This window comes from Tachysurus fulvidraco, chromosome 6 (assembly GCF_022655615.1).
Source record: "Tachysurus fulvidraco isolate hzauxx_2018 chromosome 6, HZAU_PFXX_2.0, whole genome shotgun sequence".
Lineage (NCBI taxonomy): Eukaryota > Metazoa > Chordata > Actinopteri > Siluriformes > Bagridae > Tachysurus > Tachysurus fulvidraco.
Window position 1 is genome coordinate 19,932,802 of NC_062523.1, and position 144,179 is coordinate 20,076,980.

A 144,179-nucleotide genomic window follows, 5' to 3' on the forward strand; every position below is an offset into this window, starting at 1 on the left:
GAATTATGCTTGCTGAGAATAGATTGTGTAAAATACATTACACATTATCTATCTATCTATCTATCTATCTATCTATCTATCTATCTATCTATCTATCTATCTATCTATCTATCTATCTATCTATCTATCTATCTATCTATCTATCTATCTATCTATCTATCTATCTATCTGCCTGTCTGTCTGTCTCTATTTACGCTCTTTTTCCCCTTTACAATGTTCATCTCCACTGTAAGCTACTTTCATCACAGCCTTTATTCAAGTCCTTTTTAGAAGAAACTATTCTCTATAGGTTTCTGCATAAATATGACCCAAAACATAGACTACTATAGATACTAGATTTTCACACAAGTCCCAAATGCAGACAAAGTGAACCCAGTCAAACAGATCAGACAAGTATATTATACTAATAAAATATTATCTAATATGTTATATCTGTGAACCTCTATGTTTAGTACTTAATTTCAAGGTCAAATTAGAGTCCATCTGATTTCAGTCAATGGGATGACAATCAGGTCTCCATGAGTCTTATTGTATTTAAAGAACATAGATGTATCAAAGTCTGATGTTCATGATGTATCATTGAAAAAATGGAGATTTCTGAGGACTTCAGAAAAAGAGTTATCAGGCTAGAAAGGTTACAAAATCCTCTCTTAGTCCTAGACTCATAGTCATACAGATTCTATACAAATGGAGGAAGTTTAAGACTATTGGTACATTCCCACAAAGATCACTCTAAAAGCAAGACATGTAATAGTCTGTCGGGTCAGAAAGGAATACAGGGTAACTTCTCAGCAACATATTAATGTTCATGAGTCTGCAATCAGGTGAACACTGAATAACCTTGTGCAAGGCAGAGTTGCAAGGAGAAAGCCACAACTCTCCAAAAAAAAACATCTAAATGAACTCTAAATGAAAATGGAAGGACATCTGTCAATGAACTGAATCTCAAGAACAACGGGGACAGACACCAAGACTACGAGCACAAGCAGCAAAGTCTGTTTAAAGAGGATTAAAGAGGAACAAAGATAATGTTTTTTAATGTGCTTTAATCATAAAGAAAAATTGTGGAAGGACCTGAAGCAAGCAGTTTATGTGAGGACACCCACAAAAATCCCAGAATTTCAAAAGGGTTCCCAAACTTTCAACCAACACAGTGTGTGTGTGTGTGTGTGTGTGTGTGTGTGTGTGTATATATATATATATATATATATTGGTCATAATATTATTACAATGTGCTATAATGGCCATTGGTCAGTGGTCTTGGTTTTTTCTGCGTCCTGTGCTCATCAAAATGACATGTTGGCATTTAGGGATAAAAATAATTTGGTTTTAAAACCCATACATTCTTTTAGTACAAACTTCAACTTCAAAAGTAAAAACTTTTATAATGTCAGTTAGCAGGAGCTGGAACACCACAAGCTGCCAGAATATACAGATATTATCAAATATACTTGATACAGCTCTCTGGAACTGCCATGGAGAAATAAATATCATTTTTCCTATAGATATTCCCTTAGTTAGTGTTTTGATACCTTTAACATAAAATAACATTACTATTAAAACATATTATTCAATGGGATATGAATGCTAAGAATAACAAAATCAACAATATCACAGTCAATCACCTCTACAATACCGAGACACCTAACAAGACCGTTTTTGCTCACTGACTCTCGAATCTTGGATATTCACATGACATCTAGTTTAATTTTCCATCTCTCTCAAAAAGTAGCTAAGCTGAAGAAGGCAGCAACTTGCTAGACTTTTATTTAATTTTTAAAAAATGAATACACGTTTTTACTCCCAGTGGAGCCTCTGCATCATGGCAGAACTCAAAATGACACATTAATAACCTGTTGTCTAGTGAGAATTAATCATTTGTCCACTTAATTCAGCGATTAAACAGACACCCTGCATACAATAATTGACGCAAATGCTTCAACAAGTGTGTATTAGCTCTGTGTCCAGAGCTACAAAGGAGAATTTTCACCCAGGCTCTTCTGTTTGGCAGGAAGAGTTTGTGTTAAATGAACAAACATCGTGATGATGCAGTGAAGTATTTGATTTGTTTAAATGAAATATTGAATTCCACCAATACTGATGAATAATATACGCTTTAGTAAGCATTTCATTTCTTCATTTTAATGACATTTTATGGTTCCTCCCTCTAAGACAACATGCAAGCCCAAATCAAATCATCAAAACACCCCCAAAGGATAACAGACACTTTTTTCGTTTATTTATCCCCATCCATATTGTTATAATCTCACTGCTGAACAGAAAGCTTTCACTTGATTCAAATCTAGCAAGCTTGGCGTATGATAACAGCCATGTTAGTTGTGACATGCCTGACATGAATAAGTTATAGAATAATAATGGCCATCTTTGTAAGCCTCTAGATCATGTATCTGTATTGGTACAGATTTATTGATTATATGAAGGAAGAGAAAAAGACATTACAGAAGTAGAGACAAATTAAGGATAACTTATGCCATAATTCAAGATGTTTATTGCATCGTGTCTCTTTCTGTGCTTCTAATGGTAGATTTTGGGGCTTTTTATGTCAGTGGTGTGAAAACGATACAACACTGTAAGCCAAATTACAGAAACCCTTGTATGGATTTTTGGAGTAACGGATTAAAATTGTATAGACTTGAAGGAAAATATTTCATCATATCACCAACGTCAGTGCTAATGTTAAAGTAATTGAATAAAATTACAGTCAAGTGGTAAAAGAAAAACAACCTTTCACAAAAAAAACAACAAGGTGATAATTGGTAAGCACAGAGGGAATCACACGCCAGTCAGCGGTAATGTGGCGAAAGCTGAAGCTGCTAAGGCCGAATTGCATAGACTCAGTGGTTCTCTGATGCAACTCTGTGAAACAGGTCATGAAAAACCCTCCTACACCTTTGTATTTCAGCCAGTTTAGTAATACTGTTACCAAGCATGCAAAAAATACACAAAGTTAAGGATGTGGAACCATTGAACCCGTGATTATAAACATAAATACCCTTACAACTTAAAGAAAAAACTAAAGTAATTATTTGTCATTTAACTGTGAAGTGGAACCAAAACCAAACAATGGGGCTTTTTAATCTGAGCCAATTTCAAAACTGAAAAACTGGAAATCACAGAAATAAACATGGTATAAATAAATGTGGTATTGATAATGTAATCCTTGCCACACCTGTTTGTTTCTGAAAACCAAAAAGAATCCCCTTTTGAATGCATTTTGCAAAAAGGGGAAAAAAAATAATCCCTTTTGTGTAGAGTAAAGCAGCAATGTAGGACATTCAAATGTACAGTAAACACAGCCAAGTGGCTGCCAGGAAAATCTTATCAAAGTGATGATTATCCATTAAAAGCTTTTCTGTACTGCATGTAAACAGTGGAGAGGTTCACTGCTGAAAAGCAAGAAATGCTTGAGCTGATGGCTGAATAAGACCAAGTGGAGAAATAGACTGAAAGTACAACACTTTCTGCCTGCTTTCACAGGTGCACAGAGACACGGACACACACATGGATTATCTTCAGACTACACATCAAGTACCTTATTATGTACTCATAATATCTTACTAAGAATCACATACAACGACTTTCTGGACTTTTGTGAGTTGAAGACTTCCAAAGTGGGCTTGAAGATGGTGATGTGTTTCGTTTTCAAAAGCAGCTTTCAGTTATATCTGATGTTTTTATTTTATTTTTGTTTAATTTTTATATCACACACACACAACCATATACAGTATGACATATGGCGAAATGCTGTCTGTGTCCGGAATAGAATCGAAATAAAATAAAATAAAAATAAAAAAGACTAAGAACAGAATTATAATAAAATTCAATGATAATAAAATAGAATAAACTGTGAAACAGTTCTATAGTATAGTCTATTTTCTAAATAGGTATTTAAATGTAATTCTTAGTTGTGGGTTCAAAAGTCCTGACACCTTTAAAGACTTTGTGTACTTTCAGCACAAATGATAACAATATCGCTAAATTGGCTGAAGTGCAGAAATGCAGGAGGGTTCATATGAAGGGTTCTGTTTCATAGACTAGCAACTAAATTACAACAAAATACAATTTATACTGTACAGGAGGGAATATACATATAGTAAATATGCACATACATATACAAAATATGTGAATACGATATATGAATAGGATATAAAAATACAGATTGGTGACAGGACATTATGACAATTATGATTTTTTACCCCCTATTTTTTTCCATGATTATATTTTACCTTGTACAGCCTCCCACTTTATTGTACAGTAGACTGCATTTTTTTAGTTCTGTTTTTGTATCTTATTTTATTTTATTCTAAATTCTATTTTAAATCCTTTTTTTGAATCTTACTTCAATTTCTTTTATACACAGACAGAAAGCATTTCACTACGTATCGCATGATTGTGTGTGTGACCAATCGAATTTGAATGTGAAATTTGAATAAAAATTTGCTGTAGTGTTATTTTTAAAAAAAAAAAAAAATTGATAGTAATAATCAATAATAATTTAACAACACCGATTCAGGGTAAAAGACACATTTTTTTAGGGAAACATCTCTTTGCTGTTCCTCAGACTAGGATTGCTGTGTCCCTATGGTTACTGTCATGCTCACATGGAGCTTTAACTGCCCTAATTATTATCCTTGAGCAACAACAAACCAGAATAAATCAGAGCACTGCACAGATGGCAGGGGACTGTTTTCACTGCTCTGAATTTCCTGTAGCCTTCTTCTCTCTCTGACTCGGAAAGACACAAAAAATAGAAACAGGATGCATCTAAAACAACACAGCATAAATGTAATTATAATGTGGATAATTATGGTGATGTTTGTAGTGCTCACTGTGAGTGTTTCATCTACTGACTGGATGTTTTCTTTTGCATTCATCGACATGCCGATTATTTGCATTTTGATTTGGGTCAATACAACGTGAACAAGAGACTCACAGGCCTCTAATGGTTTGAAAATAAATAAGAGCCAAAGACAATGAAAAAATATATAGGAACAGGATGGATAGCAAACCAGATGCTCTGGATAAGTATATCTGTCAAACGCAGTAAATGCAAAAGTAATATGTGAGCAAAAGATTGGGTAAGATGAGGCTTTTAGAAACTGAGAGTTAACTTTTTCAAAATGGTATCATAACCCACAATGTAAAGCCTGAGCTACTCTGTTCTATTATGTTTGTGACCATAATGTGCTGGATAAAAGTGCAGATATGAGAAGTCCCTCTATGAGGAAATGGTTCAGGATCTAAAGACTCAGGAGATACCAGATGCAGCGTCTCAGTAGATTTAGGAGGTAATGGGGTAGAAAATACAGAAAGGGCAGTTGTATCTAAAGTGGAAATTGCATATGTCAGTCCTGAACTTTTAGAGGGAAGAGGGAAAGTATAAAAAAAACACTGATACAGCATGGGGTTCAGGGTGGTATTGAATTGGAAGGATGAAAACTCACATTCCTTCTACTCAAAAATTGCACGATCAAAGACACTGGTTAGAAAATTCAGATTCCTCATAGGATTAGTCAGAAATAATGTTTGTGACAGAATGAGATTTTCATGTCATTTAAAGTGAAAGTGGAAGTGAAAGTGACGTGACATACTGTACAGTTAAGTACGGTGAACCATACTCAGAATTTGTTCTCTGTATTTAACCAATCCAAAGTGCACACACACACAGCAGTGAACACACACACACACCATGAACACACACCCGGAGCAGTGGGGGGTTTGGTGCCTTGCTCAAGGGCACCTCAGTTGTGGTATTGCTGGCCCGAGACTTGAACCCACAACCTTAGGGTTAGGAGTCAAACTCTCTAACCTTTAGGCCATGAGTTTCCCCCAGTGCTTCACCCCAATCTGAATTCTGCCTTCACGTTGGCTTAAATATAATCATATAATCAAGAACTATTTACAGTTTAAATAACATTACTCCAATGCAAACCTTTTTACATGATACTTGATAAAATGTGATTTATTTGATTCTAAGTCTTAAGTCAGAATTGCAGAACTGCTAGACCACCAAGAGTCTGTTTCATCACTCTTAATATTAACAATAATTATTAATAGACCTTTTTTTAATTACTTAGATTAATTCACAGTAAGCATGCATAACATTTATGTGACAATCCTTGTTGTGTTGCTCTCAAGACTTGTCTATGGAATTGGTGTTGTTTTCTATATGTATAGTTTATCTTTTTTCTGTACTGTATGTATAGGTTTAGTGGTTAGCATGCTTGCCTCACACCTCTAAGGTTGAGGGTTCGGTGTTCAGGTTAACATTTCAAGTTCATGTAACAGTGAATGTTTCATCATGACAGAAATGTTAATTCACCATATTTAAAACAGTGTGTTGAGTCAAAGTAATTCTACCAGCAGTTACTACAAATCAAAAAGCCTAATGCAATATGCTGCCTTAGATTTGGTGGTTGTTGTTGTTGTTGTTGTTGTTGTTGTTGTTGTTGTTGACCCAATGCTCTACATTGCATCCGACGCTTTGCATTGCACTTGGTGATGTAAGGCTTGGATGCAGTTGCTCTGCAAGGGAAACCCATTCCATGAAGCTCTTTATGCACTGTTCTTGTGCTAATCTGAAGTCCACACAAAATTTAGCTATTGACTTTGTAGAAAGTTGGCAACTTCTTCGCTCTGTGTGCCTCAGCATGCACTGACCCCTCTCTGTGGTATTACATGATCTACCACTTAGTGGCTGAGTTGCTGTTGTTTCCAGTTGATTCCACTTTGTTTTATTACCACTAACAGTTGGCCGTAGAATATTTAGTATATATATATATATATATATATAAAACTGAAGAGAATATGATAAGTACTGTAGTGATTTTCATCATCAGAAGATATTTTATTCACCACTTTATGAAAACTCTGAATAAGCATAGCTAGGCTAACTTACTTGCCCAGCATTATTTCTGTGTTTTTAATTAGCACCAATGTCCTGGAGGAATGTTGTTTCATTTCACTATGTACAGTACTTTGTCAGCTCTATATGGCTCAAATGACAATAAATGCTTCTTGACTCGTGACTTGACTTGACTAGCTACAGATCTGCAGCACAGATATACACATCAGAAACCTGAGATAAGCAACAGAGTGCACTAATTAAGCCATCACTCCAGCAGTGTAGATTGCCTGGAAGAATGTGTAAGTCATTTTAAATTGCTTTTTTAAAAGAGTTATGAAAAAGGAAAGGTTTTTTTTTTTTTTTTTTTTGCTTTTTTGCAGATAATAGGTTTTTCTCAATATAATATTTTTTTTTTATGGAAAAGTAAAACTAATAATCCTAAAGCCTTATCATCTGAATCTTTAATATAATATTATGACTCTACTTATGCAAGGTCTTTTAATTAGATCTATTAAGGTCAGAAACCATGTTTCTTTTGTATGATTTATTTCCCTAATAAGTATTACATAAGTAATATGTGGTAAAGAAATGTGTGTATGCAACTTCATTTCTATACTTCATATTTCCTTAGGAAATATTGCAGTATTGTGTGTAATGTTTATTTCATACACAATAATCATTTATTATCACATTTTTCTGAAGGGCACTGTACATATTTGCTAAAAAAAAAAAAAGATATATTTTCAGGGTTTTTAAGCCATAGTGATATAAATATATTATATAATATAAAATATATTTGAAACTATCTGTTTATGTATACAACTATAAAAAATGTGTAGATTATTAAAAATAAAAATGATAATGTTTGGCAAATTTCTGCAGCATAAGTGGACCAGGCACTTTGCGATGTACTGTTATAGGATTATAGGCAAAATTCGGGTTGCTAACTGCATCACACCACAATGTCACAGATTATTTTCCCAGATAAACATTGTCTGTGTTTCCTGTAATAGAAATCCCTGTCATGGTATAATCCTTTCTTGACCTAGATGTGCAATTCACCATACACACGCTTACACTATATATAACTAAGTGTATACCCTCCAGCCAATTTCTCCCTGTGGTGGCAAGTTGGGAGATTTCCTGTGTGGTTCTTAGGTGGTTAAAGTGTTGGACTACTGAACTGAAGGTTGTTAGTTCGAATCCCAGGACCAATAAGCTTCCACCAATGGGCCCTTGAGCAAGGCCCAAGTGCTCTGTTGTATAAGTAAGATGAATGTAAGTCTCTCTGGATAAAGGCGTCTGCCAAATGCCAGAAATGAACCAAATGGTTTCCTTCCACTTCCCTAAATCGTGTCTCTACATCTGGTTCTCAGAGTACTCAATCCGAATCCACTATTGATCAAGACTGTTCATGAAGGAATGAGTGGATAAATGTGTCCTAGTGTGAATTATTTAAGTCTGGCAACCCTTCTTGTGCGGCGCAGGAGCGCGCACTCTGCCGGCGGAAAGAAGAAGGGCAGCTGCAGCGTCTCCTCCCCCACAGCTGGATAACAGCACGATAAAGGCTGGAAAACACACACACATACACACGCACACGTCTCCGGAGCATCTCAGCATGCTTCTCGCTCACTGTACCAGCACTAGCACGCAGTAACAGAGCGTGGACGTGGAGGAAAGCTGCACAAACCGTTAGAGAACAATGAATGCGGGCTGATTTCACAGGTAAGAGACGCGTCCATGGCGATGGTACTTTGTTCAAGGCCGACCGACCGACCGACCGACCACCGCTTTGTGCTCGCAAATTACAAAGGCATTGTGGAGAGGAAGAGGAGGATGAGGAGGAAGAATGGATCTGCAAGCTGTCGCTCGCGCGCGCACAGCAGCACAGCACCATGCTTCATGTCACAGTTAGTTATTAGGGAACCTGCATTACAACTAACTAACTAACTGTATTGCTTCTCTGTATTACGGTTATTGTCTGAAACAAGTAGAGCATCGTGGCTTTAATCCGGTGCCAAAACATACAAAGCAGCCTGTGCTTCTGTTATTCTCGGTGTTAGAGCTTGATCAGTAATGCTGCATGTTTTGGGGGTTGTTTTGTGATCAATGCAACTTTTATCATTCACGTTATTGCCTTCTTTTTCTTTACATATCAGTGGATTGTGGCTGATCCTAACATGAGCACACAGCGACTACAGTTACTCTGGAGACTCAAAGTGGGCGTTGTTGCACATAGAAATGTAGCCAGGATTTAACATTCTGTCCAAGATACACGACACACAGCTGTTTTGAAAGTCAATATGTCGATACACGTTATTCGTTTTTTTCTTTTCTTCTACAAACAGGAAGCCATGGATCCAAGCAGCTTGTGTTATTAACTAAATGTCATTACACATGAGGACATGAGCTTACATGCTGCTCCAGTCTCAGAGTTGAACCATAATAAACCTGCTGTGTAGCACATTGATTACTAGCTTTCTTAAGTACCTACTTATTCCCATGAACATTTCTTTCATGAATATAAACTTTAAGCCACACTGTGTTCTGACTGTAGGACAGTTAATGGCGCCTGTTTGGTCTGACTAAATTTAGCGTACTAAATACTTGTCATTAGTCATTTCCAGCATTAGACAGACGTTCTTATAGAGAGACTTACGTTATCTTATGTTTATATAACTGAGCAATTGAGGGTTAAGGGCCTTGTTCAGGGGCCCAACAGTGGCAGCTTGGTGGAACTGGGATTCGAACTCGCAACCTTCCGATTGATAGCCAACACCTTAACCACTAGGATGCCACACACCCCACTGGTCAGTCACAATTAACCTTGATGTGACCCCTGATTAAGTATTAATATTTTACTTTATTGTTTTGTCTGAAATGTAGATGTTTATTTAATGTCGATTCTTTTGTATTCATTACACTCGATTAAGTTCACTTGTTTACTCCAATGAAGCAAACGTTTGTAGATGTTGGGCAAATAAATTTTGTCTGAACAAAGTGATGTTTATTTTCTAAAACATATGGCTATACTATTGGGTTTCTGCACATGGTTTAAAGCAGACAGGAGCTTATAGCTTTTTATATATTGTAGACACGTCCAGACAAGTATACAAGATAAAGAATTTGTGGAAGTTTGAGGAGGAAAGAGCTTTTCACCATGTTTGCTTTTGATGTTTTGTTTTCTCCTGGGAGAATCTGCAGAATCACAAATGCCGGGTTATTTGTCCTGTTCTGCTGTTTACTCTGCTCTAATTATTGCCACAAGCATGATTGTGCTCGGAGCTGAGGAGAATTTTCATGGGGGCTCTCCCTGCCGATTCCTAGGTCATGGAAATCCAATAATGTTCCCTCATCATCTGGTCCATCTTTTATTATGGCCTTTTATTAGTTGTTATGGTCATTCTATAATCCTTTCTGTAAACCACAATGATTATATACACTGTGTATTTGTCATACCATATACTAGTGATTAGATATTGTTTTTTTTTTATGTATGGTTGTTTTTTTATTTATTTTGATGTCAATTTGGAATTCTTCACATCTTCTCTACTAGAAAATACAAATCAAGATATCACATGTCAAAATAAAATAAAAACAAGCCCCAAAGTTTTACTGCCATGGGAAACGGTTATATGGCAAGAAAGTTATTTGTGAGAAGATAATCAGTGATGATATCAGTCTTCCATTTCAGCTGACTCTCAGCTCAGATGCTGAGACTGGTCAGTAGAACAATACTACTTAACACATGTAAAAGAACTCAAATTAGAAGCTAGGACTCGCATTCATCAGGGCATTGTAGTAGAAAGATGATTATACAACAGAGCAAACCAAGTAGTATTTTAAATGCTGATTTGTTTCAGAGTACATGGGCTATGAATATGTCTGGTGTGTTGAAATCCATAAGCATGATCTCTCATGGTTCTTTAGAGATTAGAACATACAGATGCAGATACAATCTGGATTTAACGGTAGTGTAACTGTTACATTTTTTAAAGCCGAAGTCATCACTGTGCTGTTTGTGGCAACCCAAAATATGTGACACACAGATTTGTGGTTCAGAATGTTGATAGCACACAGTTGTCTAGAATGTCTTTGTATGTTGTAGTGTTTAGACTTTCCTTCACTGACATTTAAAGGGCTCAAACCCATTTTATTCTGGCGTTACTTCTGTGGGCAATGTGTAGTCTATGCAGACATTTTTTGCCAAGGTCGATGTGGAAGAACTTGAGTGGCCTGCATAGAGCCATGACCTCGACCCCACTGAACACCTTTGGGAGAGACTGCAGACTAGGCCTCTTCATCCGGCACCAGTCGCTGATCTCACTAATGCTCTTGTGACTGAATGTGCACAAATCCCTATGCTCCAAAACGTAGTAGAAAGCCTTCCTGTGCTTCTATAACAGTAGATAATGTCTATTGTTTTCATAGCTGTGAATGGGTCATTGGACATGCAGCGCTGACGAGTGCTATTGTACATGGTGTGAAAAACACACCATTCTTAGCTGTATGCTCTATTCAACAGAAAATCATTTGGTTAAAAGATGGTTGACTTAAGATTTTTTTGCTTATTTTCTTATTTGTACAAGTGAATAGTGTCTAAATTGTATACATATACTAAGCGGAAGTTTTGGACCTCGTCATTTGGTTTAAAGCTTCTAGCAAAAACACAAGCCTTTGTTAAAAAGATTTTGTGTGACTGACCGTTTCACCGACCATATGTACATGATAAATGTCTTCTGTCTGTAGCTTGTAGTAACATTTTTCTACCAGAGATGGCTGAAAGTTCTATTGTATTTAATGCCCTCTGTTGTGTAACCAATCTTGGTACCAAATAGCAGCCTATGAAACAGCGCCCTGCTACAGAGATCAGTAAAATGACGATGTCTGCTGAAGAGTTCCTGGCGTCCCTGTGTTTGTTGGATACGTGCAGATCTGCAGTCTGTTCTGTCATCAAACTCAAAGCTTGACACCTCACACAGTCTCTGTGTGATGCTGCTTTCTCTCTTTTTGTTCGATTTTTTCTCTGTCTAATGGGCTGTAAGGCATTAGGAGAGTGTCTGGCATGCAGCACAGGGCTCTCTGACTGAGACACACAGAAATTTGAGACGATGACTACAGAGCAGCCGCTATGAGCTGCGTACCACCGTGGTAAACTTAGCCGTGCCTGCTGAAAGCCACGGCTCTCTGACTTTACACAGACTGAAAGCACTTCAATTAGAGACACACAAAGAAAGGGTAATGGAGTCTTACTACAAACTTGTAAGCATTTGCCCTGGGTGTAATGCCAAGGCACACTACAGTTCAGATTTCTGAACAAAACGTCTACTCTAAATGTTGATTTCTTCGTGCATCTTCCAGCAGGAAGTCCGCTATAACTTTTCTGTTGCTAGTTTCCTGGTAACTGACTCTGATGTGGTGTATATACTGAATGGCAGCTCTGCTCTTTCTTTTTTAAGTTTATCAAGAATGTTATTTGTAGTTCATTCATCTATCAATTGATTTACTGCTACGAATCAGGCCATGGTATGTCTGAAACCTATTTCACAAAAACACAACAATGGTATTAAATAAAACTTGCGGACTGGACACTTTAAAAGGTTAATCACAGCCCGTCATGCAGGATTCGGTTTGGCAGTGAAGAACTTTATATAAAAAAGGTGAGCTAACTTTATTCTACAAATCTTCTGCTTTAGATATCTTTGATGGGGGGAAAAAAGAGTAAGTCTGGTGAAATCTGATAAGGAACCTTTATGTCATATGGTTAAAAAAAAAAATGAGGATGCGAAGGATGGATGACCTCTCACTCACTCATTTTCTACCGCTTATCCGAACTACCTCGGATGGGTGACCTGGAGGAAAAAATATTGTAATGTGTCTTTGTACAAGAATAGCATGCCTGTTGTCAGTAATATTCTGAAAACCTGATTATTATTAAGGCTCTATATTTAGCTTTGATAAGTCTAAGAAGCTCGGGTAACTCCGGTAAGAGGCAATATAGATGAGGCAGAATGCTGAACTCTGCAGTGAGTCTGACTACAGTCATGGGGGAAAAAGAGAGTACACCTCCCTTTCTTTCGAAAACCAAATGGAAACAATTATCACATGGTGTAATTCAGTAACATGTAGAGCCACTATCAGCAGCAATACGTTGAAGTAAATGTTTCCTGTAGGAGTTTATGAGTCTCTCATTGTTTTGGAGAAATGTTGACCTTCTTTTTATGGTTCAGTTCATTGTTGTGTGATGGCATTTCATCTCAGTGGGGTTGGAAGCTTGACTTGGACATTCCAACGCCTTGCTTTTTTCTTCTTTGGCCATTCAGGTGTTGATTTGCTGGTGTGTTTGGGATCCTTGTCCTGTTGCATGACCCAATTTCAGCTCAGCTTAAGCTGCTACTTATATGGTCTCACATTTGATCATTATCACATCTCAAGAATATTCTGGTATAAAGTGTTTATCGATGTTTCCGTGACTAGAAGTTACACTGGTCCTGTTGCTGAAAAAACTACTCCAAATCCTCACCCCACCACAACACATGACCTCTGAGGCATGAGATCTTTGGGCACCACCAAATGATAACAACTTCCATAATAGCCTAGTGTGCTTACTGTTATTATGGTAACTATAGTACCTAATATAATGCAAATCCAGTTTAACAGAATTTATTCCAGTCTTTTTAAATCAGAAGTATATTCCAGCAACTGCAAGATTTATATATATATATATATATTATTTTTTTTTAAAAATCTTTTTGTAAATCAAGGCTGCAGAATCTGGCAGTACTTTTTAGTTACCCATGACCAGTAAAACAGGAAAGAAACCGTCAAATCACATGAAATTTCAGGAACAATACTTTTTAAACAAAATGTTTGCTGTTAAAGTCTGTTAATTAGAGAATAATACTGTAGAACAATCATTTGTGTGAGTGATGTTTTTTATATGCTTTATATAGTTTTTTCCTTACCCTCTATTAGGTAGCTCTATTTTACACACACACACATTGTGGACTGGTTGACTAAGCACCCAAAGCACAGGGAACACATGCACAATAGACACCTTGAACCTCCAACCCTGGTGGTTTGAGCCACCATGATCTCCCACACCCATATGATGATATTAATAAATATGTAAATAAATTACGGATAATATAATAAAATCTATGCAATTAAAAATAAAAACCTGAAAGTACTGTCAATAAAACCTATTTTTATACCTCGCTTTCTCTATCAGCAGGAAGTGGTTGATACAGAGCTTTTCACCTGTACATGTGCAATCAGATTAAATTTGGTGTGTGTGCATGTGTGTGTGTGTGGCATACACTTGGCTCCTGGCTCCAGTGTGGGGGACTGAGTTAGGATTAGCGAGGTGAGATAGCTCACTCTGGGTTGGGACACAGTTCCCACTCTGGGATTGAAGGGATCTAAACGCAGCATGTCTGTGTGTAATTATAGGCCTGGCTCCCAACGCTGCAGTGCTGGGCAGTAGAGCTTACAGGCATCGCTCGACTGCGTGTGTTCCAGCCAGGAGGCTGCTATAATAAGCCCTCATTTTCACCTTGACACTGGAGTAGTTGGCGTATATAGTGTGCTTTGTTCAACAAAGGCTAATGTACATTGTTTAAGTGTGTGTTTAGCTTGGTGTGTAACACAGTGTGTGTGTGCAGTTAGTGCCTGTTCGTATGAGCATTCGGGACAAGATTTCACTCTGTTCTCGGGTACACAATGAAAACAGTCCAAATAAAAAGCGACGTGAGTGCAGAGGGTGTAGGTGTGTTATCGTGTAAGTGATAAGGGCCTAAGAATCATTCTTTGTCTAGCCATGATGACACATTAGAAAAGTAAATCCACTGTGTTTGCTAGTTCCTGGTTGTGTTTCTTTATTCCTTGGATGAGCTGTTAATATATATTTTCTTCCCAAAAATTCTAGGTGTGCTTACTAATCCAAAATGAGCTAAACCTGTAAACTGTTGGAAAAGTAAACAGACTGTAGTTATTGTCAAACATTAACTACCATTTAGAATGTAGCTGTCTTCAGATTGAACGTGATCAGATCTCGTACTTGACCCTGAACAGAACAGACGCAGGTGGTATAATTTCAGTTGGATCTGACTATCCATTTTCAGGCTAGATGATGAAAGCATGTATGATAATAACACCGAATCCTAATCCATGCCTAGACTTCTGTTGTGCTTATCCTACACAGGGTCATGAGGAACCTTTAGTCTATCCCATAAGACATGAAGCACAAGGTGGAGGACATCAGCCTACAACTCATATCTTTGATCCTCTAAGGCACAGGAAAACCATTCAAACTCCAGGCTTTCCGGGAGGTGGTGCATGACAGACTTGCTATCTACTAAGTCACCTTGGTATTTTCAGCTCATTCCACATGAGTCAGTGTTTCTGCTTGAGCAGGTACTCATGACACACACAATGAAGTATTGTGTGGAGGTTCTGATAATTATTTGGGAACTTCCAGAATGTTTGTTCCTGTTGTGCGAGGCTAGCCACAGATTCTGTGTATTTGACTTGTAAGCTAGACTGTTATCAAATAGGCATGACGTTTCTCTTGACGCATTTTATTTTATTACTTTTTAAGTGTAATTTTTGTTCTGACTACAAGCCATAATTTAATAGTTCATTAACTTTATGTTCAGTGACTAAAGACAGTTTAAAACAATGTGCAATGACATTGCTCTTAGTCAAGGTTATTTCTTGTCACACAGTATGAGTTGATCCAATTAAAATTTTGGCTGAAGTCCATAGCTGACTGTGATCACATAAACTCCATATATGGTCCGGTGGACAATGGAAGGTTTGACTGAAGGAAATGAAATGTTCTACCTAATTCAACAACTTGTGTGCTCATGCAGAGAGCAGAACCACATATCACAAGAAACAGGGAGCCTGTGCCTATCTCAGGCTTCATCAGGCATCAAGGCAGGATACACCCTGGACGGAGTGCCAACCCATCGCAGGTCACATACATACTCTCATTCACTCACACAATCACACACTACGGACAATTTTCCAGAGATGCTAATCAACCTACCATTCATGTCTTTGGACCAGGGGAGGAGAGGAAACCCCCGAGGCACGGGGAGAACATGCAAACTCCACACAAACAAGGCGGCGGCGGGAATCAAACCCCCATCCCTGGAGGTGTGAGGCAAACGTGCTAACCACTAAGCCACTGTGCTCCCACATTTTAATTTTATTTATTTATTTTTTTAGTTGAATTAGGACAGTGCACATTAATCAGCAATGAGCATCAGTGTAAATATGCCGGAATTAGCACAATAGCTACATTTCATCCTTTGTCCTAAGGCAGGTATCATAAAACACAAAATAGAAATTACAACAACATGCATGTAGACATATTACACAGAACAACAGAGACTAAGTACAGTAAACAGCCGTCACATAGAAGTTAAAAGGCCACTATGAACATACATCCAATGAGGAAATGATTTACATATGGGTACATCGCTGGTTTGATTTCAGCCATCGTTTAAGTTTTTTTTTTTTAAAGTTAAGTAATTGTCACAATTCTTAACTTGAGTTCTTAATGTATTCCATGACTGTGTGCCTCTGATAGACACCACCATTTGGTTAAATTTAGTTCAGCGCCATTGTACATTACAGTCTCCTCTGGTTAATGCTCTAGTGTTTACTTTAATGTTAGTTTTTTTTTGTATAAAATCTCTTAATGGTGACCGGGCAAGCCCATTCAAAACTCTAAAAATGAGACAGACATCCAAAAACGTCTGAAAACTGTCAAGATCTAGAATATTATATTTACCTAGAATATTACAGTGATGTAAATGTATAGGCTGCCTGTCTAGAATTTTCAATGTTTTCTTGAAGAGAGACTTAAGAGGTTTTAAGATGCTCTCGGTTGTATGAGATCAAGTTGTATAACAGTAAGTTATGTGAGTAAATATCATTGCATGCATATAAAGCCTTTGCTGATTCAACAGTAAGAAAAGGCCTTATACAGTATGTTGGAAATTTGGCAAGTTAAATTTTGTAATATTTGATGTAATTAAGATATTCTTCTTGTCAGTCAGCATGTTTATGTTTTTTTCATCGAGTCTACTGTATTTGGGTAAGTTTATGACGTCCTCCTTTGGGTTGCCTTTAAATGAGCATGTAAGTGTATTTACACATTCGCATGCTCATAAAAAAAGAAGAAAAGAAAAAAGACAAGAAAAATTTCAAAATGCTTCTATGTTTGTGTAGAGCTTTGTCTTAGCTGCCCTTGGGCATGTCATGTTGTGATCAGACTCAAGGGATTTTACTTGTGTTTTTTTTTTTTTTTTGTAACCAAAAACGCTTGATTTTGCAGCAGTTAGTTTCAAAATTTGTGATGCAACCTGTTTTCATTTTTTTGTTATTTTGTTGTTTTTTTTTTTTACTGGTGAAGACAGCTGAATGTGTGTTGTAATGATGTTACATGATGCTTCTTGGCTCAAATCTGATATTTCTGCAAAAAGGCTTGATTTTGTGTTTATTTGGAGAGACTGAATGATGTGCGATATTTGTTTACAACTATAAAGTCTATGCTGTAACACCAGCTTGAGTATAGTATTAGTTTGAAATAAGGTGAATTAGAGTAACAAAAAACGGTTATATAAGTGATTAGCGTAGATAAGATAGAAATGAGGTCTAATGTAAGAAACTGCTGCTCTTGAAATTATTACTACTCTAAGCTTGCTGAGGGTGTAAAGCGCACTAGCAGTTTATTAAACCCAAAGCATGGTTTTGAGAGAAACTGCAAGCATGCAAGGCACATTTCAGATCCTGAGTCTTTATTTGCGACAGTACACCAAAACCTCAGGCCTTTCATTTTATTCTTCTAAATGAAGCCTGGGGGCACGGTGGCTTAGTGGGTAGCACGTTCGCCTCACGCCTCCAGGGCCGGGGTTCGATTCCTGCCTCCGCCTTGTGTGTGCGGAGTTTGCGTGTTCTCCCCGTGCCTCGGGGGTTTCCTCCGGGTACTCCGGTTTCCTCCCCCGATCCAAAGACATGCATGGTAGGTTGATTGGCATCTCTGGAAAATTGTCTGTAGTGTGTGATTGCATGAGTGAATGAGAGTGTGTGTGTGCCCTGCGATGGGTTGGCACTCCGTCCAGGGTGTATTCTGTCTGAGACGCCGGAGATAGGCACAGGCTCCCCGTGACCCGAGAAGTTCTTCTAAGCGGTAGAAAATGAGTGTGTGAGTAAATGAAGCCTCAATATGACCCACTTTCCATTTGACTCAGTTTAAATGACACTTTCTGTAATTAAGTGGGCTTTCATTTCATGTTCTGCTGTTTATGAAGAGGGCAATATGGCAGGGATTTAAATGCGAGTGTCGTTGTCTCTATGACGCATTTCTCCCATATCCCTGATCTGCGTTATTCCTTTTGTGTAGTGTCATTTACTTGAATGAGCATTCATACGAAGGGAAGTATTTAGCTCTGAACATTTTGCTTCATTTTTCTCAACCCTTTTATTATTTGTCTTGCCTGTGTATCATCATCATCATCATCATCTTCTTCCATCTATTCAGCAGGTGTACTACATGCACTGTCGCAAAATTGTTGAACTTCGTTGAAAGCGGATCGGAAAGCTTGATGAATTGCCACATGTTAATTACAGTTGTGCACATTACAGCTCAGACAATCAAAACGATTAACGCTTCTGCAGAAGAGACAAACGTTGGAGGGGAAAAGCACTGACCACAGCTTCATGAGACATTTGTTACTGAGTTTCAGGTTATCTTTGGATGTGTGTTTTATATTTATTCGATGCATGTGTGTGCTTTTCTCTGGCGTTAAGATGTAAGCTGAACAGAGCAAGGCAAATGCTGCAACGTATTCAATAATTGCAACCACATGATTAGGCACAGGTTTGGCTGGTTGTTATGAGAGAATATTTTATAGAATGTAACTACGATTTCTATCAAGTCTACACAAGACTAGTCTGTTCCATTAGCCCATTAGGCTTCCTCTTATTGAACACAGTCATTTAGTTTCCTTCCAGCGTTCACTGGAATGCTATCTTTGCTTCCTTTTCTTTCTCTTGTGAGCTTTTCTGCTTATTTCTATGCCTTCCACATAAAGCTGCTTCACTAACCGTCTGAGACGTCTCACAGCATCAAAATGTAGCTTGTCATTAAACCTCATTTACGAAGGCTTGCTGCAGAGTTTCATGTATATTTCATACTCCGGATAGAAGATAACATCAGTTTAGCTGTCTTGCTTTTATTTGTAATGCCGCACTTCAATTGGAGGAAAGAACAGACAGATAAACGCATGCACCTTATTTCACTGTTTGAATATGACTATAATTTTAATATACAACAAAATATTTATGTTTAGTATTTTACATTCTGCTTTACCTGAATAAAAAATAGTCGCACTCGCCAGATCTTTTGGATAAGTGACCAAACTCGCCTTAAAAGATAATTTCTATTACCCTAAATCAATATACAGATAGAATTCCATTCATGGCTTATTAACATTTTAGGGCATATTTTTATGCCTTTGCATTTGCAAGTGTGTATAAATGTATTCAAAAATAAAAGGAAACTTCATGGGAAGACTGTGGGCAATTATGAAATTGAAACCAAACCAAAGCCTTCTACATAACCACTAAAAAGTCTACTTTTAGCCTGTAGTGTTGCGTTAAGTATTCTGAAATGGATCTGGATCATTTTCTTGGGATCTATTATATTTTGCCTGGGGCTTATTTTAAGAGGCAAACCCAGGTGTAATAATCATATAATGATATCGTCTAGCTCACGCTACCTTTGGAGAGTTTTGTCTAATTGCCTCATAAAAGCTCACAGGATGTTTACGGCCATTGTTTTCGATCCCGGCAGACTGGTAGGACTGATATGATGCGCGCATCATATATAAGCTTCACCACCTTTTATTCCGCATCAAAACGAAAAACCGATACGTGCTTATGTCCTCATAAGCCAATCCCTATCTTGTCAAATTATTCAGCCTCTTAAACATTTGTTATGGCTTAAACCGAGGCCGTCTGATGCGTGCGTAAGCATGAGAAATTGATCTGTTTTTTTGGGCTGAAGTTTTCACATTCTGCCAGTGTTTACCTCCATAAATTATTCCATTTACTGTTGGAGAGAAATCAGACCAAAAGGGATGAATAATGGATGTGCTGAAATGGGCTCGTTGCTAATGGAGGTGTGAATTCAGCCTTGGAGCTGATAACTTTCACAAGCTCCTGCTCTCCCACCCTCCAAAACAGTCACCGCCACTTCATCCCACTAGTTTTATTTTCACATCCTCTTTTCTTCCCCCTCTCTCTAACACACTGGGAAGTTCCTCAGAGACACCTTTTTCACCGGGCTACTTAAAACGGCTCCGCTGAAGCTTTACGTTCCCTCCGGCCTGATCGTAGTCTCTTCTGCTTACTATCTCTGACTCTGACATACATTCTATGAAGCGGTTTGTTTCATTTAACATTATGTTCGAGTGGATTAAGAGGTTTGGTTTGTTAAATGGGTTTGTTGTGTGTTGACGTGTTTGGGGAAATCCCTCTCTGCTCTCAACAGACTGCATGGCCTCATTACTTACAGAAGGGTGGCTCTCTGGTAGAAATAACACAAACTAAGAAGAGAGTAAATTCCTCAGAGGAAATGGCCAGGAAATCATTTTAAAGAGGAAGAATAATGCAGGGCTGTGATGTTGTTCAGGGGGTTACTAAATGTACTGTAAGTTATTAAAGCAGAGTAATGGAGAAGCTAGGGGTCTTTGTGACCCTCTACAACCTCTGTTCGTGTACCATTTATGAGAATATGCCCCTATTTCCCAGTCTGGTCATGAAATAGAGAGCACCATCTGTGGTCGTTTTCAAGGTTGCCCAAAAGGACACCTTTTATCTCTTTGGTTTTTTTCTCTTGATGCTATATCGGCTGCCAGCTGAAGGAATGACTTTGAATACAGCAAAAGCATTTTTATTTAAAAATAAATATGGAAAATGTAAGAACAAATATACATTTATGATGTGAAGATATACATGATATGAAGATAAGTCTAGAGTACAGACCTTATTTTCACTTAGCAATCCTGTCCTAACACTAAAAATAAAGCTGTACATTAGTATGGATGATCGTGTAATGTAATGTATGCATGTTGTAGTGTGAGGGTTGTGTTCTTTGTGTGAATGACTTGCATAACGATCAGAACAGCCTCGTTGAATGAAGTGTGGAGCCTTCTTCCTCTTTCTTCTTCTTCTAGTTACATAAATAATGGAGTAGTAGCCTCTCACAGTCTCTTTTCTCTTCTGTTCTTGCAGCACTCCTGCTGCTTGTCGCATCTTTTTCACACGTGTGTGTGCCTGTGTGTGCGTGTGTGCGTGTGTGTGTGTGTGTGTGTGTGTGTTGCGTGCATGTGTGTGCTTGTGTTTGTGCGTGTGTGCTTGTGTGTGTGTGTGTGTGTGTGTTGCGTGCATGTGTGTGCTTGTGTGTGTGCTTGTGCGAGAACCTACACCTTCGTAATGAAATGTGTAAACCAGGAAATCCGTCAGATCACTGGAGAGTGTGTATTTGTAAAAAAAGAAAAGAAAAAGGGAAAGAAAGAATGATATTTATATTTCACAGTTCTATTGGAAGAAGGCTAATTTTTTTTTTTAAATCTCCGTCCAGAAACAGGGATGATTTTTTTTCTCACTTCCTTTCTGGACATGTTGTTGCTACAGGAAAAGTAAAAGACCATATAGTAATCAGAAAGTTAATTTAATTTAAACGAGAGCACTTTTGTATTGCTTGGGATTGATATGTTCATGTATTCTAGTTGACTACTTGAACCTGGGCAAAGAAAATAAAATCACAGGTTGAGGGGGAAAATGCTAGAATTGATTTGTGAATTGAATGAGAGTGTGTGTGTGCCCTGCGATGGGTTGGCACTCCGTCCAGGGTGTATCCTGCCTTGATGCCTGATGATGCCTGAGATAGGCACAGGCTCCCCATGACCCGAGGTAGTTTGGATAAGCGGTAGAAAATGAGTGAGTGAGATGAGAGTGATTTGTGTTATTTTTATTTATGTTTTATAACTGAATGATCTGGAAAAAAAATCAATCTAGACCTTGTGTGGTTATTAATGTGATTTAAATAGAATTGAATTACTGAGATTATTTACAGGTTTTTGGATCTTTATAGTGACCTTTCAGCACGGTTTATTGCTAAGCTGAACCTCCAACATTCTAATTATGTTTATCCTCGCTTTCAGAAAATAGCTGTAATTTTTGTAATAGATTTGTTTGCTTTACAAGAAGCAGATCCATTGTTTTTGTCTTCCTTTTTTGTCATGAAGCTTACCTTTTGAACTACCTACACCTTTTCCCTAAGGGAATTTTCTCTCTCTCTCTTTCTCTCTGCCCACCTTGCCATCTGTGGCTTTCATTTTATTAGTCACTGAAATGGAAAATCCTTCACCACCTGTGCATAGCCACTCGCTCCCACCAACGGCACACATGCTGCAAGAAAGACGCTTAATGTTCAGGTTTCTTTGTTTAATCCTTCCCGATTACAATTTGGATAAAGCTCCGAAGAACTAGTTACAGCTTGTAGAGCACACACTGCTCTGCTGGTACAAAGGTCCCAACATCTACACATTCTGTGTAAAAGACACTAGCCATGCCTGAAGTTGTTCATGTTTAATAGAAATTTCATGGAGTATTCTTGTTACCTGGGCAATATTAATAAATGATTAATTCTGTGTCTTCATTTATTTATTCTTCACATTGCGACTGTCACGTTTATCTATCGAGGTTTTGACTGGTGCATTGAACTGCTGACTTTGTTTATCCTTATATATTTGAGGTAATTGTTTTCAATATTTAAGAGATTTGCTTGAATATATATATATATATCTCTCGACGTATCTGATATTTAGTTAAAAGTTCAGCTGTGGTTTTAAGAAGAATTGTTTATTCCAGCTCGTGCGGTGTACAAGTGAGAGACTGTTGGTTTTCACACTGGGCACATTTGCTGTGGTCCAACTCCGAGTGTGATTCTATCGCATGCTGGTTCATATGCATTCAATTTAAATTTGCATGGAGAACACAACATAACACCTTGTTTGTTTGTTTGTTTATTTATTTATTTACTTACTTATTTACTTACTTATTGAATCGTTCTAGTGTTATTATAATGCTTTAAGGCATCTTATCTCTTCTGTCATGCAACATTCCGCTGTTCCTTTTCTATTATGGGAACCAATGATGTCATCATCAGATTAAACGCACACGCAGGTCTCTGTACTTCATGAACAAGTGTGGACTGGAGCACAAGTTGCATTCACATTCCCTCACACCACCTCTTTCAGGTAAAGCCTTGGGTTGAGTACCACGGTACTCATTCACATGACAGCTTTATCTGTGTGAAATACTGTCTGCAGCCCTGTGTAGATAATGCTACACATCTAAAAGCAAATACAAAGAAAAGGCTTTGTTAAGCAAATACGAGTAAAAGCAAATACAAAGCTATTGTGTCAACTTTAATTATTTATAGTTTAAAACCTAACTGGTCCAAATGTGAAAAAAAATATGTATTAGTTTATTAAATATGCATGCAAGGCTTATTAAATATTCACTAATGTGCATAATGCAAAAGGCTTTTTTTTAACAAATGGCTTTAATCAGGATGATTTATCATTTTTTGGCAACAGTTTCACAAATCAGTTTATCAAATATTGTACATGTTTACTAACATTTATGCCGTGTGTGTGTGTGTGTGTGTGTGTGTGTGTGTGTGTGTGTGTGTGTGTGTGTGTGTGTGTGTGTGTGTGTGTGTAGTTTTAGGGATTACGTTTTGCCTAACGTCTGATGACACAATCATCTACGGCTAGGAATTAAAATCGTTAAGTGGAATGAAAAAAACAAAATATAAAATAAAAAAACAAAAATTAGGACATTGGACTTAAGTAATTACTTACCCGGCATTAAACTATTAAAAATACACCTTTTGTGTCACACGTTATTTTAAATAGCGTTATGATAGAGACAGATAAGTATAGGTATGGATACTGAATATTATAGATTCCTACACCAATAATAGGAGCATGGAAGAAAATCTGGATTAAAAATAAAAAAATGTGGGAATCCTCTCCAGTATTATTGTGGGTAGTTGGGCAAAATTATTTTTTAGGAAATTGAGTGTGTGTGTATGTGTGTGCGTGTGTGTGCTCGTGTTTGATTAAATTCTCTGTGCAGGTCTATAGATGAAATCATTAATTAAAGTTTTCATTTTAATAATTGGGTGGCTTAGTGGTTAGCACGTTCGCCTCACACCTCCAGGGTTGGGGGTTCGATTCTCGCCTCTGCCTTGTGTGTGGAGTTTGCATATTCTCCCTGTGCCTCAGGGGTTTCCTCCAGTTACTCTGGCTTCCTCCCCCAGTCCAAAGACATGCATGGTAGGTTGATTGGCATCTCTGGAAAATTGTCCGTAGTGTGTAAGTGAATGAGTGTGTGTGCCCTGCGATGGTTTGGCACTCCGTCCAGGGTGTATCCTGCCTTGATGCCCGATGAGGCCTGAGATAGGCACAGGCTCCCCGTGACCCGAGGTAGTACAGATAAGCGGTAGAAAATGAATGAATGAATTTTAATAATGATTTCATTACAATATTAGTGGTTTATCGTGTGTCTCAGCCAATCGTGCGTCACCAATTCCCACACTGGTTCAAATGGGGTAAAAATTAAATGACAGTCATTCTAAATGAATTAGTGTCTCATAATTCTTGTAATATTAACACTAAACTTAAAATATACTTAGGTAATGTTAATACAATTTATGTTGTACTGGTAGCTATAGCAGTACTGCAGTACATCTCACCTGAACATTTACATTACATTTACATCTTAAGTGTAACTATTAGCACCCACCTGCCATCCATGACCACAACAACCCCTTACCCCTAACCCCCTAACATTCAGGATGGCTCACTCAGCGTATCATGAGCAAGCAACAAAGACGTTGAAATAGTTCTGTGAATTGTTTTTGTGTGTTGTACCGTTTGTTTTTTCTTTTCTTCATTTCTTCTTCTGTGGTTCTGTCTATCATTCGACACCCAGAACAGATGTTGATGACTGAAAGCCTTTGTATAGACATTAATATTAACTGAAAGTTTTTTTTTAATGGGGTCAATATGTTTCCACACTTCCTGACTGGATCCGTTTTGTTTTTCAGAGCCTGGCTGGATTACAAAGGAATGGCATCAAGCCAATAGGAAATCAGCTGAGGTGAGAATTGTGCCCCACTGTCCTGTTCTTCATTCCTTCCTCTTCTTGTCACCTCTGTTTCCTGGCTCTATTTTGATATTTGTGCACGTGGCATGCTCATGCAAGCCAGGAAATGGCTTTCTCAGCATATTCTGAAATAGAGAAAGAATTTGAGAGTGACAGTGCACACTGACAGAAAGAACAGAGATCAAGGCTAAGTAAGCACTGATCAGTAATGGCTTGTTTTTGTATAGAGATGTTCCTGTTTTGAATAAAACTGTCGGTTATAATCCAGAATAAATCTACATGTGTGAACCCATCACATTATAAGAAAGTCAATGATGTTTTAACAAAAAGACACAATGACTCCTCCATGACCTTCATTCAGTTCTCATTCAAGTCTTTATTCAAGTGACGTGACATACGGCTAAGTATGGTGACCCATACTCAGAATTCGTTCTCTGCATTTGACCCATCCAAAGTGCACACACACAGCAGTGAACACACACACACACACACACACACACACCGTGAACATTCACCCGGAGCAGTGGGCAGCCATTTATGCTGCGGCGCCCGGGGAGCAGTTGGGGGGTTCGGTGCCTTGCTCAAGGGCACCTCAGTCGTGGCCGGCTGAGACTCGAACCCACAACCTTAGGATTACGAGTCAGGCTCTCTAACCATTAGGCCACGACTTGCCCAAGGTATATACAGTCTCCGCCGGAAGTATTGGAACAACCAGACTAGTTCTCTGGTTTGTGCTATAGACTGAGTGCATCTGAGTTTGTGATCAAAAGATGAATTTAAGACCATAGATCTAAATTTCAGCTTTCAGTTTGTGATCTTCACATCTATATAAATTAAATGGCTTCCAGCATGGCACCTTCGCCTCGAACACATCCATTTTTCAAGTGATTAGAAATATTGGAACATGAGATTGACAGGTGTATCGTGTTGCCCAGGTGTGCTCTGTTAGACCGATCTAGACACGGACTCATTTAAAGGTGGCATTACAGTTTGTCCTGTTAAAAAAGGAATCACATGTAAGATTAATGTTAGTCATTATTAAATTATGGAATCTGTCATTGTCTCCGATGAGAAAACAGATTATGTCAGGGGTGTCCAATCTTATCCGCAAAGGGCCGGTGCGGGTGCAGGTTTTCATTCCAACCAAACAGAACCCACACCCTATTCCACCTGTTTAATCGGTTGTTCTTGGCCTTTAGTAGACTCTGGTGTGGCTTCTGCTTGGTTGGTTGGTTTCTTTTTCTGAGATTGGACACCGCTGGATTATGCATTGCTATTCTTGTTACTTGGGAATATCTGTATCACCCGAACGAATGCACAAAAAGCCATTCTCAGTGTTTTAATGTGATTGAAAGCACTTGATTCTGTCAATCACTTAAACAAATCCAAAACAAAATCTTTTTTTTTCCTCAGGCCTTCTTCTGAGCTCTCTCCTGTGAAGAACAGAGGGCTGCTGAGAAATGAAGGCCAGCATGAAGCAGTGGCGGTTGGCGCTTGGGCTCATGCTCACCTGGGCACTGCTCTTCCTTGCCCTTTTCTCGTACTTCATGGAGTCACGTGTGGATGAAGCCATGGCGCTCTCACATGCCGATACACGCCGCCTCACCTCTGTGCAGGGCAACACTCGCAGCGTGGTGATGATCTCTCGCCAGGTTTTGCCTGTCACTTCAGCATCCACAACATCCAGAGCGCAAAAAGAGCAGATACCCGACAGCGAGCAGGACACCTACGTTTACCCAGATGCCCATAATATAGCAACGTGGAGCTCACGGTCAGGCACTGCAACCCATATTCAGGGAAAACAGGAAAGCAATCAAACCAACGAACTGCTGGAAGAGGAGGATGAGGAAGAGGGAATGATTGATGAGGAGGCCAGGAGCAGAACAGAAACTAACAGCTGGTTTGACTCCAATCCAGAGGAGTTCTACCCCTCCAAGTCAAAGTCAGTGGTGCAGCGTCTATGGCAGGGCAGTGCCTCCGTGGACATGCTCAGTCCGCGCTTACAGAAGGCAGTAAAAGACTACATGAGCACTAATAAACACGGGGTGTCCTACAGGGGGCGGCGAAGTGCTCGGGTAAGTAAGAAACGCCTTCTGTGTGAGATGAAGAGGAAGGTCAAAGTGATGACACTGGATGGAGAAGAGCTACCATTCTCTTCACTGGGCTGGAAGAAGATTGTACCTCCTTTGCCTCTTGAGCGCCTCTATGGCAAAGGGTTCCGCTCCTGTGCCGTCGTCACTTCAGCTGGTGCCATCCTCCACTCCGGCCTGGGAAAGGAGATTGGTGAGTAGACAGATGTCTTAGAATTATTGTCATAACCCTACTGCTATCTAAGATTTGGTAACATTTGGTTTGTTTGTGTTACTTACTGACTTTGGCCCTTTCCACATTTACAGATATTTCTGAGAACATGTTTTCATCTTTAGTGCACATGACAACACAGAGATTTAGAGATATTAATAGCTGCGTAATGATTGATAGAAAATGTTGAAAATCTTCACTAACTGTCAGTGTCATGGTTGGACAAACACAGGGTTTATATCTGTGACCTGTGATGAAATATTCACTCATAGAATGGTTTGTAGTGCCAGAGTTCAGGAGCAGCACAGCATGTATCCTATTCAGGTATTTTAGCACAAGGGTGTGATACTAAAACAAAGTAAAATTACATTACAAAATTAACAACCTCATCATCAAGCATGATTAAAAAGAAGAATTCATCAAGAATGCTTTCGTGATATTCGCAAAATCGCAGTGGGCACGTGCAGGTTTACATTGTAACCTCCGCAGCTTTTAATCATGCATTTTCCCCATTTACATGGGTGGCCAAAATGGATAAAAAAAACTGGAGAAATGGAGAAATTTGCATGTATGTGTGGTCTTACTGACTGACTGTCAGTACTAATTGACCCACATAAGTACCGAATTTGATTACTGAATTGCTTACATGCTAACTTATTGATTGTAGGTCTATACCTTATATATTGAATTCTGTACATATGTTTACATTCTTGTAAATATCTCTACATGTTGAATGTCTGACCTTCTGAATCCTGACTGAATCACTGGAGTTCTGACTTAAAGATCGACTGATTTATTGACTTTTTGAACGTTTGACGCTTTCTGTATTACTGAATTAAATACTATGTACTAGCATGCTTATTACTTATTTACTTAGGGAAGTACAAAGTTACTCCTTTACATGCACACTGACTTTCTGAGAAACTCCTTATAGAAGTCAACATTCTGGTCTCATGACAGCCTGAGAGAAACAGAGGAAATGGTGCATATCCTTGCTTGTTAGTTCTGCTGCCATTATATAAACACTGGTGTGTCTGAGGAGTCTTGTGAAGGGGATGTGTGGTGTGTCTGTTTATTAAGAAGTCTTGTGAAGAGGATGATGCAATAAGGACTTTTTTCCAGGTCAGGTAGCAAACTGTGTTGATGTACATAAATGGTACAAACTAGCATGCAGGCTTTGGGTATTCAGAAGAGTTTCAGTAAAAAAAACAAAAAAAAAACATTGTGAGCAACTGTTTTCTGGTATGTATACATTTTAAAATTGCGAAGGTATACAGTGATTTTTTTAAGGCCCTTGACACTAAAGTGGCATCGAATCATAGCTGCCCCTGTGTTGTTCTTCCTAACAACTGATAATAAACTAATTAGAATGTATAATTTATAAAATGTAAAAAAAAGAAAAAGAAAAGAATATTACATATATTAGAAACACTGTACTAGGTAGAGCCTCCTATTTCTCTAAAAACAGCCTTAGTTGTTTATGGCACTGATCCTACAAGAGATATTGCTCCATGTTGACACGATCGCATCACACAATTCCTGCAGATTTTTTTTTCTCCCCCATTTTACCACATCTCAAAGGAGTCCTACTGGATTTAGATCAGAGATGTCAAACTCAGGCCTGTGGGCCAAATTTGGGCCCGCGAGATCATATCAAATGTGCATTACAGCTGGCTAGCCGCATGCTCCGCTAATACTACAAATCCCAGAATGCCTTGCCACTGTATTGTGCGTAGTCACGAACAGCAAGCGCCCCTCATTCTCTGTTGACAGTCGTTAACAACCATGCTATAGTCGCATAGGGCAAGTTAATTCCACCCTCCACAAAATGCCAAACGAAAGATGTACAATAGGAGCTTTCAAGACAGGACGGAGGCAGATTATCTGTTCACGAATATAAAGGACAGACCTGTTTGTCTTGTGTGCTAACGGAGCTAACGTGTCTTTAATGAAAGAATATAACACAAGAAGACACTATGAAAAGAAACATTATGAAACGAAACAGAGTGTAGCAAACTGGGTTTGAATACATGTTTTCTTTATGTACTTTTTCTACTCCAAGGCATGAACTATTAATAGTCGAAAAGTTGGATTTTCATTGAATGAAATGATTATTTTTGGTTGTTTTGTTGTTGGTTTTGGAACTTAAAATGATACAGTGAGAGACATAATTTATTTTATTTATTTAAATATGAAATGAACACCACTGATGTGTCTTTTATTTCAAATTTAATTTCTTATGTGTTTGTAATATCAAGCTCTGGTTGTTCCAAATCCTGTGTTCAAGCGAAACTAAAGTTTGCTTCCATATGAAAAAGGTTGAACATTACATATCAGTTGCAGTTAATTTTTCAATAAATATTCAGTTTGGCCCGTGACTTTATCTCAGTTTTATGAGAAACTGACACCCCTGATTTAGATCCAGTGAAAGGGAAGGTCACTGAACTCACTGCCATGTTCATGAAACCAGACTGAGAAGTGGAAGTAGCCATTAGAAAATGGCAAACTGTGGTCATGAAGGGATGCACACAGACAGCAACAGTACTCAGTTACACTGTATAATTCTAGTTTGGTGTTTGAGGAACAAAATACTGATACTACTAAAAATACTTATTAAACTGCTAATTTATAGCAAAATAGAAACAATAGGCATCAATTTTCCCACTTTGTGGTCAAACGTGTTGAGGGTTGACAATTCAGACTAAAGGCTCTCGACAGGCTTTCAATGGAGATTCAGTTCAAATGGCTGACGTGTCCATTGTCAAAGCTTTGTCTAGATGGATGTGCCAATATTGTCACAGATACCTGTGAAACACGTTGTAAGTCAGTCCAATAGCCCAACCCTGCTAAGAGTGGCGATTACGGTTGAATTCTTTTTGTCCATATTTCTTTTCACTGTTTCACTCTCGGCATGAGTCTAAGGAAATGTTTCAGAAGCATTTGATAAACTAGTGACCACAAGGATTTTGTTGCCTACATCAGCGTCATCTCTGTAATCTGAAGATGTAAACATCATCATGTACGAAACCTGCTGAGGCTGAACTAATAATGTGCGGCTAAGAGAAAGTCCTGCAAGTTTCTATCAGACGTTTTTAGTTATCTTTCTGTAAAAGCAAGTAGGGAGAGAAACTGTAGTTCTGTCTTACTGACCTGTTTTCTGCTCTGAATTTGGCTTTGCTCTTGTTCACCCCCTTAGTTTAGCGTTTCAGATTGTGGGATCCTCGTGCCCTTTGCTATTATCCCGGGGCCTTTGGGTGCATGGTGCCAGCTTTGGCACCCACCGTTGCAGAGTAAAATTTCAATGGGCAGTGGAAGTGAAATTGTTTCCATGACGACGGCCCGACTCTCTTTGTTCCTGTCTTAGATGGGTAGTGTGCAGTTTCAGGAGTCTCTCTATGTTGATAATTGAACTTCATCTCAACCCTTTACATAAAGAGATGAAGGTAAATGTCAGTCATGAAGTCACAACATGTAGTTTGTGTGGCAAGTTTGTTTAAGGTGTGCATTGTGTCTTTCTATGAGTAACTGCAACATTTGTACACCATTTTCTGTACGCTAATCAAGTCTATTTTAAATAGTCCTGAATATATTCATGAAGAACTGATAGGCCTGCAGTTCTCTTAAGCCTATTAGACCTGCTCACGTCTTAAAATAATTCCCTTGCTATGCTTAGCCTTCCCTCCTCCTTTCTGCTTAAAGCACTTAAGAACAATCAGGAAAGCCAAAGCCAGCCAAAGCTCAGCCAGGAGAAGACATGAGGGCTTCCAATGAGGACACAGTTACATAGCAGGAGAAACACTGAATCTAATACATTTCTGTGTAGACTGATAAACTGTACAACAGTCTAGTTCAGTAATGTGTTATTGGCAGTGATTGTAATCAGTATTAGCCCTGGTGTCCACAAGCATTAGCGCTTAGCATCATATCCTCAGGAAAAAAAGGTCTTCTTCTGCCACCTAGTGGTCATCAATCTGTGTTGGGACCAATTTAACAGCATTGCCAGTATATATGAACTCAGCAATATTAACTTTTTTTTTTTTTTTGCTTTTTTCAGAGAAAAAGCAGTCAATATGTCCACCTCTGAGAAGAGAAGCCTTGTTTGTAATGAACTTCTTAAATCTCTCACACAACACCAGTACATCTGCAAGTTACACAACACTCCTGTACTCCTGCTGTCAAATAAAAACAAAAAACAAAATACATAATAGCCCAGTCATTCTCTGTTCACAGTGAAAAAAATATACAATTTTCAGCCAGTGTGCAGCTGTTGGTCTGCATATACAGTCGAGGTCAGCGAGTCTTTTGACAGTGGCCAAACTTTTGTAATCTTGACACACAATGGATTTAAAAAATGAAGCAATTGAGATGTGATTGAAGTGAAGACTTTCAGCTTTAATTCAATGGATTTACAAACATATCGCATTAACTGTTTAGGAATTGCAGCTATTTTTACATAATCCCACAATGACGTGGTCTTTTCCCTCATGATTTTGTGACTAATAAACATATAAATGGTCTGGAGTTGATTTCATTGTTAAATTTGAATTTGGACCTACTAGCGAGAGAGCAGAAACCATAGCAGAGGCCAAATCAGCAGTTTTATACATTTTAATACGTACAATTTGGGCAAGCTCAGTCCTGCAAAACTACAAAAGACAAAATGGATCATCTCAGAATTCTTTCCTTATTAAAGAAAAACTCCTCCCTAACAAGTAGCCGTGTGAAGAGACGCCTTAATGACTGTAAATACAAAGGGTTTAACTCATGATGCAAATCACGGGTAAGACTCGAGTGCGGAAAAGGCAGTTGATCTGAATCTTGATTGCTTCATTTCTAATTCTTTATGTTGTCATAATGAATTAGGAAAGCCGTGTCCTTATCCATATATATGGACCCAGCTGTATTTGCACAATTCTTTCATTTCACTGTTTGATCACTAGAGGGAAGTGTACACTACAAAACCCCTATGCCCTATACATGTCATTAACATGTATGTCAGATTTAAAGTATGGTTTAACAAACCCAGAATTTCTTTCTTTCTTTCTTTCTTTCTTTAATTTTGAAAACGTAGTTGTGTGGAATGCCAGCTTTTCATTGTGTGTGTGTGTGTGTGTGTGTGTGTGTGTGTGTGTGTGTGTGTGTGTGTGTGTGTGTGTGTGAGAGAGAGAGAGAGAGAGAGAGAGAGAGAGAGAGAGAGAGAGAGAGAGAGCACCTCTAATTTCATCCTTTTACCTACATCATGGCTTGCCTCACTGCACTGCTATTCATTGGTCAAGGTGCTGCATTCATCATGTTTGAGTGACCCTGAAGCTCATCTTTCTTGTCTTTCAATACCTTGTCTATCTGTCACTCATCCTTCCATTGCTTTTTCCTGCCTCTTTGTTTTTTCATTTTTGTTCAGAATTAAAAACAGTAAAAGCCTGGCCCAAATTCCAGCTTGAAGTTGAATGAGGTGAGCTTGCTGCTTTAGAGAAAGATGAATGAAGTTAACGAATCTGAATGTGTGTGTGTGTAGTTTGTGGTTACGTATTCATCAGGTTTGAAGGAGACTAAGAAACGGAATAAGCTGTTTACATAAATCTGCCTGCAGGTGATGATGGTGCTACATGTATTACGTATTTCCCAGCTGTATGTTGTGCATATTATTATATCTACATGGTTCCATTCATATATAGAATTACAATTTAGCAAGAAATGATGTAGCAGTAGAAAAGACACCTATATTTTATATATAAATTCTGTTTTGAGGACAGCAGTGAGTCATAATGATTAGAATTAAATGAATAATTATAATAATCTAAGGTTGGAGAGACGTGAACTAAGACTTGTGACTTGTGATCTTGGTAAACTCCTCTTTCAGATACTCATTTTTGATTGAAACGAACCAGACAGAGAACCAAGTAATAAGTTCTTTTGGTGTTCACAAAGTGGCCTTTAAAAGGGAGCAATTTTTTTGGTCATCTTTAGCATCGATGTGGCCTTAGACCCCTTGTTGTTCACAGCACATCTCCTGTAAAGCTCAGACCTCAGCTATGTGCTGATGTTTGCTACATAGGGGGTACTACTTTACTTTAACACGTCACAGTGCTGATCTATATGTGTTGAATATAGTGAGCAGTGATCTCCTCATGATCTCCTCACACATTGTAAAAAGTTTGGTTTTTTAACATTGAGGAAAATAATAGCTATGTACACTATGGCATGGCAAATTATTTGAACCACAAAAGAACCCAATCTCATCTTTTTACCTTTGTGTATTTGGGCTTTGATTTTCATTTTAAATGAGGCTTCATTGAAAGAGCTGGTCATTGAAAAATGTGTTCCTTTAATCATGTCTGTGTTGAAATGGAAGTAAGTTTGGCTTATCATCTTGTTAAACGCTTTACTATGGTCTGACGCTTCTGGCCGAGGCAGCCAGGTTATTGAAGAACAATCCTCACAAAATCCCCGAACCACCAGCAAGGTATTTGATGGCACAGGGATCTCTTCTTTCACTTCCTACAGTTCTGTTTGTATCACTGTGCATTTCGGTTGGGGTTTGAATTTTTAACAATTCCTCATAGCACTTCCTTAGCAAGTCTCCGATGCTGATGACACATCATGCTTGGCAGCTTCTTTGATCTTTCCTGTCAAGATTAAATCCAAAAATTAAAAAAAAATTTTTTATTTATTAGTAAAAACTAGTTCAGGAATGTGAGCCTTTGTATAAAGAAGGACATTTTCCTTAACCTTTATACCCATCTGAAAAGAAACTAGATGGCAATTATCAACAAGAAAAACTAAGTTTTAGCACTTTTAAATATATCCAAGTCTCGTTTTTGTTTGGCCTGTTAAATCTGAAAATACATTTTGAATACCAAATAACAACACATCATAAATTAAAACATGAATTGTATAAAAGAGAATAGATTAGCATTCAGATTACTGAGTGCTGAGAAGTGTTTAGTTTTTTATACGTTTGATGCGTTTCTTTATAATGAATTTAATTTAATTTATTATTATGTTGTTATTTTTAATTAAGCTTAATGAGTCCGAATTACATAACGCTACTTACGTTTTTCCTAATTTATATTTTTTGATCGATCCTGTGCTCTATGTATCTTAAAAAGTGCTCTGTTCATAAAAAAATTATTAGTATCTATACATGGCTGTTATCTTTTAGAGATTATTTTATAATTAAGATGTTGCTTTTATTGTCATTTCTAACCTTGTCCTGTTTTGCCGTGTTTAGAGAAGTGTGACGAGAATGTTATTGTTATTATTTTTAGGGCAGGGTTACATACAGGATGTACTGGTGGCATATTGGCATTTGTGTCTTAATGTGATAAGAAACCGAAATAAGAAACCAACATCTGCGTCGTTGTTCTCACTGCTGTGCATGTTGGAGTAATACTCAACAGTCATTCTGACTTTTTAAGACATACTTTTGTCACAAAGCTTCCACTTCTACAATTTCTCTTAAAAACCAGTCCACAATTAATATGCATACTGTATGTATATATGCTTGATGAGCGAGATCAAAATACAACACATGCTCAAAAGTATATGAAAAACTACTTGTTTACTTAAAGGTGAAGTAACAGATTACTCTATTAATAATTTTCTCTTCTAGATTCCCATGATGCTGTTCTGAGGTTTAATTCAGCCCCTACCAAAGGTTATGAAAGAGACGTCGGGAATAAGACTACAATTCGCATCATCAACTCCCAGGTAAGATCTTCTTCACAAATATCTCTTATGAACGTGTGCGACAGGCATTTGTGGTTGATGTCGTTATTAGAATATAATAATAATGATAGAATTATAATAATAGAATAATAATAATAGAATAATGTGGTATTATACACTAGAATAATATTTGTAACTAAAAGAATTATGTTTCCATGATAAAAACGTTCTAGTCTTTAGTACGTAAGAAATAAAACAGTGGTGTTTTGTGATGATCATTTTCACAGCACGGAGAAAGAAAACAGGAGTTTTTTGTTTGTTTTTCTCATACTGCAACAATGATCATTTTTGTTTTATTCATCAACAACACACCGACTTTTAAGCCAATGATGTAATGAAACGCAAGTATTTCCTGTTATCACTCACCTTGGAGTATATGCATTTCTCTTTACTAAATTACAGATGTTTTAAATATATTAAAATGAGCACATTACTTGAATCCAGCCAGCAATACTGTTAGAGCTGTACTCTAATAGAAAAATAACCAGCACCTTCTGACTAATCATGCTTTATATATATATTAATTAAAATAAAAAAATTTAAAAACAGTGCTGTGGTTTACATGATTTTATATTTGAGAATTTTTTTTTTCCCCATCATTTTATGTTTTTAATGTTCTATGTACACTGTGCTTGTTCCCTGTGCTGTGCAGATCCTGGCTAATCCCAACCACCAATTCAACAGCAGCTCACTGTATAAGAACGTGACTCTGGTGGCCTGGGATCCTGCTCCATACGCTGTCAACCTGCATAAAGTAAGTACTGATGCTGCTTCCACTTCATATTTCTGTTGGAAAAAAAAAGCTTGGAATAAATCTAACCGACTCCTGAGAACAGCGTATCTGAGGTTTTTCTAAGTGAGGGACAATAAATTACTTAATACTTTAACTTTCTAGCCATTTATCACTTTATCACTTTATTCTCTCTTCGCTGTCTTTGCCTCTAGCACCTGACTATGGTGTAAATCATTTAACAATTCATTGTAGGCTGAATTTTTCATTTATTTGATGCTCCCAAGACGGAAATCTGTTATGTATGTATTCAGTAATGAAACTCAATGGAATTCGGCAGTTCTTGTTACTAGATGTTGCGTAAAAGCTCAAGGTCACATACTAATGTGTTATGTTGTAGATGTACCGCAGTTTGTGGATCCATTCTATATTGAGAAAGAAAAGAATAGAAACATCTATTTATATTTTATGACATGCTGTACTGATATGTCATCATTTTTTTTTCTTCTTTTTTTGTTATTTTTTAAATTTTATACCAAAAATTAAAACAATGCACTAGATATTTAGACCCTGATTTCTTAAAATTGTGCGAGCGTATTAACTAGAGGTGAGAAATCTGGTAATGTTTGTTTTTTTTAGGCTAGATCTCAATCCATGGCTCTTAATTTGTTTATTTTGTTTATTTATTTTTTTTTTAATTTAGAAGACAGTTATGCGAGTTACAATACAGAGCAACCAAACCGATTTTTCTTGACTTACCACTTTTATATTGTGAAGGGTTGAATTGTTCCTGCAAGGATGTGTCCTTGTGTATGTGAACACTTTCCTACTGAAAGCTGATGTTTCCTGTCTGATTTTATTCGCAGATTGAAATGGGTTCTCTTGTAATATTCCCCTGTGATTTTGCTTCATCAATTCTTTATTCAATTTTCACAATTTGAGGTTGAAAAGCAACCCCAGAACATGCTGCCATCACCATATTTCCCAATAGGGATGAGGATAATTGAGATATTGACTTTGTTAGGTTTACTCTACACGTACTGCTTAGAAACCACAATATCGGTCTTATCACACCTGCACTGAGTCGTCCTTGTGCTTATATGGCTCTTCTTCAGCAACGGTTGTTCTTTGTTTTTCAAGCAAATATGATCAATTCGAACACCTGTAATTTGGATGTGAACTACTATAATGAACAAAGACATAGGAAATGTTTCTCAGTACATTTAAAATGTCTGCCGTATTGCAGAATATAAAATTGACTGATACTGGTACCTGAAAAAAATCTGGAATAAAATGCAATGCTGTGTGTTTTGTGTTCAGTGGTATAGGAACCCAGACTACAACCTTTTTACTCCTTACATGAAGTACAGAAAGCAGTTTCCTGCTCAGCCTTTCTATATCCTGCATCCCAAGTTCATCTGGCAACTATGGGATATGATCCAGGCCAACACACTGGAGAACATCCAACCCAACCCACCTTCATCAGGGTTCATTGGTAAGACATTTCCACGTACATCTGCAGCATTTAGTGTATGACTTTGACCATCCCGAGTTTTATAAACATTTATTCGTGCTACATATTTGTGTAAGAATTATGTATTATCAAGCTAAATTTCTGTTAGAGAAAGTCATGTTTTTTTATTATTATTATTATTTATTTAAATTTATTTATTTATTTATTTATTATTTTATTTTATTTATTTCTTTTTTCCTGAGACCAAATAATTGTAGTTCTTCATCATTCCACTCCAGAGTGATTGTTAATGGCTCATATGAAGTGAGACATTCGAGGCTTAAGAATTTTTTTTATTTTTCTTGCCTACTTGGGGCATAATATTCATAGAACAGTTAACAGTTACAGTAAAAAAGTTAGTGTCTTTTTCCCTCACAAACGTTTACATCTTCAAATTAAATGGAGATAATTTGTTTATACTGAATAAATTTGTCTGAGAAGTCAATGTCCGTGGCGCCGGCAGAATGGAATGCCAAATGAAATTGGTGTTTGGTGAAGAGGTTTTTAGTGATTGTTTGTACACAGCTTGTGATTCAGCTTTGTATGAGTATCAGTTTTATCTACAAAGGCCCGTCTTGGCTGTAGGCTTTCATTTCAGCGAGACACATCCAAGGTCAGACTTAAAAGCACTTTTGTACGTCACTCTGGATAAGGACAAATGCTGTAAAATGAAAATGAAAGTTCACTTGTTTAATCTGCTCACCTTAGTCTCATAGCAACTGCCATACAGTACGTCCTGTATCGAAAGCCAGCAGCCACAAAACACTGGCCCTTGTGGATAAGATCGAACGCCTCTCTGCTAGAGTATTGAGTCTAGAATAGAACTCAGTACTCATAGAATATCTTAGAATAGATACAGTCAAATCAAGGATTGTTTGGGCATTGACAAAGGTATTGTTATGGTTTCATAATTCCTACCACTGTATATTTGAGTTGAAATTAATTCATGTATATGATCTCTAGCTCATTTTCCTGTTTACATCTTCAGCTAAATATTCTGTATTTACGCTGGTCTTCTGTTGGTTATTGTCTTGAATGGAGAATAAGAACACTTCTGCTATCAAGTACAGTTGTTTTCTGTGGTTTTACATGCCTTTAAGGTGTTCCTGAGCTCACTTTGCTATGCTGAGTACTTTATTAGGAGCACATGCACATCTACTCATTTATGCAGTTATGTAATCAACTGATATGGCAGCAGGGAAATTCATAAAATCATGCAAAAACAGCCAGCAGCTGCAGGCAACGTTCATATCTACAATCGGAAATGGGGGGAAATATGAGCTCAGTGATTTTGACTGTGGAATGATTGTCGGTACCAGGCAGGTTGGTTTAGTATTTTCATAACCTCAGATCTGGATTTCAACAATAAAGAATAAATATCCAGTTAGAATCAGATCTGTGGACAGAAATGGTTTGTGATGAGAAGGGTCAATAGTGAATGGCCAGACTGGGTTAAACGGACAGAAAGCTACAGTTACTCAGATAAACACTCTGTGCAATCGTGGTTAACAGGAAAAACATCGTAGAATACACAGCCTCTCAAACCTTACGGCAGATGGGCTACAATCTGTATGCCAAAAACTGAAAGCTGGGGCTATAGTTTATACAAGCTTACCAAAACCGGACAGTTTAAGACTGGAAAAACTTAACCTGGTAAGATGAATCTCGATTTCTGCTGAGGCACACAGATGGCACCAACAGCATGAAACCATGATCCCAACCTACCTCGTGATGAATGTTTTCTTTACGTTGCTTCATTTCCCCCAGTGAACAGAACTAATCTACAGCAATGGCTAAAATGTGGTTATATGCAGTCGTGGTTCCTCTTTACTTATGTGTGCTGTAGCTGTTAGGAGTCATGGAGTGATGGTTAATAACTTCCAGTGGACTTTTTGTAGTATTTTACTAAATAATAAGGACAATTCTAACTAGTTTACAGGCAATTTTATTTTCATAACAGGTTACATCATTAATTCAACTAACTTAGGTCTACACACAGTTTTTTTTTTATCTAAACACATTCATACAGACCTAGAACACTGGACAAATGCACCACTCATTTATTCATCTTACAATCTTCACACCGAGTGCTCTCAATATATCCACAGGATTCACTCAGCCCTCCATTGCAGGACACTATAAACATAGCTGTATTTCTGTCTGTTATCACAAAGGAATGGTTCTAAATCGACTAGCGAAAAGTGTTGAAAAAGTCGCTAGGCAACAGATCTCAATGTTCTCAATAGACTCAGAAATAAGACATTTTTTAATACAGTACAAAAGTAGTGTCTGAAACGCCATTGTCAACACACAAAAGAAAGAATATGACAAAAAAAAGATGCCACAATTCTGTGAAGTCCTTGACAGAGTCACAGACAGAGACCGAGCACAGAGACTGTAGTATGAATCACTGCATGTGGTGTGTTAATTTAGTTTGTGCTGCTTTGCTCTGTAGCGATTATGCTACATCTGTGTTCCCGCAGGAGGGCCGGAGCATGTGCTGTACAGGCCTCCGGATCTCTGTTCACAATTCTTTCCAGCTGCATCACGGTGTTCTTAGTGACTGTTATATACTGACTCTCGGTCACTCCTGACCTTTCCTTAACTCCTAGCAGCATCAGGAAACATCTGTAGAACTAGACAGGGAGAAAGAGAGGAGAGATATGATGGTGTAATATGATGGCAGAAAACAAGGGGAGGAATAAAAAAAGGAAGCAAAGCATTAGAGATAAATAAAATGGTACACCGATGGGAGAGTCCATGAGACAGAGTACATCCGTATGTGTGTGTGTGTGTGTGTGTGTGTGTGTGTGTGTGTAAGCTTTCATCTTCATTTGTCATTTCAAGTTTGTTTGTAATTCTGCTGCATTACAGGCATCTTGCTGATGATGTGGATGTGTGAAGAGGTTGACGTGTACGAGTACATACCTTCTCTAAGACAGACTGACTTGTGCCATTACCACGAGCGCTACTACGATGCTGCGTGCACACTGGGAGCCTATCACCCTCTGCTCTACGAGAAGATACTCATCCAGCGTGTCAAATCTGGTTCTAACAGCGACCTCTGGGGAAAAGGCAAGGTCACACTCCCTGGCTTTAGGACCATCCACTGTGACCCCTGAACTCTGATCCCAGAGGAAAGGTTGCAATAATTGGAAAGCAGGTATGAGGTGTTACCTGCAGGCAGTCCACAGAGACAGACTCTGCTCTTTCGGGCAGTTTTTAGTTGCGTTCTCTGAGCCTTGTGTGATGTAGAGGTCATTGGGTAGCAATAGGTTTGTCATAGAAAAGCTGTTTTTAGGTATCTGGTGATTTTTGCTGTAGCTAGCCATCATTTGACAAGACTGACAGTGTTTGTGTGCCTGTGATGGAATTGAAGAATAGTCAGAAAACGTCACCATTATAGACACACACACACACACACACACATGTAAAATATAAATTAATGCGCTTACTAAAAATGAAGATTTTTTTTATTGCTGTAATGAAACCCACTGCTTTACCAGAGATGATACCCGAGTAGTATTTGGTTTCTGTTGTATTATAGTTTTCTCAGCTGTTCACAAACGAAAAACGTGGTGCATGTCTGAAAGTACTGCCTGGTCTGTGCCATATAGTGTCTATATTGTAAATGACATCACTTTTCTCTCTTGAATGTTCATTCGCCATGAAACGATTGTCGAACGAAAAAAATACAGGTGGAAGCACTAAATGCCATTTCATAGCACACGTCATACAGCTGAGAAAACAAAACTTCCAAACAAATCCTTCTTTACTCTAAAGTTACCGTCTTGGTTCGGAAAAATCTGATACTGTTAATATGTTGAGGGTTTGATGAGCCATTCCCTTTTCAAAAGGTCCAAAACCACACTCATTTGACTGTATTTATTGTTTTTTTTTTTGTTTTTTTTTAGCCCTTTGGCAATATAACCAATGAGCAGTGGTTGTATTAATAGTGTAATGTGTTTACCAGCACCGTCTGGTTCTTTTTCTGTATTTTGTCCAGGAGGTCACAGGTCTTCGTGTGCTCCTTACGGAGTGGTCAAAAGCGAATGAAAACAAAATTTCCTTGCATTGTATTTTGGAACCTTTTTTTTTTAAAACTGATTTTTACCTTCACTTTGTGTTTTATTGATGTAAATAGAGTTGTTTTGATATATATATATATATATATATATATATATATATATATATATATATATATATATATATATATATACCAGTAGAAGTAAAGGTGTAATCTTGTTAAGACGTGTACACATTTGTTTTTCCTTAAATGCCATTAATCTGTAAAGGAAACGAATACTCCGCTTTGTTCGGACTGAAGAAACGTGAACTGAAGTTCTGTATAGCTGTAAATTGTGATGGCAAAACTGGGAAATGCTGTTTGCTCTCAGGTCTGTGACAGACTCTGAAGCACACACTCTCTAATCCATCTGTTGGTTAAATATTTCATTTAGGAACCTCTGTTGGTAGTCTAATATTCAATTGTGATAACTACCTACCCGCCCCATGTTGGGGCAATGTAAACTGATATCGATTGATAGGGTGATGAGTGTTCCTTCTTTTCAGGATGATTTCATCTGTAATCCTAAAGCAAACCCTTTCTTTTGCAATTAGGCTCATCCTGTCATGGTTTGTTATTGTATTATTTTTTTTTAAAGTTAATGTTACTCTAAACTCTGTGAACTGTGTTTTTGCTCTTTGTCTATTCCATGTCTAAAGACGAATCACATATATCTCTGTCACACACATCCCAGGCTTCCCTGTTACAGAGAGGTATATTAATGGTGATGAGATTTGAAAGTGCAGTAAAGCCCACAGTTTTTTTTTTATTTATCCCTCTCAGTCTTGCTGCAGGGAATATTTACAGGAGCACACCACTGAACACTTACTGAATGTCTAGCAAGCGTTTAATTACAACACCGTCAGCAAGGGAAAAGAAGGGTCACTCAGACAGATATATTGGCTGTGCGTTCAGAGGAACACACACAGAACAACATATATATACATATATATATATTATGTGTGTGTGTGTGTATATATATATATATATATATATATATATATATATATATATAGTGTGTGTGTGTGTATATATATATATATATATATATATATATATATATATATATATATATATATATATATATATATATTGTGTGTGTGTGTGTGTGTTATGTATATATATATATATATATATATATATATATATATATATATATATATATATATATATATATATATATATATATATATATAAATTTGCCACTTGAATCTGTGCTTCCCAAAATATTTGACGTCCGTTACACAGAAATCTGTTCGAAATACAGAAAAGATCAGTTTACATTCATCTTCTAATCTGTGGAAATCGATTTTTTATATGACTTTTTCTTTTCACAATAAAGCCTTAGCTGTATCATTCACACTGCAAAGTGGATATCGCATGCTAATCGCAGGGCTTGTATGCTCATTGTGGTAAAGGTATTCATTTGTTAATGTAACAATAATTAAACTGTCTAACTTACTTGCTTATTTCAACTCTTTAAGTTGTTTTAGGTATCAGGAATAGAGGATGTGGAATCGGGACATTTTTTGGTGAGATGATCGATGCACTGTTATTGGGGTATTGGCAATATTGTGCCAAATAAGTGTTCAGTGTTTCCTGATCAGGTTGATTTGGGCCTCGGTGTGTTTGGGGCTGTAACTTTGGTGCTGTGACTATGTATTATGGACTAGAACTGTGGTGCTGTGAATTTGTGCGAGATTTCTTTCTTGCTGGCTCACTTTCTTTATCCACTGGTCTGTCCTATCTGTAAATTACTGTATTTAACAGCCACAATTTTTTGGTTGACTTGTTAGCCAGGATGCTGAATTTGCAGTGAAAACATGGACGCAAAAATACTCCGTGTCTGCTTTAACGACTGCTGGTTGAACTGTGTATTTTTAAACACATCCCTAATTTCAGGGGTCTGTAGGTTGTAGTAAAAAAAAAAAAAAGTAATTATAAAGTTATGACTTTATATAAATTGTTTGAATTGACTGATTGATTAAGTGGATTTTCTACCTGAATGCTGAGGATCCTAACATACTGTAGTTACTTTCATTCTGTTTGTTACTCAGTCTTCAGAAAGTGAAATTGCATGCTCGGTGGTGATTAGCTGCACCGATTTCGAAGACAGCTATAGGCACGAATGCTGCATTAATTTGACAGCTGTCATTTGGGTGCGGTATCCTCAAAATAATGTCGACTTGCTCATTTCCACTTGCTCGACTTTCCACTACACTTCCAATGTGAAGACTAATGCTGAACGCCAGAACAACACAAGTTATCACTGTTCATTATTTATGGTATTCTCTCTCGCTCTCTCTCTCTCTCGCTCTCTCGCTCGCTCTCTCTCTCTCGCTCTCTCTCTCTCTCTCTCTCGCTTCACCTTACCACCACACAGCCTTTTAATGTGCTCTGATGTTGTACATTTTGAAGCCTGAATAAAGGAGTGTACATAGTTAAGCCAGTTAACCTTCAAAAGCCATCGGATGCTTTTGATGCCATTTCTTTGTTCAGTTGTTGATGCAAATTTGATTATTTTAATTGAATTTCTGTGTTTATGTATAGAATTTTCTAACATGAAAATAAACATGCATAAGCAATTGGTGTATTTTATATTATTGATATATTGTCCAAAAAAAAAAAAAGTCTTATAATTGGGCCAGTTGAGTTTGTGACAGAAATAAGATTGTTAAAGGGATGAGATAATATCCTTACATAATATGTATTTCACTAGAACTTTCCAACTGATATCAATATAGGCTAAATTTTTTTGTCTTATTTTTTTGTCTAAATTTCTTTATAGATACAAACGGAACAAAACAGTTTGGTGTGCCATTGTTCTGACACTACTGTTTATTTGGTGCATGTAAATTGTCCACAAGTCAATTTTTTTTGTTTGGCTGTTTTTATCCCATCAAGACCTGATGAATAAAACTCTTTCTAGTCTTGTTTCATCTTACAAAGATAGATTCTCCAATAAAGCCTTCTGGTCACTTCTGAATAATGACTTCTCCTTGTAGCTTTCCATTTCATACATTCTTGTACCTCATATATAAGGAAAAGCTTCTATTTATACTACACTGTAAGTGGTATGTGGATTTAGTAATGTATTTTAATGTATCTTACTGATTACAGTTTCTTACCTGTTTGTTCATGAAGATGTATATAATTGGGTTGATGACTGTGCTGCTCTTGGCAAGTACAGAGGGAATTATGCTTGCAACAGGTGTAATGATTCCCGGTGGGCCAAACGTGGCCATTATGGCCACCACACTGTATGGCGTCCAACACAGCAGATAACACACCACCGTTGTGATGACCATAATCAGCAGGTGGTAATCTCTCCTTCGAGCTGTCTTACGAATCTTCCCTAACTAAAAACAAGAAAGAGGGAAAAAGTCCTCTAATGGATCTATAACGGAGTGCATTTAGCTGTTAATAACAAGCAACTGGTTGTTTTTTACTCAGTGATTTATTTTTCTTAAAGAAAATGTGCCTATTAATGTGTATATAATGATCATTTAAAAATGACTTCTATAAAGCTTTGACAGGGTTATGTACAGGTTTGGGCTGTAATGTAATATGTGTTACAGCAATATTGGTAGAATACAAAAAAGAAGTTAATTAAAACTTATTGCTTTATTAATGGTCAAATATAGATAGAACACCAGTTCATCAGATACTACAGAATACTACTGAGAAAAATACAATTTAATTGCAACTTTCTTTCACTGATTTGTAGGTAAAAAGTGAAGGGAAAAAAATGAATTTTTAGATCAGTATCGATATTGATTAAAAATCAATATCAGATGTGCTTAGACCTAAGACTTAAAAGCTTTATTTTGTATTTGAATGTATACCAGTATTGGACTTGATCAGGAACAAGTCCAATAGGCATTTAACATCAACCAACAGCTCCAGATTTCTCCTTATGTCCTATAAGCTGTATGAATTGTTCAGAACTGTATGGCTGTTTAAATGCTACCGAATCTCACAATATTCAGATTAGCGGATGAAGCCCTTTGTTAAACCCTCCATCACACTCTGCCAGTATGACTCAAGAACTCACCTGTTTGACAGCATATAGCAGTCTGCCATAGCTGTACACCATCACCAGCACTGGCAGACCCAGGCAGAAGATGAGCAGGCAGATAATGTAGGAATGGGATTTTGAGGAGTTATCGGTCCATGTCACTGAACAGCTAGTGCCAGCTCCCTCTAAACCGTAACTACTCCAGCCCAGCAGGGGTGGCACTGTCCAAATCAAAGAGTACACCCATGAGCCCCCAACTGCCAGCAAGTGCTTATGGTAGTTTGGTCCACGGTTGTTATACACTGTCATTGTGCTGTAGCGCTCATAAGACAAAATCACCAAGGATATTAGAGACACAATACCTAAGAATGAGAAGGGAAAACAGAGTGAATGAGTTAAGTTCAGGGTTCACATCTAAAAGACCTACAATAAGCTGATGTGACGGATGGAGAACAAAAGAGAGCAGAGCTTTAACATTACTAATACCAATAGATAAATCACCTAAACAATCAGCAGTTATTATTATTGTCAGTAGTAGTAGCCATAGTAGTATAACTGATGTTTGTGGTGCTATGATATTACTCAATAATTATTTTGTTTTTAGATTTATGACATTACTATAATGGCACTATTTCCAGTGTTATTCAAACAAGCAGCTTGTCTCAATATATTCTTAAATAAATATATTCTTTTTAATGGAAAATATGTCAGGCATGCTTTATTTCTGAAAAGAAAGATATTTTTTTTTGTCTATATAATCTGTACTCATGCATTATATGGCCAAAAGTATATGAACACATGACTATCACACCCATATGTGCTACTTGCCCAAACAGTACTGAGAGCACATCATTGTCTTGATTGCATTGTATGTTGTAGTTTTTAGATTTCCCTTCACTGAAACAAAGCGACCCAGACAAAACTTTTCAATTAGTGTGCACAAAGCAAAATCTATAAAGACTTGGCTTGACAAGGTTTGACAAGGTTGGAGTTGAAGAACTCATGTTTCCTGCACAGAGCCCTGATCTCAATCCATCTGAACACCTTTGGGATAAACTGGAACATTGAATGCACCACAGACTACATCACCCAACAGAAAGAGAAACTCCTACAGTCACAACCAAACATCTTGTAGAAATGCTTTCCAGAGGAATAGAAGCTGTCATTAACAACTTTGGGACAGGATGCTCAACAAGCACATAAGGGGTGATGGTCAGTTGTCCACATAATTTTGTCCATGTAGTATAGAAAACGCAAATAAATATAATGTTTTAATAAGGTGTTGGGCTACCACAAGCCCCCATATGAGTTTCACTGTGCCATGACAAAGATTCTAAAAGTTTCTGCAACTGTACTGAAGGGATCCCAATTCTTACAAATGATATTCATTAATTTGTGTTTTGAAATCAAGTCAAGAAGCTTGACTCATTGCCATTTTGACCATATATAGCTGATGCAATACAGTATATAGTGAAATGAAACATCATTACTCCAGAACAGAAGACAAAACTGGTAGAGGAAAGTGCTATCTAACACTTCAACCACAACAAAATCTCATTCTTGCTCACTATCAAGCTGACGCTGGTCCTTAGACTTTAGCCAACACAGTTTGTGCATATTTGGGGTGTGCTCTTGGTAGTAAAAATCTAACTTGTACTAGTTAAATAACTCCAGACATGGCTGCAAGCTGCACACAAACACAGCAGACTTACTCTTGCAAATTCTGCCACACTGCCCTCTTCTGGTCAATGTTTTACAAATTATTTAATATTGATGAACGTAATGATGCAAGACTACTTTATGCTAATGAAATCATAACTGTAATTTAAATGATCTGATCTAAACACATCATCTTAAGCTGATCAGCTCGGGGAGTCGTCACTGTTATTGCTCTATTATAAACAGACACTGTTCAGCTAGATTTAGCTTGTGTCTATAATATTCTGTGCTATCCTGTAATATTTTATACATATGTTCTGTTCATATTTCCTCAAACTTTCAATTCTTTAATATGGAGATTTTTGTCCATCGAGTCAGACAACCATCACCCACACTAATCTAGACACATTGTGAGTAGCATAGCCACAGACAGAAGAACTCTAGGTGTTAAATTAGCCACTGTTGCTTACTACATTTATAAGTCAGTGCCCCTGTCACCTCAGCAAGTGCAAGCCTGTGCATGTCTATACAAGTTAATGGTCATCTTTTTTCCTTCTTAGAAACATAACACATTTCTGCATGTGATGTAAATATAACTATGCAAGCTGGTGTTTTGTTTTTTTTCCAGAGTGTGACAGTAACTTTAAGCATTACAGATATCTAATGAGAGCATGGTTTTCATCGCATGCTGGCCTGCCTCGGTTAAGCCTGTGAACTGACCCACTGTGTCAGGGATTTGATTAAACCTCCTTTATGAACTACAGCTCAATATCAAATGTCAATCTGCAGGAGATTGACTGGCCTTGGCAGCTAGTCAGACCTTGTTATAGTTCCATAACATCTTATATAATATTACAACAGAATGCTCTGATTGATGCCACTGATCATTGTGGATTGCTGTAACATTTTGATAGTATATGAGTTCATACATACTGCAAGAGATTAGCCTTTAATTAGTCTTTATATATGTAAGACTAATTAAAGGCTAATCTCTTGCAGTATGTATGAACTCATATACTATCAAAATGTTACAGCAATCCAATAATGCATATTATTGGATAATAATAATAATAATAATAATAATAATAATAATAATAATAATAATAATAAAAAACATTAGTTCCATTGTTGAAGCTGAACGAGATGAGATTTAGCTTTGTCCCTCTTCTTAACCCCAATTTCACATCTGCTCTTAGGGTTTGGTCTTTAAGGCACAAATAAAAAACTAATGCAATATGCTGCTGCTGTTGCTGCTGATGCTGATGATTGCAATGGCCGAAGCCTAGAGATCAAGCGCATTGAACAGCACATTGTACAGCGCATTGTACAGACTTTTGGACAAATTACCATTCACCCATGTAAATGCCTGCGCACACTAACGTTTGCTCAAACGCGCCACCGATGCGCTTAGGACATTTGGCACGTTTGATTGTGCAACAGGTCTTCTCTAGCTCTAAACATCTGGATTATGTATGTATGGAGTATGTATGTATGTGTGTGTATGTATGTATGTATGTATGTATGTATGTATGTATGTATGTATGTGTGTGTGTGTGTGTGTGTGTGTGTGTGTGTGTGTGTGTGTGTGTGTGTGTGTGTGTGTGTGTGTGTGTGTGTGTGTTTGTATGTATGTATGTATGTATGTATGTGTGTGTGTGTGTTATACTTATGTTTTTATGTCTTACCATCTGAATTCTATACAATAAAGATGGGAAGACATAAAAACATAAACGTTTCATCAAAGGTAGCTCCAAAAGTAGTTTTTAATGCTATTTGTTTTGTTTGTTTTGAACTCTATTGTTAAGACATTGCTTAGTGCAGGGCAGTTAGTGCAGGGCAGTTCCTCACCGAAGCAGGAGTTGATGAAGCCGTACCACATGCAGCCGGTTCTCCCCAGCAGCCAGCGGCCGCGCACACTAGACGCGAAGCTCATGGTCGTGCCACATAAACACACCAGCATGTCACTCACACTGATGTTCAGCAGGAGCAAGTTCACCGGCGTCCTCAGTTTCTTAAATTTACAGAAAAGCACCAAGACGACGAAGTTGTTCAAAAAGCCGAAAGTCATTATAAAGCCCAAAAAAACCGAGAGCGCAACGAAGCCCGGTGTGGAGAGCTTCGGCACCAGAGACTCGCTCGAATCGACATCCAGAAAAGTAATCAGGTCCTTATTACTCATGCTGAAGCTGGATTTGAACTCAGTCCAGCTGAGAGAACACCGAGTAATCGGCTTTTAGTAAAGCACACTAGAGGGAGAAACTTGTATGGAGCCAGTGTGATGCGCTCAGTTAGAGGTGGGAATTTAGAGGCTGTTCCCAGTGAATCAGATCATTCGGCGTAGAACCGACTCCTTGGGCCACTAAAATGGCTCATTGGCATTTTTCTGGATTGTGATTATTCTTTTCATAATATCTTGCTCAAAATAGTATTGATTAATTTTATGATATATATTTAAATAATTATCAAACCAACAATGCAGTAAAATGTGAATTGACAAATGCAGTCCGCATCTAAATGTTATAGTTTCTGTGGACACAATTACTCTTATTTTTTTACATAGTGATTGCCTCTGCTACACACAACCCAGGAAGCTGGAATGCTTCTTATCCTCTCTATCACACTGCCTCATTATTAACAGCTGTACACGGCTGAGATGATAAACGGAGGTTTCCATGGAAGCCTTTTCATTACATTTTACTGCAAAGAATAGGGGTTTGAAAAATCTAACAATCATTTTAATACAATTCAAGACAGGAATACTTCAGTCCATCACAAGACAAAACACACACAAAGATCCTTAACCCTCAATTGCTCAGGTGTATAAACTGAAATATAAATGTAAGTCACTCTGGATAAGGGTGTATGTATATATATACCCCTCCCCAACACACACATTCACACTGGCAACAGTGATTTCATGATGTGTAAACACAAATACAGCAACTCTCAATGTCTGCTTAAAAGGGGTCTCATGATGACAAGGATGAACTACAACACCTTGTTTTTTTGTTGTTGTTGTTGTTGTTGTTGTTTTTTGTTTGTTTGTTTAATTAAAAAAAAACATCATTAATAATCTTGTGAGCTTGGGCATTTCTGAGTGCGTGTCTTCTTTCAGTGCATATCTTTTCTATTTCAGTGCTTCCACTCTCCGGCCATTACAACATGTTTTATGCAACAGCCCTGCACATCTTCAAAAAGCAAGACTAGCATTTAAACTGACAATTCCCAGCATGTGTGTGTTTTTCCAAACTACCCTCAAAGGTATATCACAGAGTAATGAATGTTAACACACATACCATACAAGTCAAGTCAAGTCAAGTCAAGTCACCTTTATTGTCACATCACCACAGCACATGTGCCATGGTGAGTGAAATTCTTGGGAGCGAGCTCCAGAAATTGCAGAACCATTCACATACAGTAGTTAAGAAACATAAATAGAACAGTTTACAAGCAGGTTAAAAAAAATGTGCAAAATGCTGGGTACCAGTTGAAATGTTCACACACACACACACACACACACACACACACACACACACACACACACACACACACACACACACACACACACACACACACACACACACACACACACACACACACACACACACACACACAAGGGAGAGCTTATTAAACATTGATTTTTCTCCCCTTTGTAATTATGATTGTTTGCAGTGGGGGAGAGTGGGTGTTCCAAATCGCTGGTACAGTTGTAATGGTTTTTAATTTCAGAGAAATTGCTATATAGCTTTTATACAAAACAAAATGATGTTTCTCCAGGACCAGGCTGCAACACATAACAGTACACAAGACTTTATCAAGTGCAGATCAACAGCAGTGGACAATAAATACAAAAGGACAACTATACAGAATAAAGAACACACAGGACAATAAAACAGTGTTGTATCTACAAAAGTCTGTCATTTAAGTAATTAACTAATTAAATGACTGTAAAGTACTATTAAGTAATTTACAGACTTCAAAATAAAGATCAAGATTGTTTTCACTGTTTTCACTGTTTCCCTGGAAGGCCAGTGTATAATTACCATCCTTTAACAGTTTTACTGAAAAATAGCAAACTTAAGTTACATCATTCAAATGTGTACTTCAGTACAATGTAACTGTTACATTAACACAGTTTGTTTTGCTTTATTTGTCCCTTAAACATGATATAAGCTCATATATGTCTAGTTGTTTTGTGCCCACATTTGGATGTTGGTGTGATTCAGTTTTTATTTGTACATAAACACTAAGCCCCTATCTTTGTAACAATGTTAATTCAATTTAAAGTGGCTTATAATGGAGCAGAGGAGTGAGCTGAGACCCAAACCTTTCAGATTGTGGAGGAAATGCTGGCCTTTCACTTCACACTATACTGTATGTGATCAGAATTTTAGGTCCATATGAGAGGTCCGTTTTAATGTTACTTTTTCTTCTCAGAGAGTGTAAACAATACAAATATGCTCTTCCTAACAGTGAATAAAAAATAAAATTATATTACAAATGTAGGACTGTAATTAGAAGTGGGGAGGAGATGAAAGTGATCATGGTCATCAAATTTTATTGGGCTCTAAGATATTAGTATTTTAGGGAAAATATAGTTTTTGTGTGTGTAATCATTACATTAGAAAATCTAATCTCAAATTCAGTATGTAAAGCACTATTAAAGTTAGCTTTAAGATACAGTGCACAATATATCAAAATTTGACAAGATCTGTTGGTTTGTTAACGCACATACTTATAAACTCATCAATTAAGCCTAAATAAGATGCTATTTCCAGGGGCTAGTTAATTAGCTAACAAAAATGATTCTGACTGTAACGTTGTGATCGGCATTCAAATGTGATAAAAAATTTCAATCCTTTTTTTTTAATCCTTATCTTGTTTTTATTGTCTGTGTATTGTTGTCATCGCTTCGTACTGGAAGCATGTGAATGTAAAACAAATTCCTTGTATGCACAAGCATACTTGGAAATAAAGCTCCTTATGATTCTGATTCTGATTCTGTGTTAGAAATGTTATTTAATGTAATTGAATAATCACAATTATCACCATGTGAAAAATTAAATGCATGTGCTTTCCTTTATTCTATGTTTCATTTAACTAGCATACCTGCTGGGATATGGAAAAGTATGTGAGATGGAAAAATACTGTATGAAGTAGCCTATGTGTGAATAGAATACTGCTGTGCTGTCTATGCTCCATGAATGAAGCTCTGTTCTCTTGATCAAGAAATCTGTACTCGATTGCTTTCTCCTACCAGTGTAAACAATTCGCTTCTTAGCTTTAGTTATACACTCTGTGTGATAGAAAACACATCGTATATAAGTGTTTATGAACCTGCTATAACGAGTACACTACTGTATTTGTGCACATTCGTTCGGTTTGCATAATGGCTAAACGTTGATGCTACGGCGGCAGGATAATGAATCGAGTACTTTAATCATCGTTCGGTTGTCTATGGCCGCATCAGGAACCAAATGAGCAAAAACGGTGTGTCTTTGCGCTCTTGTTTCAGTTATAAATAGCTGGTGACATTGAAGAAGTAGGTCGCGGCAGCAGTTAGTGTTACGGAGCCAAGTTCTAGTTTAAAAAAAGTGAAAGAAGCAGCTTGTAGCAGCAAGTGAAATGTCTTCACTGACTTCATGCGTTTATGCTAACAAGCTGTTGACTGGCTAGCAAAGCTAACAGGAGGTTCTTGTGTGTACCAAGAAAAGTGTATTGTTTTTTTATTATTATTGTTGTGCCGGTTAATAGGACGAAAGTACAAATGCCTGTGAACGCTTAACCTCTTGATTTCCTCTATAGACGTTTATCAGTTACAGCTTTAGCCTGTTAGCTGCTTTAGCCTGTTAGCCAGCTAGCTAGCAGCACAGAAACAGGACCTGTAGGTACATGTACATGCTCTCGGGCTCCTGTAGTCGCCAGCGTTATAAAGTGTTCTGCTTGCTTTTTATTTAAAGAGACAGTAATAGAAGCGAGTGAATGAAAGGGGTTAAAAGTACGAGTCGTCGTGGAGCGTTTGTCAGAAGGGAATAATGCAGTAGCTGTGTGTGAGGAGGCTTCACTTCTGGCCTCAGTGCTGGATGTAGATGATGCGGATGCCCTGGTTCATTACTGTCATTAACCGAAGAATCATGAAGCTGCTCGTCGCCCTCGGTCTCATCGCATACATCGCCTGTGAGTACACAATACTTACATCACATCACACGGCTACTTCACGTTATACAACAAACTTTAAAGTCTTGTGTCAGGTTTTTTTTTTTATTCTTCTGCTGTTTCCCTGTTCTTCATTTCACCTGCTAAACTGGTTAGGCTGCGTATGAACTGTGCCAGGCGTTCAGCTGAGTGTAATTATGGAAATATGCTGCTCTTATAGAATGCACCCTAGATGGAAAGCAACACACACACACACACACACACACACACACACACACACACACACACACACACACACACACACACACACAAAGAGAGCCCTAGAAGCAATTTGGCATAGTCAGTCAATTTACCAGCATGTTTTTCAGAGGTGAGAAGCAGTCTAATCTCACATGAACACACCGAAGCCATGCAAAAATTCACACAGACAGTAATCAGTTCTCAGGACTGAATCAAAGCTCCTGAAGCTCTAACTTTGATACATTTGCTGTCCAAACAAAAAGCAAAGCTTCATAAAAGTCTTGCTTTTACTCCTCACACTTAAATAGATAAATATTTCAGGATTTTATTTTATTTTATGGATAAAACAGAGCTACTGTGATGTTCACTGAGAAGAAACAGATTTTGGATTTAAACACAGGACATGATTGTCTGTGAAGTCTGACTGTTGTGCAGATAACCTTCATATAAAGAACATCATAATGTGATTAAAAGGCAGCACATGTCATCTTTCATCGTAAAAATTGACTACCTCAAAAGAAATGTGAGCTTTATCTGTCCCTTTGTTGTTGTGCACTCAAATACAGAACTTGCTTACAGCTTGCTGGAAGTCCTCATGTAACAAGTATTTGACACAAACAACATATTTGTACCTTCACAAAATTGTGTGCAAGCAAGGCTATAATAGAATACAGCTGGTGGTTATATCATAGTTTACTTATTAAAATTATTTTGTTAAATCTTTACCATTATGTATTTTAGTGAGATATGACTGGTTTGCAGTGTTTAAATTTTAGGATAGACCTCGATTGATGTATTTTAAAAGCAACAAACAAACAAAATTTTGAAAGACCTTTTTTTGCCGTCTGAACAAACACGTAAAACACATCATGTCCTCACCTCTGGTAACCTGTCTTCAGAAGCTTGCCAAGAGTTAGTCTGATTATTAACTGAATGCCCAGCCATATCAGATCGTCAGTGGTTACCAGCTGATATCAGGATCATATAAAAAATGCAGAAAAACATAATTTATTAGATTGAAAGTAACTTCATTTAATAACACATGGTGAGTTAGTTAGCTAGCTAGTTGTAATAATACATTAATAGAGAATAAGGGAATCAATGAAATATCTGAGTTCCAAGATCTGGTTTGTTGTGTAGCTATAGTCCTTATTCTTGTCTACAGCATAAAAAGACATTCTACACAATTGTGTGCATTAATACATGGTGTACATATGGGCGTGATGTTCAGGTGTTGTACTCAAATGATACTGTTTGTCTTGAAAATTGAAAAAGTCTGATTATACAAAGAGAAAAATAAAAAAATATATATATTGTAGGGCAAAGAGAAAGCTTGCACATTTTTTTAATATAAGACAGAGCACTTTATTTCATTATGTGCTGAATGTTAAGTCATGTGCAATATGGGGAAAAAACCCTTCTCACAGCTTTTAATAGTATTTTTCACTCTATTTAAAAATGACTATAAATCTATATCAGATACTTGTTATATATTATGGTGGAAATACATTTTTTTTCAGAGGCATGGAGTCTTGATGTCAAAAGGTAGCCTTTTAATTAAGCAAACAAAGTCAAGTCAGTCTGCAGAGTAACAAGGCCATTGATCATTCTTACATACATTTCTAAAACACTGTGATCTTGTTAAGATATATTTTTTCACAATTGTCACATCTTGGCAACACAGTTGTTACTAACTCTTAAGCGATCCACTTTACTTTAATGATGGCAGATGTTTTATTTATTTATGTGTGTGTGTGTGTGTGTGTGTGTGCGTGTGCGTGTTGAGAAAAGGTTACAATCTTTGGTGACATTGATAGTTTTTCATTGCTTACACAGTGTTTATGTTAGTAAAGTAAGAAGTTCAATTTACTATAGTTTCATTGAAATATTCCATAATATTCATAAGCAAAATAATAGATTTTTTTTTTTACTTTATTGTTACACCTTCTTGCACACAATCAGGTTAATGTCTCCGTTTATCTGTTGTGATGAGCTCTCCGTGGTGCTGAACATCCTTCTCAGCAAATTATTTATCACTATTTTTTTGTTATACTGTTGAACAATATTTGATAAAGTACTTGATGGTTAATGCATGAAATCATTATGATGCTGTATCAGGATTAAATTACCAGAGCATACAGATATTGCTTCCTTTTCTAGTTTACCTTCACAATCAGTCAGTTAATTTCACAAGCCAGACTGCGTACTGCTTCAGTATCAGGACAATATTCTGTCTTATTCCATACCTGCTACCATAATAATTATTTTTTTCTTTGCAATACAGTTTTCTATTAGAAAAAGGAAAAATTAATTAGTATTAATGATGGACTTGAGGTAGTGTCTGATCTTTAAAATATATTGTTGATTAGGAATCGATCAGTGTATCAGCTGACCAATAAACCTGACTGGTTCCACAGATGTATTGCATTCCTGCAAGTAATGCTGTTAAAGTGCAGAAAATTCAATGCGTTAAATTATGCAGATACAAATCAAGAGCTTCAGTAAATGTTTACATCAATCATCAGAATAAAGGTGTGATCTCTGTTACTGTAACCCTGGCATGGTTGTTGGTGGTTTGTATTTCAGAAACTGCAAATCTCCTGGGATTTTCACACACAACAGTCCCTTGAGTTTGCACAGAAAGGTGAGAAAAAAATATTAAGTGAGTGACAGTTCTATGGGTGGAAACACCTTGTTGATGAGAGAGAAAGCCAAAGTGGTTTGAGCTGCCAGGAAGGTTATAATATCATATAATCACTCTTTACAACCGTGGGGAGCAGAAAGCATCACAACAGATGAGTTACTACAGCAAAAGACCATAACAGGTTTCACTCCTGTCAGTCAAGAACACGAATCTGAGGCTTTCGTGAGCACAGACTCTTGTCTTGTCATTTTTTCTCTCGTCAACAAGGTGTTTTAGCCTGCAGACCCTCTATTTTTTTCTTGTATGCCAGGGTTAAACAGAGATCACACTTCTTCTCCGTTTTTCTGATGTGCAAATTAATTGCAGGTTTTGACCTGCATCGTTTATGCATTGTGCAGCTGCCACATGATTGACTGATTAAATAACTGCATGACTTAGGCGTACAGGTATTCCTAATAAAGCGGATGGTAAGTGAATCTTCTAGTGGATGAGGTATTTAGCTTACCGTCTGTTTACAAAGGTAAAAGTTGCTCGTTTAACCTACAAAAGCAGATGTACATTTTTGTCGGTGACCACATATTACCTGCATTCAAATAAGTCAATAAGATCTATTACATTGGTGACATGTTGTTAGTGTTATTGATGCCTGTTATTAATGTTTTCTTGGTTTCATTCCCTTTCCTTTTTTTCTCTGCTTTTTTTTTTTTTTAGCTGTTTGGGGAACCTACACCAACATGAGGTAAAAATGTGACTTTTGGATGTCATTTATGTTTTAAAGATTATACACTCCATGAGTATAGTAAAAGGAACAGAAGCTTACCTAAACCTGTGACAAACATATATTGCAACATTTGCTGGGTCAGAAAAATAGCAAGAAATAAATAAAAAATATAAAAGATTCATAATGTACAAAATGTATTTGTAACAGTCAGCAGAATTACTTGCTGAATTAAATTGTAATAAACAAAGTGAAGCAATTTTCCCTACCTGTATTTTAAGAAAGAAGGATAAACAGTCGATCTTTTATCTCCTGATCAGAATGAATGGTTAAAGTTCAGCTATTACAGTAGCAACACTTGTCCAATAAAATGCTCATTCACATAGGAAGGAAAGGAGTATTTCACTATGAATTAATCAGATGATTATAGTAGACAAATTGAGGTATACAACATCTACTTAACATTACCTCCACAGTTCGATTTATTCTTTCTTTCTTTCTTTCTTTCTTTCTTTCTTATCTTCCTTACTTTCCTTCTTTTCTTCCTCACTTTCCTTCCCTTCCCTTCCCATCTCATTTTCTTTCTTTCTTTCTTTCTTTCTTTCTTTCTTTCTTTCTTTCTTTCTTTCTTTCTTTCTTTCTTTCTTTCTTTCTTTCTTTCTTTCTTTCTTTCTTTCTTTCTTTCTTTCACACAGGATGATTCAGGAACATAGTGAGCTGAAGATTGAGCAGAGGATAGATGAGGTTTGTGATGATGAGCTTTATTTTTTCCTTCTCTGTCACTTCAGTTGTTCAGACTGATACTTGGTGAGAAACTACCAAAACACATTTTTGGGTTCCTAAAAAAAAAAAAAGTTGTTGTCCAAGGTATTGGGAGATTACACTACAGCACACATACAAGAGGAAGTTAATCATGTAAAAAAATAATTTTTAATCATGTAATTTCGTCTAATTTTGGTTCGATCAGTTATTCAGTTAAATGTAGGGGTAATGTTTTTTATATATATATTTGTTATGAAGATGTTGAATATCACTTTGTTTGATTATATGGCATTAGTTTATTCTAATAAAGTGCTCAGTGGTTTTACATTAACGCCAGACACCACTCTTATCATCATAACCTATTTGCAGCTGCTACTCAACAAAGGAAGAAACCGATCAGCAGAATGCGATCTGCATATCTAGTTGACCTTATAAATGAAATACATTTTTGCATGCAAATGAAGAGGCTTCTTAAAAAGCAATATATTTTCCCTGTTGGTGTGTAAATGATAAATCTTTAATTATTTAAAGTAATTATTTTTTATGTCTGCCCCATCTGCGATTGCCCCTTTAATTAGTTTTTGCTTAACTGTAACACTTAAAAATCCTACAAATTCACTAGTTAATTGCCGAACATATTTGTGATATTTTACTGGTTTATCTGTTATTTTGCAAGATTTTATCTTTGTTTTGCTTATCATTACAGGCTATTGCACCCTTAAGAGAGAAAATTCGGGATCTTGAACTCAGGTACATTTGCATTCACCATCATCATGAAATTATTATATATATTTTTTTTATTGATTTTTTACGTGCCTTCGCTGACATGCTGTGTCTTTAAGTACCTGCAGCAGAATTTTGTGAATTGAGACACGAATCAAAGCACTTGTTCTTTATGAATGGTTCCGATATAGTTGTTGACGCATGGAGTATGAACAGCACTGCTATCTCATGGGACTTATCATGCTTAAGAGAGACTATATCTCACACACACACACACACACACACACACACACACACACACGCACCCACACACACACACACACACATATGTAGATATATAGATTATTTTAAGGCAGGATTATGCAAGATCATAATTTAGGATTCAGGAGCTTAAGTGCAAAGATTGCACAAAAATCTTTCTGATCTTTTTTGATCTTGACCTTTAAGAGTAGCTACAAGTCTGTTGTTCAGTAGCCTTTTCTCTTTTTTGACTTTTCTATGCTCAGGTTTAGCTTACTTATTACTTCCCAAATTATTTAAAGTACATGGTCTTGTGTTAAACATTACATGGAATACAAACAATACATGTGTAAAACATTACATGGAATAACTAAGGTTCAAGCACCTTTTCTTTTTTATATACGTGTAGGTGTATCTTTTTTTCTTTTCTTTTTCTTTACTTTCAACATTGATGGCCTGATTTCTGCTACTTACATGATTGGCAGCCTGCTTTTTAAAATGCACATACATAGAGATTTGCAAGTGCTTGCAAATGGCACTTAGCTAAGTGTTTAATAATTCAGAACACATCAGAATAGTCTGCCGAATTAACAGGCTTCAAGGGACCAGGGTTTCTGAACAGAAAAATACAGAAGTCCAATTTAACTTTGACGTCCCATCTGAGATTCTCAACATTGCGCATGATTAATTGTGTGATGACAGTCTCCAAAAATGTCACCATCTGGATGAGGTTGGTTTTATTATTTAGCTACCAATGCTGGTGTGTTTAGTGGAGTTCATGCAGCTGCTGATTTAAAGCTCAAGGTCATAGCTGAACCAGATGATCACCACCAGTTCTTATTACTCCTCACCATCATCTCTCTTGTTAGTCTAAGAGAAATAAATTGATTCAGTTATGGGAATATCAATTTCGTAATTGTTGGCCTTTTCATCCTGAAACAATTAAAGAATTTATATTAATGTTTTCTGCATGTTTTCTGCTCTTAGCACTTCATGCCTCTAAGTTTGAAACATTCTGACGAGAGGTTTGGTGTTTTTGTGTTTGGGTTTTAGGTTTGTTGTCATATCATATGAGCAGTAGCAGTGTGGGATCTCTTTACCCTCATTAGAAGTCACTCCATATTCGCCTCAACTTTTGTAAATTTTGTTGTGTTGCTTTCCATTTACTTTATCACTGCGAGTCACTGATGCGTGAACATCGCAGTAGGGTGTGTGTCATTCGGGAGCAAGTTTTCTTCAAACCCTGATTGTTATTTTCCAGTTTAACACAAAAGTATCCACCTGTGAAGTTTCTCTCGGAGAAGGATCGCAAGCGGATTTTGGTAAGAATACACAAGAATTCCTTTACATTTGAACATTTTATTTTCACTAAAGTTCCAGACTAGAGGCTCAGGAGTGTCTTGTCATTAAGGCAGTGTGTATATCATCAATGGAAAAATGTAAAGTCGTCTTCTGTTATTTTCTCCTACAAATTGAAGTCTATACTAAGCTTGTAAATGCATTGTCACATTTTTTTCTGCAATGTAGTGCACTCAATAGACAAATGAATCAAGCGAACAGATATGAAGTTGTAGTCTAGACTTGGCAATGAGATATGGCAAGGATGAGAAGAAATTGCTATAATTTGTTTTCACTAGGGCTGTTTAGCATGTGAGTAGCGCACGTCTATACGACGGGTAGAGGCATTTAATGAGATCGATGAATAAGTGGAAGGCATTCAGTCGTATTTAATGTCACCAGCTACGATTACTGATGTAAGCTAGCCCTCTCGTTCTTTGGTGAATTGGACATTTAATTCATCCTTTCTGCTGTAGATCACTGGTGGTGCAGGCTTTGTGGGCTCCCACCTGACTGATAAACTGATGATGGACGGTCATGAGGTAACTGTGGTGGATAACTTTTTTACCGGCCGCAAGCGCAATGTAGAGCACTGGATCGGCCATGAGAACTTTGAGCTCATCAACCACGATGTAGTAGAACCGCTCTATATCGAAGGTGAGTATTCCTGCGCTCTTACACAGTCTGAAATAATAAAAAGGAAAAGCGACTTGACGTTTTAATTAAATTCTTTGCCCAGAGAGATATATGGGTGTGGCTATAAAGATAACACTGTTTATGAATAGTTGTAATCCTGTCATAACAACATTACATTGTAGAGCAGTAACTGAGGTACAGAGATTAAAGATTATACAAAAGATTTTCACATGGAACCATGCAAGGAAATTGTTCTCTCTCAAGTTTTGTTTAGCAAAAATCAGTTGTCATTAATAGTATAATACTTCAGTAGTGTGTAAAATGAAAGAATTAGTGCCTTTCTTGTATAAAAAAACTTACATATTCTGGTTTTTGTATTTCATTGAAGTTGCTTATATTATTAGTAAATAGAACAGTGGCTGTGCTTTTGAAACAAGTTTATTTAAAATGATTTATTACCATTCTTAACATGATATTAACGTGCTATTACTGTATATCGACTACAAGTAACTAATCAGTAGCCGACTTTGACTTAACAGATGTTTTTTTACATGAAATATGAAATAACTATACATACATATAATAATACAACATGAAATAATTGTCCATACCTACATGCTTGTTTATATTGTCCTTAGCAAGCAAGTATGGAATTAACCAAAAGGTGTAAAAATTATAGGCTGTATATATTTCCTTATTGATTGTTACACCAAATGTGCTCCTGTTGGGATAATTATTTCAGATATAAAATACGACCTCTGAGTTAAGAGAAGATAAAGATGATGCGCAGCCTTTTATAGTTCTTTCTGAAGCATTGCTGTTTTTTGTTTTGTTTTTTCCCTTTTCAGTGGATCAGATTTATCACTTGGCCTCCCCTGCATCACCTCCCAATTACATGTATAATCCAATCAAGACCCTTAAAACCAACACTATTGGCACTCTGAATATGCTTGGTAAGTATTGTTAGCAGTCTGTGTTTTTTAATTTTTTTATTCTGTGTTTCCTGGAAAAGATCAATAGAATCCCTTCATTCTAGCTTCAATACTGGTCCACCTTTACTCTCTAATTTACCCTTTACCCAATCCTGCATCAGTTTCTCCATCAGCAAACAGCAGGAAAAGGGAAGTAACAGAAATTACGTGCTCGTTGTGAACTCACACGCTTTAATGTACTTTGCACAGATATTGTAGCTTATAAAGAAGATTACTGCCTGAGTTAAAGCTCCTCCTTTTTCAATAGCTGTACCTTGACTCTGCCTTATTCTTGCGTCTCTCTTCTTGGTGTTCTTTATTCTCAGGTCTGGCGAAGCGTGTGGGTGCTCGACTACTGCTTGCATCCACATCAGAGGTGTATGGAGGTATGGGAGTATCTAATGAAAGTTTTCTGCTTAACGATGCATGTGTAAATATGATCAGCTTCCAACAAGGTGCAAAACACTGTCCAAGTTCAAATCTTAAACGGAATTTAAAGGCTTCTGTTTTTGCTCAGTTGAGACGAAAAGATGAAAAAAGTAACACTGACTGTTATGCATCTGTAATGATTGGTTATTTTCAGGGGAGCCTTTAAGAAAACTGTGCTTTAGGACACTGTAGTGATTTGAAGCAAAGAGACAAGTGTTGTGTGGTGAGCTGAAGCTGAAGGACACACTTGACTATCTCAATTTGACACGCAGATTGACTCCCATATAATGAGACACACACACACACACTCTTTTAGCCCCCCCCCTCTCTGTGCATTGCTCAGCTGGCTAGGCACAGCAGGGTGTGTGAAAGTGAGTTCTCTAGGGCCGTGTACTATATTTGTGATGCATGTTCGTGTGTGTGTGTGTGAATATAAGGACAGCTTATCTTATCAAATTAACATGTAGCTTAATGATTTGCTCTTTGTGTACATGTAGATCCAGAGGTCCATCCTCAGAATGAAGACTATTGGGGTCACGTGAACCCGATCGGACCGAGGGCATGTTATGATGAGGGGAAGCGTGTGGCTGAAACTATGTGTTACGCATACATGAAACAGGTACATCTCAGTGTTACTGCTGATCTACTCATTAATAATGGGTTTATATACAGTACTCTTTGTTGGGAGAGACAGGTGAGGAACTCACTGGTATTAGAAATGGGGCAAAGAATGCTGGGGAGTAAACTTATAAATCTTAACTGGAGCTTAATTTTGTGTAGTAATAGTTTATTTATTTGATTTTTTTTATATAAGAATCATGCAGTGGTAAAAATTTTGTCATGTCCAGTAAAGTGTAAATCCTGGAGTCAGTGGGAATTAAAACATTTTTTGTTCCTGTCAGTGAACTTTCCAAGTGTCTACATCATTATTAAAGCAACTGAGCCTGTAAACTCACGCTCTACAGTTCTTAATGCTCTAAACTGTAATAAAGGCTCCTTCCTGCCCCACTACTACACATTATTCCTCTGGAGGGTTGGCAGTTCTGTAGTGGGGCTTTTGATAAACATGTAGTTTTGCTTTATCTGATGCTTTTCACTCTGGAGAGCTGTAAGAAGAATTCAGTTGAGGTTTTCATATTCATTAGAGTTGCAGTGCAGTATTGCCTTTAGAGCAAAACGTACTATATCATGAGCTACAAAAAAGACAGAGGACAAAAGCCTATAAGCTGGTTAAATAAACACCCTTTTTATCTGTCTATAGCAGTGTGCAGAAATGTACTCGCGTCCTGAAGTGAACACAGTTCTGTTCTGTTCTGCATTTACATCTGCATTTGTTTGGAGCTTATTAGCATACAACAGTATTTCATTGTGGATTATGTATATTTGAATTCGATACATCATATTAATCTCACATTACTGTCTCTCTCTGTCTCTCTCATGAATGTATTGGAATACTTTTGTTTTTACTGTACACTGAAGACATTTAGGTTTGAATTGAAAAATCTAAATTTCAGGTTCCATTTTCTGGTATTTACATCGAGATGAGTTCAACAACTTACAGCATGGCAACTTTAGTTTGAACACCATTTTTTTATTTTTTTTTTATCTTGTTGCCCTGGTGTGCTCTGTTAGATCGATTGTTGGTCTGAGGTCTGGGTTTCATCTGTGACGACTGCATTTGTTGTTAAAAAGATAAACCAACATGAAGCTCAGCGAGCTAGTCACTGACCAATATAATTTGGAATATCCTGAGAAAAAAACTACAGGAAAAAGCATATTTGGAGGGGAGTGTACCTGGTTGGGGGCTCTATTAAATGAAGCAGTAGTATTTCCAAAAAGAAAAAGAAGAGGAACATGTAATTTGGGTATAAATGCTGTTGTAATCATGGATTGTAACCTGCACTAAAGCCCATTAGGAAAATGTTACATGAGATAAATGCCATTTTGCCAAAAACATTTTTCTTGACTATCTCTTTAAGTGATTGGCAACAGCCTTTGGTGGATCAGGCTGGATCTGAAATCTTGTTGTCACATCATCAGTTAATTTCTTATCTCCTTCATGCTGTCAGAGACAGGCTTGCTGTGTAATGTCATCACTTTCATTCTCTCACTCTTTTATACACGCATAGAATTACATGACCATCATGGAAATGTTTTCAGAAGGACAGATAACCGAATAAACCAGAGATGATTTTTAAGACAAGCTGTCTTCATCTCTTTGCCATTAATGCAAAATGGGGATGAGGCCTGAACTCCCCAGCTGAAACAGGAGCTCAGTTTGATGTAACGTTATGTTGTCTTACTTTTACAGTCGAGCTCAGAGACAGTCTGCTTTTTGTGTGTGAAGCACAGAGCTGATTGGGTCGTTTTTCTTCTAAATATTTTCCTAATGATTTCTTGATATGGGTGAAATCCTCCAGTTATATAAAGAGCAATATATCTGTATAACTCACTCTTTTTCTCCTTTTCTTGGATTCTTCAGTAACTGATATTTTGGCCATGTCTTATTTAAATTAGGTACAAATCCATAATGCCAGTGTTACAGGAGTAGGGGCTGTTATTATTGTGCCTTTCTCACTTTATCTCTGTTAAAGCAGGGAATGCATTGGAGCAACACGTCCAGTGTAGATTTGTTACCAGTCAACCCTGTTTGTTACCTCAGGCTAGTCTTTTATTAGCATACTGTCATCACATATGTCAAGTTCTCCTGCCATCTCCTTGTCTAATCAGGTTTTAATCAGATTACTTCTCACGTCCACTTATACCACTTTACCGCTCAATTTACACAAATGTGAACACACAAAGACCAGCATATATACTTGTATACCTATATATATATATATATATATATATATATATATATATATATATATATATATATATATATATATATATATATATATATATATATATATATATATATACACATACATACACACACACACGACATACCTTAATTGAAAAGCTGACCTTATGATAGGAATTTATTTTTTCCACCTTCATGGGTACAGTACAGTGAGATTCAGGTCACTGCCGTCTTCCTGGTCCTGAGCTACACTTCACCAGTATACTGTGTTCCTTCTGCAGTTTAGAAAGAAGTTCTTTTTTTCTTTCTTTCTATCTATCTATCTATCTATCTATCTATCTATCTATCTATCTATCTATCTATCTATCTATCTATCTATCTATCTATCTATCTATCTATCTATCTATCTATCTATCTATCTATCTATCTATCTATCTATCTATCTATCTATCTATCTATCTATCTATCTATCTATCTATCTATCTATCTACATAATAATAAACTGTGGTTTTTCCATAAACTGCAGTTGTCAATTTGTTTGGGGTCGTTACAAAATGGGTCATAATGTCTGCTAATACCCACATATGTGATTTAATGTAAAATAGATCAGAGTTTCATGTTTTTCCATTAGTCTACATAGAGCTCATAATGACTGATTTTTAGAAATTATTTTTCAGTAGTTTTTTTTTAATTAAATGTCTTTTTTTTTCTTTATAAAATCTCTTTTATATTTGTATATACACACATACACACACGCACACACACACACGCACAAATAAAGTTTCTTTATTGTGTTCTCAGGAGGGTGTAGAGGTGCGAGTTGCACGGATCTTTAACACGTTTGGTTCTCGCATGCATATGAACGATGGCCGGGTGGTTAGTAACTTCATCCTGCAGGCTCTACAGGGCGAACCCCTGACGGTGAGCTTCTGCGCACAATGCCCTAAAGCAACACACTGTACTGGTGTCCAGTGATTTATTCTTTTTTTTATGCTACAGCCCAATACTCTTAAGTGTTTCAATGTATGGAGAATGGAGCCTCTAATGATATCATTTTAACACATGTTGTGTATCATCTTCTCTTTTTTAGGTTTATGGTTCAGGATCTCAGACCAGAGCGTTTCAGTATGTCAGGTAAGGAGTCAGTCACCTTCACTGTCATGTTTACTGTGGTCTGACTATCACTCTCACTGACTGACTATAAAAGCTATGAAGGAAGATTTTGCTATTCAAAGATTCATAGTGAAAACTAGTTTCAGACGTTTTTTTCCCCAAAGAATGGGTTTTGATATCTTCTGGTTAAGTAGCCTTTTTTTTTTTTTTTTTTTTTTTTTATATATAAAGTTTTCTGATGTGCCTTTGTTATATAAGTGTCTGATTTAAATAATCATATTCAATACAACTGACAGGTTTGACACGATCTTTTCCTTGCACACTTTTTTTAAATGAGATTTTCACCTTGTTTTGCATTCTTTTCCATTCCCAGCATTTTGGCAGACACCCTTTTCTAAAGCAGCTTCTATTTTATTTATGCACGTTGAGAAGTTAGGGCTTGTATGAGGGCCCAGTGGTTGCAGCTTGGTGGTCTTGGGATTTGAGCTCACAACCTTCCTATCAGTAGTCCAAAAACAGCGCTGTCACTTCGATTCAGAAGGCATTACAGTAGATGAGGACAGACATAAGTGGGAGGAATAAAGGTGCTATTTGATGAAGTGGTGGAGCCAGAACATTTTAACTGGGGTTTCCAGAGTAGGATAGTGTTCCAGAGTTCAGTGTTGTGGTTGTAGACAAGCAAGACATAATGCCACAGCCTCCGAAAGCTTTGTCATGCTCAGTATTGCTTTGTAGCCTTTTTATGCATCTTCCTTTCTTTCAGTGATCTTGTGAATGGTCTTGTGGCCCTGATGAACAGTAACATCAGCAGTCCTGTTAACCTGGTGAGAATCTTACTTATTAATTGGTTGTTTGACTGAATTTCTAAGACATTTCTGTCATTATGTAAGGGACATTTTTACCTACTGTCTAATAGGGAATGTTTACCCACTGTCTAAATTTTCTTATAAGAATTATACCTTCAGTATTTGACTGAATATTGAATAATGAATATTATTCTTCAAATATGAAGTCATTTGTCCAGTTATTTCTTTACTTAATTCCATACTTCGATACTTAGTTTGATTTTCCTTAATGATCTAATAACTTCATTTCTTGGTTGTATTTATGGTCAGCATGTTTGTATGTGTCATTTTTTTGTATCTCATCAGTAGAGCATGTATTTTTTTGTATTTCAACTGTAGAGCATTTCACATTTCTACATAATTCTCACTGGCAGTGATGATGAATGGACAAATAAAGTAATCCAAACTGAATACATGGTCCAGAAAACAGAGCAAAAATGACAGATTGTCACCGTAATTAAATAATTCATTCCTTCGTTAATGGATTTTAATACTTCACTGATGGTGAAATCTACTGTCATGTAATTTCTCAGCCGCATCAACAAGCGCATGAAGCGGAGGATGATTTTTAAGTGTGTCGGGCTCACATGTCATGCGCATTCTGCTTTCAGGGAAACCCTGAGGAACATACCATACTGGAATTTGCTCAGATGATTAAAAGTCTGGTTGGTGAGTAGTAAAGCAATGATCTCACTCACACATGCTCTCCCTTCACTTCCTCATTTAACTGATGTCTATTCTGAGTTTACTGTTTAACTGTCATCATTCTGACCCTGATTCTGCTTTCCTCACTCTGTCTCGCTGTTCAGTGAGTCGCAGTCATATCCAGTTCCTACCAGAAGCTCAGGATGATCCTCAGAGACGGCGGCCAGACATCCGCAAGGCAAAAATGCTCCTTGGCTGGGAGCCTGTGGTGAGCACTACACTGCATTATTAACTGTACTGAAATAAACATGCACAGAATTTTTTGTGCTTGAATTAGAATCACCATGGAGGGTTTATGTTTGACGTGTGATACTGTGTCAGATCGCATGCTTAATGTTTAGGGTTTTCTGCTTCCATATTCTGAGCCTATCCATGCTGTACAAAGCACTAGTCTTACAGCCCTCGGTGTAATGGTGAACATGTAAAGCGTACGTCAATTTAAAATGAACTACTCTCATTGCTTCCAGACCTTTTGAACACTGTAGAGATTGTAGTTTTAACTCCTTTCTGCAGCACAAAACTGTGATGTGTGCAGCTTAAGTTGAGCTGTTTCCAGCTGCGTTAACCCAATAGATACTGATTATTTACTGCAGGAAAACGTGCTATGACATGTTTTAGTTGTATTTGTGGTCAAACTATTTCTGTGTTAGGTATGTAGTGTGTAGGTTTATGTAGTGTTTATGGCGTGTGGGTAATGAGTCTGTAATGTGTAAGTTGTGTAATGTGTGTGTGTGTGTGTGTGTGTGTGTGTGTGTGTGTGTGTGTGTGTGTAGGTTTAATTTAACTGTATTTATAATGATTTGTGTTTTTGTGTAGTGTGTGTAAACATATTTATAGTTAGACTGTGTTTATGTTGATTTATATATTTATATAAGATTTCTGTGTTTGATATGTTCAATTCAATTCAATTCAAGTTTATTTGTATAGCGCTTTTTACAATAGTCATTGTCTCAAAGCAGCTTTACAGAACATAAACATAGAGCAGAAGGTAAACATAATTAATGATAAAGGAAATAACGAATAATAAAAGAAATAAGAATTAACAGAATAAAAATTCTAGATTATTATTAGTTGTATATAGTTCACAGTGTGTATGTATTTATTCCCCTATGAGCAAGTCTGAGATGACTCAGGCAGCAGTGGCAAGGAAAAACTCCCTTAAATTGGTAAAGGAAGAAACCTTGAGAGGAATATGTAGTGTGTAGATGTAATATATCCCCACAGACCTTGTGGTCATGTACTGTGTTTACTATTGCAGTTACTATGGTAACCACATGAGCCAGACAAGCAATATTCCCATTTTTCTATACAGAGTCGGGAGAACTGAATGAGATTTGCCGTTTGGCCGAAAAGCTGCGGAAACCTTTTCTGACATTTAAATCCCAGTAGAGAAAAGCTTTCTGCAGTCATTAAAATCACAACCTGAGATACCTCATTCCTTGTTTGGGGGTTTTGTAATGTGTAATGCATGTGTGTGCTTATTATTATAGGTGCCATTGGAGGAGGGGCTGAACAAAACTATTCAATATTTCAGCAAGGAGCTGGAACATCAAGCCAATAATCAATATATTCCCAAACCCAAGGCAGCCCGTATGAAGAAAGGCAGACCAAGACACAACTAGAGGACAGGCTTTCTCTCAGGGATGCTGGGACCATGTGGCCTCGAGCAGCCATTTCACACTAAGGGATTTTCCCCATGAACTGGGGCATTTGGGATTCTTTTCCCCCTCAGTTTTTGGAAAACTGTTCTATTGAGAACTGCCTCTTTTGTTCTTGCTTTTCAAACGTGTGCCTCAGAAAAAAAGAGAGAAAAACCAGACGCCGAGTATCACGTCTTGCACTTTGGATTTTGTCAATTGCCTATTATTTAAGAAAATGGTGAAAAACTCCTTTTTGTGATTTGTGCATTTATGCCGGCCATTACGTTTGATGTGATTCTTTTTTTTTTTTTTTAACTAAAGTCTTTGTTATCGGTGTTGAGATTTATTATGGAGCGTAGTGATATCCACTTTATTTATCATGAATGTGCTGCAGTGGGACGTTCTGCGCTAATCCGAAGAAAAGAGAAAATGATGTGAAACGTGTTTCTGCTCTTTTTTTTTTTTTTTCTTTTTTTTTTTTTTTTTTAAGTGATTTTGAGCCAAGTCTACTGTTGCCATTGTCATACTTCTTCAAAGAGAACAAATGCTTTTTCTGATTTCAGGTGAAAAACAAAAGTTATTTTAATAAAATATTTACAGTGTACATTATACTGCATTTTAACTCTCACTCTTCTTTCATTTTTCTTTGGTAACAGGTGAAAAAAAAGATTGCTGCAATATGTTTGAGTGAGCAGTTAGCCTGATATCAAGCTTTATTTGTTTGTTTGTTTTTTTTTGTTTTTGGTTTTTTTTGCTGTACATATCAGCTGACTGATCATTGAATATAAATGCATGCACACACAACAAAAGGAAAGAAATATTTAAAATTTTAACATTAAATTGCAAAGTAAATGCTGTTTTGTGGACTTAAAACTTCAAGCGTCTGAGCAGGAGAGAGACTTATTTACTTTTTCGGTATGTCAAAGCAGAAAAAAAAGAAATATTACGTAAAACTATAAAGGCTGTACTTCTCTACAAGTTATACTACTTGCTTTGCATCCCAGCATGCTTTTGATTATTGAGGGAAAGAGGAGTTCTCTAAAGCTAAAGCTGTTAGTATTGATTATATTGATGTATTACAGGTGACCAAGATAATCAATAATGTTACTGATAACTGTGAGAAATGTCATCATTCAAATCTTTAAGGATTTCTTTATCACGTAGTTCGGTTCAATTAGATTTTATATTTATAGTGCTTTTAACAATGTATGCTGTCTCACAGCATTACAGAAATGTATCACTTGATTTAGCCTTGATGAGGTCATTCCTGAGGAGAAAGGAAAGCTAATAGTAGTCATAGTTGACGTTTGCTCCGTGTCTGTTAGAGGTGGCGTATCGAGGGCCCATGGGAGCGTTTTCATCGTAGTGATGCTGCCGTCCCTGATCTGTAGAGAGCGCTTGGTCCTTCCAGTAAGCCAGGTCGGCCTCGAGTCTCTGAAATGAAGATCAAACGCTACCTCAGACATTGCGTGTTTCTCAAGGACATTCAGCTGTGTTCTGACGTTACTGAGTTTGAAAAGATGCTTTGACAAATCTGCATGTGTGACATCAACCACCCTGATTGGTAGCAGAAAGGAGACAGGAGCGTATAAATGTTTACTTGGGGGAGGATGAAAGAAAATTTAAGTATAGCTGAATTAAGTATAGCTGAAACTTTTTTTAGGTTTAAGCCTCCATTAAAATATTTCCAGTTGAGAGACATCATGAACTTCTTCATGAACTCATAAGCTCGTCACATGTACAGCGATTTTATTGCTGCTAGTCTCCAGTTCGTCAGTTTGTTACCATAGTAATAATGTTTATCAGCAACAGATCAAGTGTCTTGCTGCTAAAATGCAAGAATCTGGAGGGAGATTTGGTGTTTGTGTATAAAATTCAGTAGGTGTAAATCTGCACTATATCGTGATATTATATATAATATTCACTGCTATTGGTATTTGCTTTGTTGCGTCACTGCGTTCATGTCAGTGGAAGTGATGAACTTTCTTGAAGATAAATGGCATCCTGTCGCTTTGTCATTGTAAGTCACTGTATGTGTGAATAGCAATAGTTTTACTAAGACCTTTAACTCACCGCCTCATCATACCCCAGGTACATGAACTGCTGGATCCACTGCTGCACATCAGGACGGCTTCGATCCCACAGGTTCCTCTTAGGCCTTCTGAGAGAAGCCAGGAACTGCTTGGCCTTAGTGGGAGGAACAACCACAGCCTCTGCTGCCTTCACCTCACCCTCGACTAAAGAGAAACGGATGGATTAATGGTCAGATTACAGCCATGAAAAAAGGAACAGACCTATCTGAATGATATAAGTATTAAGGAAAAGGCTGGAAAAATCATGAGAACAGATGTTCGATTTTCACTCACCTTCTCTCTTCTTCAGGAGTTTGTGCAGCGTGCTCTCACTTGATACATCTGGAAGCGTTCATGAATGAAATAAAATTAGATTTACATCTTCAGCAAAGTCTTTAGGAAGAAACCACAAGTTGTGAGAAGGTTACGTTACAGTCTCAGCTGAATTATTCCACTATTCATGAGCACTGATTTCCATAAAATGCACACGCTGCACATTCCTCAACACTGAACACACAGCAACTGGCATATGGAGGTATTCAGCAGAGAGGCCCAAAAAAACTTCTAATTGTCTGTAACTATTTTTATTCTTGTGATGGTCATTTTCTAAGATACACAGAAATTTTCTCTACTTTCCTTTTTTTCAATATTATTACTGAACCTCAACCAGCAGCAACTCATGACCATAGATTATTTTAGAGCAGGACAACAGCTAGAAAGGATGTCTGTTATGACTATTAGCTACTATAAAGTGAATTTTAAGGGTTCCCAGGTGATTCATCCCCAGATCAGGATCTTGCAATATCCCTACACAACGATCTAATCTCCCCCTCAGTCACAGCTCGCAGCTTGGGTTTAACCATGGATAAATAACTGTCCTAATCCTCGTATGTTGCTAATGTGACATGCTTATGTTGGTTTCTCTTTTACAACATCAGAAGAATTCGGCCATTTTTATCAACACAGGCTGCTCAGGTACTTGTTCAGTCATCTCAAGACTGGATTACTGTAGCTTACTGCTGGCAGGTCGACCTGTGAATGCTATTCGTCTTCTGTAATTTATTCAAAGTGCAGCTGCACCACTTGTTTTCAACCTGCCTACGTTCTCACATACCACCTTACTGCTGATCTTCCTCCACCTCCTTCTTACCTCAAAGCCCTCATCATTCCTCGCACTGCACTTCTCTTCCTCAGATCTACCAGCACTGCTCGACTGGTCCTACCATCTCTCAGGGTAAGAGGTAAGTATACAGCAAGACTCTTTTCTGTTCTTGCACCGAGGGGGTGGATTGAACTTCCCCTAGATGTCCGAAATTCAAACGACGGGTGAAGACCTGCCTTTTCCTGAAACAACAGGGCATTAATTCATTAATTCATTTTCTACCGCTTATCCGAACTACCTCGGGTCACGGGGAGCCTGTGCCTATCTCAGGCGTCATTGGGCATCGAGGCAGGATACACCCTGGATGGAGTGCCAACCCATCGCAGGGCACACACACTCTCATTCACTCACACACTACGGACAATACCGACAATTTTCCAGAGATGCCAATCAACCTACCATGCATGTCTATGTACCGGGGGAGGAAACTGGAGTACCCGGAGTAAACCCCCGAGGCACGGGGAGAACATGCAAGCTCCACACACACAAGGCAGAGGCGGGAATCGAACCCCCAACCCTGGAGGTGTGAGGCGAACGTGCTAACCACTAAGCCACCGTGCCTCCTTTGGAACAGGCATTTTTTCCATATTTATGTACATGTTAAAAAATAAATAAATAAATAAATAAATAAAACGAAATAAAAAACTGAACATGGTATCCTAAGTCTGTAATCTAGTGAACCAGTGTTAATGTACTTATCAATAGAGACTTAAAAGCATTTTGTACATCACTATCGATAAGGGCATCAGCCAACTGCTGTAACTGTAAATGTAGATCAGCAGCTCATTTAATTGCCTTTATTTAACTGTAGGTATCTCAACTCAAGGTAACATCATTAACCAGAGCTGATGGATTTCAGCTAAATTTCCAGCTAACTACATCTCTCAAAGCACACACGCAAAAGACCTGAAATAAATCCATTGTTACTTATTTACAGATAATATCCACACCATAATCGCTCTTTCCCTTTCTCAGTCTGTAATACAGCTGGACTCACTGTCTGCACTTACATGCTGCCTTTTTGCAGAAATGTAGTCGAACTCATTCTGATGATTTGCTAAAAAACAAGATCCTGGCATCAGCGTGAAGCAAAAACAACACATTTAGAGACAGAAAGAGACAGAGAGAGAGACAGACAGAGAGATATGGAATCTTTCCAGACACATGTTGAAAGATTGTGAGAAATGTACACAAGCAGATCATTATTTTTCCACACGCCGTACAGATTCTATGAATAAGCAAATGGAAGTTACCCCCCAACCCAGCATGTGTCCGTCTCATACGCATGGTAGATTCATGATCGTTTTTTCTCTGTTAAACTGAAATTTCACTTGCCTGGAACATGATTAAGTCTCATTTCAGCTTCACCGTAACCTACAGTATAAGTAAATGCACGTTCTGTTCACATTCATCCAAAGTTTCATCCAGTCAATCTTTCTGGACTGTTTATATTTTCATGTTAGTGCAGAGTTAAATGTAGTGAATCATGTGACTATAGTTATTTAGTATTCACCTAAAATTCACAGAAGCTTTACGTGAATATATACAGTAAATTTAGTTACAATTTTAAAAGTATATGTATCCTAATGAACAAGCCAGAGGTGAAAGAAAATACTCCCTGAGGTGAGATGGGGAGGAAGAGGCAGCAGACTCATCTGGGTGATGTATGGTATTGTGATTATAATTGATCCCCTTCTATCACTGTGTACCATATGGTCAAAATGTGGTCAAAAGGAGCTTTTGAGTAAGTGTAATTACTCATTACAGGTCTAACATGAAGTCTTTACTGTTGTTTTTCATCAACTGTTCATTGATGGAATCGCAATTGTCCAAGCCATCTCCATGGTTTCTAAGTGCTACCATCCACAGCAATTCCACACAATTATGTCTAAGAGCACTGAGGCAAAGCCTTGTCCTGAATGTTAACACTGAAATAATACATGTACTGTAATATACATCAAACCCTGTACTCTATTGTTTCCACAATTACCCAGGTGTATAGAAATACTTGCCTGCATGACTTTCAATAAAGAAGTGAGCCAAGTGACTGACTGCCAGTTGACTTCAGTGGGGATTTGAAAATGCACAGAGACTATTAATGAATCAACACAGAGCACAGCAGAATAACCTGCAGATTAACACACCTTCAGGCTCCCAAGGCATGAGTCTGAGCAGTGAGATATGGATCAGCAATTGAACTTTAATTCAAATCGGTTTATTTGTATAGCGTTTTTAACAACGGATGTTGTCTCAAAGCCGCTTTACAGAACAAAAGAAATATAGTACAAGTTCAAGATTAAGAATATATAAAAGTTCAAGATTAATATTAGACTTAAATTTAAACATATTTGTATTTATCCACAATGAACAAGTCTGAGGTGACTAAGGAGTCTGTTACAAAGAAAAACTCCCTTAGATGGAAGAAGAAGAAACCATGAAATGAACCAGACTCAAAAGGGAACCTCGTTCTCATTTGGGTGACACTGGAGGGTGTGATTATAATCTATTATAAACACTGAAGGGTGCTTATGTGAATAACGTCCGTTCTACAGTCCAACAATTGCGTATAGGTTGTCCTCAAAGACCACATGCAGTTGTCATCTCCTCTTTAAATGTCCAAAAAGTCCATGAAGCAGAATCCAACTGGATTTTAACATCCTGTGACCATAAACACTTAGCAAGCTGTCAGCTACGAGGGTTGACTAGGGCTGTAACCTTTGGTAATTAGCTTCATTAGTGCACATTAATAAGAAGGCTCATAGATCCCAGGACGATTTTCTTAAAGTTTCCAAATAGGCCAAGAACTTGGCTGAAGTTCTAAATAGAAAAAAATATCAGGTATATACATCATAAAGTTGTGTAAAAATTGTGCCATTTCTTTAATAAATAGTCAAAACCGCTGAATTAAAAATAAAAATGTTGGCTACATAGAAAGGATTTTTGTGCACACAACACAAACCATTAGGACTGCCTGTGACGTGGGTATCTAACTGTTTTTTTTTTTAACTGCTATTTGTTGCTCATCCTCTTACTTCCACAGCTATCATCTGCCTGCAAAAGCATGTTTTTTGGTACAACTGTAGAAAAGCAAGGACAAACTCACTGCTTATTTATCACTGAAAGATCCCGTTTATAATGTTCTGATTTTAAATCTATCAACATTTCATCGCCGTGCACACAAATTAAAACTGTACTCTTTTATACAGTTCTTTGTGTATCCTAGGCTTCACAATCCATGAGACAAAACCCAAACCGATTCTATGTAGACCTTGAGTCTTTAAACAAAGAAGCCCCCAACAAGCCTTAGTGCTTATAGCATTAGTTTGTACTAAATATGCATATTGTTGCATTTCATTGTGTATGCACATCTATAATTGATTACAAACAGCAGAATGCCTGAGCCGTAGTTTGTCTCAGAATACAGAGAAATGCATTTTGTAATGTTTCATATAGTTAACGTGCAGAAAGGAAAGTTTTAGCTGATGTATGTAAAAGGAAGGATTTACCTGAAAGAGGCAGCAGAGTTATTATTGCCAGGAAAGTAAAGAGCCGTAGGTAAAGCTTCGGGTATATCATGATGGAGTCGTTTCTTTGTCTGCACACGTTTACTGCTGAGGGTCCGGACGCAATGGAAGGAGAAAAAAAAACAGCGAGGGGGAGAGGAACAACTATGCAAACACTCCCAGTGGAAACTTGCTCAGCTGCCTGAGGGTCGGAAATACTGCAAAACCAAAATGGAAAAAAGGGTGCCTAATTTCTGATACTTGATATTGCTCTTTTATATAAATATATGTCTATATGAAACAGAAACAGGTAAAGAAATAAAGAAGCTACTATGTTGTCAGTCAAGAATCAAATCTCCAGCTGTTCTACTGTGAACATGTGTAAGAGGGGAAAAACCATGAATCCCATAAACTTCTTTAACATTTCTCTCAGCACTCGATTCAATCCATAAGGTCTCTTTCCTTGTCTCAGCAAAATTTCAAACATGGATGTGACTCAGACATGATGCAAAAGTATTTACCTGTGAAGAAGCTGTGCTGTGCTGTGTTGTGCTGTCAAGGCCACAGGCTCCTGGACATTAAGGGAACTGGCTTGGTGGAAATTAAGTCATATTTATCAAAGCTCATATGCTCAGGTTATCCAGGTGTGGATAATACAGCTGTTTTATGGCTGTAAGTTACTGACTTTACTTTCTCTGACAAAATAGAGAGTGGACTATTAGACATTTGAACAAAGAACCAAGAACAAATCATTTTGTTCTTGGAGCAATTTTTATTTTATAGGATTTTTTATGTAGGATGTTTGTGTCATATAGTTTCATGTACAGTACATAGGTGGTTTTTTTTCTTCTTTTGTAAAAGCCTTCAAATACATTAATTATTAAATCAAAAACTATATAAATTCTAGGTAAAACATGACTTTTTTTTGGAAACAGATCTAATAGTTGGATTTTTTTAGGCCTCACATGCACTCACTAAAAACACTATTTAACACTACGGACAAACCAGCAGCTGAGAGGAAACCCAACATCAGCCGAAATGTAAAATAAGACATGGCATTCACAGGGTCTAATGTGCTATTCTATGCTACTAAACGTCTAAAGCGCTTCCTAATTAATGTTATTATTTCAGGATACAAGCAAAGACTAGCAATTATTTACTATAGGATTTAACTGCTTGAAATTAATGGAGGATGTAAACACTGAAGCCCTGTTATTTTCCTTAATAGTAGACTTCCTAGAGCATGTTGTGAAACCGGAGGTTTCTTTCTCTTACCAGGAGCATTTAGTTACACTGCTTATGAAGAGAAATGAATTACTTTTTAACATCCTGACCATAACAGCACATGAGGAATTGACCAAAAGATGTCTTGTTTACTGGTTATTCATTGTCGAATCAATTCGATGTATACTTTTCATTCTTGACCTACCATAAGCAGAGAGACAGGAGCTCAGAAATTCAGCAGAATATTTGGATTGTTGTACAAGTATTTGAGAAGTCACCAGCATTACAGACGACCTGTCTCAGCCCTCTCACCCATCTCACAGACTCTTCACCTTCCTGCCATCTGGCAGGACATACAGAGGTGTCTGAGCCACCACCAGTCAGGTCACTCGACACCCTGCTGCCTGCCAATGCTCCCCCTTCCAAGTCAAACAGCTAACCAAGCACATTTACATTTACGGCACTTATCCAGAGCAACTTACATTTATCACATTTATACAGCTGAGCAATTGATGGTTAAGGGCCTTGATCATGGGTCCAGGAGTGGCAGCTTGGTGGCTCTGGGATTTGAACTCACAACCTTCCGGTCAGTAGTCCAACACCTTAACCACTGAACTACCACGTCCCCGCTGAGTAGATCTAATCTTTAATTAGGACACACTGTGCTTCCAGTATTGTTACTACAAATACACAACAGTTTATAGTCCATGTTCTGAGTATTTGTTGACCTACACTCAACTCACACTTCCATTTAGACTTGTATGTAGTTTAGTGTACTGTTATGTGCATCATGATCCTGGAGAAACAAAGCTCTATTCTAATGCATACAAGCTGTATAGACAAATGACAATTAAATCCCTCTTGAGCTGAGATGACTTGAGATGATTTTCATGATGGTTATAAAATCTCCAACTCAACAGCAGAATGTAATGGTTTCACAGACATAGCTGTTTGTAAAGGCTTTTTTTTTCTTTCTTTTTTTGTGTACTTCACAACATTATATTAAAACAGATTTAATGGTGAGCTTGTTGACTAATGAAAGAATATTTACTTCACAATACATGAAACCTGGGTAAGAGCCTTTCAGCTTATTATGTATCACTACCTTCTTTATTGTGTATTTTTTCTATAAGGTTGTAAAGGAGCTGTTTAGTTTTTTTCAGTTATGATACAGGTTTCAGCATTTTATTGTATTAAAATATTCTGAATGTTTACTGATTTCATTGTTAATATGTGTATATGTAAAGCCAGTTTTCTGTCATCCTCTAGTAACTTTTGTTAATGGAAGAGAGATGAGACGAATGAGGAGTCAACTCAACATCTCCAACACACAAAAACATAAAGACTAAACACAACCTCATAGACAACTGATCACTAGAAATACACCTGATATGTTCTGCTTGAGAAAAACGACTGCAGTAAAATAAACCTGCGCAGTTGATTAATTGCATTCTTATTTATTTTGTTCATTTTTATGATGGGTGTCAAAAAATCTTAGAGATAGCCATAAGTGTGTTTAATAAAAAGCCTAAGTAAGAGATTTATTGGCGTCTGTGAGTTATTAAAAGCATGGTTGCTAAAAGCTAATTAGTTATATAAAGGAATTCCAGCTTGTGGGAAGAATACATAGCCAAATGCTGTCAGTTGTCAATGTCTTCAGACTGTACTGGATAAGTGATTGTGTCATAACCTAAATAGCTGGTGAGAGGAAAGTGAGCCCAGTAGGTTCTTGCTAAGTCCAGCATTGTATCATATGCTCCCTGAGCTCTTAACTCTTCCATCCAGCCATAGAAGTCTGAAGACCACATGTTCCAGTAGGGCAGGGTGTACGTCTCCTCACGCTCCATTTTGCTCGCAGTATCTGTGTTAGAAGAAGCAAACATCTTGTTTTACCTCAGTGTACAATGAGTGAGGAGAACTACAACAGCATGGAAGACTAGGACCTAAAATAATACCTACCTTCCACTGAATCAAGAGAGCCCTCTCCACTTTCAGACCCTGAGTGAGAGACTGAGACACAAACCCACAAAAATATCATTCATTCATTCATTTTCTACCGCTTATCCGAACTTCTCGGGTCACAGGGAGCCTGTGCCTATCTCAGGTGTCTTTGAGCATCAAGGCAGGATACACCCTGGACAGAGTGCCAACCCATCGCAGGGCACACACAGTCACCTCAGACTTGCTCATAGGGGAATAAATACATACACACTGTGAACTATATACATCTAATAATAATCTAGAATTTTTATTCTGTTAATTCTTATTTCTTTTATTATTCGTTATTTCCTTTATCATTAATTATGTTTACCTTCTGCTCTGTGTTTATGTTCTGTAAAGCTGCTTTGAGACAATGTCTATTGTAAAAAGCGCTATACAAATAAACTTGAATTGAATTGAAAAAAAATTGAAAACACACACTCTCATTCACTCACACACTCACACACTATGGACAATTTTCCAGAGATGCCAATCAACCTACCATGCATGTCTTTGGACCGGGGGAAGAAACTGGAGTAACTGGAGGAAACCCCCGAGGCACGGGGAGAACATGCAAACTCCACACACACAAGGTGGAGGCGGGAATCGAACCCCCAACCCTGGAGGTGTGAGGCAAACGTGCTAACCACTAAGCTACCGTGCCCCCCCCACCCAAAAACAAACAAACAAACAAACAAACATATGAAGCATAGAAAAGCATGAATATAGATTTATTGATAAAGATACCCCACTTTCAAATCCATGAAATCTACCTAGACATAATTGGGAATTAACTCTATCTCATGTAGTTGAGATGGCAGATGTGTCCATATCCAGAACATTCAAATTCATGCATTCTAATTAAGAAAGTGTGAAATCCACCATATTCCCATATGTGCTCGTTGTACATCACTTCCAGATGTACCTTCCCTTTTCTGTTCTGATAATCAGTCTCTCACAGATTTAGCACTTTTTGCGATCACAGGCATTATTGGAATACCAAGTAAAAGGAGCTTTTTTCAACTATACCATTGATTTTAAATGTCACTAAAATGAACAATGAGTCATAAACACGAACATGAGTTAGAATTAGTCCAAACTGAAAACTTGATAATCAAGTGTTTGTAATTTTGCCAATTCAACTGAAGTTTTTGTGAAAAAAAAAATTACATTGCAAAGATTTGGAAATGAGTTGCAGCATACTGGAGCATTTCTGGCTGCAACACTCCCACCCCCACCCCCACCCCCCACCCCCAAAAAAAAAACTCCTGGAGGATCTGAATAACCTTTTTTTTTTTTTCTAAAAAATCTTTTTAGTAAATGTTAAATGGAGCAATATTGTGGAATTTGTGCACATACAGCTACAAGAGATGTAATGAATTCGGACAATCAGACTGCTGTTGGGAGAAGAGGCTGTTCCAATTCATTCTAAATGTGTTCTTTAAGTGGGTTTGAGGTTAGAGCTCAAACCAGTCAGTATCTTCCTGTTCTTTGTGCACAGGGGCATTGTCACTGCACTGCAACAGGTTTGAGCCACTTAGCTCCAGGAAGTGGAAATTGTATTGCTACAGCAAACAAAGACATTATACAATTGTGTGAAGGTCAGGATGTCGACATACTTCTGACCACAGAGTGTATAATAATATTACCCATGTGCACAGGACAGGTAGGATACCTGCAATGGCGATAGGAAGCAGAATCACGGCGTAGAGTATCGCCGAGGTGCACAGATGAGACATGCTGTAATTCTGTCTGCAAGAAAAGGGTGGCGTTTCAAACATAAAACAAAAACTAAAAGCACAGAACACAACAAAAACATAAATCTGGAATCTACACAACTAATCACATTATTCTTATTATAAGGTTACAATAAAACGAATATATAATTTGAGATTATTAAGGCTATTTTACTATTTTTACTACTTTAGTGTTACTATTTTACTATTTTATGCTTTACATTTTCTTAATTTATTAGCAGATTATTTTACTTCTATTATTATCTTAAAACGATCAACATAAAAGATCAAAAGAATATTGTACACAAAATAAGTCTAGTAATACGTAATCATTTAATAGGCAATATTAGATCGATTAAAATGTATTCAAGATATTTTAACTTGCTAAAATGTTATTTTTTTTGCAGTGAGGTTTTCAAAAAACTAAACTTCTGTGTTGTCTGAAAGAAACCATTGTATGTCACATGGGCTGAATTCTGGTAAAGAGTCAAAAATGTACAGATGTTTGACCCAACTTGATCTGGAATTAACATACTGTGGTATTCTGTACTTTAACAGAATACAGTTAATATTTATAACAAAACCAATTAGGAAATGTTTGATTGTTTAAGCTACATTCTTTGAATATATTGGGTAGGACGACAGTTTAAAAAAATTACAAAAAATAAAAAAATTAGTGTTTTAAAGTCTAAAGTCTAAAAGCTTGTAACTAAGTAAACAGGGCAGGACTGATTAAACAAATCAGTGATTATTTCCTTATTATATAGATGATGATGATGATGATGATGATGATGATGATGATGATGATGAAAATCATACTTAATTTCCATTAGACTTTAAATAAAAAAAAATAAAAATAGCAGGGATAATGTTTCATAAGTAGATTAGGTTCAAAACGCAATCTTTAAATGTGTTTTTCTGCCTTTTCACTTGTAGATCATGGATAATGCAAACACATTTTATAACTATACATAGTTATATAATGTTAAAATGTAAACATTGCTGGGTTTTCCCCAAGCCGACAGACATCTGGGTCATTGAGAAACAATCAGGAAATGCAGTCTATAAAAATAACATCCACAAAAAAGACATACCTGGAGATGTTGGCAGTGCGGATCATACAGCAAGCTCTACACTGGAGAGATCTTCTAACAGTAACCAAAATGCTCAAGACAGAAGCTAGTTCTTTATCCTTCTCCTCTGGCCTCCCAGGCCACTGCATGGCACCTCACAGCCAAAGTGCCCTGTTTGCTTTTCCCAGGGTTGTGTGCCAGTCCAGCAGCAGACTCCACATGCCCATGCGAGTCCTGCACTGAAAGACAGACTTTGACAGTATAGACACAGAGAAGAGTCCAAATAAGCACATATTTCCAGATAAACCTTCACAAACTCAAACCACTGCCAATGAGAAGTCTTAATTCTTGATAATAAATCATGTAACATGACTACAGTGCCTGGCATAAGTATTCACCTCACACGCATTTTGTAATGTTGCAGCCTGGAACTGAAATGGACTTAAATGGGATTATGTCATGAATACATACAAAAATCTATACAAATTAGTCCGTAGTAGCTGTGGATCACTCCAGCTTTACCTTTGGCATCGTGGTTGCTTCCCTGATTAAGTCCCACCTTAACCAGCACATGCGGTATATGTAATAACTAAACACTGATTGGTACTTTGCAGAGACGGGTATGTTCTGTATCTCTGGAGCCAGAACACGTAAGGTCATGTGTTACTCTTTTTTGCATACACGTCAACTCCATTCTGCTTATGAGTAATGGGGTGGGCGAATACTTTTCACTAATCTAATTTGTAATTAATTTGGCAAACTACATTGATTTTCCAGCCAACTTCGATATTACAGTATGTAAAATTCTTTGGAACTTGATGACACATAATTTAGTTCCAGGCTGTAACACAACATATAGAGTGAAATACTTATACAATGAACTTGTATTATTGATGGTCTACAATTCTTATCCTCTAAAAGTACAGTAAAAATTATTTGTACCACAAAAGCCCCATTAACAGACCTCTTTCATCAGGCATGATTATGCTATATTGGCTAAACGGCTCAAGTGGTTAAGGCATGGGTTGTTCATTAGAGGATTGGGGTTAAACCCCAGCAGTGCCACTGTTGGGCCCTTGAGCAAGGCCCTTAACCCTCCATGATTGACCCTGTGCTCTGACCCTAACCTCCAAATTGAGAAATGCAAAGAAAAGAATTCTGCTATAATGAACCTGTGACATGATAAAAGAAAGACTTGTATTCTAAAGACCTACTAGACAACACATGTACACTGTTTATCTTTGTGTGTGCAAGTGATGAGATTTAGATAATTGGTACAAACGCTATATAACGTCTACTGTACATGTATGAAATATAATCACACATGAAGCATATTTGTTACATACATGAATGAGAATGTAACCACATACATTTAAATATTTTGCTTATACAGGAGGAGAAAAAACCTACATTGTCTGAGAGGAAGGGAATAAAATATCACCTTGTGAAAACAACATCTGTGTCATTTTTCAGTCATACTGAGATGAAAAAAAAAAGAAAAAAAAAGAAAGCTCTAAGTGAATGTAGAGATTATACTCAGTATTATTAGCAGAGGTGTAAAAAGGACCCATTAACACTTGCGTACAGCGTCGTCCTCAGTCACACTACAATAAGCTAGACAGTGTGTGCATCAAGAGCATTTACAGTCTCCTGAACCTTTTGACTACTCTGAGCTGAGCACTGTCCATAAGGGAACATCCAAAGTACATCAGGCTAAAGATGTTCTGTTTGTTTCTCTTCTAGATGCAGTGACATGAGGTGTAATAGTGACACACACTGGTGGAATGAACATGAAGCACATGAAGCACATGAAGTACGCTTAACCCACCTCCAAGAATCACACATTATTAATGTGACATAGTAACAGTCATAGTAGTGATAAATAATGAATACTTAAGTGTTTTTGTTTCATTGCAAACACATAACACGTGTTCAGTGGTGTAAAAGCCTATACAAAATTCATTAAATGGAACAGTGGACACTACAGTGTGTCCTCTAACAAATCTCTCAACGTCATGAAATGAAATATTTAGCTGACTGACTTCCAAATAGCAAAGACGATTTTTTTTTCATAAACTTCTATCAGCCATTTTATTTCATAATGTGCTTTTCAGATTAGTGTCATAACTGGAGGAACTATTGAACTATTGGTTATCGAACTTAATTCCATTACCATGTTTAATAAGAAATTTAAATAATAATAATAATAACGTGTGCCTCATTCATTTAATACTTAAATTGGTAATAGTGACCGGTTGATTTACATGATTACAAGAAACAAAGCAAGACAAATATTATGTTACAGTGCGATAACCTCAGAACAATGTTATATAGCCTTGTGTTCAGACACATCCAGAGTGCGTCCAAATAATGTGTTAAGTGAGAGACTCAGGTTTAAGCTTCATTCCATATGTCATTGTTCATAGCACCTGGAAAAACGACATTCTTTGTCAGTGCATTACATCCACTCATCCACCCAACAGTTCATGAGCAGTACCTGCACACACACACACACACACACACACACACACACTCATGCAAATGTCTAATCAGCTATCATATGGTCATATGGCAGCAGTGCACTGAAGAAAATCACGCAGATACAGACTGGCAGCTTCAGAGAATATGGAAAAAAAATATATTTTGGTGATTTTGACCATAGCGTGAATCGATATAATGTGTTTGAATAACGAAGGGATAAAAATCCAGTAAACAACAGATCTGCAAACAGAAACAATTCAATTTATTTGTATAGTGTTTTTGACAATGGTCTCAAAGCAGATTTACAGAAGCATAGAAACAGAATAAATTGTAAAGTTTCAAATGAAATTTTATAAAAACACATTGTTGAGGTGGGTCAGTAGAAAAATGGCAGTAAGCAGAAAAACATCACAGAATGCTCATGTCGACCGTTTAGGGAATGAGCTACGACAGCAGGATAACACACCGTGTCATAAAGCAAAGGGTCTCAATCTGGTTTCATGAACATGACGATGAGTTCAGTGTTCCTCTCCGATCTTCCCAGTCGCTGGCTCTGAATCCATTGGGATGTAAAAGGAGATTCAAAGCAGGAAAGTGAACCTAAAAAAATCCGTAGGATTTTGTGTGATGCAGTCATGTCACCATGGAGAAGAATGAAAGGATTTACAACATCTAGTGGAGTCAATGCAACCAAGAATTGAGGTGGTTTTGAGCTCAGTAAGAGTGTGTATAATAATCTGTATGCCCTACTAAGACTCTGCCAATAAAACCCAGTAAAATTATCCAGAACTGTAAAGGCTTGTATTTCCCTTAATCTGACTCATTATACAGTATGGAGCAAATCAGCAAAGCAGGTAGTACATTCTGTAGATTTTGCTTGCCAGTAGTGCAGACAAATCCCTAAGGCTAGAAATGAGCAAAATTGGGGTCCCACAGGGTTCTGTTTTAGGCCCCCTAATACTCTCTATAATTAACCCCTTTGACATTGAAAGGTTATGCATTCCCATACAGCAGACATATTATGTGACTGCATAATAAACCTTTCATTTGGCAATGTAAAGAAACACGAGAGGTTTAAAGTACAGCAATGTGTGCAACAAGAAATTTGCAAGCAAATCCCAATGAAATTTCAGAGATCAGCATCACCATATTTAGTTCTTTTTCTTCCCCCTTTTTCCTTTTCTGGTTAGTTTAAACAAAAGACAAAAATTTAAGGCACACTAAAATCATTTTCTGTTATTCTGCAAAACTTTTATTGAACAAAAGTCTTTGAATTCTCACACCACACTGTCCTCAGTACAGTACCATAATCCATAATGCTGGATCTAAACGATTCATATATGCAATTTATCTTATGAATACGTATATATACATATAGTGGGAAAAAAAGAATTAAATAACATTGCTCAATAACATTCAGACATATCTTATTCATTCAGATACATCTTATTCTGATCATTAAAAAAATCCCCAATCAACACTCTTCTTGGTAAACAGGTGGGTGTGACAAAAGTAAACAAAATGTATTATTTCTCTTAGTGTTCACGAACAGCTAGGCAAGTGTGAGTGTTATTTTGTGAAGAAGAGACGACATCGGTGTGTGTGAGAGGGAAGTCTGAGTTGATAAGGGCACCAAGCATAGCCATACTGAAGATATGTGGCCCATTTGGCTGTAGAAAGAGACACATTCAAATGCCTGGCTGGACTACAATAATGTCTAGCCCTGTCTCTTCTTTAATGCATCAGGTCTGATAGACATAGCCCCTTTTATAAGCACCCTGAACCTAAAGAAACCCTGAAGAGCCACTTATGGTAAACATTTGAGCTGAGTACAGTAAGAACTGAGAAGGTTCACTCTGTGAGCACTGAGTACGAGAAATTGTTATCTGGCATGAATGAAAGTCAGCATTAGGAATCGGCTTCAAGGCTGAAACGGTCTCAGGAGGATATGAGTGCGCACAGTTCAGATTAGCAGTAGGTCTACTGGTCTAGTGCTGAAGTACATTTATACTGAATTCTGCTAGAGTTGCATTGGCAGACATGCAAAGAAGCTGATGTGCTCTACATACTGGCTCTTTAGGTGGACACAATCTGGGCTGTGTCCCACTCTGCACTTCATGCATTTTTCCCTTAAAAACTAAATACATAAAGCAGTGCAAAAGATCAGTATATGAATCTAAACCGGTGCTTAGCTGCTCATCACATGCTATGACCAAAATCCTAGTCCATCCTTACTGTTGGCCTGATATGCCACAAATTAATGCACAAAGTGTAGCACAGAAACAGTCTAAGGTTGGAGTGGGATAGGTTCTAAACGCAGATGCTATTTTACCAAACCCAGTAGAAGAGCAGAAGAGCTGTATGCCAAAGGCAGAGGGAATGCTAACAACAGTCACACAGTGAATCAGACCATATTTATTTCTAGGTCCTCCTCGGAGGCCTTAATCAAAGAATGTTTAACAGGCTTATGGATATTTCAACTTAAAATCCACTTTCTCCATGACAGAGCCTGGCAAGAAAGCACTCTGAAGCAAAATGTCCTTTTTTTTTGCTCATGAAAGGATCCTGCCCTCCAGCCCAAAGGCTTGCTTAAAGTCCTATGAGGTGAAAAGTAGCGAGAGGAAAAGGGCAAAAGAAATAGTATAGGGAAGGCAAAACGAGTCAGGTAAAACAGAGCCATGTTCAGGCAAGAGGTTTCACCAAGTAGAGTTTGTCTCCCTGATCACTGGTGAAGATAGGAGCTTTTTTGTAGTGCTCCACCAACTCGTCCATACTGTTGAAACGCCGTTGGCCAATGCAGTAGACTCCATCCTGCTGCTGCACCTTGAAGTGTTTATTCTTCCTCACTGCCTTCAATGATACGGAGAAATCACTGGGCTGTAATTGAATGAGAAAGAGGGAGAGAGAAAGAGAGAGATGTGTTTTATTAAGCAATATTAGGGAAAAGGTTTGAACTGCATTTTTAATACGTCTCCACTAGATGGCATCAGTAACCTTTACTGTCAGCTCATGAGAAAAACAACCCAAGTGCATCTTTTTTTAACCGCTTCTTCTTGTAGACAAAGCACGCAAGTAAAAGCAAATAGCATTATGTCACCATGTCAGGATTTTCTCTGTGCTCCCTGTTTTGTTACAGAGGGAAAGTTGATCCTCACCGAGGACTCGCTGTCTCTTATAAGGAAGTCTCCCTCGACTCCTCGCTCATTGAGTGCACACTCCGCCTGATGCCGTGTCACGTTACCGTAGTACCACTCCTTGCCTGCAAACTTGCCTGTACGGGACGGACCCATGTGGCTGATGGGTGGGGATGCAAGGCCTTGTCCAGCAGGCACGTCATTCAAAACCGCCACATAGTTTTTTGGCACAAGGCCGATCACACCCTTGCTGTTCCTACACCTCCACCACTCAGGGTCATTCTCAGGCTTCTCCACCACTTCCATGGTCTCACCCTTCTCAAAGTTCAGCTCCTCGTCTGTTACTGAACTGAAGGGATACAGAGTCTGGACGACATGGAGTACTGAGCTCCCTGAGCCTGCCATCCGGCCATTGACAAGTCCCATCCCTTGCCCCGCCCTCAGGGAACGAAAGCTCCCTAACGTGTCCCCGCCAAAGCCTGCATCTGCGTAGGCCGGTTCCTCACGGACATAGTTGGACGGGAACCAGCCCACACGGCCGTCGTGGCTCCCCCTCCACCAGCCATCGCTGCACTTCTCCATCACCACCACTCGTTCTCCTTTAACTAAAGTCAGCTCGTCATCACGCTCTGCTGTGTAGGAGAACTTCACGACTGCTGGAATGTTCAGATCGTAGATCCGCTCCGCAGCACTCATTCCACTTCCTCCTGCGCTCCCGTTGGATGGGTACTCTGCATCTGTGCTGGGTGTGGGAGATGTATCACGTGCACTTGTCTTCCTTTTCGTTTTGCCCAGACCTGAAAGACAAAAGATTTGTTGGGTGTGTGTTGGGTTGTCACACACAAAGTGAACAGAACTAATTCAGAAGGATGGTGTAAGCTTGCAGTGTCATCAGCAAACGGTTTCTTACAATGATTTGTTTCCGAGTTGTTTCATGCATTATCCATCTGATGGATTAAACAACATAAAGAATTATACAACCCTTAGGTCTTCTTATATTATTACACATTAAATATTTATTCTTCCTCTTACTCCCATGGCAGCAGTGACAGTTATTTAGCTAGACTGTTATCTAAAAGATCTAATAGAGGACTACAGGCTAAATCAGAGCTCCAGTATCTTATAATGGAGTGATTAGGTAATGAAGAAAGAAAGAAAGAAAGAATGAAAGAAAGTAAGAAAGAAAGAAAGAGCAAGCCATGGCCTCTTAGCAATGTTATCAAGATCTTAAGTGCATTCAGAAACAAAGTCAGCTACAAGGCACAGATGCACATGCTGTCTGGTCGACACAGAGTGCATGCAAATCATTTAAAATGCACATCTATCTGGAAGAGGTACTCGTGTCTATTTAAATCTCTTGCAAATGGGACAGATGCATTACCTGTGCTAAGTAGGACACATTCTGTTGTCAGATAGTGGCATCTCCTGTACTCAGGCAACATAAGCAATTCTCCTAAACCCTATTACCAGAACAACAGAACCGGGGGACATGATAAATCCGCTCTTGTTGTATGGTGAGTGAAATGAAGCACAGTGAGTGAATCGAGACCTGCTGACTCTCGGTCAACCAGCATCCGAGGCAAGAAGGACAGAACTGGTCTCCATATGCCAGTAGAGCATGGGGTGGAGGGGTAGAAGTGAGTGTGTCAGGGATACATTTTTTTCAAATCCTCACAACAGCAACAAAAAAAGGCTATTAGCTGGTGACCCGAGCAATAACAGAGACGCAAGGGAACATTTGAGTCCTGTCACAATTCTCCAAGAGGCCATCACACAATCTGAGAGACTTTTTATGTCTCTGCTATTTAGTGCACCTGCCTTCAGTGTACTTGTCAATTCATTCCTACTGGATGTCAACTGTATACAAAAACAATCCCAGAAACTGTGAATTTCTTTACTCTTTCAGTAGAACAATCTTTGGCAGCATCGTTATATGAACATTTGGAGAGTCATAAAGATCAAGATTGAACATACAGTACAATGCAAGTAGAACAACAAATCTAGTACTAGCACTAAAGTATAAAAACATGTGCTGTACAATTGTGGGAATAAAAAAAGAAAAAAAACCAGAGCAGTCTAAAACACAGGTCTAGTAGGGTTAGTTTAATCTGTGAGTGGTACAGTTACTGTTCAAATCTAAAAACAGACACAGACTTTATTGATCCAGCTCGGTCTTGACGTACGGCAGACAGAAGCCTGCAGAGGGAGGACATGGCCCAGTGTATACAAAGAACATTGCACAGTTCAAACAAAGTACCAGTCAAAACTTTTCCTCTGTTAGTGATCTGAGAATGTGTTTCCTGGGGAGCTGCATGCAACTTCTGAGGCTTCTGCTGACAGGGAATGAAGGCAGCAACACAAACAGAACAAAAAAGCTTTTGGGAAATCAGAAAATAGAAGCACGTCCCACCAAGTGCATTCAGTACGTGAGCTGAAAAGAAGTAGAGAAGAAAAGAAGAACTGACGAGACGAGGAGAAAAAGACCTTGAATGCTAGAATATTATGTGCTGGTAGGCTAAGACGAGACAAAATGTGAACTGCAAAGGTTCTTCTGAAGGAAATTGCAGAGGGAGGAAGCTGAAGACTAAAGATCCGAGGATGAATGCAGGACAGGAGCAAGCCACCAAGTGACCAAAACATTTTAGCATGGAGGTGAACTGCTAAATCATTTACTGGTAGTGTGGATGGCTCCCTTCAAATCCATTATACTAAGCCTACATGACTTAAGTCTCTCCTACAATCTTCATCTTCTTCTTTTGTTCACTGGTTTAAATGTGTGCTATGTTTTTTACTCTCTGTTAACAAATAAACTCCTTAATCATGATGGTGATGACAACGGCGTTGTCGTCGTCAGCAAAGTCGTTATCATAACTCATGCTATTTTTGAAGTAATGCACTTGGGCAAATTTTAGAGTGTCTTCCTAAGAAAGAATAACTACCCTTTTCCACCATTCGTCTCCACCTAAAGCAAAACGCTATGAGAGGTTGTTTCCATCCTGAAGACTCGGCTTCAGAACACAGGACTGCTTACAACTAGGGTGTGGGGAGTGTGAGTGAGGAGGCCCTTTCAAAAAGATCAGCTAAAAAGGGTAGCACTGTGCTGCTTGCCTTCCACCTACACAAGGGGAAAAAACATGAGACAAAACCTCCATTCATTACAGAACAGGGTTAATTATGCTTGCAATCCTACAGATAAACGGTGCGCATGAGTGCACTTCATGAACTACTACTTCAAAATCAACATCCAAACACCTTATAATAACCAGCCTACATGTGAGGATAGAAGAAAACTTTCCATAGAGGTAAAAAACTAAAACTGATTTGAAGAAGAATAAAATAAATGTCACACTGGACACCTAGAAACGGAGCCTGTGTTCACTTCGGTCAGTAAAAATCATTACGTCAATCTTGTGACCTTTTGTACGGTTTATTTCTCACCATCATGGGAAACTTGATGGGGGGGGATTACTATTTCTCACTACCATGCGGCGATGGCTTTGGACTGCTGCTGTAGAGAAACACCCTGCCCTACACTGATGAATGTGCAGCAGAACGCCGGATATTTTACACTACGGCTTTTCTTTTCTAGAAATTTTATACCGCTGCTTTAGCTGAGGTTTCTTTCTCAGAAGGCCGTATAGGATCTCTTTTCAGAGAAAAGCCCATTTTTGGGTTTGCATAGGTCACGTCCCATTAACGGTGTGGATTAATGGCAATAGACAGGAAGAATTAAACTACACGGCTTATATAAGGAACCACCTCATAAACGATGTAAATCATCACATAAGTGACGCCTTTTCTTTCAGAAATCTGTATACTTCCTAAAATCTGTGGATCGGTTCCTATAAAAGGGAACAAGCTCATTTTTATATCCGTTGAGGGACAAAATGTTAATACTACATAAGCAGAGAAGAATTGATTGTGTACTGAAGTTACAAACCTATTTACTATAAAACCTGGTTTTAAATGAAGAATCGTGAATAATACATATTCAAAAGAGTTTCGGTTTCAGTTCTACAATGCTCTGTATACATAGATTTAGAGGAAACTTTCATTTCCAAGATTGAAAAGTGTGTGTGGGGGGGGAATTCGGTAATCCAGCTGACAATGTAAACTGGAGCAGGTGCCAATTTAAATACATAAATAAACTTGGGATAAAAATGGGAAGCTTATAAAGCACAAAAGATATACTACTAGTAGCTAATAACATGGGCAGAATTTTCTTATATAACTAATAACTAGTGTTGCATTAATTGCAGCGTTAGACACAGTGCAGGTTTGATGTAAAAACCCTGTTAGGACACCTTGTCACTTACCCAGTGTATCTTTCAGGTTCTTCACCAGCGAGGCTTTCTTAAGGCTATTCTTACGCTCGACGTAGTTAGATGGGACGTAGCCGGTACGATTGGAGGCATTGCGGACTCTCCACCAGGTTTTAGAGTCATCCAGGAGCCACAAGCGTTCGTTTTTCCGGATGTCAAGTTCTTGGTCCTGCTGAGCATTGTAGTCCCACTTGGCTATAACAATCACCTCCTCTGTCATCTTTCATCGAGTCCCACTGAAGCCATAAAAAACAGGAGAGAAAATGGTCTTTGAATACTTTCAGATTTGAAGAGCATTTGACTTTTCTTAAAATGTTACTCGGCTCCTAACTCCCTCCGCCCGGTTATGTCTCTAGTTTACCTGATGACACAGCTGTGTTAAATAGAGCGCATATAATCATGCCTGTCCTTTGTCTGAAGCATAGTAATGATTAAGGCTGATTAAGGTCTACCACTCAGAGTCTCCAATCTCATGTCTTTCTGTGGCCTTTTTTATTCTACAGTTTTTATGGCCCTCCTTTGTGCATTTTCTCCAACGATACTTCCATCCAATCCATTATTATATCAGTGATTTACTTTTTTTTCTCCAGTCACCATTTAATCTCACCTTCAGTTTCCTTCTGTATATTTTTGCAGACTTATTTTTGGTATCATCATTAAAATGACATGAGCTCAACCCCTTCATCTGACAAGCTTTATAATAATGATTAGATATTGACAAAGACAGAAATGGGTCATTGTACATATAAAAATGTGTGTGTGGAGACAAAATAAGACCTAGTAATGTAATCTATTCCATTCATGATGGAAACATCTTCCCACTGAGATATTATTAAAAATTACAGAGCAGGTCGAAATATGAGCAGCATTTTTCAAAACATATTTCTATGACTTAAGGCAATCGCTGCAGCAAGCATTTATAAATTAATAAAATGGTTAATGAATCTGACATTTCTCCAATGTATTGCATGGGTTGTAAGATGGCACTGTTGCATGGCAGAATATGCACTGAATAGTAATCAAGTGATTAAGTATTCATGGTATTGCAGGCAAGCACACTTAAAACCCTGCACTCCTGTTGCGAGAAACCCTCAGGCATGACTACTCAGTCAAAACAGCCATTAGAGAGGCAGCGAGCATGTTTAAGTGTGTGTGGGTCTGTGTGTGTGTGTGTGTGTGTGCGTCTGTGTGTGTGTATGTGTTCAAAGACAAGGGCTATCATACAGAAAGCTTGGGTACACATCTATTTATAAATGAATGGATACATGTATGCGGTCCTGGATTTTAAAGAACAGTAACATAAGTCATAATGTGTGGCCTCTTATCAGATAACATATAAAAAACAGAGCCATAGAACTACATTTAGGTTGATCTCCATTCTCTCAAATTCTATTTATTAAACATTATTGCCACCATATGGCTAAATATGACCAACATGCCATACGCACATACACATGAAACAGCCATATGCACCCACAACCCTGCACACCATATACATGCTTAATCACACACACACACACACACACACACACACACACACACACACACACACACACACACACACACACACAAACTTCAATTATAAAAGCATTGTTATATTATCTCTCTCCTTATTTTATTCTAATTAGGAGCCATTTGACACTGACTGTGTTTGACTTGAGCTTTAATGCAGACCTGAAGAGTCATTTATTCTCTGCTGACACACAAGGTGACAGGGCTGTGGACGAGACTACACTTTGGGTGTCAACTGAAGAGGAAAAGGAAGTGGGAATAGAAGCTGCATTAGCACTTCAGCAATTACTATTGTGCTCTGGAATAAATGCCTGTTAACTACATCCGTGAGCGATGCAGCTTAACAAAGCATCTATACTTCACTGTATACAGAGATGGCACCAACATGATATGTAGGATCAGATATCAGAGGGAGGGGAATAAAAACAAAAACAAATAATTATATTTTTATCTGCTAATTTCCCCCCCTTTGTACCCCAATTCGGACACTAATTCTTATCCATGAGGCAGGTCTCTATTATGCAACAGCTACCAAATACCAGGGTGAGAGAAAGCTAACACGAGACACATGAAGCCAACAAACCACTTTTTTTTTAACTGCTGCTCATGCATGTCAGGGCACACAGGGCAGAATACATTACAAAGTGCAATCTGACCTCATCTACATCCATGAGGTCACAGACCCCAGTGTTTGGCTAGTGTTGCTCTGATGGACAGGAGAGAGAGTGTATGCCAAACCTGTGGCTGAAGCACCATTGGGAGTTGAACAGATGCTCTCCTGATGATATAGTGTACATTTTCCTCTCCATTTATGTACCATCTCTAATTGTATCATGTGTGATTGAAATGTTCGCTGTCTCAAACATAAAAGTATATTTGTAAGTCCAGGACTCGATAGAGAAAAGCTTTTTTTTACCTTCTAAGCTCGCTGCTACAGTATGGGTCAGTGGCTAGAGGTTATTGTACTGGATTTGGCACATGGACAGAGTAGAACAACCGAGAATACAACTCTCAATATGTTTAAAGTCCAGTGCGTGGGAGAACTTTAAGCTTCCCTGGATGCTGTGACACTGTGGAGTGAAAACAGATAAAAACACAAAATAGCACGGAGCAAAGCCTCCCTAAAGCATTTCCTGGTTGATCCAGTCCAGGCTAAAGAAACTGGGATATTAATATTACAGTGACATTAGATTTTACTTAACAGAAGAGAATGTGGGATGCTAGTGGGTTTTGCTTGGGTTATCTAACCAACACACACTATAGCGCTAAATGCTTACTAAGAAAACATTAAATATGGAAAAATAAGAAAGGATGGAATAGTGAGGTTGTGATTGCTGAATGTGTTTTAGGGCTAAATGTTACATGCTGCTATGTATGTACAGTACTGGATGTTATTCATCATCATTAGCCTTATTAGACCCCTGTGTTGTCCCCATGTCTTAAAAAGAACATTCATTTCTCCCGACTTCTCAACCTTACTGAGGTATCCATGGAAATGGGAGGATGATAGATGGCCCTCATGCCTCTAATCAGAGGGAGGGAGACATGCCGACTCAAATATGTACATCTGCTTAATAATGAAGATCATTAAGAAGAGCGATGTCTAGGCCACAGAGAAGGACATCAATCCTGACAGCTGAAAATTCATCCAAAGCCACTTGGTAGCGATCAATCTCCCTCGGCTTAATGTCACCTTAAAAGCACAGCGAAGCACGTGAGATCAGTTAGATGGTAGCGCTGCATCGTAAACAAAATACATCAAAGCAACAGTCAGATATAAATACAAGAACTAACCCCAAACAAGCAGCTGCTTTTAGTAGAAAACTCACAAAATGAAACAGTGCAGATTCAAAGCCATGGACCAAAGAGCTGCATTAACTGTCTTTTGTTGAGGAAACGGGAAAGCCATAATTTGACCGTGAAGAGATTTGGTCATTGGGGCACAGGCAGTTTCCCATAACCTAGCAGCACTTAGCCTCATATTCTGTCTTGCACTCTAGGGATTAAAGCATTTAATACAGATAATACATCCGCTAGGCTGGAGTTCAGCAATCTCAACATGCATTTCACCAAGCTCTCTGATTCCCACCCTTATTGCTGGCTGCACTATTTTACAGACTTAGATGCTTTAAACACTGTGTAGCAATACATTGAATTTAAATTAGTCATGTAACTTAGTCATGTAAACCAGGGTTCGTATCTTCCTATTTTTTTTCTTTTGTACCTGACAAAGTGCCATCAAAGCCGATGAAAAGAAAATCAGAGGTCAAGGGAAAGATGCTTGAAACCTTAAACGATTAAATGGGTCCCCATCTGGCTGCATCAGCATTTTACTCCAACTCACATTATGGAGCTTGATGCACAAAGCCCCTTAAAAGAGGGAACACAAGAGACAAAATGAAAAAGGCCAAACTGGCAGATCTCTTGTGTTTGCCATCTGGGTCAAACTGAATTGGGAGAGGACTTGGACCCTCCTTTTATTTTCATTCTTTCATCCGTTGTCTTCGGTTCCTCCATGCTCAGAAAATCAGCACATTCTTCTCCATTCATCACGCTCTAAAACAGAAGAGTTCATTTGACAACATCCCTGAAATAGGCTAAAAGAAAAGAATTCTTTTAGCAGGAGAAGGTTACGGTCTAAGGTCTGTACCTTCATGAAGCGGAGGCACTGCACATCAGCCTAATTAGCTAAACAACCCCACAGAATGTCTGCGATTACCGCAGAAAGTGTTTACCGCAGTGTTTATTAATGACACAAGGTCTGCAATTTACACTGTATTACAGAGATGCAGTGTCCATCACATAGATGATCAACCAATGAAAAGTCCCTTAAAATCTGCCTGGCATGTAGTTCTGACATGTTCACACAGCGGTTTTGTGTGTACCTCTATTGTAAGAACCATGATGCTTTGCAAGTTTCCCCAGGAAGCAAAGGAGATGCTGGAGAGAGCACATTTACAGATCGTACACTCGCTGTCCACATTACTTACATTTATGCCACTATCCAATCAGCCGATCGTGTGACATTAGCGGTACAAAGCACATAATCATGCAGATTGCAGGTCAAGAGCTTCAACTAATGTTGAAATCAAACATCAGAATGAAGAAAACGTGTGATCTGGGTGATTGCTTTTTCAGAATATACTTCAGAAGAGTATTTCAGAAACTGGGGATCCCCTGGAATTTCTTCTGTCCAGTTAGAGTGAGTTTTTGCCCAAGACTGCCTCAGATTCTTGTGCTTAGAGGAGAACTTCTACTGCTGTAACTCATCCACCTCAAAACTCAATATTCTGTGCATCTTCTGTGCATTTTCTTCACCACGGTTGCAAAGAGTGATAATTTGACACAGAACTGGTTTTCTCACCATTCTGAATAAACGCGTTAAGTGTGTGTGTGTGTGTGTGTGTGTGTGTGTGTGTGTGTGTGTGTGTGTGTGTGTGTGTGTGTGTGTGTGTGTGTGAACTCCCAGAAGATCTGCAGCTTCTGAAAACCTCAAACTACCAACATCCATGTCATGGTTAAAGTCACAGGGATCACACATTTTCCTCATTCTGGTGGTCGATGTGCATCTGCATGATTTAATGTACTGTTCTGATTAGATAACTGCATGAATTAATTAATAATAATTAATAAATTATGAATAAACTGGACTCTGAATGTACATGATAACAGGAACTATCCTGTCTCTGACATTCCATGACATTATATCTAACTATAATCTCTTAAAATGTATGACAGGCGGTTTATTAATAAACACTGTATTAGGCTGTAATGTGTATATAGTGTATGCAAGAAAAAAATGTTTCCTCGAGCAGATTATTTTCAAATGACCTCACATGTCCGTCACCTGTTATTGCTTATGAAATAGCCGACAAACTGTTTGAAGGCAATAGAAGCAAAACACGACTTCATTAAAATTTGGGTTGTTGTTGTTGTCACGTGTCTGCCCCGCCTTCGTTCACTCCTCCCTGTCTCCACACCTGTTCGTTATTGTCAATTATTGTCATGTGTATTAATCATTAGTTGAATGTCTAGTTAAATGTCGTCTCTGTTACCTTCTAATTTCCTCGTCCTTTGTATTGTTTTAGTTTTCGTCTTTTTCACTGTTTTGTCTTTATTATTTATTAAAACCCATTCATTTGAAGCTATCCTGTGTTTGGGTCTGTCTCCCTCCTTCCTGTTTGTGACAGCAACCAGTTTAGCTACATTGTGCATTGCAGCACTGCATTCAACCGCTGCAGTCCACACGTCCAAAACACACCCCATGCCGTTCATTCAGCCAGCATATTTAGAAGCCAAAACGCTGAAGCTTTGCCAGCCCAATGCCTTTTACTTTTATCCTCATCTCATTCTTTTTAACCATCGATACTCTGTGCTATTCTTTCATGATTTTTCATCTTAGTCATTCAGCTAATGAACGCATTATTGTTGTACCAAACCAGATCTCTATTGTCAACATGGGTCTTAGTGTTGCAACATACAATCTAGATCAGCGTGGAATCTCGGCCTAAAACCTTAAGCATCCAACGCACTACCCTGACATTCTTTCAGTGTCTGGTGGAAAGCTTCTTAGCTGGCTAAGGTAGAGCTCATGCCGTTTATACTTTGTAAGTAAAAATTGACAGTGTATTGCAAAAGAAGTCTGTGTGACAGAGGTTTGTCCGCAATAATCAAAGATGTACAAGACAGTAGTGAGACCAGCTACGCTGTATGGGTTAGAGACTGTAGCAGTGAGGAAAAGACATGAGGCAGAGATGGAGGTAGCAGAGATGAGGATGTTGAGGTTCTCTTTAGGAGTGACGAGGATGGACAGGATTAGGAACGAGCACATCAGGTTGGCTGTTTTGGGGACAAGGACAGAGAGGCTAGATTGAGATGGTTTGGACATGTAGAGACGAGGGAGATGGTTATATTGGTAGAAGGATGTTGGAGATGGAGCTGCCAGGTAAGAGGTCAAGAGGAAGGCCAAAGAGGAGATATATGGATGTGTTAAAAGAGGACATGAAGGTAATTGATGTGAGAGTAGAGGATGCCGAGGATAGAGTTAGGTGGAAACAGATGATTCGCTGTGGCGACCCCTAACGGGACAGTAGAAGATTGCAAAAGAAGATAAAAATTTTCATCAACAAAAAATGAAAACAACAACAAACAAGTAAAACGTTGATTTGCCTTTTTATTCTAAAACTAAAGAGATTTTACTGAAGATCCTCAATAGATTGTCTCAGGCTATGGAAGATGATAAATCTGTTTCTTTTTCGATATCCCGATACAGTCAAATATTGTCAATATAGTCAAAGTCACACAGATGCTTCTGCGTGCCCATTGTCCTGCTTCTAACATGTAAACTGTGAGAATGGACGGTACGCTTGCTGCCTAATGTGTCCCACCCTTTGACAGGTGCCACTGTAACAACATAATCAATATTATTCACTTCACCTGTCAGTGCGTTTAATGATCTGACTGATCAGTGTATAAGCATGTATGTATGTATGTATGTATGTATGTATGTATGTAAGCACGCATGCATGGTGTGTGTGTACAAAAAAAATTAAAATGTCAGAAGAAATGAGTTTAATCAATCACCATTAGGGCTGACATTCACAGTCAGTCATATGCCATTACAAGGTAGGATTGTTGTGCCACTCTCGTTAAATCCACCGCCTTCACTAAATATCTATCTCCATCTGTGTCAGAGGTCTGACAACTCTCACGCTCATCCTGCAGACCATGGTCAGGATCCTTATTGTACCTCTCAGCATTCTCTCATGTCACTTATATTCACCCTTAGCATTTCCTCACCCACCCATTAGCTCTCAGGCTATTGTTTGCACTGTTGCCATGGCAATGTATAAGGCAGGAGTGAGGGTCAAGACATTTAAACTGACCTGGCAACACCAGACCACATCAACACACACACACACACACACACACACACACACACAAACAATGCAAAGCACTGTATGGTGCATATAGAATAAGGATTACTAATTAAGATCATATCTGTTGTACGTTCTTGGAACTAAGGGTTTAAATAGTGTAATCAAAATTCCTGCCAATTTTATGATTAGTCCTGTTTGCCTCACACCTCCATGGTTAGTGGTTTGATTCTTGAATCCATCCTGTGTGTGTGGAGTTTGCATGTTCTGCCCTTGCTCAGTCATTAGGGATAAATTCATACATTTAAAATCTCTAGCTTGATTTTTTATATTTCTATTATGCTGCTTTTTATCCATTGTAAATCCTGTGACAAAACTGACTTGAAGTGAAGAATTGATAGGCTTCTGTTTTTTTTTTTTGCTGTGAAACTGTTACTGTGTTACTGATATAATGAAATAAGCTGATGGTAGATCTCGCCTTAAATGGTTATATAAGAAATTCTCATCACTGCTCCTACTGCTGCTTCCACCCAAAATCCACCTCCAGCCGAGAGACTGAGACGCACTCGCATTACAACGCTGCTCTCTGGCTCAAAATGTGACTTGATTTGAATGGAGAGCATTACGAATGGCAGAAGAGTGATTTCCGTAATCGAGCAGTTGGCCAGGGGTTTGAAAAAGCGTTCACATCTCTGACTGTGTCCTGACTGAGGTTTATCTCATCTACTTCGACGACACATTAAACCCGCCTCTGCACTCGACTGCTGATGCTGACAGACTTAATTATTTCATGGGATGCGCCGAAGCTTCGTTATGAAATAAATAATCAGAATGAATGACGGCATAGAAAAAAAAATTAATCGTTATTAAGTTAAGAATCAACACATCATCCATACCTAACGTACCGTAAAGTATGTGATAAGGCAAACGCTCCCATTAAGCTTACTCATGATTACCTCATGCTTTTGACCTTTATTGCGCTGCCAGTCAGATCTTCACTCTCTGTCGTTGCTTTCTTACTCCTTTTATTCGCTCGTTAAAAGTGCCAGTCATCATCTACAATTTTGTTTTTTTTAAGCTCTGAGAAATACATTATTCTCTTTTATGTGATTGAATGAAATCTGAAGCATGTCCTCACAGTAGAGAGGCTGAATGTACCATAGCACCTGTGCTCACAGGCAAGCTGAGAGAAGACATCAGTCCCTGGCCTACGAAAATCTTCCCTCAGCACACAGCACAACTAACTGTCTCATAAGCAGGAAGGATTACAGAGAGGAGAAGCAAGACCTGAAGGCTTATATGGCTGCCATGGTCCTGTCGGAGATCTTCAGACTCCCTCCTTCATTCCATGTAACACAGACCGGACACACAAGATAAGACCGGTATCTTTGTCCGTGTCTCTGAATAAACACATTTCAGAATAGAGCAAACAGGTTATAACACGACAAGGCAACTGAATAGGACAAGAGGCAACAGGTTCTGTCTCATTCCTACGTGCTTGTACATGGGGGAGATGTTATCTGTGCGGGCGGCAGTGATGAAGCACTGCTACAATTCAAAAAGAGAATAGAATTAAAAGACCTGTGTAACAGACAGGAAGAGGAGCGTCTTCACTCTCTACATAAACTCCACACAATATTTACATACTGTCGATAGAGTGCAACGAAACGTTAAAGGATGTGAAGTCCTGCTAGAAACACCATGACGTAGGGAACAAATGAATCCTTCTTAATAATGGCTATGCTAGCACAATACTGTGCTAATAAAATACATTTCTTACACTCTGACTCCTGGATGTACACGTAGCCACGTAGCAGAGTAAATAAAAAAGGTTTGCACATAGCTATTAAGGACGAATAAAGACAACTCTCGCTCTTGGGATATATGAAGCGTACACTACGGTAACCCCGCTTTAGTAAACATCATTCTACATCCAACAATACTACACCAATCTCTATTATAAAACATTATTTAACAAAGAATTCTCTCAAAAGAGAAAGGACTGGAGATTCGTTTTGCCTGCAAAAGACGCATCTCTATTTTATTTGTGTACCGAACAAGATATGAAAGCATATCAACCAGGATTCCATTCCATTTTAATTAGATATTCGTTCCTTATGTAGCATTTCCCTTGAGACGATGCATGTACACGCACCACAGTCTGTAGCCACACAAATTCTGGCACGATATCCTCCATAATCCCCTGAAGCGAGAGACGTATGGTTCCTACTTCATTTTCTCTCCTCTGCAATGCCACTGTCTCACGACAGACAATGTGAGGAGAACTGCTTAATAATTTCTTCCATTCTGAAGAGACGAAATGTTCCTGAAACCGATAGGTCCATATGGATGTCTGTGTGTTTTTCTCGTCCATGACTTTGACGGTAAATCCCGGTTGGAGGCATAACCCGAGGCAGTAAACAGACATGTGCATAATTTCTTTAATAAGTTGACCGGGCCACTGCGAATCTGCAGAGAAACATGTCAGAAGCTATTTATTTACACACACAGAAACAGCAACATGTCAACATAAACCACCGAATGGATATCTATGGCCAGAAAGACAGGATGCAGGATGGATTACACCCCATATGTGTGAGAGGCAAGTTGAACAGTGACTAAACATCTCACACTTCACTGGCTGTCTCACACTGAGTGTGCCCTTCACCTTGCGTTTGTTCCATTGAGCTCATTCTGCTCAGCATGCTGAATAATTCCCTTTGAACATTCTGAGCCAACAACGCACACCAATAGTACAGATACACATACACAAAAGACAGGAACAATGCTCAGGGCACAACAGGACCACTGGAATTTCAGTTATGGATTCAGACTAAAAGTAATGAAGAATTTGAGCATTTCAGCAAGACTTACATGCGGCTCATGTGCAAACCGTTTCCACAAAGATTTAAGTTTTAAATTGTCCAGACTTCTGTAGCTCTGGGAGAAACTGGGACATCAGCTTCAACCCAGATCTTCTCACCCAACATCAGAGCCGGAGACTAATGGTGTTCACCATCTAGTGCCTTCCAACCTTTCCAGCAGAGGAGAGCTTATTATAACTGCAGAGAGGGGATTACATCTGGAAAGAGTTTTTCTACAAGCACATAGAGGATATTATTATTGGTCAGGTGTCCACACGGGACATTTCAGTATGAGACCAGTGTCGTGTGTCTAACTAACAGAAACACACAAGTGTACTGAGGAGGTGAAGGTCAGACCCAAATGATGCAGTTTGCTGGATGCCAGGATTTCAACTTGTAACCTTCCAAACAGGAGATCCGAGCCACGAAGGCACTGTTGTACTCAATTAATTAAGCAGTTATCCTAATTTATTGAGCAGCAGTTTTTACTGTCTCTTATAGAAGAAAGAAAGTTGTGGCACATGGGTTTTTGTTACATTTTGAATATTTGAGATAACCTTTAGCTTAGAATACAGATCCTATTTAATTAGATAACAATAATTAAGTTACAGCACAACACTGAACTTGGGATTAGCCTGCAGAGACCGGGCACCAAAAGCAGATCGTGTTCTTGCCTCCAACAGGGTTCAGTCTGGCAATGTGTCCAAATACACAGATTGCACCAATGAGTTCAATGCACTATAGTTCTGCTGAAACAGCAGAAATGCTCCATAACGTCACATCTATAAACTTCATCTAGTTATTATCCATTTTTATATCCCCTCGCAGAGGTTCCCTCTCTGCCCACCCACACACACACACAGGTTTTCTGGTCTGCATGCAACATCTTGTTTCCATCTCTATAGTACTGCACATGATATTCCTGCAACATCTTGTTTCCATCTCTATAGTACTGCACATGACATTCCTGTCACTAGAAGGGAGGATATGTGGAATTTATGAAAACTGCGAAAGAACACCATCAAGTCCCTTTTGTTTTCCCGACCTTCCCTATGAACCTTATGAACCTTTTCCAAACAGCTCAGCCCAGGGACTGTTCGTTCCGTATAGCCTCACCTCAGCAGCTCAGTGTCTCTGCTACATTAAGCAGGTCTCTATTCCTCTTCCCCACTGCAAAAAACTCAGTATGTGACTGCTCACAAGACTACACTGACCGATACAGGGGAAAGTATTAGTCAGACCCCCAGCTCTGTAATTACTGTTCCACTCCGAGTGAGCAAGTTAACATGGCCTCCACGATGCTACAAGAATCCGCTGCAGATTTTGAAGCACGCAATTATTTCATCAATAACAAACTCACTGACCATGAAACCAGTATGTACTTCATGAACCTTCCTTATCAGATTTATTCCCCGCAGATTTGAGGTTCTAACAAATTTCACTCTTCTGGGAAATCTTTCCACTAGATGCTGGAGAATGGCTGTGAGGATTTGTTTGGTTATCCACAAGAGCTTTAGTGAGATCAGACACTGGTGTTGGGTGAGGAGGTCAGGTGTGCAGATGGTGTTCCAGTTCATCCCAGATGTGTACACTGGGATTGAGATCAGGGCTTTGTTCAGGACTATTAAGTTCTTATAGACCAACCTTGGCAAACCATGTCTTAAATTACCTCAATTTGTCACAGTAGAACAGGTTTAGGGCCCTTAATTCCAATCCAACTCTAATACCACAACTTACAAGGAAATTCTAGAAAATTGTGCTCTTCAAACAACAACACAACTGTGTGATGTTCATGTGTTCACATACTTTTGGTTGTATAGAGTATCACCTGATATAAAATCATTTAAAATGAAAGTCTACAATGATCCTTAAACTACATAAAACACATGTGGTTATGTAGCAAAGTCACTTCTAAAAGATCAGATGGGAAGTTGAACAGGAAGAGCAATGGGAGTGAAAGCAGAGGACTCCCACTGGAACAATATGTGCATCAGCTGCCAAACCAACATGCAATGAGACATTCGACCAAATGGACAAACACATGCTTGCGCGGGAAATAGAGAGGTCAGAGAGCATATCACTTCCTGTGAAAATAATAGCTGTATCACAACAGTCTTCTGTGAAGTCTGGGCTTCAGCATGGTAGAAGTGAGAGCGAGGCTGGAAATGCTATTAAAAAGGTGGAGGTTCGGGGCAAAGCTGTGATCATCGTGCCCTGCAACTAGTTCAGTAACTCAGGTCAATTCTCATTTCCACTAAAAGGTATACATCAGAGCAAATAAGGAAACAAACAAAAGAGTGTATGGATTTATGTGTGTGGTTGTGAAGCACTCGGTCACTACGTATAAGCAGACAGAGCTGGCAACAGCCCAAGACTCTGATTTCTGCACAGCGGGTTCAGGTTAGGTCAAACACACAGCTGAGTTCTCGTCGCTCCATCAGCCCTCAGGTTCTCAGCATTTTAACCACTCCCAATACACACAGATCCAGACAGATCAAGCCCTACATGACTAGCCTCTATTCTATAATTACCATCTGAGGTGATGTTTTCTTTCACAGCTTTGGCAAACACAGTGGTATTTATTCACCCACTGAAATGTGCTGCAGCTTTGTCCTGCTTTTCAAGGATTTAAAAAAAATATGATGTTTGCAGGTTTTTTGTGGAAAAAAACCCTTGCTGCACGTCGTAATCCCTGTCTAAACAAAGCAGCCAAATGAAGTCACTAAGCAAGGGAAGACTGGCACTGGCCCAACACACGCTGGCAGCTTCATCAGCATATGCTGTGCTTCACATTCTAACGTCGGAAGAATCGTATAAGCTGGTGTTAGAGTCTGCAATAAGATGTGATCGATAGGAAAACCTTGTTATGTAAAGCTTCTCATGAGCTGATTCTATACAGATCTGTTCTGTTCACACTTCTTACGTGACCAAAACTGACCATTTACTACATACACAACAATAACACAACACCCTCTGAGACGACAGGCTATAATGATTGTCTGCTGATATCTGGGGTCTCTTCTGTTATGTGATCTCAGGAAGCCATGTTATCTATTTACATGACGGCAGATATGCATAATATAAAATGTTAGAAAACAGCAGATATACAAAAAAAAAAATGCAAAAAGATAAGCCGCTTGTGAATATAAGTATGCCTAGTTTTACACCTTGAAACCTACTTAAACAAAAGCAACTGTCTTTATTCCTAAGGCTCTTTTAAATTTACAGTAATAGTAACAAGAGCTAGCAAATAACTTTCGCTTAATAATGAACCTCACACACAGGAAGTCTTCTCTTACTTATGAGGTATTATTGTCCCTCAGCACCACAGAGTGTTAAAGGTGGGGTGCACAATGTCTGAAAGCCAATGTTGACATTTGAAATCACCAAAACAAACACGGCCATAACCCAAATAGGTGTCACCCCTGTATTGATAGCTCCGCCCCACACATACATACGTAACCCTGACTATTATGGCGGAACCTGCTGGGGCAGCTGGCCGAGGGTATATTTTTATCAATAAAAGAACTCGGTGAGTAATATTATAGTAATACAAATGTTTTTGTAGTTTAGCTCCGTTTCACGTGGAAGACGACGTTCAACACCTAGAGCCCGAGGCAGAGGTAACGGCAGAGGTATCTGCCATGTCAATCTTTCAATCCCTTTCGGCTAATGTTCAGACATACGCACTGCAAACTAGCAAACGGAGAACACGCACACTGTTTCCAACAGCTCCCTATGAGTGGTCATAAGAGGTGAGGAACAGTAAGCACATGCTCATTAGCTGGTTGCTGACAGTCAGCTCTTCTCAGATAATTGGCGGTGCTTAAGCATGTCTAGGTCTGAGACAGCAAATCTTATTCAGCACATTACAACTCAAGCCTCAATCTCTGAATCACTGTGATGAAACCATAACAATCACAGGATTATAACACACCTGAGAGACATTAAGTGAAACACCGACATCGGTGTAAAGACCCTGTCTAAGTTCTCTGAGGAAAGCACTGTGTGCAGGACAGGATCGCTGAAAGGGAATATGTAAGAAACATGATGGTCACACATCTTCAGGGTCATGAAAAGGTGAGTTTCAATGTAGGTCACTGAAGGACCACTGCAGTGGTGTAGTAAAGTGGTTTCCCCAGAAACGGTTGCACGGCAACGGTAATCTTGTAATCATAACCTCGCCCATGTTCAAAGGTTATTTTAAAGGGAAGGAAGGCTGGAGTCAGGTAGATTATATTATGTTTCAGTCTCAATGTGCAAACTCACCTAATCGGTACCTGGACTTCCTCCTGCACGATTTCTCCCTGTGCTTGAACTCAAAAAAGCAAAAAAAATCTAAGGAAATCTAAGGAGAATAGAGTTAATTAATTAATTAATTAATTAATTAATTGTATAATAATGGTGCATTTTACTGGTGTCATACATTCACCAGACTATTCCAGTCTTCTTAATAATAACTCTGTATTAGTGAGAGGAAAAAAACAGGTCTCTTTGACCTGCACCATCAAGACTACAGTGAATGTATCTTCAGATAAACCAACCATCATTTGGTCTTTCAGCATAGCTGACTTGTGCCATAGTAGCAGGAACACCATCGCTTACTTTTCCTTTTCCTCTCTTCTCAGACACTTGTGGGTTTAATATATAGGAATATAGAAAAACCTCTAACAAAGTTTTAGTAAAGCTTTTTGTGTGTAAGCCAAAGTGAACTAACCAACAAAAATCTGCTAGATTAGAGAACTTTTAGGAAATTCTCTTGAAAAGCTTGTTCCTAACACATCTCATTAACATGAGTTAATGAGATGCCGACAAAATTCCAAATAAGGTCAAGCACAATGGAAACAGGAAATGGCACTAAACAATGAATGAAAAGAAAAGATAGAAAGGGAAGTTATTTTGATTCACTTCTGTGGCAATACAAAAAAGGTGAATTGGGTGTGAATTAAGTAAGATAAAAGTGAAAGTGAAAATGAAAGAGAAATAAGTATAAAGTTAAATAGAGATGCTGCTGTTATTAAATTGGTTCGAGTGTCCCAGCTGACGAGCTGAACAGTCTTCACTAAATCGCAGTACATACTGTGGAGCCAAATTACAAGCCAGCGTTCATCCTCTGAAAATATCGTAGCGCTTTTAAACGCTGTTTCCCTCAAGTGTGTTCTGTGCTAAATCCTCTCATCGGATGAAGAACATGTTACCGACTCATCGTCTGTTTAGATGGGGACATATATTTTTTTTAAATAAATGCCAAACATGAAAAGACAGAGTTACAAAATGTCTTAACATGAGCGTGTGTTTTTGACAGAGATGCCTAAGCACTTCTGTAAGTCACTCAGTATACAGGCTTCTGCTCAAATGTAAATAATAGCAAATTATATAAGTCAAAATTTACACCAGTTACAATTTACAAACACTCAGGAGGCATGAGTAGAAGTACAAAAGTATGGGATGTTCACAAATACCACATTTCTTCTGAACGCTCAGACAAATGATTTACAAAAAAACGGTCTTGCTAAATTCAGCACAGCGTCTACATTAAAGTCCATCAAATGTCAACATCGAACAATTAACATAAACAACAAGCTCAATTACATAATGGCTTGCTTGTATGGATCTTTCTCTCTTTCCCCATTCTTCCCTTATCCTTCAGTTCTCTTTTCTCATGTCCTCTGGTTTAAAGTCACACTGGTGGTTGTGACCTTTAGTCAGAATGCTGGCTGGAAGTTGTCAGGTCTTGGTACTCATCATGGTGCTTGTAAGGGAAATCCTCTGTGTATTACTGTAGAACAGCTATTGCATTAATGCACTACAGACCTAAAACAACAACTAAGAGCCTGTTCTCCTGAAAAGAAATTATCTGTAGATTTTCCCAAATAAATCCAGAATGCTTTCACACACGCTGCCACGCATTCTCTCACGCACACATTCCCATGCACAAGCTCCCATGCACAAGCTCCCATGTACGTGCTCTCACGCACACGCTCTCACGCACAAGCTCTCACGCACAAGCTCTCACGCACACGCTCTCACGCACAAGCTCTCACGCACAAGCTCTCACGCACACGCTCTCATTTATGCCCTCTCACGCACACGCTTTCACGCACACGCTCTCACGCACACGCTCTCATTTATGCCCTCTCACGCACATGCTTTCATGCACACACTCTCACGCACACGCTCTCATTTACGCCCTCTCACGCACACGCTTTCACGCACACGCTCTCACGCACACGCTCTCATTTATGCCCTCTCACGCACACGCTTTCATGCACACACTCTCACGCACACGCTCTCATTTACGCCCTCTCACGCACACGCTTTCACGCACACGCTCTCACGCACACGCTCTCATTTATGCCCTCTCACGCACACGCTTTCATGCACACACTCTCACGCACACGCTCTCATTTACGCCCTCTCACGCACACGCTTTCATACACACGCGCTCAGGCACACGCTATCACGCACAAGCTCTCATGTACACGCTCTCACGCACACGCTCACACACATACATGACTCACACATACATGATCTCACACACGTACACGCTCTCCCACACACACACACACACACACACACACATGCTCTCAGTCTGGCTGCGTGCATGGAGTAAACAACTATATCTGTATAAAACTAGCTATTTTTCGTGTGTACAATCAGCAGGGGAGATGGAGCAGAAAAGTCTGCGCTCCTACTGCCTGGCTTACTCTAGATCTCTGTGGGCTGGTGTTGAATTTCATCCCCCAGACTTACACCACAGTCCAAACTCAGCAGTCATTTCAGTGAAGAAACTCGAAACCAGCCTTGTAGTTAAGAGAGAGTATGAGTGTGTGAGAGACCTTAATGGGAAAATAATAAGCCCCTTTACGGTGTTAATAACAGCTGAATGAATTAACGGCCAAGTCACTATACATGCTAATAGGAAAGTGACTGCCTGGTGTTTTCTGTAGTACGACGACTCCACTCACCACATACTGATAAAACACAGCTTATAAACCCACTGTTCAACCGAAAACACATGGCATCGTATGTGGACTAGCTGCAAAAAAACTGAATAAGGAATTAAAGAAAGGGGAAAATTTTCATTGCACAGCATATAAATGTCAGAAATAGGGATGTGCACTGGTGCAGGTCAGTATGGAAATAAAAAAAATTAAAAAAAAAAACAGAAAGAAACTCATTTCTTTAATGATTGCAATAGAATTATATTTATTTAGTAACCATAATGTAATAAAAAACTAATAAAATTAATAACCTTTTATAATACTACTTTTATTCACTATACTACTAAAACAGCAGTTTATAGTACTACACACATTAAATATACTACTGTACTGTGAGTATCCTATATGGCCTTACAAGGTACTGCACCTGCTCACTACACTACTACTGCCGTAGTATTTAATATACACACATGCACTTCATACATAAAAATGATACAGTATGTCCTATGAAAATAAAATCATTTTTACAATAAAGCCTTTGGTGGGACCTGGTAGCTCTGTGGCTAAGGTGTTGGGCTACTGATTGGAAGGTCATGGGTTCGTTAACTGCCACTGCTGGGCCCCTGAGCAAGGCCCTTAACCCTCAGTTGCAAGTCACTCTGGATAAGGGTGTCTGCTAAATGCCGTAAATGTAAATGGTACAAAGTAGTTATGCATCAAGACTCCTCTCTGTTCAGGAATGAACTTTCACTAGATGTCACTAGATTTTTTAAGAAAAATAAAAAATGATGTGTGTCAGTACTTGTTATAGTACCTCCCAGTAGAAACTGATGGTATTCTTAGTCTGTACCCTAGTGAACCAGTATCGATGTCTTTTATTGATAGGGACTTAAAAGCACTTTTTTCGGCGCTCTGGAAAAGGGAGTGTGCCAAGTGCCGTAAATGAGGGTTATGAATGGCTACATAAAGAAACGTGACACGCTACATCAAAACTGTAATTTCCCTCGACAAACCCACCCCAGTGACTAACAGGAATCCATGCAACATGCAATATAACTTTTTTTTGAAAAAAAAAAACATCAGTCAAAATGAACATCTGGATCAGGAGGTTAATTACCAAGAGCATTTATCCAATTCTTTAATCAGTTATAGTTTACAAAGAATCTGCAACCCAGTTCTCTTAACTACTTCTATACAAGGTCTTTAGGCTCCAGGCTTTGCAGTGGCATTAGATCGAAGAGTCAGCATTGCTGTGCATATTGAACACAATAAAAAAGGTTTATTTATTCCACTTTAATAGGACCATCTGTACACCTGCACAGTTATGCAGTTATTCAATCATCCAATCATGTAACAGCAGCACATTGTGTATAAATACAAGCACAATACAGGTCAAGAGCTTCAGATAAACTGCACATTACAATACATCACACTGACGTAAAGGTGTGATCTCTGTGGTATGGATGTGGTGCCAAATGGGCTGGGTTGAGGGTTGAGGATTTCAGAAACTGCTCATCTCAAGGGATTTTTGCACAACAGTCATTAGAGTTTACACAGAACGGTGAAAAAACCAACGACAAAGACCTCTTGTGTGTGAAGGCCTTGCAGACTGAAACACCTTGTTGATATAGATATATTACAGTTCTATACAGTTCTGTAGGGTTGTGTACAAGAATTCAAGAGCAACTTATTTTCTGCTGAAATGTGAATGAACAGAATAAAGATCAACAGACGCCCGTTTTACAGGATCACATGCACAGGTTCAGGAACAGAGGGACAATGATTTGCACAATTGCTCACAACACAACAGAAAACAACATCAAGGTTAAATCTGTCTTACAAATCAGGCAATAAGCCGTTGAGAGCTACTCGGAAAATAAGTGTCCATGTAAAAAACAATGACACGGTGCTTTTCCTAAGTTACTTCAGCTCCAAGAGCGTGGTAAAGTGGGATGTTATTTAGTTCAAACATTTTCCTTTGTTTGAACCTCAGTCCTCACTAGAAATATGATGAGCCAGGGGCATGCTCAAAACCTTTAGGGTAAATATAATCACACCCTGAGCAGTTATCATTAGTAATTTCTATTAGATGGGACAGTTTAAGATTCGGCTAGCAATTTGGAGCACCTTTCACTCGTACCCATTAAGACGATTCTGTTTTTGACAAAGTCAGGGAGTAAGATCAAGCAGCCTTCACTACAAACCAGAAAAATCTGCCGTGTTTCAGACACAATATGCGACGCTTCCTGTACATGTCCATACAATCACTCAGGATCGACTAAAGACGCGTACTAGTGTATTTCCCCAACTGTATATTTGTTCAGCAGCTCTTCATGCAGCAATGCACAAAGAACATTTAACTGCTAACATGTGACACATCAATATATTTACCAAAGATCCGAACCGCAAACTATCTGGGGTTTGGCTGTATTCTTGTAAGACATGGCCAAGTCTGTGAACACTGTAATTAAGCCCATTTATAGAGACGCTAAAGTATATTTAGGTCATAGAGCTGACGGATCTCGTCATGGAGAGATCCTAGTAAGCTAGCAATGAGACACTCAAAACACTGGCCTTGCAAATTTCACAGTTGGATACGCTTATCAGCATGCACACTCTATAATTTTATACGTATCGTGGCTAAAGCGGCATGCTAATTCAACATTTTTTCACCCTCGTTTTGGGTTGAACTGTCTATCCTCTTAGTCAAAGCCATGCCATGTGAGAAAGGAAGCTGTAGGAAATCAGACAGAACCTCAGTAACCGTTTCGCTCATGCTGTTTTTATTCAGGATGGCAGTTAATGTGTCTGTCCTCAGAATGATTAACCTTGTACAGCACGGGTGGGGCTCAAGAGCAGGCCAAACAAAGCAGACAGTTCAGGAGATGTTGTGGGGTGTGCTGATCCCCACACAGAGTGAATGTGAAAACACTGAGCAGCTCTTTGTCTCAAACTCGGTGACTGGCACTCAAAGGCTCTGGACGCAAAGTGTACCAAGCCATCTAACAGCACGGTCCCAATTTAGACCAACAAGAAGATTCTGGTTTATTTTGAAAACACTGTTCATCTATCTAGAGTCTGTCTGTATTCAACAGATGCATTTAACTAATGTGATTACAAGTCAGCTTTATTGCAATTCAGAGATTTATGCACATAAGAGCACATATAGCATAACAATATACAGTGAGAGATATCCCATGTTTATTTAAAAAGGGTACCAAATATTCACACATTATTATTCCTAAAGTAGCAAAATACCTGTAACACATTACCACATGTTCAATATGGAACAAATCATGATCGTCAATTATAGATTATGGATAAGATGATCTTCAGGATCTCCCACAGATGAATGTCACTGATATTATACACAAAAACACTTGAGAACAAAACCTCTCAGAGAAAGAGGAATAAAAGTCCTATGAACGGTTCTGAACACACTCTAATGTAGGCTAATGTAGGCTAATTAAAGTCAACACGACAATAAATTGTGTGATTTTCCTGAAGATATATTACATCTGTCGTTCATTTATTTTTGTCACTAAGCAACCGAGTATAAAAGGTAAATATTGCTAATGCTGGTTAGTCAGTATGAGGAAGCCTAGTCATGTGCCTTCACTTTAAAGATGGTGTACATACAAAAAAATTCATTTTTGACAGACACATTCTGATTGTGTTGAAGAGGTAAAAACAGTACAGACTAAAAGTGAAAGACAGTACTGGAAACTCATTTTAACTAAGGAATATGTTATAGCACTGAACAGAAGCAAAAAAAGAAAGAAAGAAAGAAAGAAAGAAAGAAAGAAAGAAAGAAAGAAAGAAAGAAAGAAAGAAAGAAAGAAAGAAAGAAAGAAAGAAAGAAAGAAAGAAAGAAAGAAAGAAAGAAAGAAAGAAAGAAAGAAAGAAATGCATTTTCTGTTTCTATTTTTACAAGAAACAGAAAAATACAGAGTCCTAAATCACTAAAGCCTTATTCACACTGGATGCATTTTCTGTTTCTATTTTTACAAGAAACAGAAAAATACAGAGTCCTAAATCACTAAAGCCTTATTCACACTGGATTCATTTTCTACAGACTGCTGTGGATCTCCTGTTTCATTCGGCCTGTCAGTCATTTTTACACACTGAACATTCCTGTAGCTGGAAACAATTATGCAATCTTTCCCTAGTGTAAAAGGATCAGTAAAAACAACCCCAGATATCTCAGTCTGGGAAAAATCCTTCACAAATTGACAATTTGAACTTTTTCTAGATCTTTCTGAACACTATATGTTTTCCTGAACTGAATTCAGTGCCCTAATCGCACACATCTTATCCACAAATAATGTTTTTTATTTAGCAGTTCAGAACCTTCTGCTTCAGAAAACTGCATTTTATTCTAAATTGTATAAAAGATGTCACACCTACATCTAATTATAAGTATAATTATAGCCAGTCAGTCCTGTGTGCATTGGTTCAGCCACCAAATCAGACATCAGTAGGCTGCAACAGACAATTAAAACCAGTATGAGGATTACTAGTGTGCCGCTGTCCAATCCACAGGACTTGTACAACTGCAGGGTGAAGAAACAGGCAGGTAACATCATGGAAGTCCCTTCCACCTGGACACAGTCTGTTCAGCCATCAGGCAGACGCTACAGATCACTACGCACTAAAACTATCTAGGTTTCTTCTCACAGGCCATATTCATTTTGAATAACAGGCAAACCCACCGTTACGTATCCTGTCTGTTACATATTCTAAATTGCAATATCTTTTACTAGAATCCATGTAAATACATACATTTTTCTATAGTTATATAAATGTACACTATTCACAACTGTAATAAACAGTGCTTACTAGCACATCTGTAAAGAAATCAATTGCACCTTTGTATATTATGAATGAATTGTGGACAAGAAAGCCTTTATTTGGGATTTATCTGGAAAGCCAGCTATGATACAGCATCCCTGGAGCAGAAAGGGTTTTATTGTTTTTTTATTTTATAAGTGCATTATTCAAGAGCCCAACAGTGGCAGCTTGGCATTGCTGGGGTTTGAACCCGGATTCTTCAATCAACAACCCAGAGCCTTAACCACCTGAGCCTCCATTACCCCCGTGGTGGCTCAAGTGTTATAATGCCCTAATTTATATTGTGTTATATGTTTATCCTAAAGAATTTATATTTTACAATGAGAAGTGTTTTCACGTTGATTAGCAGCATCATTAGCAGCAATCTCTCGTCACCTGAGGGAAAAATCAGCAGTCTGATCCCTCTGCATTAACATCGATGATGAAATAATCGCTGATTCATTCAGTCAGAGCTGTGGGCTAAATTTCGTTATGATGGTGTTTAAGTGTTTTAACTTGGCTTGCTATCCATAGTACAGAGTTAGTATTAATATGATGTATAAATAGAACACACATGATGAACATGAACACACTCATCTCTGGAATATATGTGAAATCACTCGTAATTCCTGCAGGCATCCACCCACAACATTGCTTAATGTGTCTGGAAATCTTATTATAGTATTATTAAAAAGTACTTACGGCTGAAACACGGTCAATCCTAAAAGTCTGTTTCTGGTAATTAACACGGTAAAATGCTCGAGTTTGTGTATAATGAAGAGCTATTTATACGACTGAGAAGTTGTGCGTCCGGCCACCTCGCCTGCTGCTCACGGTTATTAAAGCTGCAATACTTTCATTTTATTTTTTATGCCATTGTGCGCTGGGATTTCATTTAAGAGTTGCAGGTGGTGACATTCATCAGCCAATCACTCCTATGGATATTCATTCACAAAACAGTCCTCATCCAGAACAATGCGGAGAACAGAAACCTTACCTTTACTTCCTTAACACTAATGATTCCATAGTCAAACTTGCCCTGGTTAGTTCTGTGAAGAGGTTTTAAAGAGAAAATCTTAATTAGGAACAGTTAGGGCAATTTAGCAGGACTTACCTAGTGGCAAGATGTTAGTCATGTTCGTTAATTAGTTCAACTAACATACCACAATAAACAGACACTATTGTCAGTAGCTGGTGCGGTTTAAAGAATTACCGTTTATTAAAAGTCTGTTCGGGTAATACAGAAAAAAAATAGTGTAATTACTATTAAGCCGGGTTTACACTGTATGATTTTCAGTGATCCCCATGTCACAATGTAGGATCTCACTTGTCATCATGTCACCAGATGCACACAAGAAGACTTGCCCGGTGTTTTATGTTAGCAATCCGTGACATGTTTAGACTCGTATTCTCTCGCTAAAATAGCATTTAGCAGCAACCGAAAACGATCTGTTGTTTAAAACATGTGTGGAGTAAGTCATGGCTGGGCATGCATCATCCAGTTCAGCTCTCTCCTATTGGTTCTTGGTTTGGCGCTCGTCGTAGGAGATGTCACACTGAAAACTTCTGACGCTGCCAGAACTTTATCCGAGTAAAAAACTGATCGCAATGGTCATTAATCGGCTGTCGGTGACCAGGTCAAACCAGCCATCAAAGACTATAAGTATTCTATAAGTAATTTCTATCTTACAAATGAAGAATCTTACTTGCTTTCATTACCATAGGAAAATCCAAAAGTGAGCATGCAAAGCTCAAGAACGATGAGGGTTTTTTTATATAAGCAAATAGGTAAAAAGGTCTATTATTTCCACATACAAAAGCTGACTAGATTCAATCGCACACAAAGATGATACTCTTGCTGGTTTTGCCATGAGGTGAAGTCATGAGCTGAAACTGATCTCATCAGTCAGTCTAGCTGAGCTGCCTACAGCCTGAACAGCTAAAGCCAATAATACGTAGTTTTATGGGGTTAGAACGTGAGTAAATGCTGAACAAGAACAAACACTTTATATCCAAAATATGTGTCTGTTCAGATTTATAATCCACGCATCATACAGCAGTTTCACATATTCAGAGTGAATGAATAGTGAGCAGATGATAGCTGTGCCTCAAGCTATGTCTAACAGCGCTGCCTTATATTTGCTCACTGGTGATTAAGATGAAAGAAATATTTTGTGCACTTTTCCTGTTCATAGTTCAATGTACAGGGATTTTGGGTACTTAATACCCTTTTACTCTGAGCATTTTTCCACCTTTACACATACTGCCACAGACTAACTCTCTGAATGTCACAACACAATTTCCTCAGAAAGAGTTCAGAAAGACAAATTATTCCTTTTCAGTGGTGTTTGGATAGTGGCATTGTGCAATGGCCTCCAGCAGTGTGATTGATATTTGTTCCCTTTTAAGGGGTGTATTTGAAACCTCGAAAGCATTAGTCAGTGTATTTTTGTCCTGCTTCTGTATGTCATGCCTCTGAGTTTGTACAAAAATTGATTGTGCAAGAGCAGTCATATATATGATGCTGAATGATGCATCAACAACAATCACTTCCCCTTCAGAAAACAGGACGATATGTTAAAGGATAACTGAACGCGGCCAAGGCAACTCCCTTACAAAATGAACAGAGGATTCTTAAAAGAGCACTGAAACAGATAAGCAGACTATCTCCACCAACTGTCCAATTAGGTTTCTTTATAAACCTACGAGTACAGGATTACTGCCTTCAAAGTGCTGCACTATTCGATTCACTAACAGCATGCAAGTCGGCAGGCGATACCCTAACTGGTTTAGAATTTAATTACTATAAAGCGAGGAGGTCTGAGAGTTTTTTTTAGTGAAGGGAGAAAACGGAAGGCAGTCAATCTAACAGGGAAGCAGCACAGTGCACAATAGCGCCTGGAGTCATTTATTAACTAGCTTTTAAGCATATCCCAAGTCGCTGAATGCCTTAACCTATCCTATGAAGGTACATATAATATAATCCTTAGTTCTCAAACAGATTTTTAGGATAGCATTAATCGCACAAACTTGAAGATATCAGCATCAAATTTTTTCGTTTACTTTTATGTCATGTCCCACTCCACAGCGATGGTTAAACAGCCTATGGGGAAATATATTCATAGAATAAAAAAGGAACTTTTTTCCCACACAAATGTTTATACCCTCAAAGTAAATGGTGATATTAAACCCATTCCTGCTCTCTGTGATGCCCCAAGTGCTTATTCATAAGCATCTGAAACTTGAAGCCATTATCTTCAACCACTAATATTCTGTGTAAGCTTATCCCAACAGAGGGAAAAACTTCTCACGCTGAAAGCCAACCATGGCCTGATTCATTTTATATTAAACATGTGGCAATAAAATAATTCATTTCTTTATACTGATTGAAAAGTCCATATCCATTTCTCGGGTGAACTGAAACAGCAGTGTACAATGCACAGTGGTGCGACATGAAAATGCTATACTGACTATAGCATGCGTTACATATCAGTCAAGGTGTGACCTGGCTGGTGGTTTTTATTAGGTGATCAGTCGCCATTCATAAGTGACAAAGGATCATTTCAGGACCAGTTTTGAAAATTATATAAAGTCATTAGTTTGACTTGAATAATAATAATAATAAGAAGAAGAAGAAGAAGAAGAAGAAGAAGAAGAAGAAGAAGAAGAAGGTGTTACAATGTAAAGAAAAACCATCACAACTAGCCAAAGCACTAAATGCACTTAACTTGCTTACAATCTCATTATACATTATCATTAGATTACTAATCATGTAGATTTCCAGACATGGATATAAATGAGCAAACACTCTAGAGCATTTCACATGCCCAGTGGGCTAGCTAATAAACTTATGATTATTCCACTGTGTTTTTGTGTACGAGTTACATAATACTAAAACACTCTGTGCAAGTCACACGAATATTGCTTTATTGCAACACTAACCAATTACGTGAAAATTGTAAGGCTTCATTTGAGATGAATTCCTACTGGGACAAAATAACAACAATGAAGTTTATTTAAAAAAGGGCACATGAATTGAGATCAGAACCACATCACAACTTATCAGATCTGTATGAGATATTTCATCATGAGAAATAAAAGATGCCAAATCAAGTAGACAAATACCAGATTCAGTTCACACCCTCATACAAAATGTACAGCTGTCAAACATGAGGAAAAAGATTAGATATGGGTCGTGTTTCCAATATGAACACATCCTGAATCGCTTAATGGTCAACAAAACAGATCCTATGTGATGAGAAATATATACAGTATATACATACAGATGGATGGATGGATGGATGGATGGATGGATAGATAGATAGAGACATAAGTGGGTTTGTTTGGAAATAAGGTCCATAACATTCACTGAAACATTTCAATAAGATGAATAAGCTTATTTAGTCGTTCTGTATTATTATTACTTTAATATTATTTTTATAATTTTATTTTTATAAGTTTATATTTGTCCCCATAAGTCAATACTGAAGTTTTAGTAGTTTTAGTTCTCTGGTAGTTTTAGTTAGAAGCAGTGGTAAACAGACTGAGTTACATTCAGTGAAACAGACTGACATGCAGTAAGTAACCTGCTGTCAAAAACGAGATACACGTGAATGTGAGAGTTATCTTTCGGATCATTATTCGAGTCCTTCAGTGTGTGTGTGTGTGTGTGTGTGTGTGTGTGTGTGTGTGTGGCTGGAAAGAGTGTTTATTATATCCGTCGTGTTCTCTGTCTCTCTCTCGCACACACGCGCACACGCGCGCGCACACACACACACACACACACACAGGGAAACTGGCGCAGAGCAAATCAGTGTGTGACAATAGGCTACTGGTCGCTCAGCCACCAATAATTTGATTTCTGATCTGAATTTGTGTTTACAGTGAAAGCGACACACAAGTGTACAACATGCCCTGACACATAAGAAAGCCCACTACACAATTCGGGTCACTTTACACAAGATAATCAGTGATAAACGCCACATTTCTACGCGCTGTATGAAAGGTGTCCTGTTGTGATTAGCTTCATTCGGACCCACAAACAGCCTGAAAGTATTGAGCTGTAGATGTGTGTACAAAACACACACACACACACACACACACACACCATATTTACCTCAGACAACTTTAGCAAACCCCGAAACTACACTTTAAATCCGCCTCCGCTTACCAGCTCCTGACAGGTCGCGTCCAGCGGTGACGGGAAACACAAAAAACAGCCCTGTTCGTGGTCTGGAGATGCTGCGTCAATCCGTTTTGTCAGTTTTCTCACAGGTTTGTCAGTGTAGTGTGTTTGTATGCGGGCCCAAACGGCAGCAGCAGCAGCAGCTCCCTCCGCGCGACAAGCTCTGTCCCGTGACGTCACCAGGGCCGTGCTACAAAGAGGGCGGCGCGCGCACGGCGTGGTCCGGTTGGGACAACAATCTATTCACATACCACCAGCACTAATAATGTTACTGCTGCTTCTCTTACATCTCAAACCATTGCATCTCTACTTTCTGTGTTTCTCATTGTTCTTTTTGTTTTGTTTTGTTTTTTGTTTTGATTGAACCGAATCTAGAAACTTATTTTGTGTGTCAAAAAACTACAATATAAAAGATAAATGCTCTATAATATGGAGTTGATAAACATCTGAGTCATTCTACTAAGCTAACAGTAGTCAGAGGAATGACACGCCATCTAAGATACATCAGCACTGATATATGATTAGAGATGCGTCACTCGTGGTGGGTTGTGTTGGAGCTTTGTGATCCATGGGCCCTGGTTCGATCCCGAGCTCAGGTTTTGGTCTTTATGGACTTTATTCACATGTTCTTCTCATGTCTTTGTGCTTCTTGTGGGTTCTCTGGTTATGAGAATCTGTGTGTGCATGATACCATGAAACTTTCTGGTCCTATCCAGGGTGTTATCCCACCGTACTCCCAGTGTTCCCAGGATAAGCTTTACATTTTCCACAGATCTGATCAGGATTTGAAGTGGTTGCTGAAAGTGAGCTGAGTGCTACAGTATGCGCCATTGCCGTGACGTCATTACAAATATTATCTCATCTATCACAGATACATTTCCACAGATACTGTAAATGATCACAAGTAGTTTATCAAAAATGAGTCATTACATAAATGGCATAATATAGACCTTATTGTAGCATCACATTTACACAGATGACCCATGTTGAATGTATAAAAGATGAGTTATGTAATCTGTATTCTTTCATTTACATGACACTAAATACATTTGTGTAATAGCATTATAAACCTTAATTAAACAAGCAAGTGTAAACTTTATGTAAGTGTTGACTAGAGTCTGTGCATTTGAGTACAAAGTGTGATGTTTAAGCTCCAGCTATGAAGTACGTTTGTGCTATGATTGTACAGCCTTATGGCCTGTGGGAAAAACTGTTTCTGAGTCTATTCATGCATGTAATAATGTTGCGTTATCATCTGCCAGAAGGCTGCGGAGTGAGCAGTGATTTGAGTGGCTAGGATCTGAGACACAGTGTTAAGTAAATGTCCTGAAGGGAAAGAAGCTCGGCATCAGTGATAAGTTGGGAATTTTGTACTACACATGTAGGTTTTTTTTTGTAGTGAAGAGCAATGTAGTTTCCAAAGCAGCAGGATACTACCTGTTTGAATGTTCTTGATAGTACAGGTGTAGAAAAATCAGAGGGTTCTGAGGTTCTCTGAAGTCCTCTGAAGTCACCTAAAGTTACAAAGACACATGTACTTCACAACAGCTTCAGTGTGCTCTGATGCTGCTGACACTCTCTCTACTGTAGCTTTTTATTTATATAGTGATTCAATTATGGTGGGTGCCTGTTTTATGTACCCTCCTTGTCAATGTTCAAGATCATCCCTATAAATGTGAACTAGTCTGCAAAATTAAGGTGTACAGTGGGTATAAGAGAGCGCTTAGCATGCATTCTCTAGGTGAATCTGTGTTGGAAAGGTTTCAGCACTTTCACGCCAGCTAAACCTTATCACATGAGCACCTCATGGATGCAGACTCCTATCAGTAGGCTGAAGCTCCAGCTACACAGTGATTGTTTCAGGCACAGATCTCAGATTATAGTAAATCATTGCAGAGGTTACACCACATATACGTCATATGCAGGTATATTATTGCAAAAGGCCCATGAACAAGTAACAACTTCAGACAGTTCTAATCTGGCAAGGAACTATTTATTATATTTTATATTTAAAGCTAGTGTTGCCAAATTGTGAAGTTGATTTTAATAATGCTAGCTAGCTAGCGGTATATTTTTAGCATGTGTTTTTTTTTTGTGTCCTTCTACTATAAACTCACCTGAGAGTACATTTAAACACCTGCATGCTTTCATTTTTTTTTATACTTTTCCCTGTATTGTATATAACGCATAAAAATAAACAAAAGGAATGTTTATTAATTTACTTTTAATACTTATTTGACTTGATGGCCTGATTTTCCATTCCATATTGTATATATTTTCATTATACTGTGATAGATTCATTAATCTCTCATTTAATTATCTGAAGTTTCTTATTTAAAATACAATCAGTTCAAGATGCAGGTTTTTGTTTTTTTTTCTCATTCCTCACAGTGAGGAAAATAGATTTAGACTTCACAGGAGCTGATAGACATGGAGTAGTAATTTGTGAGCTATTGACTTTGTCAGCATGGAAGCTATGGTCCCAGTCACTCAATATCACCTCAAGGACATGCACTGTACTGTTCTGACCATCCTGTAGAATAAGTAAGCCCAATGACAAGTAACCATTTAAAGAATGCTAAAAGGCAGATCGATGATGTCAAGATCCACTTTTTCTGCGAGTGGGCTAGCACTATGTTGAGGAAGTTTTAGAATCAAAGTTACATTTCCAGACTCAGTTCATACCTGTAACGTGGGGATATTCATAAAACTTAATAATGTGTATCATTTATCATTCCAATTCCCTCCATGTGTTTGGAATCTCTAGCACCCTGTATGATGCGTCCAGTTCCCACCGGTTTATTACTGCCATTATATATCAAAAAAATACAAGGCTCTTTCATCCACCATGATTCAGGTGCCATTTTTGGATCTCTCACTTGCCTGCATTGGTGGCCAAATCAGGGTTTTCTTTTCAGGTGTACATCACCCTTCTTTGTAAATCAGTGTTGTAGAGGCTGAGCCAGTTCCTTCCTGTGACTGGTACATGACTTGTGTTATAATGTGGACCATATAGCAGCAAACCAAGCCTCAAACAGATGTTTAGTGCTATGTAGGTGCTCTCTGATGTAAGCAGAAGAGACCATCGGTGACACGTCAGTCTAAACTATGAGAAGTGTCTCATCCTTATGGTACTGTACTTATTCTATACCCAAAGAACCCTCATAAAATTCCTATGTGGTATAATGTAGCCTTAACGAAAGTCAGTGAGCTATCAAACTTGAATTATGTTATAGGCTCGTATCTTGTCAATTTCTATAGTTACCTCCATAAAAGGCAGTTGACAGTCAACAAATTACAGTCCAGTGTAAGTTCTAGCAGCTCATTTTGAACAGTATTAGATGTACCTTTGTTTAACTCTGTTCACTAGAACAGAATAGCACAGAAGAGATAATATAATTATTTTGCCCATTATGGCAAAATTTCCACCCTAATTACATACGAAAATTCATGCAAAAGACCTGAAACCAGCCCAAAGATTTCAGATAAATGGAAAGGCAGACACATTTATATTTATTTTCTCATCCATTCAATGGGAAACAAGGGCACAGTAGTGCACATGCAATTCTGATGTCCAAACATTATCCTGTTCGTTATCCCCCTTCTATCTCCCAGTCTTTGTAAATCATATCTACACTAACTGGACTTTTTCTTTTGTTCCAAAAATGTATTAACTTTAATTCTATTTATATAAAACAAGCCTCTCACAACATCTAGAAAGTCAAGAAACTCAACAGAACACTGGCCTATCTGTCAAACAGCCACATTAAGGTCAATTGTTGGTCACTCAAAAAGATCTCAATTGAATTTAAACTGAAGTTAGGAAGATTAACTTTAATGAACAATATATGTGCTGTAGCCCTTTAGCTGCCCCTGTGGACAAGTTGCCACTAATTAAGAAAATCAAAATGGCTTTAAAAGTGGCTTGTCACATCATTATTTAAAAGTGACCACTGGCTTAAATTAACGTTGATTAATATTAAAATGCTCTGTCATCAAGTTCACCAGAAGCCCCATCTGATTTCATATGCAATGTTGATCTGATGTAGCTCAGCAGATCAGAGACATGTTCTCAGGGTCAGTGGAAAGTCTTCCAGATACAACCTGTGACCACAAATCTCCAGGGACACATGAAGTGCCCCAATCTAAGGCTTCCACAGCTGTGAGACAGGCTGTTCTGAGCAGTGCTGTTCAGAGACTGTTTGTGGATTGAAAGCTCTGCGGAGCTGACCTGTATTCTGGATTATTGTGGACAGTGATTTTGATTTTGTGGAGACAGTATCAATATCCAGTTAGACCTTCTGCTCAGCAAGAAAAACAACAACACATATTTGACCAACATTGTGGAATTTGATGATATTAATCTCTTGAATCACATTGATAATGACAACAGAAATATATATTTTTTTTTACAAAATAATTACCAGTTACAGAGATATGAGGCAGCAACACTACCTATTGCACCGCCATGTACAGGGCCAGACTTAGCACTAGGCTAAAATAGGTTGACCCTAGAAGCCAATGGGTTCCACAATAATAATGCAAATTATATATATTTGTTATTATCAATGGTAATAATCACAACATTAAAAAAGGTCTCCATTCCTATATTTTATTTCTTTATATATCTATTACAAAATTACTTTGACTTCTGGACCAATTCATCCTTTAAATTCCTTCTGGTCCAATTAATTCATTACACATTGCAGATACAGATATCCTAGCTATAGTAGAACATTTTGAGTAAAGAAAATGGTTGAATGCCATCCTACTAGCAGGAAGAAGATAGAATAATTGAGGTCAATTAGTGTTATGTTTTCTCTGTGTGATAAATGTGCTTGTAGGAGACAGAAGTCCATGACTCAGAGACAGAGTTAATTGATTAATGAGATCCTTTGTGAATTTGGAACAAGCAAATCCCTCTTAATTAAGGCTCATTAAATGGGGTTGTGGGTAATGGCTTGAAATGAACTGCCCCCTAAAACACAGAGCTTTGTTTGTTTGCAGAGTCTAAACTGGCTAATGGTTTAGATATCATTTTCCTCACGACAAGGATGCAACGTTGTCCTAAAAATACATGCCACACTTCAACATTTAACATCACATACAAGCATCTGTATATATCTACTTCTTTGTGCTTAATGGTCTTGGGATAAGGTAAAAAGCTCTCTGCTAAGTGCGATTCAGCTCATGAAATGGCTGGGAAGGAGAGAATCATGGGAGATGAAAAGAACATTATGTTAGACTAGAGTTGCTCAACCTTGACTGAGCACTATTATTCAACTCAAACCCTGAGGCATTAAAATAGACCAGAAATATTTGGTATTCCAGTAAAGCAAAAGGAGATGCAGGAGTGCTGTTTCACCATGAATACCTGGAAGTAATTTGAACCTAAAAATTTGTGCTTTTATTCAAATGCAACATTAGTTAAACTATATATAGGAGTCATATTGCCAGTGATTGTATACCTTGTAGGTGTGTCCTACAAGCTAAATTCTTGCAGTTTTAGCTCCCTCTGCTGTTTCATGGTGACAAATCTATCCACATAAAAATTTATATGGTTATATTTTAATACATTATATTATAATATATATTTATTATTAATTTATTATTTATTATTATTATTCATACTAATAATCATATTAGGCATAATCATCATCATTAATAATAATAATAATAATAATAATAATAATAATAATAATAATAATAATGTGGCTCATTACTCTTTTAAAAGGTTCTTTCATATGGAGTTATTATGTAAAGAGTACTATGTGTTCTGTCAAAATAAATATTTTCCATAGACCACTCTTTGACAGGGAAACACTCCTAACTAGGCTTCAATAGGGAATCGTTAAAGATTTTACCAGAGGGACAAAAAAACAAAACAAAAAAGGACCTTTAAAGCTTCTATATTGCCTAAGAGTTTACTTCTATTCTGAAGTGGATTTCTTTTCTACCAGGGGGTGCTCTACTATTGACCTCAACAACATCTCAACTGGTTTCAAAAGCAACTGAAAGCAACAGTATAAAGTTTGATTTATAAAAACTTAAACTATATTCAGATTAGTTATTTTTACAACCATATGATTTTGGCATCATTTGCATATTTATCTTAATTAGAACCTAAATCTGACTTGATGATAAATAGTTAATAAACACAGTTCTTGCACAAAGAATTGTATTTTAAAGAAGAAACTTCCTGGTATTACTCTCTGCATGTAGGTACACATGTGCATATACTACTAAACAAAAGGGCTCTTCAAGGGTTGTTTGAATAATTAAATGTTCTTAGCTTGATAAACCCAAGCTCCCAATGTCCTCTGTGGGACGAAGCCTTTGGACGTCCACTGAGCCGAGGCCGACTCTGAGTATCCTGAGACATCTCCAGTTAGACTCTGTGGTACTGAGGAGATCAGAAGTCCTTGAACCTTACACCAATACAACATTTAACTGACTGTATATTACAATCACACCCCCAGTGTCACCCATATGAGGATGGGTTCCCCCCTGAGTCCGGTTCCTCTCAAGGTTTCTTCCTTTACCAATTTAAGGGAGTTTTTCCTTGCCACTGCTGCCTGAGTCACCTCAGACTTGCTCATAGGGGAATAAATACATACACACTGTGAACTATATACATCTAATAATAATCTAGAATTTTTATTCTGTTAATTCTTATTTCTTTTATTATTCGTTAATTCCTTTATCATTAATTATGTTTACCTTCTGCTCTATGTTTATGTTCTGTAAAGTTGCTTTGAGACAACGTCTATTGTAAAAAGCGCTATACAAATAAACTTGAATTGAATTGAATTGAATAAACAAAATTATACATCTTGGACCTTTCAGATACTTTTACCATTTTGAATAAACTAATTGTTTTAGGGATCTAGATAGGTTCATGATCTGAATCAGCTGTCCAGTTCAGATATCAATAGCAATAGTGTTTGTCTTTAAAAAAAAAAAAAAGAGATAGCATTGCTTAATGTAATAAAAAAGCATTAAAATGGCTAGATGGAATCATGGCATAACAGTTGATGAAATTACAGACATCTATCTCTAAAATTATTAGCTGTATTATACTGGATATTCTGCTGTTTATCTTCTCATCATATGACTGTCTATATCCACTAATTATCTGTAAGACAAACTTAGGCCTGGAATGAAATATCATGGAGACTAAGAAGGTGTGAAATGTTTTCTCCTAATGACCCCTCACCACTTTCATTACCAGCTCACCAAGGAGGGTCATATTACTATGAAGGTCATTCCACTTGACTACCTCTGTACCCTTCTGCCATCCCTGGCATCATCCTCTCCTTTGATTTCTGATTGAACAGTCAGAATGAGAGAGAGAGAGAGAGAGAGAGAGAGAGAGAGAGAGAGAGAGAGAGAGAGAGAGAGAGAGAGAGAGAGAGAGAGAGAGAGAGAGATCTACAAGAACTCAAAAATACGTTTATACATTTATACATTTATCTAAAACTTTATGGACACATGACCATCACACTTATATGTGTTTTATGAACATCCCATTCAAGATTTAATCCTCCTTTGCTAAGCTAAGCCATACAGTTTATCTCTGACTGAAACTTACAATTATCTGCAAACAAAACAATTGCATTTATTGCAATTGCATTTATGACATAAATCTGTATGTTAGACTATATAGAATAGAATGCACTTGTGTAGTCAGTTTATTCTACCTTACTCAACTCCATAAGCAAAACAATTAAGGCATACAGTAAGTTAATCATACAGAATAGAACAAAATAGATTAGAATATAATAGAATATGCTTTGTGTATTGAGAATTACAAAAAATTGTCCAGTTAGGATAGAATAGAATAGAATAGAATAGAATGGAATGGAATAGAATAGAAGTGCGATTATTACACTTTGTCTCCTGTGTTATAGTGCTGAGTGGGAATCTGCATAGTTTCTTGTTATTGTCAACTAGATACTCTCTCACTCACTCATTTTCTAACGCTTATCTGAACTACCTCAGGTCACGGGGAGCCTGTGCCTATCTCAGGCGTCATCGGGCATCAAGGCAGGATACACCCTGGACGGAGTGCCAACCCATCGCAGGGCACACACACACACTCTCATTCACTCACACACTACGGACAATTTTCCAGAGAAGCCAATCAACCTACCATGCATGTCTTTGGACCGGGGAGGAAACCTGAGTACCCGGAGGAAACCCCCGAGGCACGGGGAGAACATGCAAACTTCGCACACACAAGGCGGATGTGGGAATCGAACCCCGGCCCTGGAGGTGTGAGGTGAACATGCTACCCACTAAGCCACCGTGCCCCCTGTCAACTAGATAAAAAAGTGAAATTGTTTTATATATTATATTTAATTCTATTTAATATTTAATTATTCTAATAAGGTAATGATTTATCCCTACAATAAAAATGTCAATTAGTGAATGTCACGGTCATGAAAGAAATTTTAGCTTGACACTAATATAGTCTACATACACCTGTAAATTACATAATTTACAAGGTTCTTCGTGTTGTAGAAACAGATTCTTTACAGGTTCTATGGGGAATATGAGTTAAACCCTGAAATGGAATAACAAGATGTAAATGCCACCAAGCCCTAGTAATTCTATCCAGGATTATCATTCAGATCCAACACAAACTGTTCTGTGAGGCTGGTATGAATTCAGCAAAACATTAATTTGATACTGAGCTATTAGCCCTAGCTATTTCTCGTTTCTCTAATCACAGTTGAGAATCTGGAGAGATACATGTCTCAGGTTCCTGCCCTCTGTCTCCAAATACTGATCCCCAGCTGTCCTGACCTCAACACTGCTTGATTTAGTGGGATAAACACTGACAGGGAAATGGTATCTCTCCACCTCTATTAATATGGAAGGTCAGATCATTTGCCAAAACATAGTGCAGAGTATTTACTGTCCAGTGGGACAAACTGGGTATAGGGTACTGTCTGCAGCATGATAAAGATACACCGCTAATGCTAGGATTTTTGATGTAGGTGAACACATCAATATTATATGATATTGAGGCAAGTGGAAGATTCATTTGTCTATTGGATAACATATGGTAGACCAGTCATTTAGTCAGAGGAGACAATCTGGAACATCTGGCTTGTAGGGTTACTGATGCATGTCTGAGCACTTTTAAAGTCTAGAGAAGAGGATGGAAAAAGGGACAAGCTCCCAACCCAAAATAACCAGCACAACCACGCAGTTCATATCCACTATGGTTAGAGAGCCTAGTGTGCCATACAGGCTCAAATAACTCCGGGCGTTGCTGTTGTGACTCTCATACAAAGAGAACACTATACCAAACCACAGCATGAATTTTACAACAATGTATTCAAGATCATATCTCATAAGCACCATATGCATGTAAAATCAACAAGCAGAGATGATGAAAGACATTTCAGTGCTTATTTCAGAACACCTATTCACAATATCCACATTCTGAGCGTTTAATCAGCATGCTTAATACTGTTTGACTTTATAGTACACAGTTTATGATGGGACTTAGACTGACTTAGAATTCCACTATCATGGGTCAACCAGAAGTGGACAAGTTTTAATCTTCGGAGTTTTGCAGCTATTGGAATTTTTACAATATCTATATAAATATAAATAAAACTCATATAAATAAATACAACTGAATTAAATTGCAGTAAAGAGCAGGTGGCATGATGCTATACAAGCATTATATTTTAAGCATGTGTGAATTAATAAGAATTGAAATAAATTACATTTCTATTGTAGCATTAATTCAGTTAATTTTTCAAGAAGCAGAAAATGTAGTACGCTTGCTTGTGAGTGAGTTGATGATGAACATTCTCACATATGGACTCAATCAGGATCATTCTTTTTGATGTAAGCCTCAAGTAACAGCCTAGGATTCTTTTTCCAAGAAGTTTATTTTCAGGCTCCAATTGTTCAGTACACATTATGCTGTAGCCTAGTCAGGATTTGCTTGTGTGTGTGTGTGTGTGTGTGTGTGTGTGTGTGTGTGTGTGTGTGTGTGTGTGTGTGTGTGTGTGTGTGTGTGTGTGTGTGTGTGTGTGTGTGTGTGTGTGTGTGTGTGTGTGTGTGTGTGTGTGTGTGTGTGTGTGTTGGAACACTCTTTTGAAACCCTACCTCATGGTTAGGAAAGCCCTCCTCTTCCCTTAACCTTGCTGTGGAATGAGATTCTAAAAATAGTTTCATCGCTGCTTAGGGGAGTTTCTAGAGATGAGAGGGGACACAGTAAAAGAACCGATGTGGAAAAAGGGACACTGTCTGGTTATGTAAGAGCAGTTTTGTACTATGTGTTAGATTGTGCAGTAAATTATTTGGTGTATGGGTTGGGAGACTGGAAAACCTTACATGTGGGCAGATGATTTGAGAGCGCTGGAACGAAAACTACATCAGCAGACATAGGAGGAGTAAGAGAGAAAGCTGGGGGGAATTAAATTAGCTCAACCATTCACAGGACCTACACCCCCCACCATGCACATGAGACAACATGAAGTACAAACTGAAGTACAAGGAAAAGAAAACAGTAAATATCATCTGACTTTAATTTCCTGCCTCATGACTGCACATGGGATCGGCCAGACTGAAACAAACCTCTGTTTAAACGACTCCTTATCTCAAGCATTGGTGAACTCAGTAAGCACAAAATAGACATCCACGAAAGAGTAAGATAGACGCATATGTTTTTGGGTTGACGTGTCCTTTCTGCAAATTAAAAAAAAAATACTGTTCGCTGAGGATTCCTCTTTATTGTTATGGGTTATTTTGTATAGGTATTTGTGAGCTAAAATTGAGGTTCAGGCTCTAACACTACAAAATGTGGAAAAGTTGAAGGAAGAATATGAATGCAAGACATAAGTTTAGAAACAATATGGATGTACACCAATCAGCCATAACATTAAATCCACCTGCCTAATATAGTGTAGGTCATGCTTGTGCTGCCAAAACAGTTCTGACACACTCCACAAGACTGTGGACTCCACTGTAGGTGTGCTGTGGTATCTGCATGTTATAAGCAGATAATTTATGTTCTATGAGTTGTGAGGTCGGGCATCCATGTATTGTTCTTATTTGTCAAGGGGAATTTGCAGCCCAAGTGAATACCTTGAACTCTTTGTCATGTTCCTCAAACCAGTTCTAAATGGTCTGCAACAAAACTTTATACAGTAGGTGATACATGTGAAATTAACATCCACTTGAATACCAGGACCCAAGTTTTTTTTCCAGCAGAACATTGCCCAGAGCATCACACTGCCTCTGCCTGCTTGCCTTCTTATTATATATGTGCACACGCACTCAGCCATCCACAGGATGTCAAAGAAAATATAATACCTAAGACCAGAACTACCTGCTGATTTGAAGATGCTCTGATCTCCAAGAGATGCCACCTCTTGATAGATGCCACTCTATGAGTTAATCAATAATAATCACTTGAGCTGTCAGTGGTTTTAATGATATGGCTGATTGGTGTATGTTTGATATTTCATTCTTCATCTTGGTCACACCCTTCAGCTGAACCCGGACATCTGAAAAATGAGCTTGCTCTAGTGTATTGTACAGGATGTTTAATATTCATTTTCAGAAAATATCTTTCTGATTATGGAAAAGCGTTAATTTATTGTTACTAAGCTGTAAGACCTCTGAGACAAGCTGCTCCATATCGTACACATGAAACCCTGTGGCTGGTAATAAATTAAGCCCTTAGTTGAAAAGTGAGGTGCATGATGACCACACGCCTTCATTCGCCCATCTGTTGCTTTGATGATGAAAGGACTTCCCAGACTCGGATCATCCTAAATGCCACCTTTCATCACTTCTTCCTCAACTACTTCTCCTTCCAGGAAAATCTTTTACCATTTGACAATTTCGCAGAGACATGCTAAATCTGTGCCCATAAGATAGACCTGGACCACTTACTACAACTACTTAGATCCTGACACTGCATCCAATAGATGTGTTTGTTTGCAGACCATGTCAAAGGAGTAAGACCTTTCACTCCCAGAAATAACACCGTTTCTTAAATAGAAAAAAGGGAGAGAAGGTGATTAGAAAGTTGGGAACAGAATACAGCAAATGAAAGGGAGTCATAAGAGACTGAAAAGTGTAGTTTCAGAAAATCTCACAGCAGATGGTCTGGAAAGAATCCTTCACACAATTCTCAAAAAGGACAGGGTGAGACAGAGGGTCAGGTGGGAGAGATAGAATGGAAGAGATAAATGGTTTTGGCGATGTACAGGAGAAGACAGTGAGACTTAATTATATGTGGATAAGAGTTGAAAGCGTTAAAGGAGTTATATAAAATGTGTAAGGCCCTTTTGACATTTCACCCTAATGAAATACATTTTATATTCCCTTCACTAGAGAAACCCAACAATACGTCTTGCTATACTGCATTAAACATGTATATGTATCTAACACTGTTCTAAAGCAATCAGCACTGAGCACACCTCTTATCTGACATGCTATAAATGACCTCCAAAAGAGGTTGCAGGCTACTATGAGGTTCTCTACTTTAATATATAATATTACAATGGAGAACATGGATTCTCTCTCATTAAAAACATTTGGTTTATTTTCTAGCATCCGATGCTGGAAAGTATGCATTTCATTAAATTCCAAAAGATTCTGTCTGTAAACATACAGTAGATGCAGAACATTCTAGAGGCCATTCCGCTTGCTTCGTATAAACACTTTACATAAATAAGAACTTTCTGTCCAAGTTCTTCAGCCCATCACCAACACTTGCCAGTAGTTATTTATTACTACAGTCTTCAGGACTCGTATTACATACAATGCTTACAGTAAGATTACTTTAGTCAATTTAAATGCTTTACCCATTGTCTTATTGAATTGGAGCTACTTAACTGCTACAAAGCACTACTCAGGTGATAAAATGAGTGATTACATCAAGTAAGTGCAAACAGGAACATAATCAGCAACTGTCCGTAAGAATCATCTGTGTGTGAAGATGTAGTTTATAAGCTGTGTGAGTATATTAAAGAACGACTACAAGCATGGATGTACAAACCAGACTACAATGAAAGGCCTTAAAAGGTCACAGGATTGAAGAGGGTGTGTGTGTGTGTGCAAGTGGGCTTTATCTGTGGTAATACTGAACTGTATATTTATAGCGCATCTAGATAAAGAGTGCCTCTTCATGCTCCACCACCTCAATTAGCCACCCAATAGGTGGAGTAATTCAATCAGGATCGCCTGGAGCACTGAACCACAGACATCCTGCTCAGTCCAGTCAGACTCAGCACACTGCTCAGAAAGGCTGCTCAATCACTAAGGTAAGGTCTAGAACTCACACAGGGGTAGTTTGCTAAGCTTAACACACTATGCTTAACTTGACTGACATGTTTTAGAAAGAGAAATAACCCAAATACCAAAGAAAGCTGTAAAAAACTTTTCTTTCACCTTTACTTTTTTCATAACCCAATACTAACTCTGTCAGTGGAGGATCTCTAATGCAGTCCACTTTCCAAAACAGAAAAAGAAACTCTCTAGCATAACATAGACACCAGTATCCAAAAGGAGAATTCGGTTGGATTATGAACAGACAGACCAGCAGAACATTCTGGAAAGTTCTTCATCCTATCCTGATCTTAAGTCTCATATTACTACCTCCACTACTTTCCTCTCATTTCGATCTGTGTAATAAAAAATGTATGGAAGGAGAATACAGCAGATATTAGCACACATATATAGCAAAGGATCCCACTGACATGCATCATGTGTCCTGTAAAGGTTGCATCTGGCTGGATGAAACACTCTTTTCTTGCCTTCTTTTGGAATGATGTAAGATTTCATAAAAGAGTGAAGCCATTAAAAGCCAGATGATTTACTGAATGTTTTTGCTTATTCTTTTTAAGTCAATCTTTGCTCTCTCTCCCGCTCTCTCTCTCTCTCTCTCTCTCTCTCTCTCTCTCTCTCTCTCTCTCTCTCTCTGGTCTTCATTCTTCATCAAAGGTCATAAAACTAGGATGATGGTAAATTGTGTCAGAATATGTGTTGTAACATTTGCAATTAAAAGGAAGAACGATTTTATAGGATATTTGGTCATGGAAATAAATCAAGATGAATAATTATGTATGTGGTATAGTCAGGATGGAATGTACATTTATAACTCTTAACAGATATGCTGACTTGTCCAGTCTTTAAAGATTTTAAACGATTTCCTGATCAAAATATCAAAATAGTATCCTGTAACTATAAGGTGGGCTTAATAAAATGTGAACGTGGGCTTCTTTAGTGTTAACAAGCAGTCAGTGTAACACTACAATATAGACACAAGGCCCCTATAGGCATTAAGCTGTGATCACTAAGTCTGTCTCTCATTGGAGAGTTGTCCACCTGTCTTTGCTGAAAGTCTCAGAAAGTTTCAAGCATCCACCGCAGGGGTCCGCCTTTGTGTAACAGAGTTCTGTGATCATGGTCACAAAGTTACTAAACATAGCCAGAGATAGTGCAAGGCTGGGAGATTAAGGGAACACATGCTGCCAAAGATGTGAACTGACAAAAAGGTCTTGGGGTCAGTATGCTAGTGCCAATCACTAGGTGACCAAATGTTGTATATTAATAGAAATATTTCTATCATTTATAATGTAACATGGTTTACTCAAAGGGGAAAGACAAATGTAGGAGATACTGTATCATCCCTGATTGATTCATGCCATTTTAGAAAGGCAACAAAGGACATATTTTATTGGATTGGTTTGAGGATTTTTGTCAAATACAACATACTTCATCAACAGACAAGTCAAAAGAAATATATTTATATATATATATAGAGAGAGAATGAGAGTCATGAAACAGATTCAGAAAAGAGAGGAAAGCAGTCAGGACCAGTAGATTGCATTTTAATAGACTAAAGAGGAATTAAGTAACAATATATCCGTAAAGTTCACTAGAGGAAGATGGACCATGACAAAGGGACAGAAAAAAAATGGCATCCTGGACTGTTGCTCCATATCATTAAAACAAATTTAATTCATTCATAATGTGTTAATTGTAACAAATATAGGGACTTTTTGTCTTTGAGCAGCAGTGATTCCCATAGCTATAATATGCTGTCTGATATCCTGATGGATGACAGCAATCATTAAAAATTATTAGAGTGTTCAGGCACTAATGCAGAATACCAGCATCACATTACAGCTCAGGATTAAAGACATAACTCTACTTCAACAGCTGTATAAGATTACAAAACAGTGCAGAATGACACTTGAGGTCTGGTTAATATTTTATTTATGGAACAAGAGAAAGTTATTTTATCTAGCAGGATGAAATAAAATAACACAAAAGCAGGCCGGAAGATAAAGTGCATACTAGAATCTCAGCTTATGCGTTGTGTTTATTTTAAATCCAAAGATTTCACTGTTTGAAGGTAGACGGGGAGAAACGAAATGTGACACGATGACATGAATGCTCCTCTAATTAAACAAAGGCAACAGACCAATAGAAAAACAATGGTATCGTGTTTTGGAGGAAGACTGAATGTTTAAAGTGCAGGGGGAAAAAAGTACAAATACCAACAGAGTGGAGTGAGAAAATGAGAGGAGGAGCAATGAGAGGAATTGTAGATGAGGAAAGAAAACTGAAAGAGGGAGTTTAAGTAAGAGGGCATACTTCTCCTATTTTTGTGAATTTACTGCCTTATATGGTCAAACTGTGGAAGGGGATTTGGTAGAGAAATGCAGCTCGGGTAGCGAAAAGCTTCAGTCAGCCTCATGCAGTGAGAGAACACTGAGAGGACAGAGGAGCAGGGTGGATGTGGGTGAGAGTCATAGACTGGACACACACACACACAGCAGGAGAGTGAGGACAGCTGGCTTTGTGTAAGATGCGTTATGGCGTCATAGGGCTCATGGCAGGGATAAGCAGAGGAGCTTAACACAGCCTGGAACGAGGGAGCTGCAGATGTGAGTACCCGCTATTCCAGTGTGCCAACATTCTCCATCACTCACTTTATCACTGCCACTGCCTGCCAAAAAACAGTGGCATTCACTTTGGAAAGGTTTTTCAACATAACTTAAGATCTATTTTTGTGCTCTAGGACCATTTTGAAGTAGACGTTTTACTGTAACAGTTGAGCAAGTTTTTTCTTTTATATGATCTATGTAAAGAGTGATGGCAGATAATATGAATAATACAAATTACATAACCCTTGTTCAGATTGGGTATTAAGAGCCCACTTGACTAAACACATACAATATTGTGTTCATTTACAGCTAGAGCCGGGGTTATGGCGTAGTAAATTGTGAGGAAGAATGACATCGCTTCAATTAACTGCTATAACCCTGCAGTTCATATTTTGTGGGATACAAGAATTGAGGTTACTCATAGGCTGACACTTAGATAGGCCTGGTGGTCAGACCAATAAACTTTCATTGATATGTGAATATTTGATATCATTGCTGTGACAGTCTGATGCTGACTAGGACATACTGTATGTTGTCTCTCATTTTCTGTCTGCCTGAAGGAGGAACGATGACAGAGCGCTATGACTGTCACTACTGTAAGGAGTCCCTGTTTGGGAAAAAGTATGTCCTACGGGAGGAGAACCCATACTGTGTAAAGTGCTATGAGAGCCTGTACTCCAACACCTGTGAGGAGTGCAAGAAGCCTATCGGTTGCAACAGCAGGGTAAATCAATGCCTAAATTTGTACACTTTTATTAAGGATGTAATGTACTTACAGCTGTGCATTGTTGTAGACATCACTCTTAAGGCCACTAGCTTCTTAAAAAGGTCTACACAGAACTGTCTGGAATAAGGAGATTACTGGAATAGGGTTATTCTTTTGTGTCAGTTAGTCAACATAGAACCTTTTTCCACTAAACTGCAGAGAATCATTCAACAGCCATGAGGAAAAAAGTGCACAAATACACAAAATGTACAGATCAGTAATGACACACACAAAGGTCAAGTAAAGTCAAGTAATGTACAATTTGTGTCTCTCATGAGACAGCACATAATGAATCACACACACAGGCAAATTAGACTGCTCTAAATTACATTATCTCTGTAAAATCGACAAACACAATTCAATGGACCTATTATTGACCGAATCTGTAGTAAATAAGAAAATTCCCAACACTACAATGTTTTACCTACAAACATTTGAATGATTGTTTACAGGACCTGTCATATAAGGACCGCCACTGGCATGAGGACTGTTTCCACTGCTTCCAGTGTAAGCGCTCGCTGGTGGACAAACCGTTCTCCACCAAGGATGAGCAGCTGCTGTGTACCGAGTGCTACTCCAATGAGTACTCCTCCAAATGCCACGAGTGCAAGAAGACCATCATGCCTGGTGAGAAAACTCAATGTGGGAATCACACAGCCTAATGTATGGCTCTTTCAGAAAATACAGACACACCAAAAGTACAAACTTATATTATGTTCTCTATTGAAGTCTGATAAATGACTGTTTTCCAGACTGGGCAAATAGCCTAGCACTTTGGGAGTATGAAACCATTCCTCTGCAGAAATAACTGTATCACTTTAGAACAACATATTACATTCTCCTCTTGCTCCTGGAAATATTTTAGCTCACAAATTAACTTAAGATGGATAATATACACAAGAGATAAGGAACAAGAGGAACAATAGGTAATGTGGACTATTATTGGGATGAGGGTTCGTTCTAGTGCAGCGGTGTCCAGTTTTATCCACAAAGGGCCTGTGTAGGTGCAGGTTTTCATTCCACATATTTATTCAGTGGATCTTGGCATTCTCTAAGGTTAAGGTGTGGATTCTACTTGGTTGGAATGAAAACCTGCACCCACCCCAGCTCTTTATGAATAAGATTGGACACCCCTGTTCTAGCACCTGAAAAGTCTTGGCTTGCTTTTCTAGTGGAATCCTTTGTAAAGATCGCTTTTAGGAAACAAAGAATTCTCAATGAGCTCTAAGGTTTCTCCCTAATAGTGTAGATACTGTTAACAAAAGTACTTATAATAATCAAAAATACAACAAAAGTGGTATTGAAGTTCTTTTTAGTATTTAAATGTAAACCACTTACCGAGAAAGCACTCCAAATCAGATTTTAGTACTTGCATCAGAGCATTTGGAAATACTTCAAAACCATGATCCCCCAAAAATGAAACCAAAACAAAACAAGAGCCAGAAATGCAGCTTTGTTCTTCATGTGTATAACTAATTGCACTGGACAATGAGGATTGTTGGGGTTTCTTTCTAAACTACAGGTGTTCGATTTACTCTAGTGCATGTGCAACACGCATCAACCTAGGATTGACTTTGAGTATATAAATGATTCTAAAAACACATACTCATTCCCATAATCTTGTTTGCAGGCTCCAGGAAGATGGAGCATAAGGGCAACAGCTGGCATGAGACTTGCTTCACCTGTAAGCGCTGCCAGCAGCCCATTGGAACCAAGAGCTTCATCCCCAAAGACAACAACAACTATTGCGTGCCGTGCTATGAGAAGCAGTTTGCTATGCAGTGTGTGCACTGTAAGAAGGTAGTCTGGGTTTAAAATTTTCTTTAGGATATGGGGCATCTTTTGATGCAGTTTAGAATCCACTTGTCCCCTTAAAGGGAAAGGTCACTGCAAATCATTACAATGTTATTCACAATGATCATCTTTAGCCTTTGATGTAATATCTACTAAGCTCTATCTTTATGGAAGTGTTCTCTTCCAGGATTATAATGTCTCCACAAACAAGGAAAGAAGGTTGACTGAACGGTTTGTTGAGGATAAAAGATGTAAATCACATAATATGGTCTTCATGGTGACCAAATCGGATCTCAACCCAAATGAACATCTATAGATCTTCCGACTAATTTGTTAGCGTTCTCCAAGACATCATCAAAATTCTAAATCTTTTGCAAGAATGGTGTTCCAGTGACTGTAGAGAGCGGTTCTGGCCTGGGCCAGATATTAGCATGTTTCATGGTCAAGTTTCATTTAAATTTGTCACTTCCCAGGGGATAATAAACATCCAAAGCTGTGAATTCTGGGAATAGCTCCAAGCAGCAATGATGACGGAGTGTGTAGCACTCCAAAATCTAAAATAAGCATTTTGATATACAATCTTGCACAAGCTGAAAATAGGGCGGGAGCCTACTGAGCTTCTCAGAAATGCATCCTGAAAAATGTGTTCATGACTTCTCCCTAGCCCATCACCACCGGAGGTGTGACCTACCACGACCAGCCGTGGCACAAGGACTGCTTCCTGTGCACCGGCTGTAAGCAGCAGCTTTCTGGCCAGCGTTTCACCTCTCGTGATGACTTTGCCTACTGTCTCAACTGCTTCTGCAACCTGTATGCCAAGAAGTGCGCCTCCTGCACTTCCCCTATCAGTGGTATGCATGCATCTGATTTCTGCAGCCACAAACAAATGACAAGTCATTTCGATATGAAATTCAATTACAATTCATATCAGTTAGGATAAACTCTGACCAAAAATGTCTGTTTTGTCTGTGTTGTAGGGCTTGGAGGGAGCAAGTATATCTCTTTCGAGGAGCGCCAGTGGCACAACGACTGTTTCAACTGCAAGAAGTGCTCGGTGTCTCTGGTGGGCCGAGGCTTCCTGACTGAGAGAGATGACATCTTGTGCCCTGAGTGTGGCAAAGACATCTAATGAGAATTCACCTAAAGTAGAGAAAAAACCCTAAAGCATGGCAGCATAAGGAATTCCTAATACACTTATATACACCTTTATCACAGCCATGGATTTTAGAACCTCTGATTTATATAAAAGTGTATTATTTTAGAAGAAAGATAAATATTAATGCAATAAATATCACCAGATAAATTTTGCCTAGATGTTTCTTTTATTTTTGGCATGAGCAATAAGGGCTAAAAAAAAAAAAAGACAAAATATATTAGCTTTGAAACTTTAAAACTAGTTTATGATGAATATTAACACACTAACAGTTTCTAATAAACTCTGACAGTGAGCCTTATTCAGTGCAGCTCTTTTTCATGACCATCTATTGTTGTGCAATAAGTAAGATAATAAAAAGAGAAGCAAAATGCTACCTGGAATTGTATCTGTGAAGATTTCTCAATAATGCTTGTATGTATTAAACAATGTATGTATCAAGATATAAAATGAATTAAAACCGTTAAAATTCTGAGTATTTTTCTAGTGTCAGATTCTAGAAAAAACAAAGTGTCACAAGAAGACTCACCAATATCTCATTATAGAGATACTGCAGAAAAAAAGAAATTCAACTCCAGGTTTTAGTGAGTGAATGAAAAAGATGCTCATTAAGAGCTTTATGTGGAAAGCACTGGACTGGCAAATAAGGTAAAAATCCATGTGTCATTTTTTATCTCCCAGCTAAACCAAATAAAAATTAACTGAGGGAAAAGGTTTTTATACAAGTCCAAGACATTAAAATGTCAAGGTAAATTTAATTCACTAATTGTGCGCACATCCCAATGAGAATCCTGCATGTTGTCTCTGAATTCCCCACCGTGTCTGTTTCTGAACTCATGTCAAGCTGTAGATATACAGTTGTGCTCAAAAGTTTGCATACCCTGAAAGAAAAAAAGTTAAACATAGGCATTTATTTGGAAAATATTTAAGGATAGTATTCACGTGAAGTCCTTTATTATCACATGGTTGTTTGACTCCTTTTTAAAACTAAAGATAACTGAGATCACCTTAACAACCCTGATCAAAAGTTTAGCCACAGTATAAACACACAGGTTTACACAAAGAGGTTTAAATGGCTATTAAAGGGAAGTTTCCACAGCTGTTACATTGTAATTAGTGTCGGTACATAAATAGTCAGCGAGTTTCTCGTCTCATGAAGTGATGCACTGACCTGGCTGGATACTGCACCATGAGGATGACAAAAGAACTGCCAATGGACCTCCGTAATAAGGTAGTTGAAATTTGTTCAAATTTAAGCAGAAAAATGATATAAAAAAGATCTCTCAACACTTGAAAATGTCGGTCAGTACTGTTCAAACTCTGATAAAGGAAATAAGAGCTTCCCTTGATACACAGTCAGGTAGAAAAAGAGATTTCACCGACTACTGCCAGAAAAATTGTTCAGGCTGCAAAGAAAACCCCACAAACAACTTCCAGGGAAATACAGGCTGCTCTGGAAAAAATTGTGGTGGTGTTTCAAGGAGCACAATAAGGAGGGACTAGAACACAAATGACCTGCATGGTCGAGTTGCCAGGAGAAAACCGTTACTGCGCCCATGCCACAAAAAGGCACGTCTTCAGTAAGCCAGACAGCACCTAGACAAGCCTTCAGCTTCTTGAGCAGTCATTTGGAGTGATGAGACCAAAATTGAACTTTCCTACACTACGTTTGTAGAGGAGTCATCAAGGCCTACGGTGAAAAGTACCCCATCCACACTATAAAGCATGGTGGTGGATCTCTTATGTTTTGGGGCTGTGTGAGCTCTAGTGGCTCAGGGAAGTTTAAACTGATGCTAAAACGAATGCAGCATGTTATCAGAAAATACTGGCAGATAATTTGCATTCTACACCAAGAAAGCTGTGCATGGGACGTTCTCGAATGTTCCGACATGACAATGATCCAAAGCACGAGGCAATGTTGGCGCTCTAATGCCTAGAGCAGAAAAGAAGGTGAAGGTTCTGGAGGCCATCACAGTCTCCTGACCTCAGTATCACCACATTGGGGAGATCTCAAACGTGCAGTTTGTGCAAGACAAACAAAAAACTTAAAGGAACTGGAGCCATTTTTCCAAGAAGAATGGGCAGCTGGGAGAATTAAGGACCTCATGCACAATTATTACAAAAGACTGCATTTCATCATTGATGCTAAAGAGGGCAATACTCTATATTAAAACACACACTTTTGAACAGGGATTGTTTCTTTTTTGTTGTTGTTTGTTTGTTTTGTCTGATGATTGTGCCATTCTGTTATGCCTTACATATTTCTTTAAAAAATAATATACATCGGGCAAATTTTCCCAAGGCATGCAAACTTTCAAGCATAACTTGAAGGGTTGTAAAATTAAAATGATGTGATGAACAGATCATTATTTATTCAAGTAAAAATGACATTTTTACAGTGTTTAAAAGAGAGCCGTCCTTGTCGTCTTTTAAACCTGCATATATAACACCAGTCAAAGGTGTCACGAGGGAAGTCTTAACACTCTGTTGGCACGTCTATGAGGACATCTGACATCTGAACCAGCAGGTGGGACAGTGGAACAGTGCACATCCGTATTCAGATGCACAAGTTCATATTCCCCAATATGGCCGTTTCCTTCTACAGGACACATGGCCGAGCGAGATACACACATCAGAAGCCCCCTAAAGGCACTTCTTCCTGTTAGCACTTCTGATAGGAAATCATGGCCATGTGACATGTTGAATCTTCTTTTTCGCCTCAGGTGACTTGAGCTCCTATGAGAAAAAAAAATATATATAACACATTTAATGCATTCAAAGAGAATAAACTATATATCCACATACAGTATGACATTTTTCTTCTCCTAGTTCTGCAGTGTATCCTGTGACAGTGAATACGCTGTGACAAAGCAAAACCTCTATACATCACCCTCGGTTATGCCACCAGATATCTTTGTCTCTACCTAAATAGTGTGCAGAAAAAAATCCTCTGAACATGTCTGATGAGTATATTTTCAGAAGAGGTTGTTTAGGTACGTGGATTTATATTGTCGCTAGCTAATCTTCGTTCCCTTCCGTCTACAAAACGAGATTTATCAGACCAGGCAATGTGTGGTCAGTCTTCAGTGGTCCAGTTTTGGGAAGTCTGCATTCACCGTAGCCTTAGATTTCTGTTCTTGACTGACAGGAGTGGAATCTGATTTGGTTGTCTGCTATTGTAGATCATCCCTTAGTTTTTTATGTGATGCTTTTCTGCTTGCCACAGTAGTAGTGTTCTTTTTTAAGCAAATTTGAGCCTTAACGTATCAGCATTAGCAGTTTCCGAAATACTCAAACCATCCCTTCTGCGAGGAAAAACTACTACACTGCTGTCAAACGTCACTTTCAGTGTTTAAAGTGTATGTGACTAAACATACTAAACATTAACTAAACATTCTGCCTCATGAGTAGCTAATTGAATGTGCAGTTAAACATGTGTTTCTAATAAATTGGTCAGTGAGTGCATAAGTTGTGATTAGTTTGGGTTATTCATTAAAAAAAAATTATAATAACAGATTAGAATGGAACGGATTTAAAAGTGCTATAATGAGCACTGTAGCTAAAAGACATCAATGCACATGTTCTAACTGTACTCACAGGGCTTTCAGGCACTCCTGAACTGGATGCTCCTCGCTTTAGTTTTGTGCTCAAGCAGTTAGAATGTACTGGATTCGGAGCTGAAGAGCTATTCGGGCTGCCATTTCCTGTAGGACTCCTTACACTTCCCGTTGAAGCCCGGGAGGAGGATGAGTTTGTGGAGGACCCTGAAAGTTTACGTATAGGATTACTGAGATTGATGTTGGAAGGTGGGGACTTTAAGGGATCTGTAACTAGCACATCATCAGCTTTCTTTAGTTTAATGCTGCCAGTATTGGTGGAACTGCCATCAAACACGATCAAGGGCCGCTTCCTGCCACTATCAGTGCTCGAGCTGCAAAAAAAAACAAAAAAAAAAACAGGAGAAATTTTACAATGATTTACATGAGTATAAATTATTAGAGAATAAAGAAATACACTTTCTGGCTTCGGTCGGTCACCTGTGTGCAGTGGTCAGTCTCTGGCGTGGATTTGTCTTCTCCACTCTTTTCCCCCACCTGTTATTGGGGAGTTCTCGCTGTGGGAGTGGGATGACATGCTGAATATATATCTTAGTGAGATGGTCAGGGTCTTCAGTGTCATCTGTCTTTATCTTTTTCTGAAAAAGTTGCAGAAGATATTAAATTCACTTAACTCAATGTCTTGTAATTGTATATTAGACAAAAAAAAAATTCCAAACAAATTTAGCAGCCTGCGATCATAATTACATTATAATGGTAATGATGTACCAATCTAATGCTGAATATGAGTATACACCAATACTAACCTAAAATGCTGAATTAGTATTCGGTCAGATTTCTCTTTTCAAACCAATACCTGGTATATTTTGCAGCATGAATGCTGCTTATGTTGGATGACACTCAGAACTCTCAGTCCTCGCATCATCCGTACATGTTACACACACTACTGCTGCTGCATATTGTACAAAAATCATAATATTGCACAATACTGCTATTTGTACTACCATGCACTTCTCACACTATATGTACATAACTGATCAGTCATATCCTGTATTCATATTTAATACTCGTGCTGTCTTTATTGTATCTTTGTCTTGTATAGTATAGTGTTATGTGTCTGCACTTTTGAGAGTCACAAACAGCTGGAACCAAATTCCTTGTGTCTCAAAACACATGTCCAATAAACCTGATTCTGAAACGTTAAGTCGTGTCTCTGGGGTCTTTGCATAACAAAACACAATGTAGCAGAGAATTTGATTTGCTATTAAGATGATGTCAGTAAACAAATATTGATCGAAACACAGAACTCTGGGATCCCTATAATATAGAAAATAGGAAAATAAAACTGGGATTGATGTAACCCAATATTAATGTCTAATAGTGACCATTAAATACTAAAACAAATCTAACATGTGCTACAAAAAAAAAAAAAAAGAATCACTGTTCCACACACACCTACATCCCAGTTAATACAATTAGTTAGATAAAGTTAGATAAGTCTTTTCAGGAAAATAAATTAAGCAAAATATTTAGGTAAAGTATTTTGAACTTATTTAATTTTTGTAGGGAGACAAAGATTTACAAATCCCTTTATTTTACATGGAATCGTTCACATTACATGAGATTAACTGTTTATAAACCCCATGGTTATCGAAACAATAAACAATAAACAACTGGAATATTATTAAAAAAAATAAAATACAAAACAGTTGCTTGTAGATGAGAACCGTGTTGTTATAAACATGTCTGATATTAGCCCCCTGGCTAGCATCGCTTTAACAGATAAGCTAAGCTAAATTAGCATTAGCTAATCGCCAGCTTGGTTATTGATCTCTGCTGGAAAGCTGTACACTTTTATCTAACCTCGTGTAAGACGAGTTTGAGAAAATCCCGAGACAGAAGTTCTGGGTGAAGCAACAGGTCTGTTCCTGAGACATTTCCAGCAGAATCTCTCATTCTCTCGTCTCCTCTA

At 38.1% G+C, this 144,179-nt stretch overlaps 7 protein-coding genes across 15 annotated transcripts in view; 3 read left to right on the plus strand and 4 right to left on the minus strand.

Moving 5' to 3' along the window:
* The first annotated feature begins 8,399 nt into the window (after window positions 1-8,399).
* On the plus strand, window positions 8,400-41,553 carry st6gal2a (ST6 beta-galactosamide alpha-2,6-sialyltranferase 2a). 2 transcript variants are annotated; one of them, XM_027164598.2, is made up of 7 exons: window positions 8,400-8,593; window positions 25,068-25,120; window positions 26,540-27,409; window positions 35,040-35,137; window positions 35,808-35,909; window positions 37,206-37,380; window positions 40,273-41,552. In XM_027164598.2, the coding sequence occupies exons 3-7, from the start codon at window positions 26,587-26,589 to the stop codon at window positions 40,518-40,520; spliced, it is 1,446 nt and encodes a 481-aa protein (XP_027020399.1). In that variant the 5' UTR covers window positions 8,400-8,593; window positions 25,068-25,120; window positions 26,540-26,586; the 3' UTR covers window positions 40,521-41,552. The 2 variants fall into 2 exon arrangements, with proteins under 2 accessions (XP_027020399.1, XP_027020400.1); XM_027164599.2 differs by lacking the exon at window positions 8,400-8,593 and adding an exon at window positions 8,631-8,778 and having other exon boundaries at window positions 40,273-41,553.
* Window positions 39,345-49,973, minus strand: tmtops2b (teleost multiple tissue opsin 2b). Of its 2 annotated transcripts, none has more exons than XM_027164602.2 (4): window positions 48,990-49,973; window positions 45,519-45,703; window positions 44,593-44,823; window positions 39,345-40,034 (listed from the first exon to the last, which is right to left on the minus strand). In XM_027164602.2, exons 1-4 carry the CDS (start codon window positions 49,318-49,320, stop codon window positions 39,828-39,830), a joined length of 954 nt encoding a protein of 317 aa, XP_027020403.1. In that variant the 5' UTR covers window positions 49,321-49,973; the 3' UTR covers window positions 39,345-39,827. The 2 variants fall into 2 exon arrangements, with proteins under 2 accessions (XP_027020403.1, XP_027020402.1); XM_027164601.2 differs by having other exon boundaries at window positions 45,519-45,844; window positions 48,990-49,966.
* A 2,437-nt stretch (window positions 49,974-52,410) lies between these two features.
* On the plus strand, window positions 52,411-69,716 carry uxs1 (UDP-glucuronate decarboxylase 1). 3 transcript variants are annotated; one of them, XM_027164604.2, is made up of 16 exons: window positions 52,411-52,631; window positions 53,102-53,318; window positions 56,893-56,920; window positions 57,595-57,643; window positions 58,368-58,411; window positions 59,886-59,946; window positions 60,439-60,619; window positions 61,447-61,551; window positions 61,896-61,955; window positions 62,496-62,617; window positions 65,606-65,725; window positions 65,895-65,938; window positions 66,681-66,741; window positions 67,374-67,431; window positions 67,572-67,675; window positions 68,958-69,716. In XM_027164604.2, the coding sequence occupies exons 2-16, from the start codon at window positions 53,231-53,233 to the stop codon at window positions 69,087-69,089; spliced, it is 1,257 nt and encodes a 418-aa protein (XP_027020405.2). In that variant the 5' UTR covers window positions 52,411-52,631; window positions 53,102-53,230; the 3' UTR covers window positions 69,090-69,716. The 3 variants fall into 3 exon arrangements, with proteins under 3 accessions (XP_027020405.2, XP_027020406.2, XP_027020407.1); XM_027164606.2 differs by adding an exon at window positions 56,124-56,181 and having other exon boundaries at window positions 52,414-53,318; XM_027164605.2 differs by having other exon boundaries at window positions 52,411-53,318.
* Window positions 69,665-76,005, minus strand: ecrg4a (ECRG4 augurin precursor a). Its single transcript, XM_027164607.2, has 4 exons — window positions 75,848-76,005; window positions 71,474-71,521; window positions 71,181-71,344; window positions 69,665-70,541 (listed from the first exon to the last, which is right to left on the minus strand). Exons 1-4 carry the CDS (start codon window positions 75,915-75,917, stop codon window positions 70,392-70,394), a joined length of 432 nt encoding a protein of 143 aa, XP_027020408.1. The 5' UTR covers window positions 75,918-76,005; the 3' UTR covers window positions 69,665-70,391.
* An 8,574-nt stretch (window positions 76,006-84,579) lies between these two features.
* Window positions 84,580-119,219, minus strand: nck2a (NCK adaptor protein 2a). Of its 2 annotated transcripts, none has more exons than XM_027164661.2 (4): window positions 118,937-119,219; window positions 91,789-92,030; window positions 87,494-88,269; window positions 84,580-87,215 (listed from the first exon to the last, which is right to left on the minus strand). In XM_027164661.2, the coding sequence occupies exons 2-4, from the start codon at window positions 92,012-92,014 to the stop codon at window positions 87,021-87,023; spliced, it is 1,197 nt and encodes a 398-aa protein (XP_027020462.1). In that variant the 5' UTR covers window positions 92,015-92,030; window positions 118,937-119,219; the 3' UTR covers window positions 84,580-87,020. The 2 variants fall into 2 exon arrangements, with proteins under 2 accessions (XP_027020462.1, XP_027020461.1); XM_027164660.2 differs by having other exon boundaries at window positions 118,991-119,217.
* A 12,947-nt stretch (window positions 119,220-132,166) lies between these two features.
* Window positions 132,167-139,125, plus strand: fhl2a (four and a half LIM domains 2a). Of its 4 annotated transcripts, XM_047815049.1 has the most exons (8): window positions 134,712-134,937; window positions 135,072-135,103; window positions 135,247-135,350; window positions 135,498-135,661; window positions 136,156-136,330; window positions 137,334-137,503; window positions 138,162-138,348; window positions 138,475-139,125. In XM_047815049.1, the coding sequence occupies exons 4-8, from the start codon at window positions 135,506-135,508 to the stop codon at window positions 138,624-138,626; spliced, it is 840 nt and encodes a 279-aa protein (XP_047671005.1). In that variant the 5' UTR covers window positions 134,712-134,937; window positions 135,072-135,103; window positions 135,247-135,350; window positions 135,498-135,505; the 3' UTR covers window positions 138,627-139,125. The 4 variants fall into 4 exon arrangements, with proteins under 4 accessions (XP_047671004.1, XP_047671005.1, XP_047671003.1 ...); XM_047815047.1 differs by lacking the exon at window positions 135,247-135,350; XM_047815048.1 differs by lacking the exons at window positions 134,712-134,937; window positions 135,072-135,103; window positions 135,247-135,350 and adding an exon at window positions 132,167-132,306.
* A 1,882-nt stretch (window positions 139,126-141,007) lies between these two features.
* Window positions 141,008-144,179, minus strand: part of c6h2orf49 (chromosome 6 C2orf49 homolog) — a 3,223-nt gene continuing 51 nt past the window's right edge. The window contains exons 1-4 of the mRNA XM_027164594.2: window positions 144,071-144,179; window positions 142,688-142,845; window positions 142,248-142,581; window positions 141,008-141,386 (exon numbers count right to left, since the gene is read on the minus strand). The exon at window positions 144,071-144,179 is cut by the window's right edge and continues 51 nt beyond it. Of these exons, the coding sequence (XP_027020395.1) occupies window positions 141,333-141,386; window positions 142,248-142,581; window positions 142,688-142,845; window positions 144,071-144,179 (655 nt within the window). The 3' untranslated portion in view covers window positions 141,008-141,332. The remainder of the gene's footprint in view (window positions 141,387-142,247; window positions 142,582-142,687; window positions 142,846-144,070) is intronic.

Coding starts and splice junctions, on each gene's coding strand:
- st6gal2a (XM_027164598.2), top strand. CDS start 26,587: ATGAAGGCCAGCATGAAGCAGTGGCGGTTGGCGCTTGGGCTCATGCTC. Junction 27,410..35,039: donor CGGCCTGGGAAAGGAGATTG/GTGAGTAGACAG, acceptor TTTCTCTTCTAG/ATTCCCATGATGCTGTTCTG. Junction 35,910..37,205: donor ACGCTGTCAACCTGCATAAA/GTAAGTACTGAT, acceptor TTTTGTGTTCAG/TGGTATAGGAACCCAGACTA.
- tmtops2b (XM_027164601.2), bottom strand. CDS start 49,320: ATGAGTAATAAGGACCTGATTACTTTTCTGGATGTCGATTCGAGCGAG. Junction 45,845..48,989: donor CTTCATCAACTCCTGCTTCG/GTGAGGAACTGC, acceptor TCTCATTCTTAG/GTATTGTGTCTCTAATATCC. Junction 44,824..45,518: donor TGCTATATGCTGTCAAACAG/GTGAGTTCTTGA, acceptor TCTTGTTTTTAG/TTAGGGAAGATTCGTAAGAC.
- uxs1 (XM_027164605.2), top strand. CDS start 53,231: ATGATGCGGATGCCCTGGTTCATTACTGTCATTAACCGAAGAATCATG. Junction 60,620..61,446: donor AGAACCGCTCTATATCGAAG/GTGAGTATTCCT, acceptor TTCCCTTTTCAG/TGGATCAGATTTATCACTTG. Junction 66,742..67,373: donor TCAGCAGTCCTGTTAACCTG/GTGAGAATCTTA, acceptor TTCTGCTTTCAG/GGAAACCCTGAGGAACATAC.
- ecrg4a (XM_027164607.2), bottom strand. CDS start 75,917: ATGATATACCCGAAGCTTTACCTACGGCTCTTTACTTTCCTGGCAATA. Junction 71,522..75,847: donor AACTCTGCTGCCTCTTTCAG/GTAAATCCTTCC, acceptor GAACGCTTCCAG/ATGTATCAAGTGAGAGCACG. Junction 70,542..71,180: donor ACCTGGGGTATGATGAGGCG/GTGAGTTAAAGG, acceptor TCTTCATTTCAG/AGACTCGAGGCCGACCTGGC.
- nck2a (XM_027164661.2), bottom strand. CDS start 92,014: ATGACAGAGGAGGTGATTGTTATAGCCAAGTGGGACTACAATGCTCAG. Junction 88,270..91,788: donor GAACCTGAAAGATACACTGG/GTAAGTGACAAG, acceptor TTTGTCTTTCAG/GTCTGGGCAAAACGAAAAGG. Junction 87,216..87,493: donor TAAGAGACAGCGAGTCCTCG/GTGAGGATCAAC, acceptor ATTCAATTACAG/CCCAGTGATTTCTCCGTATC.
- fhl2a (XM_047815048.1), top strand. CDS start 135,506: ATGACAGAGCGCTATGACTGTCACTACTGTAAGGAGTCCCTGTTTGGG. Junction 135,662..136,155: donor CTATCGGTTGCAACAGCAGG/GTAAATCAATGC, acceptor GATTGTTTACAG/GACCTGTCATATAAGGACCG. Junction 136,331..137,333: donor CAAGAAGACCATCATGCCTG/GTGAGAAAACTC, acceptor TCTTGTTTGCAG/GCTCCAGGAAGATGGAGCAT.